Here is a 122,911-nt window from a genome sequence, read left to right as displayed (position 1 = left end):
TTTCATAACAAAGTAGCGACTTTTTATAGTTCTATGTATTTCGCTTAAGTTGCAGAATTCACAATTTATAAGATAAGTCTATTTTTGTATTTCGACAACCGCCATATCATTTGCAATTTTACAATGAATTCGGTTTTTTAAAATTTCGACGAAAACTAATAAGCAAGGTTACTGTAAAAATCAAGATGACTCAAAAGAACTGATAAAAATGAGCCGAATACTTAATGTATAATAATATTAATCAGTTCAAACGATGCAAGACCCAGTATTTTATTTAATGGTAGTTTTTATTTTGAACATCATAACTATAAAACTCCAGTTTACAATAAACCTTGCTTGTATGTGTTTGGAAGAAGCGAAGCGAAAGGGGCATGGAAAGGGAGCTGGATGACCTCAGGTCAATTTTGAACCTTAAAAAAACCCTTAAGCTTTCAATTCCAAAAAGCTGAACCTCTTACGAAGTTTCTATGTTATTCCTTTTCACATAATGTGGCCCTGGAAAAAATAATAAATAAATAATATGTTGAAGCTTTATCTAAGAAGTTGATTGGCAAGTTGTTTTAGTCATGGTCACAAAATTTTGCATATGTGGTCACAAGTTGTCACAGTCACAAGTAGTAGCAGTCACTCATGAAAGTATTCACAGTCGCAGTCACAAGTATACGCTGTCTCTATATTCAGTTCAACATCCCACCAATATTCCCTGATTGTTTTAACAATTTTAGACCTATTTTTTTTACACAGCCAAGATAGAACATTCACCCCCTTTCCAGTGAAAAATCCTGTTTGTAAGCAATGGGTCGCAAATTGTATAATTTACAACCCTTGCTACGAAGGTTATGGGGCCCAAAAGGCTAATATATAGTGAAGGCTGTTGTGCACAAGGTGAAGGCTGAAGGCTGTTATATTCACAGTCGCAGTCACAAGTCTTCAAACCGTCTTCAGAATTTGCGGTGGTAAGTAGACACAGACTCAAGTAGATTAAGTCGCAAATAGTCGCTGTCAAAGTCACTGGTAGTTGCAAAAAGTTAAAGTTGTAAGAAGTCACAGTGGCCCTAAAAGTTTCAAATTAAAATTGCTACCCGTTAGTAACATGTTGTACATACACCTTTATGACAACCTGTTTGTAGATAATGTCTTTATATTCAGTTCAACATCCCACCAAGATTCCCTGATAGTTTTAACAATTTTAGACCTTATTTTTTTTTACACAGCCAAGATAGAACATGCACCCCCTTCCCAGTGATATATCCCGTATGCAAGCAATGGGTGGCAAATTTGCAACCATTGTCACGAAGGCTATGGGGCCCAAAAGGTTAATATATGGTGAAGGCTGTTGTGCACAAGACAAAATTAACTTTTTTAGCTATTAAACTGGAGAGCCCATGCGTTGATCTACGTTAACAGTCTTGCTAGGTCTTTTTGCACGCTAGAAGTCTTTTACCCGGTCTCATTAATGTCAAATACTTAGAATCGTCAGTATGTAAGTTAAGTAGATTTTCCAACTTAGTTGTGCAATCACACATATGTATACATAGGATTGATACGTTGAAAAAAATGGTTTGGGAATAGTTCTCTTTAAGAAGTTACCGATCATTGTAACTTCACGAAGAACAAGTTGACTGTCAATAACTAATTTGATTGTCTCTAAGGTAAAAGAGTGTCATGATAGTGTTTCTTAGGATTTTACTGTTTACTGAGGTAAAGCTAATTAGTTTATATTTTTTCAAGCAATTCTTGTTTCCTTTATTGACGATTGGTATGCTATATGTTTATTTCGGTCTCGGGATAGCAATTTCCTTACACATAATATGCAAAAGGTAAATTTAACTATATTAGAACTATACTGAGAAGCATCTCTCAAGGGCTTTAGACGAAAGTCATTCGGGTCGTTTTTTTTTTATTTGTATTAAGCTTTTTAACCTCTTGCAAAAATCATGAGGGGCTGTTTTCTACTGATAAATTAAATTATTTACACAAGATTGAAAATTATCAGTGGAACATGAAATTTACAAAACCAGTCTATGAAACTTTATTGTCTCATTTCAAATCGTGGAACGGCAAAACTCAAAAACCCAACCCATAACAAGGAAAAATCTATAATCCCAATCAACAACTCTTTTTTCAAGTTTAGTTGTCGAATTCAAATCCAGATCACGATTTTACGATCCATTATTTTTTTTAGCAGAATGGCCCTCAAAGCCAAAGAAACAGGTTGCATCTAGAATGTCATGCCAAAAGTGGAACATTTTGGGCGGGGGGAAAGTGTGAAGTGTGTCTGTGTGCATGATAGTGAGGTTTATAAAGAAAGTATCATTCAAAAAATCTGAGATCCTATTTGCATCAACAATAATCCTACCATCATCTTTCTCATCTTGAGTATAAGTGGATAGGAGGGTCTGCCTTAAAAACATGCCACTAGCACTTCATAGGGTTAGCTTTAGAGTCAGGGCCTATAGACTCCTTACGATCATAAATAACCTTTCGGGTTAAGTTGCCCAATTTGTTTTGGAACTTGCCAATTTTATTATTGTAAGCATCAAACTCTCGTCATATATTTAATCTTAGCACAAGTTTTCCTCTTCTTTGCCCTCTTCATACTGTCAGGTGTGTAAAAGATGTTTTTTTCTCTTTCTGAACAACAGATCATTATATATGTTGCTCCCAGAGTAAGCAGTGTCAACTTGAATAGGCTCAAATGATTTTTAATGTCCCTGTCCTCAATGGCGAGCTTTACCCAATGGGCTGATGATTTCACTCGAGATTTAAACACGAATATTTGCATAAACGGCTGAAAGATATTAAGATAAATTGATATCATCGGAAGGGAAACTAGTAATGGTGTTTGCGACTCTCTAAATTTAGTGAGTTTGTCAATAACTTGGGTCAGAAGTTATGCAGAAATGTTTTGAGCTGGTAACAGGAATAGCTAGCAGCGGGATATGCAATAACGTCTGGCTACTCTTTTCAAGCTTCTTGAGATATTCGTAGATCAACGAAGGCAAATTCATCCTACTCAGCTTAAATATGAAATCTGACACTCTTGATTGAGAGTTAGATTGATTAAGGGTGGAAAGGGCTCCTGTAGAGCAAGTTAATATTCAAATATTCTGAACCAATATAAAGCCTGACAGCTGTATCTTTAATCCGGCTATACTTGAGATGAAAAATGATAAGGCTTTAGGGCTGCGCCTTCAATCATTTTTACTCCACATCGCAAGTTGTCACGTCGTTTGATTGTGTAATTTAGGAAAAAGAGAGTATATATTGAAGAACGAGATGAATAGTCTTCAGTAGTTTTTTACCCTTTGTAGTTCTATAAATGAAGCTTTGTCCTACGAGACAGGATATATATTAAATTGCGGTTCTTTTATTATTCAGTTGTAATTAAAATGGTTTAGTGAAGTATGCCGTTTGAAACAAGTTAAATTAGAGAATGGAAAGCATTGGGGACTATGAGTACAATCCAAAAGATCTTATTGGTCATGGAGCTTTTGCTGTGGTATTCAAAGGAAGGCATAGGCAGGTATGAATTATTTCATCAGGTAGTCAGTCTCTTATTACACGCATAACATATAACACACATGATAGTATTATATGCTTGGTATATCTTGGGAAGTAGGTCTAGCCTACTTGAGTTTGGTATAGGATAATGAAACTTTCAAAGTGAATTCTGAATACTGAGTCTATATTAATTCTTGTGAAAGTTTTGTTTAAGCTTATATTGCTACCTCTTCAGTGACTCTAAGGCTTTGAAAATTGCATGCAGGTCAGGGGTAGGCTAAGCTAGCCTATGCTTATTTTTACTCTGAAAAAAATATATGTGTCTCTATAATTATGGTTTGATTTCGCTTTTTTTATTGTAGGTTTTGCTTTTGAGTTGGTTTTCTTTGACTCTAGGCTCTTAAAACACAATTTTAATGGCTTGAGTAACCTAGAATTTAAGTCATTAGCAAATTTATAAAGCTCACAACACTTTCTTTGGGCCTTGATTATACTTTAGATCTGTTTATGTACAGGTCTACAAGTTCATCAAAGGCCAGTGTCCCTTTATAGAGATTATCTTTTATTGTTTTGAAGTTTTGAATAGCCTACTGCTGAAAATGATCATCATCATACTTTTCAAGGTTAAAAAATCCATATCAGTGTCATTTATGAAAAATAATTCTGTTTTGTTCTCTTAAAAGAAAAATAGAATGTCATGGTCCATTGTGGACCATTTTTTGTCTTAAATGAGACTTCCTTGATCCTGAAATACACTTTTGTTCAAAAATTTATTGTTCTTGTTAAACTCCCCTTGGTACAGTTCATTTATCCAAAGGGTCTCACACAGATTAGAGAAAAAGAATGTTTGGCCTGTTTTACTGTTTCATGAATCAATTTTACTATTTCAATTTGGCCCAGTGTATATTCCCAGTAGTTGCTAGCTGATCAGAGAAAACAAAATCTGGGCCTATTTAGGGCCCAGATTCAATACAAGACTTTCTCTTATAACCTTTGTCTTCATTGAGATCCCCATGTCCATTTCTACATGCCCTATAAATCTAAGCAAATATAAGAAAACATAAATTGTTTGTGATACAAATTCAAATTATGAAAAGCTTGACAAATTCAATTAAACAGAGAATATCAAGTTATGATACAAATTCTAAAGCAAGTTTTTTCCCTAATTGTATCAATATGGCTTCACTTCAAACTTATCTAAAAACTAATCATGAAATGTCCTATTCAGAACCAAAACAAAAAACAAAAAAATTGAAGCCACAGTGACATAATACTTTATTTCTATACTATACAAGTGTACTTAATCAGTTTTCTTTTACTCTACCAAAATTTCTATATTGTGTTGTGTTCTCATTAAAGCGCTGGTTTTCTATAACCCTACAAGCATAGGAACATATAATTAGTTGGTTTATTTGAGCTAGTTTTATTTATATATGCTAGACAGACTGTGAAGCAATAATTTTTGTTCATTTTAAGTTTCAACTTTGCTCTTGACTTCCCTCAGAAAAACTTTGCTTTTCAAAATTAGTCTTTGCCTGTTTTCTAATTTAAATTGAATGTAGGAGCAACACTCTAATGATCTTTTTTATTTTTCTGGGGGGGGGGCAGTCCCCCAATATATGGAATAGTTTCTGCTTGTTTTAAGTTTTAATGTTGCTCCTTACTTTCAGTTGAGAAACTCATTTTTTTAAAAATTAAATTTCTGATTGTTTTTCAAATGATGCTGAGAAATCCATGCTACATAAAATGTTGTGCACAATTTTTGAAGGTGGTACACCTTGACAGTTAGGAAAGAGTAACTGTTTTTCTAAAGAACATTTTTATGATTTTTAAAACCCAAGCAAAATGTTTGTAGGTCTAACTTATTTCACTAAACATCTCCCCCCCCCATCATAAACACCAACAAACTTTAGATGCACTGGTTTGGAATAGAAATAAACAAGACAAAGTTGGAAAGTAACCTGACAAATAGAAAAATATCACAGAAAAAAAGATGCAAATAGATTCTTACTGCTATGATTTCTTTATACACATTGCAAATAGTTTTATCCTGTCTATGAAACAGCAAAATTAAGTAAATAATATGCATAAGTTAATATAGTAATCCTTCTTTGAATATAAAACTTAGAGTGGTTCCAGAACCATATGCCTACACTTCTCCAACCCCCTAAGTTGCAAGGGGTTGGGGTATGGACTTTGTGATCTACTAGGAATGTAGTTGTAACCATGAAACTAGATGACCTCCATCCTGTTTTGAATGAAAATGCTTGACAAATTTAAAGACTAAGTGCATCACATCTACAAAAATAGTGAACTATCAGAAAAATAATCCTAAAAAATTAGGCACAAAACAATGATTGAACAAAAAATGCCCTATTAAAAACTGAACCCTTTAAATTCTGATTCATAGTTTAACGTTCTAGTATCTAAACTATGACGGCTGATCATTGAATTTAATCTATTAGTTTTTTTCAAACCATAATGGCATAACTTACAGCCCTTTCCTCATGGACTATGGATGGTCATATCATCACCAAAAACGTATTTAATGGACCTTATTCAGCAAATACATTTGTAATTTGCTATTATAAAACATTGAACTAATTAAAGTTTCTATTGTAAAGAGGGAGTGTTAAACTATATTTGGTTAAGCTGAACTTCTGTGAACAGGAGGAGGGGAGGGAGTGAATACGTCAAGGAATAGTAATTTGGAATCTCAACCAATTATTCATTTTCCATGATTTTTTTCCTCTTAAGAGCATTCAATATCTTAAGAATTATTTTAAGAGCCTCAATGTCAGCTGACGGTGTAAAAAATAAAGAGTTCATAGCGAATTCTCCCAACACATTAATGAAATTTACCAATGGGGTTGGGAGGGGGAATATACGGGACGGGTTCTTAGAAACTGCTAGTTCATGGATTTGGACCATAATTGTTGCAGTGGTACCGTTTTATACTTTGAAGCTTTTCCAATTAAGAAGTGGCACCAAAAGTGTCGTTTTTAGTGCTATATATTTTTTATGGATAGTAAAATTGATAAAAGAAAAAAACCAGATAGATATGAGCAATAGCTTTCAAATGAGCCATTTAACATCTCTCTAAGAAGTTCTCATAGCCCATTAGCCCCAGCTCTTCCACCTGGAACATGGCCCCAAAAGTGCCGTTTTTAGTGTCATTTGGGACTTGGAGATGGTGGATTTATAGGGAGAACGTAGATATGAGCAATGGCTTTTAAATTAGCTATTGAACATCTGTCTACTAGACTATTGATCATCAATGTTCTGGTAATCCGCTATGCCCACCCCTTGAGAAATGGCACAAAAGTGCCTTTTTTAGTGACATATGACACTTGCAGATGGTGAAACCTGTTGAAAGCATGTTGATATGAGAAATAGTTTTTAAATAAGCCATTAAACATTTCTCTATGATGTTCCAGTAACCCACCAGCCCTTAAATAGAAAAAAGAAAAAAAGGAGACACCAGTGCTACTGATGCAAAAAAGTGATTATCCTTGCTGTTCAAGGTGGGGGTTTATTATTCCCCAATCCAAGGTTTTCAACCATGCTTGCTCCATTGGTGCCTTTTTCATTTTGATTTGACGCCATTTTTTTTAGGGGTTTCAGGCTTTTTTTCGAAATTACCACAATCTTCTTTTTGCAATAAGCTTTTGCTTTTAAGAGGAACCAAAATAATAGCTACTATTCCTGGGTCAGTGTCAGTTGATAATTTTTCTCTTGAGACAGTTTTGTTCAAAACGCACTCTTTAACTTTTTGTTACTATTGGCTGTGGTTTGCTTTTTACTAGGTTGCAGCTGCTGCTGCAATCATGGGACATACTATTTGAAGGGTTGTCCAGCCCTCTCCAAACAATCCTTGAAAGTTGTTACTTGTTCCTACCAGTTGTTGGCAAAATATTGAGAATATGCTATTTTGATAGCAGGGTGAATACATTGTCTGGTCTACGCCACTACTTTATGGAAGTGCATTTCTTTCAGCCCCACATCTCCTTTCCCTAACTAAAAATATGGAGTCCTTTTGCCCATCCCCCTAACAGCACTCCGAAAGTTTCAGCTCACTGTTTTCGATTTACCTCTGCTTCTTCACCCCAAGTCGGGATTCAAGATCTGCCCCCCTCCTCCAACATTCATTGAACATCTCACTTTGATCCCCAAAGCTGTTCCCAGTATGCTACAGGAATATTCTGTTTTAATCACATTGTAACACATAGTGTCTTTTGATTTATCTTGCCACTTAACTTTGATTATGTCAGTTGTTCCATAGGTGCTTATAGTTTCAAAGCTTTTGGTAAATCTGAGGTAAAAATTGTTTCATTTAATCTCCCTCCCTCATCATGAAATTTGATGTCCATTCACCCCACCCCTCACCTTGCTTTCCCCAAAAATACCTGCAAGTTTTGAGCCAATTGCACACAGAGCACCAAAAAAGCCGTCTTCGTCATTATATAATATATGTGTACGATCTTTGCCCATAGGGGCTGTGGGGGTCAAGTCATTTACAAAAACATATTTTTCAGAACTTTCAACTACTTTGAACAAAACGGCTATCTTAAAATTTTGGTGGGATGTGTTTAGGGTTGTGGGGCTGGTTAGCCAGAATAAAGTTTTATAAAAGGAATTGAGAATGACTTGCTCAGTGATTGCACTGTTAAAGGTGAAAAATGATCCATATATCCCTCAGTGATGACATAGTTGTCACCTCCAGCACTTCTAACAAATCATGTCTTTGTTTAATTGAACAATGCTCCAAAAGTAATTTAGATTTAGAATGAATTATGAAGAACGAAAATTGATTACAGGATTTACCAATGGTGAATCACCTAGTTTTGAAGATTCAATGTGTGCTTGGATCGCACTCTGAACGCCAATGCCCAATAAGTAGTATAATAATGGAGAAAAATCTGTATAATTTACAATTGGGAAAAGCAGACTATAGGTAACGAATAATTTCAAGAGTTGCCAAGAATTAAATAGTGTTTTTGTATATATGCAAAAAAAAAAAAAATAAAAAAGACTTGTTGAACAATTTTCATTGCCTTTGAATAACTAAGAAATACTTGAATATACCAGTTACACATCTGTAAGATATTTCCTTCTTGGATATGTTTAGCTTTCAATTATCTCAAAAGTAGCTTTCACTAGAGACAAAAAAGTCAACTGACTTGTAATCTACATATTTTGCCTGAAGATATATAAGCTATAAAGCTGGTGACCCATCTTTTTTACTTATTTGGTAATTTCCTATTCAACAAAAATTTTATTTCTAATTACGTTTTAAGGTCAATATTTTTAGACTATTTTCTATTTCCTGTTCCTAGTGGCTATGTTTGTTATTTATTTCAGAATGCTAACCTGATTGTGGCTATAAAGTCAATTACAAAGAAGAACATACCAAAAGCGCAAAATCTTTTGGGGAAAGAAGTGAAAATACTGAAGGAGTTAACTGAAGTTCATCATGAAAATATCGTAGCCCTACTAGATTGCAAGGTTTGTATCCAGGGTTGTCATTTTATCATTTTTGTATTTTCTTTATAATAGGTCATACATAATAGGTTTCAAAACGGGATTTAAAACTCTCATTTTAAATCCCGACGAGATCCGGTGACGTTGGGGGGGAATTGGAGGGGGAAACCGGAATTCTCGGAAAACGTGAAAATCGGGGTATCTTACGAATGTGTGATCGGATATTAATGAAACTTGATATATAGAAGAACCTTATGTCTCAGATGCTCCATTTTTAATTCAAATCGGATCTGGGGACATAGAGGGTTGGAGGGGGGAAACAGAAATCTTGGAAAACGGAAATCTTGGAAAACGCTTATAGTGGAGAGATTGGGATGAAACTTGATGGGAAGAATATTAACAAGTTGTTGATACGTTATTGACAGAATTGGAACGATGGGGGAAGCGGGGGGTTGTTAATTTGGAAAAATTAAAAAATTGAGGTATTTTTAACTGAAGAACAGGTGACCAGATCTTAATGAAATTTGATATTTAGAAGGAACTCATATCTCAGAGCTCTTATTTCAAATCCCGACCAGGCCTGTTGACATTGGAGTTAGTTGGGGGGGGGGAATCTTGGAAAACAATTATAAATATCGTAGATACGTGATTGACGTAACCGAAGTGCATCCGCTCTCTTTGGGGGAGTTAGGGGGTGGGGTTTAGTGCTTTGGCGAGTTTGGTGCTTCTGGACGTGCTAGGATGATGAAAATTGGCAGGTGTGTCAGGGAGCTGCACAAATTGACTTGATAAGGTCGTTTTTATCGATTTGATCATCTGGGGGGCTGAAGGGAGAGGAAAAATTAGAAAAATTGAGGTATTTTTAACTTACAAATGGGTGGTCGGATCTTAATGAATTTTGATATTTAGAAGGACCTCGTGACTCGGAGCTCTTATTTTAAATCCCAACAGGCATTAAGGCTCTGATTTTCTTTTTAAAGCAATCTATTGATTCTTAAGATTTTGCTAGAGCTCATAACATATGAGCTCTTGGCTCTTCCGACCTCGTCACAAGTGCCATATGAGCTCTTAGCTCTTGTTCTTAATTTTTTCACCTCCTCCCATTTAACCTGGTGAAATCGTTAGATCTTCATCCATTTTTTCTGTTGATTTGACGATAGGTTCGACATCTTTTGCTGAGAAGATTACTGACAGTGACTCATCAATAAACCAATCTGCAACTTTGAAGTCTGTGGTCAGTAAAAGGTCCATTATAAACACATTTGCATTCCTGCTACACCTTTCAATCCACTTAATTGATATATTTAAATCTAAATACAAGAGAATTGTAATAGTTTTCCCCAAAGGTAGGAATAGAGAGGGGGGGGGGGGTTATAATTGTCACAAGCTAGTGCAAATTGTACTGGAAGACAAGTCTGTTGTAAAGTAAGATCACAGCAAAGAAGATGAACTTTTAAATCATTTTAATCACCGAAAAAAGGGACATCAGGTAACATTGCCTATTAAAACCTAGTTTTAATTGCACCACTAGTTATCGTATTTAGGGCAATATTTCGGATGTCAAGGCAAGTTAGTGAGTTGCAAGGCTCACAGATAGAAATACACCGATAACCATTTCTAACTAGTCTATGGGTCAGAATGGATGTTCGATTATTGTAGTATGCTCTTATGTAATCACTCCTCCCCGATATTTTAGTCAAATATGATTAGATACACCTATTTGTAAACAGGTAGGGCCTTGAGAGAGGAAGGGGGGTAGAAACATGGAAAAAGTAGATTTTATCCAAAACAATTTTCTGTGGAGAAATGACTCCTTTAGAAGAATATTAAGGAGAGTCTCTCCCTATCTTCTCCTAGATCCAGGTGCTGCTATGTACTTGTGCTATTTTATCCTTAAAAATCCTTTCTCTTATTAGCACTAACTTATATTCATTCGTGTTATGGTTGTTTTATGGTTACAGTTGTTCTAGTAGCCCTTCTCTTTTACACATCAATTAGAGTTTCACCAAGAAGCTGATAGAAAGAAAGAGTACATTGGTTTAGGGAAGAATGTATAAGTATTGGTATAGTTAGGAGCTATAATCAAGTTGTTCATCTGTTGTACAACAAATTAGAATAGAATAGCTAAGTAGAAGAGTGCAATTGCTGATAAAAATATTGTAATACTAAGAACAAAAGCATTGATTAATCATTAGCCTTGTTTAGATAGCTTGATGGAGTGTAAACTAAGTGTTTTATTACTAATTTACGGACTGTTTCAAGCTATCCACTATAATTTCCAAAAGAAATGAGCCTATCCCTTCTTTTTAGGAATCTACCAATCATGTGTTCCTGGTGATGGAATATTGTAATGGAGGAGATCTAGCTGATTATCTTCAAGGTACAGTTTTTTTTTTATTAACACATGATGTTAAATTCTTATTTGGGAACACATTACTCTTTTTCGATTTATTGATATAAAATACAGTATTTAAAGGGAAGAGGGAAGAATAATTTAAAATTTTATTTGTCACAAAATAAAAACTAGTTTGTGTTTATTAGCACCTTCTGTGTTTGTCAGTGCCTCCTTAGAAGCCGTAAATCTCACTGTTTTAAATAGCTTGGTAAATATAGCACTGGTTAAGCTAGTTTTTATTATAGTTTCTTTTTTTAGTCGGTCTGAGTATTTGTAATAAATTCGGAACTCAAGTTAGAAAATGTGTACCTCCTTCATTGTTCACACTGATTATCTATTTTCAAGAATTGAGTTTTTTTGACTGAATGAAAATGACTATCGACTGAAGATAATGAGAAATGAACCTTATTTTAAACATTTGAAAAATGCTGACATGAAAATTTTTATCTAATACTAGCTGTTGGGGTGGCGCTTCGCGCCACCCCAACATCTAGTTGGTGGGGGCGCTTCGCGCCCCCTAAGCCCCCCCCCGCGTGTAAGTCGTTACGCGCCATTGTAGTTGTGTCCCTGTGTCCCACCGGTGAATATAGATATATATATATATATATATATATATATATATATATATATATATATATATATATATATATATATATATATATATGTTTTTAACTACGTAAAACTTGCGAATGTACAACATTCTTCGCTGTCCCATTGTCTGTGCATATAAATAGATTGTCAGGTTTACCGACTCTTGAACATGCAACATGTAATTGTCCATGGGAAAAACAATCCGTATTCACCTCTATACCTCATGATTTTTAATGATTGCCCTTTAGCTTTGTTGATGGTGATTGCTAATCGAACATTCCCTGTGTCCCCGTCGTCATTTGTATAATGACGACGAATTTTTACCAATATACCAATTTTTGAATTGGTATATGATGAAATAATTCAGACGTTATGTGGACAAACACGACGTCACTCGACAGACAGACAGACAACTTATTTTTATATATATTCCCTGTGTCCCGGTGTCCCGGTCGTCATTTGTGTCCCGGTGTCCGGGTCTGTATATACATTCGTTTTTGAATTGGTATATGATGAAATAAATTTTTAGTTTTTTTCCTTTTTTTCTTTTTAGTTTTTTTTTTGGTTTTTACCTTTTTTTTAGCTTTTTTAGTTTTTTTTCTTTTTTCTTTTTAGTTTTTTTTTGTAGTTTTTACCTTTTTTTAGTTTTTTTTTTAAATTTTTATTTAAATTTTTTTAGTTTTCTTTTTCTCCTTTATTTTTCAGTTTTTTCCTTTTTTTAGTTTTTTTTCTTTTTAGTTTTTAGTTTTTTTTTTTAGTTTTTTACCTTTTTTTATTTATTTTTTAGTTCTTTAGTTTTTTTAGTTTTTTATTAGTTTTAGTTTTTTTTGTAGTTTTTACCTTTTTTTAAGCCAAGGTTCGAGCCTGGAACCTCTTGAACCAAGAACCTGGAACATAACGCCTTACCAACTCAGCTACATCGGCTTGAATACATTCGTTTTTGAATTGGTATATGATGAAATAATTCAGACGTCATATGCGGACAAACACGACGTCACTCGACAGACAGACAGACAACTTATTTATATATATATAGATATAGATTTTTGTCTGTCACATCTTTGCTGTCACATTGTCTGTCCATATAAATAGACTGTCAGGTTTTCATTTATATTCCCTCTGTCCCGGTCGTCATTTGTGTCCCGGTCTGTATTTCTCTTTGAGTGTTTTTTCTTTTCTTTTCTTTTTTTTACCTTTTTTCTTTTTTCAGTTTTCTTTTTCTTCTTTATTTTTCAGCGTCACTATGAAATACATATCGCCGAACCTTTGTTTTTTTTAAACTAAAATCTGGTAGGCATTGATGACCTTATCCAAGTCAAAATCCCAAACCCAATCATCTTCGCTATCATTTTCAGTTTCGATATGTTTTGACTCTCGCTGTCCAGGTGGATTTTCATCTAACTGCGCGGTTTTGCGTTCTTTAGCCGCAAGCCTGTTTTCTTGCTGTTCTTGTGATTCCTCGGCACGCTTTCTTTTCTTGCTTTCTCTATCAGCCGCAAGCCTGTTTTCTGGCTGTTCTTGTGATTCCTCGGCACACTTTCTTTTTTTACTTTCTCTCTCAGCCGCAAGTTTTTTGGCATAGACTCCAGCTTCCTCGGCTGTTGCCATTGTAGGTTCTTCAGTCATTTTACAATTAAACATTTTTCCGTCCACGATCTTCTTACAATTAAAAATTTGTCTTTGAACGATTTTCTTAAATACTTTTAATGACGACAACTAACTTCATGACGACATGATGACGTGCCGTCACTCGACAGAGAGACAGACAGACAGACAACTTATTTTTATATATATAGATTTTTATTCAAGTTATTGCGAATGTGATTTTGGTAAATCTACCTGTTTTTGTCTCACGGCTGGGGGGCCATTTTGTAGTCCTGGAGGAAGTTTTTTTGGTTGGGGGTTGGGCAAAGTGTATTCGATTTTTTCGAACCAAAAGTTAGATCTGGAAGGGTCAAAGGACCATGCACCGCCCGAGTGAAGCAATTGTTAACTGCGAGAGTTATATACGAGCGTCGTAAGACCAAGTCCTCAGAGGGGAGTGACGAAAAGCTGGAGAAGTTTTTTTTTTTGCTAGCCAAAATGCTTGCAAGTCAGGATTTATTGGCTATGGTGCTCTGGAATAAAAGTGGTATCTTTTATTTCACATAGAGTAATTCAATTGAGACTTCTAAAAGCCATATTAAATTTGTTTTTTTAATTTTTACTTTAAATAAATAAGATTCTTTTCCTGCTCACAAAATAGATGTTAAGTATAAATGCTTAATGTACGATTTGTTACAATTCTCTCCCTTATACAACAATTGCTTCTTGATACAAAAATCTAAATTGTCAACTTAAAGCCAATTAATCGTGCAGGAATATCACTTGATCATTTTCATTATTGTGTTGCGGGAGCAACACTTTGGTTTTGTCGTGTTTTTTTTTTTTTTTGTTCCTAGCACCCCGATTTCAGCTTATTCCTAGAAAGTGGTAAGGGTCTAACCTCTGCGGTTTTTACGGAAAGTGTGGACCTTAGGCCGGATTGATGAATATGACTTTACATTTTGGAAAGCTTCGTAGAACTCTTGCCTGGGGCCAAAAAGGATGATTTTTGCTTGTCCTTGAGCCAGAGCCTATAGTGTGTGAAGTGAAGAGGAGTTGTATAGCCTATGTCAGAGAGGACTATCTGAAGTTATGCAGCCAAGCTTTCGTTTCATCAAACCATGTTTCTGCTTTCGAGTGGAAAGCTCCGTTCTAGCAGGCAAGCAGGCAGGCACCAGTTTCAAATTGAAGATGGACTAAAATCTATAAGTGTTAAATATATGCGACAGTTACCCTGCCCCACAGCCAATATATCTTCTTTGAGTGATAAATAGAAAAATTTAGAGAAGACATGAATAAAAATTTTATTCATGTTTCTTAGTTTTACTGCTGATGATGAACACTGTATATGTGTTGGAAATATCCAGTTAAATAATTTTATACCTGTTCACTGTCAGTTAAAAGGTTTCATCCCTATTTTGAACTGTTTTACTTTCGTCATGGAAAGGCAGTGTGGTCTCGAAGTTATCTAAACAAACTACTTCCGATGTATCTGCAGAATTAGGTTAAATTTGATAACATAAATTCTTTAACAGTGAGAGGGGTGGACATGCTAGGAACTAGAGTTTTTCTTAAGTAAAAGAATCCTGTCGTATATCTGATAAACCCGAGCTTTGGAATAGATATTCCCCCTGGACATTAAGCTGCAAAGGCTTCAGCCATGATTTATTACATATTGGCAAGCTGTAATCTTTTTGTTTGTCTGTTTTTCTTGTAATTGAATCTTTGTTGATCTTAATGCATCTGTTTTGTCCACCTCCCAAGATCTTATTTCCCAAAATACTTTCTTTTCACCTTATCCTACCGTGATCCAAGGCTTTGTGCTTTTTCCTTTTCTTCTTGTAGGTTACTCAGGATAGTTTCTTCGTGCCATCTATCGAACTTAAATTGAATAGTATCTATTTTCTTTTAGCCAAAGGAACTTTAAGTGAAGATACAATCCGGATGTTTCTGCGACAATTGGGTAAGTGATCATTTTGTATATTGTTACTGCGTTACTTAATTAACGCTCACTTTATTAATACATTGTTAATTAATTAACATCCGTGAACAATTTATTACTGTATGTAAAGATTTATTTATTAGTACACGGCTTATTTTTGGATATAGAAGAGTGCATGTCTTCTTGCCTGCTTTTAACAACATTAAACTTCAAAAATATAATAAACATCAAAATTGAATATTTTAGAAAAAAATTGGAACTTCTGTGTCGAAAACATTATTTCTGATATTGTTTCCCAAAAATGTGAGAAATATGGAAATTTGTTTGTGTTGTCGAAGAAATAATATGAATTTTGATTGCTAAAAAGTTAACGTTCAAAGTTAGGGCAATTTTTTTGTACAAGATGTGGGAATTTTATTTATGGTGAACTAGTAAGTTCCAGTTTTTAGAAGATCACGATCGGTCCATCTGTGTTAATTTTTTTTTTTTTTTAATCTAGAAGAAAAGTTACACCTCTAGGATGTCAAAGAAACCGATGCGTGATGACAACTTCAGAAATTATTGCTTAGTGTAGGGTTGAAATTCGGATGTAGAACAGTGCTAGTCTCCTTGCTTACTTTTCAAGGCATTAAACGTCTAAAATATAATACACGTCAAGATAAGAAAAAAAAAATCTGAACTTATCTGTTGGGAAGTCAGGATTTATGTTATTATTTCCAAAATTTCTGGAGGAATGCAGAAATTTTGCTGGGGTTTCCCAAGAGATATCTAAGGAAAGATCTTCCCACATAGCCCCCTCCCCTCAACCCCACCCCAAACCAAAAAAATATCCCTGAAAACGTCTGTACACTTCCCAATAACCATAACTGTATGTAAACACTGGTCAAAGTTTGTAACTTGTAGCCCCTCCCCCAGGAACTGTGGGGGAGTAAGTCATCCCCAAAGACATAGTCATTATGGTTTTCGACTATGCGGAACAAAATTGCAATCTCAAAATTTTGATCCGTTGACTGGGAAAAAAATGAGCGTGGGAGGGGGCCTAGGTGCCCTCCAATTTTTGGTCACTTAAAAAGGGCAAAAGAACTTTCCATTTCCAATTAGAATTAGCCCTCTTGCAGCGTTCTAGGACCATTTGGTGGATACGATGATCCCTGGGGGAAAAAAAAACAACAAAAAACAAATAAACACGCGCCCGTGGTCTTTCTTCTGGCAAAAAATACGAAATTCCACATTTTTGTAGATAGGAGCTTGAAATTTTTGCTATAGGGTTCTCTGATACTCTGAATGCGATGGTGTGATTTTCCCTAAGATTCTATGACTTTTAGAGGGTGTTTCCCCCTATTTTCCAAAATAAGGCAAATTTTCTCAGGCTCGTAACTTTTGATGACAAAGACTAAATTTGATAAAACATATATATTTAAATCAGCATGAAAATCCGATTCTTTTTATTTATCTTTTAGCATTAAAATTCCGTTTTTTAGAGTTTCGTTTACTATTGAGCCGGGTCGCTCCTTACTACAGTTCGTCACCACGAACTGTTTGAAACATGAAAAAAAAAAAAAATGCTGAGAACACGGAATTTAATGTCATCATATTTTTGACAAACAGTCTAATTCCTCTTGTAATTCTTGATTATTCTTGAAGTTTTCTTTTTTTTGTTGTAAAAAAAAAAAAGCAGAATGTTTAAACGAAAACCCCACTGTTCAAAATACATATTTTCATAACTTTCAGTGAAGTTTAAATGACACATAAGCCCCTTGAATGATTTGAGGGAGGGGGCAGTTGTCCGACTCCTATTTGCGATAGACCTACCTCTTATTATCTATAAATTTTGATTTGCCTTGTAAGAATGTTTTGTTGTTGATGCTGTTATGACAAATAAAAAAGAAACACTGCTCAAAATATGAACCGTTTTCATCAAAGAGCGAATGATGTTCTTCTCTGTAGAAATTTTAGAGGGGGGGGGGTTGCTATTATTTGTGGTCTTTTCTGTTCGTTTTAGGTTCAACATGATTTTCATTGCAATTCTGTTTGGTTTTAGGATTTATCTATTTATCCAAAACAGTATGTTATCTTTTGTGTGACTATTCACTTTAATTTGTGTTCGTTGTAAGTATGGGTATCTCAAAATTAATTAAAACAAGACCTAAGAGCTCATATGGTACTTGTGACGAGGCGAGAAGAGCTAAGAGCCAAGAGATCATATGGTATGAGCTCTAACAAAATTCTATGAATCAATAGATTGATTTAAAAAGGAAAATAAGAGGCTTAATTCCGGTCAAGATTTAAAATAAGAGCTCTGAGTCACAAAGTCCTTCTAATTATCAAAATTCATTAAGATCCGATCACCCACTCGTAAGTTATAAATACCTAATTTTTTCTAATTTTTCCTCTCCCTTTTGCCCCCCCCCCCAGATGGTCGAATCTGGGAAAACGACTTTATCAAGTCAAATTGTGCAGCTCCCTGACACGCCTACCAATTTTCATCGCCCTAGCACGTCCAGAAGCACCGAACTCGCCAAATCACTGAACCTCTCCCCCCAACTCCCCCAACGAGAGCGAATCCAGTACGATTCTGTCAATCACGTATCAAGGACATTTGTTTATTCTATCCACCAAGCTTCATCCCGATTCCTCCACTCCAAGTGTTTTTCCAAGATTTCCCCCTCCAACTCCCCCCAATGTCAAAAGATCTGGTCGGGATTTGAAATAAGAGCTCAGAGACATGAATTCCTTCTAAAAATCAAATTTCATTACGATCCGATCATCTATTCGTAAGATAAAAATATCCCAATTTTCATGTTTTCCATGAATTCCGGTTTCCCCCTCCAACTCCCCCGAATGTCACAGGATCTGGTCGGAATTGAAATTAGAACTTTAAAGCACAGGATCCTTCTAAATATCAAATTTCATTAAGATCTGGTCACCCTTTCGTAAGTTACAAATACCTCAATTTTCAAAATTACCCCCCCCCCAATTCACCAAAGAGAGCAGATCCGGTCCAGTTATGTCGGTCACGTATCTTAGACAGGTTTCTATTCTTCTCATCCAGTTTCATCCTGATCTCACCGCTTTAAGTATTTTCTAAGATTTCCGGTCCCCCCAACTGCCCCCCCCCCCAATTACGCTTGATCCGGTTGAGATTTAAAATAAGATATCCGAGTTACGAGGTCCTTCTAAATATGAAGTTTCATGAAGATCCGATCACTCCTTCGTAAGTTAAAAATACGTCATTTTTTCTTATTTTTCAGAATTACCCCCCCCCCCCCCAATTGAGCGGATCCGTTCCAATTATGTAAATCACGTATGCAAGACTTCTGCTTATTTTTCCAACCAAGTTTCATCCCAACCCCTCCAATCTAAGCGTTTTCCATCATTTCAGGTTTCCCCACCCCAAACTTCCCCCATTGTCACCAGATCCGGTCAGGATTTAAAATAAGAGCTTTGAGACACGATATCCTTCTAAATATCAAATTTCATGGAGATCCAATCACCCGTTCGTAAGTTAAAAATACCTCATTTTTTCTAATTTTTCAGAATTAACCCCCCCCCCCCAAGCGGATCCGTTCTGGTTATGTCAATCATGTATCTAGGACTCGTGTTTTTTTTCCCACCAAGTTTCATCCCGATCCCTCCACTCTAAGTGTTTTCCAAGTTTTAGGTTTCCCCCTACCAACTCTTCCCCCCCCCCAATGTCACCAGATCCGGTCGGGTTTAAAATAAGAGCTCTGAGCCACGATATCCTTCTAAATATCAAATTTCATTGAGATCCGATCACCCGTTCGTAAGTTAAAAATACCTCATTTTTTTTAATTTTTCAGAAATACCACCACCCCCTCCCCCACCCCAACTACCCCAACGAGAGTGGATTCGTTCCGTTTATGTCAATCATCTATCTAGGACTTGTGTTTATTTTCCCCACCATGTTTCATCCCGATCCCTCCACTCTGTTTTCCAAGTTTTAGGTTTCCTCCTCCCAAATCCCCGCCCCCGTCACCAGATCCGGTCGGGATTTAAAATAAGAGGTCTAAGACACGATATCCTTCTAAACATCAAATTTCATTGAGATCCGATCACCCGTTCGTAAGATGAAAATACCTCATTTTTTCTAATGTTTAAGAATTACCCCCCCCCCCCCCAACCACCCCAAAGAGAGCGAATCAGTTCCGATTATGTCAATCATGTATCTGGGACTTGCGCTTATTTTTCCCATCAAGTTTCATCCTGATCCCTCCACTCTAAGTGTTTTCCAAGATTTTAGGTTTCCTCCCCTCCAACTCCCCCAATGTCATCAGATCCGGTCGGGATTTAAAATAAGAGCTCTGAGACACAATATCATTCCAAACATCAAATTTCATTAAGATCCAATCACCCGCTCATAAGTTAAAAATACTTCATTTTTTCTATTTTTTGCGAATTAACCGGCCCCCCCACTCCCTCCAGATGGTCAAATCGGGAAAACGACTATTTCTAATTTAATCTGGTCCGGTCCCTGATACGCTTGCCAAATTTCATCGTCCTAGCTTACCTGGAAGTGCCTAAAGTAGCAAAACCGGGACCGACAGACAGACAAACCGACAGAATTGGCGATTGCTATATGTCACTTGGTTAATACCAAGTGCCATAAAAAGGGTACTTTTATGAAAGTACATAATCCGTTGCAACATACTTAATCAGTAAATAACCCGTATCGGTCCTTTGTTTGTCTGTAGGCTACATAAGGATTTCGAGTTTACGGTTCATTTGTTATCTAAATGTATAAAGCTTAAGTTCCTGTTTGGGTGTTGGTTGAATAAGTTGCTACATTGTTCTGGCTAGAAACTTGAAATTTAATACAGTCCTAAAACCGCAAGTAATTTTATAGACTATGAAACTCACAAAATGCTCCCAAACCATTTTCTTTGATTCAGGTTGATATGCAGGGGAGCGGGTATGCTTTGGCCCTCAACCTTGACCCATTCCCTTCAGATCTCATGATTTTCTAAAAGTTTCATATAGTTTGCTTTTCTGTTGTTTTGACGAATTTGGCCCTCCTTAAATGTTGCAATGCCCTAAAATTAATCCCTGCATATGAAGTAGCTTTCGCTAGTGCCTTATGATTCAAATTGTGCTGGTTTTAGTTTCTTTCTGAAAAAATGTCTCCAGGAAGCTTGTTAGTTTTAAATTTCTCTTTTTCAGCTGATGCTATGAAGGCACTCAATGGTAAGGGGATTGTGCATCGAGACCTGAAGCCTCAGAATATTCTACTGAGTCATTCTACGCAGTCACGAACTTTACCTCAACCTCTTGAAATCAAGTTGAAAATTGGTAAGATGGCCTATTGTTTTTTTTTTTTTTATTATTCAGTTAAGTGTATAATCACAAATTTAAGTACCTTTGTGGTCTACTAACATTTTCTTCTGTCATCCATCTTCAATTCCGCTCTACTTCCAATCTTCCAACTCTATGTAATCATGATGTCAAATTATTCTTGATGAATTATAATTGATTTTTTGCGCTCTTGTTATTCTCTTTTTTAATAGTTTTTGTGTAATTGTTATTTATGTTCCTCTACGTTCTAGACTATTGTGGCTTTTGGCAGAAGGGGGGAGTAAATATTCGTGTCTTTTAAATAAAGAATCGTGTATTTTGAAAATGAAAACATCCTGTGAGTAGAAGAACTGAACGTTCTATTCAAACTTGGAACTTTTTGCTATGCCAAATTTGTTTAACATAAGAGATGTTTTGCCATACGGTGTTCCATAGCTTCAAGAAAATTCTAACTGAAAGTGTTTATTTTATGCGAGGCTGGCTAGTGGGAAGACAATCCCAAAACTGACTTACGAGTTACCCAGCTGTCCCACGATTGTGTATGGGAAGGGGCATGTTTTTTTTTATACTCCTGGCCCTTAGAGGGTCATGCGCAATGGCATGATACTATTTCTCCGTTGGCTTATTGTAGGCCTACGTGTAGCTTTCCCATTATCAATCAAAAGTTCGTAATAAGAAATCTGTTTTATGTAGGGGGAATAGGGTTAAGTAATTTGAGAAATCATATTAAGTAAACAAACATATGAAAGACAAGACAAATTCATGATTTTCGTAAAATATTTGACATTACGGAGTGTGTCCTTCTCTTTTTATGCGTGGCTGACCAGTAACACAATCAAAAGCTAGAAAAACAGGTTTTTAGTCAAACGTATCAAGCTTTCTTACGGTGCTCAGCTTTTTGGTTAAGGTGTCCCCATGACATTTTTAGTGGCAGCTGTGAGGAAAATGCTCTTCTACCAAAATACGCTTTTAACGGCAATTTTCCTAATTTTCATGAACCGTATTTATTATGTTTTGTACCAACATTTCTCGAGGGGCTGGGATTCCCCTGTGATTTTTAATCAAAATTTGCCCCTCTTTCTTCTTTTTTAGGTATGGAACAAAAAATTCATTATATGTTCTTTCAACAGATATAATTCATGTATTTGCTAAAACTCGAGAATAGGCTACCTCTAAGTAAGTTCTCATGTACTGGTTGAATCACAATAGAATAAGAAAACACAGAGCTGGTACATTGGGTAGACCGGCAAAGAGAAGTATCTAGCAATTAGAAGTGTGAAAAGGAAGAGAAGGCCCCTACCCACTTTTGCGGATTTTGTAATTTGTCATTTTCAAAATTGGCGGCTATCGTGTAGGGGAGAGTCGGGTAAGACGGACCGGGGGGCAAGACAGACCTTTTGTCATTGCTCGACTTGAGCGTCACCTTTTTATCACTTGTAGAGCTAGAAACAACGGCCATCTAGTGGCAAGTTTCGGAGCGAAGTCTGAGAGTTGAAGCCAATCTTGTCTTCGAGAAAAATATTTTTATTTGTTTTCACATTCTCGAAACCGGCTTTTGAGGTAAATATTTTTCTTTTCTGGTGTTTCTAATGTTCTGTTTTATACTGTGGTAATTTTTCTTACAAATATGGAGGTCTAGGAGAGTGTGTGAGACATTAATTTTTTTCATTGCAGTGCCATCTTATGTTATAATTTTTAACTATTCCGAAAAAGCAGGTTTAGGGTAAGATGGACCACAGAGACAGCGGGTAAGACGGACCGGTCCGTCTTGCCCCCTATCATCTGGGATCTTTTTCGAAGTTATTATTTTTTACGTATTTTGTGAATATTGTGTTGCATTTATTGTTCCCGCATGTCAATTAGAAATATATTAAGCTGTCTCTCTTTTGCAGAATGGGAAAGTATACTAGGAAAACCACCCGCGGTCTCCACGACCAGGACTTACTGAGAGCAGCTGCTATGCGAGTTAAATCTGGTTTGCCGCTTCGCAAAGTTTCGAAAGAGGTTGGTTTGCCACGAAGCACAGTGCGAAGAGCAGTTGCAAAACTCGACGCAGCAGAAGATCCCCAATCAGTGGAGTTGGCAACTACCTTCAACTTTAAAAGTGTGTTCTCAGCAAACGAAGAGATACTTCTGAAGGACTATATGATCACGGCACAGCACATGCATCATGGACTTACGAAAAAGGAAGCAGGTCAGCTTGCATATGAATATGCCCAGGCCAAAGGGAAGAATATGCCGAAGAACTGGACTGAAAATAAGTGTGCAGGAAAAGACTGGATGAATAGCTTTATGAGTCGTGTTGGGCTTTCCCTAAGGTCCTCCGAAACGACAAGCCTTGCCAGAGCCACCACCTTCAACAGGACGAATGTCAGCGAATTCTTCAATAATTTAGAAGAGCTGCTTATAAAGCACAAGTATCCGCCGAGTAGAATATATAATCTTGACGAGACTGGAGTAACCACCGTTCAGAAGACACCAAAGGTGGCTGCAGAAAAGGGATCAAAGCAAGTTGGACGCATTACTTCGGCTGAGCGAGGGACGCTGGTAACAGTCGTAGGGTGTATCAACGCAGCTGGCCAGTCGATAGCCCCTTTCTTTGTCTTTCCACGAGTCAACTGGCTTAAAAGTTTTCTCAATGGCACGCCCCCTAGAAGCACAGGAAAATGCCAGCCGTCTGGATGAATGACAGCCGAAATCTTCCCGGATATGATACGCCATCTGATCTCCCAAACCAGTTGCTCGCCCACAAATCGACTTCTGCTGATTATGGATAACCATGATTCGCACGTCTCATTGAGCGTGGTTATTCTTTGCAGAGAAAACGGCATTGACGTCTTAACGCTTCCGCCACACTGCAGTCACAAGCTGCAGCCTCTTGATGTTGCTGTTTATGGGCCATTCAAGCGATACTACAATGAAGCAGCTAACTCGTGGATGATTTCGAACCCAAACAGGAGGATTACCATTTATGAAATCGGAATCTTCGTTGGAATCGCTTTTCCAAGAGCTTTCGTCATGGAAAACGTACTAAGCGGGTTCCAAAAAACAGGAATATACCCTTTCAATAGGAACGTTTTCCAAGATCACGACTTTCTCAGCGCCTTTGTGACAGACCGACCAGCACCAGAGACGTCTTCCATGACAGGCCAGTCTGCAGTTCCATCAACCAGCCCTGGCGACGAGAGCTTGAATAATGACGTGCTGCCAACTACCAGTAGCTCAGTGATTTCTGCGACTATGCCAGTGACTCCAGAGTCGGTTCGTCCTCACCCTAAGGCGAGTTTCTATGCAAGAGACAGAAAAACGTCTAGGAAAAGAACAAAGTCCAAAATCTGACGAACACACCTGAAAGAAACAGACTGGAAGAAGAATTTGAGTGTAAAAGAAAAAAATCAGAAAAGAAAGCTCAAAGAAAACGGCCTGAAAAGAGAAACCTCTCCAAACAGCCTGGGAACGGGGAAGACAGCTTCGATGAACATATCGCGCTGGATGATGAAAGTGATGACAGCTTGCATTTGGATGGGTCAGAGGAGGAGGAGTTTCTTGATGGAACCGAACCAAAAAGCGGGGATTTCTTGGTTGTGAAAGTGCCGACCAAGAAGAGCTTCAGGAATTATGTTGGAGTTGTGTGTGATTGTGAATCTGATGGTTTCCAAGTTCAGTTTTGGAAGCGATTAGCTCCATCGAGCAAATTCACGGCAATTGAAGAGATGAGCTTCGTGCGAAAAGAAGAGGTCATCATGAAGCTGAAGCTGCCAAAACCGACCCCTTCGGGCGGAACGACGAGACAGTCGGCTCAGTTCGTTTTTCATGTAGATTTGGCCTCGTACAGTGTTTAAATATAGTTATTTGCTAACTTTTTACTTTTTTACTTACTACTAGTATTTTAAGTATTCGAAATAAAATTGTTTAGAGACAATCAATCTTTTTGAGCAATTGGGTCCGTCTTGCCCAAAGGGCTGGTCCGTCTTATCCTATGGGGTGGGCAAGATGGACCTTTTGACCAACTTCAGTTTTTTTTATCTGGGGCCGGAAATACGGCTGATTTATGTGTCAAGAAGGTTTCTTTACGTAACTCAATGTTTTGGGGACAAGTTAGACACCTTTCGTCAGTCGTTGCTTGTTTCCAACCTCTTCCGCAGACGAAAAACCAAAATGGGGTCCGTCTTACCCGACTCTCCCCTATTGATATTTTTGGAAATTATTGTTGGATCAGGTACACAATCCCTAGGCTAGGAAAGTTTCTTTGGTAAGAAGAGTTTCACCCAATAAATACTGAACCGTCGCACAAAAATAGCGTACAGGTTATGAAATTTTGGTTCCAAACAAATCGTCCGCTGCCGACTTTTTAGCAGACACATAGGCACGTGGAACCTTCTTTGAACTGGAATCATCTAAATATTTTAATCTTCATAGTTAGAGGCAAAAACTGGGCCTGTGGCCCAAACAATATCATCATTATTACCACGTTTTCATTAGAAAGACAGGAAGGTTATTTCTAACATATACTTGAAAATTGCAGCGCAATTATCTTAAGCCAATTGAACACGAAAATGATGACTTAAAGAGGTCCCTTTCCCGTCGTTATCGGGAAATTGCTTGAATCTACTTTAAACTTATGGGACAAAGCATTGCGGCAATTGAACTTAAAGGGCAGATTTTAATAGTTGTAATGTAATTTCAAGCCCCCTGTGCCTTCTGTGTGAAAGTACCCAGATCTGCTTGAAATTTGCCGAGCAGCAGCAATCAAGACTTGATCACTAATTTTTAATTTACGCATGTTTTAGGTATCTTCTATTCATGTATGGTATTTTCTTTTCATATTAAGTTTGACTTATTACAAGACTGTTTCTGTTTCTTAACTAGCATTTCTTGAATTTCTTGAATAGCATTGTCTTAACGAATTTCTTGGCTTTGAAGAAGCTTCTGTTGAAAAGTGTAATAGAAGTGAGAGCCAGATTCATATTCAGAAAAGAATCACTCTTTACTCTCCACAACTAACCACTCTGGATGTAACAAACCTCTTGAACAAAGCCTCTTTAACAGCCTAGCCCCCTCATGGGGGAATTTTGTTCTGGTGACTATGCCTTTTCAAAGCTGCTCGTCAATGTTTGCATATATTGTATCGTAGGTGTATTTAGCCAATTTTGAGGGGGCAGTGTAATGTCTGCTTTCTTCTGAGAGGTTTTTGTAGGCTAAAAGTTTCAAATTGTCTCCTACAGTATGGAGGTAATTTTCCAAATCATGCCATTATATATATCCATTATAAACCCACAGTTAAAAGCAAGCTTTGACAATTATAGCTTACTTCCATGCATTTTTTTTAGAGAGTGGGGGGAATTGGAGGGGGGTACCCGATCGTTTTTTAATTTATGTCTTCTAACCTATCTTTACTCTTCCAGCTGATTTCGGATTTGCGAGGTTTCTTAGTGACGGGGTGATGGCTGCTACCCTCTGTGGATCTCCTATGTATATGGTACATCTGTTTCTTATTTAATTGTGCTAGTATATGGAAGTTGAACCTATTTTTTAAATACTTGAATCATGTTTAGGTGAATATTTATGTTACTAGCTTATTTGGCTATTGGCTTTTTTTCTTGTTCTCTTTGCCTATTTATTTCTTTCTCTTTTTCTCTTGCGTCTCTTCCTTCCCCCGTCTTTCTTTCCCTCCCTTCCTCTTTTCTCTCTTTCAATTACGTCTTATGCAAAGCATTATTTTTGCTTTATGCTACAATTATGAGTGATATCGTTGGTCTGTTTATTCGCGCTATCTTTATAAATACACCTATGTTGATTCAGATTCAGCCTTCAGATGATCTCCTATTTTGAATAGGCTAAGAAGCGGTAGTTTTTCTTCGTTTTAACGTTTAAATTTATTATTGACTTGTTATTCTCTTTTCTCTCTTTCACATACATCTTATGCAAAGTACTATTTTTGCTTTATGCTACAAATATGAGTATTATCGTTGGTCAGTTTATTCCCGCTAGCTTTATAGATACACCTATGTTGATTCAGATTCAGCCTACAGGTGGAATTCTCCTATTTTGAATAGGCTGAGAAGCGGTAGTTTTTCTTCGTTTTAAAGTTTAGCTTTATTATTGACTTGTTTTTCTCTTTTCTCTCTTTCACATACGTCTTATGCAAAGTACTATTTTTGCTTTATGCTACAAATATGAGTATTATCGTTGGTCAGTTTATTCCCGCTAGCTTTATAGATACACCTATGTTGATTCAGATTCAGCCTACAGATTAAGCCTACAGGTGGACTTCTCCTATTTTGAATAGGCTGAGAAGCGGTAGTTTTTCGTCGTTTTAAAGTTTAACTTTGTTACTGAATTAACCAGGGAAAATGGTTCTTCTTGTTAATGGTCTTTTCTGGCTTTTTCTTGAAAATACTCGATAAAACCTGGCTTCTTTTTCTAACTTACAGAAATGGGCAACGTGAGTTCTTGCTAAAATTCACCATTGAACATTTCACCTCGTTCAAACTTTTCTGCAAATATATGTTGGTTGGCGTTTATTTTTAAGAAATAAGTAGGATCTATACACAACTATTCAAGGAATTATGCTATAACTTTCTTCTTGGGAAGGTGTAAAGAGGGGGGCTTTGAATAGATTGGGATGAAGGAGGAACATTCGTAGATGTGTTGGCCTCAGGCGGCTTGATGTTGCAGTGAATAATAGAAGAATTAGCTTCTTGATCACATGGATGTGTCACGGATTTTTTTTTTCTCAGTGTATATCCATTGGAGTAATGGATTAGCTATTAGTTACAAATCTATTTTCCTTACATAAAATCATTCTAAGCAACTGTATGTACGCTACAGTTTATGATTAAAGTTAAACAGTCATGAATTATCTATGGAATTTTCTTCACCCAGGAACAAATGTATACCTCAGTCTGACTAATTGAAATAATATTTTGTTTGTTGTCAATTAGTAAATGTCTACATTCAGTTCTTTGATTCTACATTTTTTGCATTACAAATGAAAGAAAAATGGCGTCGGGGAGTTTTCATCTCGTATCAGGCACATACTAAGTTACCTCTCTACCATCTGGGCTTCGGTACTACGTGTCAGAATTTTAAGATAAGGCCAATACGGTATCTATGTTCTATACTACACTGCTTCAAGATGTGATTCCTTATCTTTCAAGTTTGGGGACTGTAAACCTTGTTTTATGGGTTGTAACTATGGCAATTTCAACTTTGTACTTCGTCCCTCTGAGATTTTAAGAATATATCAAATATTAGTTGGTAGATGACATTTTAGCCTCAGAGAGTGTCATCCTTTCTGCCTCATGTACCCAATTGAGTTTGTATTCCTTAATAGTACTGTTTTAAGAGGTACATAGTAGTTTTCTAATCCACTCCATTCTGGAAATAGCAGCCAAATTGACACTTAGAGCGATCAGTGCCGACTTACGAAATCTATATCACAATTAACATTAGCTTTCTCGTGAGCTATTAGTCGCCTGTCTGCGATCATGATGACCCAGTGATAAAAAAAAAAGGAGACACTTACGGCGTTGCCAGCGCTTTGGTTAGAATATACCAGTTTTCCGACTAAGATTGTAGCTGCTGCTGCAAGTATGATACAACAAAATGTATCTGTGTCAAAGGGTTCCTACAGGATTGGGGTCAGTTTTGGTTGAACCCCATAGAAAACCAAAAATTATGCAGATATTTAATCCTTATTATTGAAAATTGACCCCACTTTTCTTAATAATTAAATATGTATTATACTAAACTATGATTGATCGAAAATTGACTAAATATTCAAATTTTAATTCTTAAACTGGAAGTCGGATCTTACTTTATTTATATTCCTTGAATTTTTTGATTATTCCTACAATTGACGTATAATAAAACCATGTCAATTAAAAAACAAACAGTGATTAACTAAAAAAACCTAATAAAAGTTTTTTAACGAACGCTTAAAGGGTGATATTGAAACCTAAAACGAGCATAGATAATATTACATAGCAATTCAAAACTAAAACGAAAAGGAATTTCTATAAATTAAAAAATGGGATTAACAAAAATTAAAATAGTTGATTAAACCAAACGTAAAATGACAGATAATGCTTGGAATGTATAAATAGGAATAGTGATGCCTCAATTGGACAGTACCCCTTTCGAATCCTGGTACCGCCAACTTTTTTAAAGAAATTTCTTCAAGACGAGGTGTTATTAATTTTCTTCGAGATGCAGGTACATGTTACGTAATAGGTTTTGTTTACTTAAGCAAATGGATGCAGGTGCATGTTATGTAAGAGGGTTTGTTTACTTATGCCAACGGATGCGAGTGATTGTTACGTAATAGGAATGCTTTTAAAGGCAGCCATAGGAAGGTTTTAAAGGCAGCCATAGGAAGGTTTTAAAGGCAGCCATAGAAAGGTCTTCAAAAACACAAATATGAAGGTTTTTAAACCAGCCCATGGGAAGTTTTTAGAGGCAACCGTAGGAATGCTTTTAATTGGAAGTTTTTAAAGACATCCATAGGACGGCTTTTAAAGACCCACATAGGAAGTTTTAAGAGGCAGCCATAGAAAGGCTTTTAAAGATACACATACTAAAGTTTTTAAAGGCAGCTTAGGAAGGTTTTTAAAGACACACATAGGAACTTCAGAATGTTTCAAGACGTTTTTAAGACATTTTTCTTCAAGATGTTTTTTTCTTTAAGATTTCTTTGCTTGTTGCGTAATAGGGGATTTTTTACCTATGTTAAGAATGAAGCATTCTCATATGACTTGTTAGAGGTCTTGGTCCGGCTGTCAAGTGGGGAATCCCCGGTTGTAACTGACCGTAGCGCGCACGTGAGTGTTACGTACGTACCCTTTTATATTACATAATAGGAGATTGTTTACCATTGTTAAGAATGACGCTTTCTCACATGACTTGTTAGAGGAAGGGTCAACCGGGCAAGTAGCAACACCTATATATTATGTTATAGGAGATTGTTTATCTATTGCCGTAATAAACCACATACAGGGGAAAAATCAATTACTGGAAAATTGGTTACATTTGACGCACACTTGCTTCTTACAATGCTATTAATTTCCTAACATAATCTATACAGGTTAAGTTACATAGCAGACGTTACATAGCATTGCCGTTAGCTATTTCACTATGCAAATGATTACATATTGAAGATTCACCCTGGAACCAGAAATCCAAAAGATACAAACTTTTATCGACCATAAGTGTTTACAGACGCTCAGTCACAGAGACATGGTGGGATGATAAAAAAAAATCACACATAAAACACAAAGTCGGACACATAGACATGCAAACAGATGCTCATTCACACAGACATGGTGAGAAAGAGACAAAAACGCATACAAAAGCACAAAGTCAGACAAGCAAGCATAGTCAGACACACGACAACGCAAGGACAGACTCAGAAACACGCAAAAAGACGCTCAGTCACACAGAAACGTTGGAAGAGAGAAAAACACACAAAAATACAAAGACAGACACAGAGACATGCAAACAGGCGTTCAGTCCCACAGGTACGGTGGAAGAAAATGAAAAACACACAATAGTACGAATTCAGACACACAAAGACAGGCACAGAGACATGCAAACATGCGCTCAGTCACACAGGCTCGGGAAGAGAGACAAAAATACACACAAAAACACGAAGTCAGACACACAAACACACAGAGTCAGACACACAGAGACATGAAAACTGACGTTCAGTCACATAGACACGGCAAGAGAGAGACAAAAACACAGACAAAAACTCAATATCAGACACACAAACACTCTGAGTCAGAGACACAAACACAGACACAGAGACTTTCAAACAGACACACCCAGTCACACAAGCATGGTGACAGAGGCAAAAAAACATACACGCAAAAACACTGTCAGACACAAACACACAGAGTCAGACATACCGAAGTACAAAGACAAACACAGAGACATGCAAACAGACGTTTAGTCGCACAAGCACGGGGGGGGGGAGAGAGACAAAAACACACATACAGAACCGAAGTCGAACACATAAACACACTGAGTCAGCTCACAAAAACACAAAGACAGACACAGAGAAATACAAAAAGACGCTCAGTCACACAGGCATTCTGGGAGAGAGACGAAAAAGCACACAAAAACCACAAAGTATGACACACAAACACACAGAGTTAGACACACAAAAACACAAAGACAGAGACATGCATACATACGCTCAGTCACACAGGCACGGTAAGAGAGAGAGACAAAAAACACACAAAAACAAAGTCAGATACACAAACACACAAAGACAGACACAGACGGTCAGTTACACAGGCACGGTTTTAACTGTTTTTTTATACTTTTTTTTAGACATGTAAAGAGACGCCCAGTCACACAGGAACGGTGGGAGAAAGATAAAACCCACAAGAAACTAAAACGTCAGACACACAAACACACGTAGTCAGACACACAAAACACAAAGACTGACACAGAGACATGCAAACATATGCTCATTCACACAGGCACGGTGAGAGAGACGAAAAACACATAAAAACACAGTCAGTTATAAAAACACAAAATCAGACACACACAAACACAAAGAAAGACACAGAAACACGCAAACAGACACTCAGTCACACAGGTACGTTGATAGAGAGATAAAAAAACACAAAAGAACACAGTCAGGCACAAAAAACACCAAGACAGACACAGATACATGCAAACAGACGTTCAGTCACACAGATACGGTGGGAGAGAGACAAAAACACAAAAAACTCAAAGTCAGATACACAAAAACATACGCAGAGACATGCAAACAGACGCTCAGTCACACAGGCATGGTGGGAGAGAGACAAAGAATACCCACAAAACACACAGTCAGATACACAAACATACAAACTTAGACACACAAAAACACTAAGACAGACACAGAGACATGCAAACAGACGCCCAGTCACAAAAGCATGGTAAGGGAGAGACAAAAAGACAAAGTGAGACACACAAACACACGAATCCAGACACGCAAAATAACACAAAGACTACGCATAAACATGAAAGCAGATACTCTGTCACACAAACACAAAGATAGAAACAGAGACGTGCAAACAGACTTTTAGTCACACAAGCACGGTGGGAGACAGACAAAACACACACAAAAACACAAAGTCAGACACAAACACTCAGAGTCAGACACACAAAAACACAAAGACAGATACGAAGACATGCAAACAGATAGTGAGTCACATAGGCACGGTGAGAGAGAGAGAGAGAGAGAGAGAGAGAGAGAGAGAGAGAGAGAGGAGAGAGAGAGAGAGAGAGAGAGAGAGAGAGAGAGAGAGAGAGAGAGACAAAAACACCAAAAACAAAATCCGAACATCAAACATACAAACCCAAAGAATCAGACACAAAAAAACGACACAGAAACATGCAAACAGATATTCAGTCACACAGGCACGTTGGGAGAGACACAAAAACACCAACAAAAACACACAGAGTCAGGCACACAGAAACACAAAGACAGACACAAAGACATGCAAACAGACCCTCAGTCACACAGACACGGTGAGAGAGAGGGAGAGAAAAAACACACACAAAACCACAAAGTCAGGCACACAAATATGCAGAGTCAGACAAACAAAAAGACAAAGACAGGTTTCATTCTTAACATAAGTAAACAATCTTCTATTACGTAACAATCAAAGAATTTTTGAAGAAAAATGTCTTAAAAACGTCTTGGAACTTTTTAAAGAAAAATGTCTTAAAAAACTCTTGAAATGTCATGAAATGTCTTGAAGAAAAACGTCTGAAAAAATGTCTTGAGATGTCATGAAACATCTTGAAAAACGTCGTAAAAAATGTCTTGAGATGTCTTGAAACATCTTGAAAATCGTCTTGACGGAAAATATCTTAAAATCGTCTTGAAATGTCTTTAAATGTCTTGAAGAAAGCACTCCCTGTGATGTAACGCTTTTCTTTTGCATCTTGACTAACCCCCTCTGAACTCTAACAAGTCCTGTTACGTAACACACTGTCTTTAAAAGTGTGACTTAAGTGTGTCAATATGTGTCCTTAAAAACCTGCCTATGTGTGTCTTTAAAAACCTTTCTATGGCTGCCTTTAAGAACTTCCTATGGGTCGGTTTAAAAGAATTCCTATGGTTGCCTTTAAAAACTTCCTATGAACCGGTTTAAAAAACTTCTTATGTATGTCTTTAAAAAACTTTCTATGGCTGCCTTTAAAATCATTCCTAGTACGTAACAATCACTCGCATCCATTTCCATAAGTAAACAAACCCCATTACGTAACATGCACCTGCATTCGTTTGCATAAAAAAACAAAACCTACTATGGAACAAGTACCTGCATTTCTTAGTAAACATCCCCTATTATGTAACATGCACCTGCATCACGAAAAAAATTAATAATTCCTGCGTCTTGAAGAAGTTTCTTAACAAAGTGGCGGAACCGAGATTCGAGGGGGATACTGTCGGTTAAAACCAATTAAGGCATCAGTACTAATAGGACCTAAAACGAACAGAAAGTCTAGTCATACGAAAAGAAATTATCACAAGTAACAATGGAGACACTTCCCCTAAAAATCTAAAGACTAGAATGTCATTTGTGCGTATCCATGTAAGCGCAGTTAAATAAAATATTAAATAGAAATAAATTTGTCCGTCAAAAAAGTAAACTAGTATCATTTGTTGACAGAAACATATGCAAGGTGGAGGGGATCTTCCCTTATGAATATTCCTATCTCTATCCTATATTTTTTGTTAGGTTGCATATTTTTACCTCATTGACACTGAAATTTAGTGGATTTTTTTTTTCTAGTTTGAGCTGTGTCTTGATGTCATTTCAGGCCTAAACTGATGAGGGCTGTCAAGAAGGGTGTATCCAAGATTTCTTTTGGAGGGAAACGGGCTAAAAGACTTAAGAAACGCGTTCAAAATTTGTTTATTTGCATTTTTGTCATGTTTTTTCTGAGTGGGGCAAATATTTTTAAGGAGAGTTGTCAAACCTCGTAACCTCCCCTGGATACGGCCTCGGCTGTCAATATTTCTCATACTGTACCTAAACCTGTTTGTTTTTTAGTACTTCACCCAACCCAAATTCTTCTAGCTCTATAGATCTGAAAACTATCTTATTTAAAGGTTAGTAACCATTTCGTCAGCCTCTTTGTTTTGTTCTCTTTTTAATTGTTTTTATACCTGATTTAATTGCTAGCTTTGGCAATGCATCAGAGTTATTTCGTCATCCTTAGGCACGCTTTTAAATCCTTTTACTTGATTTGTTCAGTTCAGGTTCAAGAGGCAAAGAACGAAGATTGTTGTCTTTGAATTTCACGTCATGGTAACATCAACTAAACTTTATTTTGCATAATTGTAACGGTAGACGGTCGCAATTATTATCCATAGGCTGGATACAAGCTACAACCTTACAAAAGAATAGGTGTTCCTGTATCCTTGGGGGCTCTTTCCGACAGGTTTTCTTGATAGTAACTAAATATGGTACACATATAAAGCAGAAATTACAGAAAGTAGCATATGCTCTTTTGTGAAGACTGGGGAAAAATGTTTTGCCCCCTTCTCCCAAATCCAATTTTGAAATTCCTTAACCCCTTCCCCCATAAAAAAAACAAAAACAAACAGCCTATCCTGAATTTTGAGCTCGATTCCTTAGCCTTGAGACAAAACAGGGTAGGTTTATCAAAATCAGGTATTGAATATTTCACCATTTTAATGACACCTACTGACTTTGTAATGAAAAATACTCGCATTGCTTAGCCTACTCGTTGTATAACAACCTATGATTGTTTTCAGAGCTGGAGATTACTCGTAGACTGGGATTTACCGACATAGGCAATTTTATAGGTGGATTCGGAATTTTCAGTTATTCTCTTTACATTTTATAAGTCTTAGAACTTCTTCTTTTCATCGACTAGACCCTGGTAAAAGTCCCGAAAGTAAAATCCTGAATTTTGAGCTCGATTCCTTAGCCTTGAGACAAAACAGGGTAGGTTTATCAAAATCAGGTATTGAATATTTCACCATTTTAATGACACCTACTGACTTTGTAATGAAAAATACTCGCATTGCTTAGCCTACTCGTTGTATAACAACCTATGATTGTTTTCAGAGCTGGAGATTACTCGTAGACTGGGATTTACCGACATAGGCAATTTTATAGGTGGATTCGGAATTTTCAGTTATTCTCTTTACATTTTATAAGTCTTAGAACTTCTTCTTTTCATCGACTAGACCCTGGTAAAAGTCCCGAAAGTAAAATCCTGAATTTTGAGCTCGATTCCTTAGCCTTGAGACAAAACAGGGTAGGTTTATCAAAATCAGGTATTGAATATTTCACCATTTTAATGACACCTACTGACTTTGTAATGAAAAATACTCGCATTGCTTAGCCTACTCGTTGTATAACAACCTATGATTGTTTTCAGAGCTGGAGATTACTCGTAGACTGGGATTTACCGACATAGGTAATTTTATAGGTGGATTCGGAATTTTCAGTTATTCTCTTTACATTTTATAAGTCTTAGAACTTCTTCTTTTCATCGACTAGACCCTGGTAAAAGTCCCGAAAGTAAAATCCTGAATTTTGAGCTCGATTCCTTAGCCTTGAGACAAAACAGGGTAGGTTTATCAAAATCAGGTATTGAATATTTCACCATTTTAATGACACCTACTCACTTTGTAATGAAAAATACTCGCATTGCTTAGCCTACTCGTTGTATAACAACCTATGATTGTTTTCAGAGCTGGAGATTACTCGTAGACTGGGATTTACCGACATAGGCAATTTTATAGGTGGATTCGGAATTTTCAGTTATTCTCTTTACATTTTATAAGTCTTAGAACTTCTTCTTTTCATCGACTAGACCCTGGTAAAAGTCCCGAAAGTAAAATCCTGAATTTTGAGCTCGATTCCTTAGCCTTGAGACAAAACAGGGTAGGTTTATCAAAATCAGGTATTGAATATTTCACCATTTTAATGACACCTACTGACTTTGTAATGAAAAATACTCGCATTGCTTAGCCTACTCGTTGTATAACAACCTATGATTGTTTTCAGAGCTGGAGATTACTCGTAGACTGGGATTTACCGACATAGGCAATTTTATAGGTGGATTCGGAATTTTCAGTTATTCTCTTTACATTTTATAAGTCTTAGAACTTCTTCTTTTCATCGACTAGACCCTGGTAAAAGTCCCGAAAGTAAAATCCTGAATTTTGAGCTCGATTCCTTAGCCTTGAGACAAAACAGGGTAGGTTTATCAAAATCAGGTATTGAATATTTCACCATTTTAATGACACCTACTGACTTTGTAATGAAAAATACTCGCATTGCTTAGCCTACTCGTTGTATAACATGGAGATTACTCGTAGACTGGGATTTACCGACATAGGCAATTTTATAGGTGGATTCGGAATTTTCAGTTATTCTCTTTACATTTTATAAGTCTTAGAACTTCTTCTTTTCATCGACTAGACTCTGGTAAAAGTCCCGAAAGTAAAAAATGCCGAACATTCGCCTAATTAGTGCTATAACCGTTACTGATTTTGAATTGTCCATGGAACAAACAACAGAGCCAGTTAAAAAAGAAGACGTATTGCTGTCCATGTCCTTTGCTGGAAATAATTGAACGTAACCTTTTCTTTAATATGCTGGAGTATGAAGATGCTTCAACCAACCGTATCACAGTCATGTGTTGTCTTTACCGAGTAGTTGGTAAGCCGAACTTACAATCCTAGCCTGTGTCGTAGTGGGCTGGGGCTCGAGTCCTGGTGTCACCAATCATTTGATTAGGGACAGGGGTCAGTGGCTTGAGTCTGTAGGCTCAGCCAGATTCAACCCTACTCTAAATAGGTATGCGGTAAAATCTAAGGAAATTAAATTGGAAACATATTCGAAAGCACAGGATGACTGGCTCCGAGCCCCCCATTGCCCTTACTGGCACAAGGGCCATGACATGTAGAGTAGCTCCGCCGGTTCAAAATAGTATGTCTAGTACCGTTTTTTTTTTACCTTTCTTAATTTGAAGATAGTCTTTAAAATATAGTAATTTGGACGTAACTGATTTTGGTTCCTAAAAAAAATTTCTTCGCTTTTGTTTTGTATTACTCCTTATTTTTTTCAGTCATGTTCTTAGGAACATACAAATTGAGAGTCGATTGAGTGCTTATGGCTAATAACTCGGAATTGCAAGCCATATACTTAATTCTATTTGAAATCCTAATGGCTCGTATACTCATCATAATCAAAGGCTTTAATCGTAACTGTTAAAGTTTTTCTAGGGGGTTTTCATATTGTTTTTTGACATTACACCTTCCCCCATGTTTTCACCTATGTCTGATGAACAAACCAACCAATTTTAATTAGACCAAAATATAATATTAATTTACTTAATTTATATATTAAATATAATATAATATTATTAAATATTATATTAATTTACAGCACCGTAGGAAAACTTTAGTTTTCAAATAAAACTTGAGACTAACGTTAAAATTTAATGCAGACAGATATTACTCTCTGCTGGAAAGGGCTGCTGTCCTCTAGGGTTCAAAATGTTACTTGGGCTTTAATGAAAATTAAATAATAAAAAAAATTAACTGCAAGTAAGGAGCGACATTAAAACGTAAAACGAACAGAAATTATTCCGTGTATGAAAAAGGTTGCCCCCTCCTCAACGACTCGCTCTTTACGCTAAAGTTTGTCTCTTTTTCATAACTCTACTTTAAAAAAAACATAACATTTTTTCGTTACTATTGAGTCGGGTCGCTCCTTACTACAGTTCATTACCACGAACTGTAGTAATTTACTTCAATACAGAAAACAATAAATTGGTACTTAAAAGTGTTTTATAAATTATAAAATATATTTGGCAGGTGTATCAGGGACCAGATCAGATTAAATTAAAAATATTCGTTTTCCCAATTCGACCATCTGGAGATGAGTGGAGGGACGGTTAATTCGGAAAAATTAGAAAAAAGAGGTATTTTTAACTTACGAACGGGTGATCGGATCTTAATGAAATTTATATTTAGAAGGATGTCGTATCTCAGAGCTCTTATTTTAAATCCCGACCAGATCCGGTGATATTGGGGGGAGTTGAAGGGGGAAACCTGAAATCTTGAAAAACGCTTAGTGGAGCCTTATATGCCCTCAGAACATAAATTACAACCCTTGCTCTGAGGGATGTGGGTGGGGGTTGTCATCCTGAAAAATAATTTCAGGACTTTTCAACTATTTCAAACAAAATGGCTCTCATTTTTTTTTGGGGTGTGTTTGGGGAAATATTGGGCTTGTTAGGGGGTTAGTTACCCTCCAATCCCTTTCGACTATTAAAAAGGGCACTAGCCCTTTCAATTTCGAATCGAATGAGTCCTTTTCGAAGTTTCTGCGACTACTCCTTCGGTACGAAATGCCCTGGTCTAAAACAAACAAATAAACCAAAAAAAAAAAAAAAATCATCCCCACATCGCTCTTTACTTAGGCAGCACTATTGCGCTGCCCATGATTACAGCAAATACTAAAAAACAAGGTCTTAAATTATCATGAAGCATTATAAAAGATTATTTAATAACGATCTCAAAATTTCTACGACAAAATGAATCCCTATAATTTTTGCGACATTGTTTTGACGGACATCTTATGAAATGTAAATTCTTACGGAAACCATACAAGGATTTAAGCTGATATTGGAAAGCAGTTCAGTTGAGTATAACACTTTTTGTCCGGTTTATTTGGTATCAATGTTTGGCTGAAGTTACGTCTTCATTTGACTTTTTTTGTCATAAACGTCAAACTGACTTTTCAGCTTTCCGAAGTGTTTACGATCAGGGATGTATCCCGGATATTTGGTCGGGGGGGGGGGGGGGGGGGCTACAAAAAAATCATACCGTATTCATGTATTACATTAATTTTGTTACTTTTTAGAGTGCGACAAAAATTTCAGGGGAGAGGGAGTTTAAACCTGGATACAGCCATTTTTACAGTATAAAGCTCGTATTTTTCTTCCCAAACTTCGGGCATAAAAAGGACTAGAACTTTTTCGAAAAAGAATAAGCTAGGCATTGATCAATAGTTTTGTACGAAGATCACTAGTAACATTACTACGGATAATTTTTTTTTATGCTACATGTGGCAAATTTGGCTCAAATAAAGCTTAAACGAAAATGAGACCATGCTTAAAGCCCTGCTTTTATCAATTTTAATTGGAATAAGTAATTAACAGTTTCTAATAGTCGTCTATATCTTGACAAACTCAATTTGATTTTGAAAGCTAAACAAAAAGGGATAATTTTCCCTCATATTGGAACAAGTCAATCAAGTAAGAAAAGCAGAACAATGAAAATGCTAGTAAAGTTTGAACTTCATTAGTTTATATTTTTTTGTTTGAACCTAAAATTTGAACCACAAAGCCTGATAATCGGTGGATGCAATTCGAAGCCCTTATGGGAATTAGGAGACTTTTACAGGAGTCTGAAGCATAAAAAAGACTTTTTTCACAGCTAAAGCATCCATTTCATGAATTTTAATTACCACATATGGTCCTTGAGGGGCTTGGTCTTACAGGGGCAATTCTTTCTCTCCATGGCGCATTTAACACATCTCTTATTAAAATTCGTCCAAGAGTTTCCAATTTTTGGCTTGTTATTCAGTGCTACCTTACGGCTTATTTAATTAACATTATAATAGTTTTATAAGAGAAGTATTTATTGACAAAACACATAATAACCAAAGAATTATGGTTACATCTCCTAAAAGGAAAGCTTCTCCGTGGGGGAGGCAGAGAAAACAATATGCTTTAAATAAAAAGAACACCGATACCACTAATACTAAACACCGATACCACTAATACTATGACACTAAACAATAAATAAAAAAAATCTTTACGTTTCCTCCGAGAATATCATATCAACATAACCCCCACAATAAACGATTAAGTCAATCAAAACCCATAATTCTACGAAAAGTAGTTTATTAATGGTTTTTCTAAATAAATGGGGCTCTCCAGTAATCAATATCCCTAGCTAAACTATTCCATTCCCGTGTACCTCTATAAAAAGAAAAGAAAAACATGAACGGGGATAAGCGCCTCTAGGTACATAGAAGTCAACACTACCCCTTTTATCGTGAGAATGAACGGTAGACCTAATGCACAATAAATCACTGAAACATCGAGGCTGAATATCCTGCTGCAATCCAAAAATAAGCCATAATACGCAGAATTCACGAAGGCCTGCAGCCAGCAAAACTTTTAAAGTTGGATATATTTACCGAACAGACTGACGTGGAGAAATACCTGCTAAAATCCCTACTTCATGATTTTGTAGAATTCTTATTGGTTTTAGGATAAATAGAAAAGTTGAGTCAATGAATGAGCCAAAAGTAGAGAGGATTTACAATGTCATCTTGTAAGGTTATTTTCTTTTTAATGTCTTATTATGATGCACATTAACCTAAATGTTTTTCTCAACTTCTAGGCACCTGAAGTGATAATGTCTTTGCATTATGATGCCAAGGCAGATTTATGGAGCCTCGGAACGATAGTTTTTCAATGTTTAACTGGCAAAGCCCCATTTCAAGCGAATACACCGCAACAACTCAAGCAGTTCTATGAAAGGAACGCAAATTTAGCACCAAAGTAAGTAACCATAATAGTGGCGTTTCCAGTAGGGGCATAAAATGGTATATCATATAATCATATGATTATAGGCATATAGGCATATAATCATAATAAAGGCATAATATCAGGCGTTCAAGAAAAATGACGTTTTTTTTTTACAAATTTAACTTGATGCGCAGGTACACGTCAGTCAAGTAACTACGAAATGAATTAATTGCTTTAATGATTTTGACTCTTACTGACAAGTCTCTTAATGACAAAGCTCTAAATTGTAAAATTGGTGCCAAGATCTACCGCGTTGTATTGCCTATATTTGATTAACTATTCAACTTTCATGATTATGAATACCTGCACGCAGAGGTAAGGAGTAGGGTTGGGGTGGGAGTCTCGCTGAAAAATATTAGCCTAACATTTTTCCCTAACCGATGTACACTATGTTAATTTTCTACAACGGTTACATAAGGTGTGCTTACGTAGGTCAGTTGGTTTTGTTTTTGTAGCTACCAGCGCTCAATGAGGTTAACTTCCAAGTGGGCTAAAGTCACTTAAGAGGGATCCAACAATAGAAAAGGTATTTTATATCCATTATTTCATCAAGCTAAATATGTTTTAAGGAACAGCCCCAGCCCCCTCAGAATAAGCAACTAATTCAAGCCCCAAATTGTCTTCTTCTCATTATTAGACAAGCAGCTCATAACTTTTTCTCTTTTTTTAGTGGTATGAACGTTATCTATTGGGATGAATCTGTGTTAAATAATCATAACATTGATTTATTTTTACCCTCTTTCACTACATGACAATAATGCGTTAAAGAGGAGATAAAGGAAATACATAACTAAATGAAAATGGATAAAGATAAATTGTCGACTGGATGATAGAATGGCATTCATAATATACAAACAAAAATATAGAATCCAAAGCATGATCTATCACAAAGGTCTATCTGTCTAATCTACTGTGAATTGTTGAGGGTTAAGTGAAAATTTTCTCACTCAATCTTGAACTCAAGCCGATAGTTCTTCCATCCTCTCAGAAATGTCAAAAACACGTAATTTTAAAGAAAAAACTAGTATATAAATTCCAGTACCACAGAGGGATACCAATGAAGAATTTTGCATACCGGTAAAATTGAGTCCTAATCTGTTTCTGTTCTATTTTAGAGAAGTCTTTCCATAGGAGACTGGGAGATTTACAATTCTACGTGTGCACCGCACACGTAGAATTGTAAATCTCCCAGTGTTTACTTGTCGAATTGCCCTGTAACTTTCGCTAGAACACCACTTGTTTTGCGAAGTTATTTTTATTAGATTTTTTCATGCAATAATAGTGCAGTTTTAGTCCTTACCGATCGCTCTTATCGCTCTTACCGATGTACCAAAAGGAGCAGAAAAGTATTTCAGTGAATCAGATCTAGGAAACAGCAACCACATCTACCTTCAGGGAATCTTAGTGCGAATTTTCTGTTTGGTTTGCTATCATAAACTCAGTCTTCTGCGGTTCAACTACGAGGCCAATATCAGATAAGCTAGCCTTAAAGCCCCGACAGAATTTTTGGTTGATAACCGATCTTCAGTGTGGAGAAATATGTCGCCTACGTACAACTGGTGACTAATGTCAATAGGGTTATCAATAATATAAGGTGGGATATTGCACTTCGCCAGTCTAAGTGCATTGCTGAATATTGAAGGGCTTAACATAGACCCCTGCTATACTCTATTTTTCACAGGGGTGGGGCTTATAAAACCAAGAGAATGGATTTGGATTATTGAATTCTGATACCATTTCCAAAGGCACGCAAAAATAAAATCACTAATTTTGCTATTTGGCAGTTACGAGGATTTATGAATGTAAAATGGAGTCGAAAGCTTTCGAAAAATCGACTTGGCAAACGAACAGGCTCTTCTTCGTCATCTTACAACGTTCTGTTATTGATAAAACCACAGAACTTGTGTTTTGAACATCTAATCACTTTCAAAAACCAAACTGGTGATCTACAACGTCACACTTTTCCCGCAGGAATGGATAATTTACTTTTTCAGGTAACTTGCTAACCACCGAGCATATTATTATTGGTGCCTGTGGTTTGCATAGTGCTGGATCCCTATTCTTTTAGGCACAGATGCAACTAGCCCTTCATGCAGCAGCTACTGTTGGGACATAATTATCTGGAATAACAGCTTAATAATCGACTAGCATGTGTAATTAGACAAATATTACCTTTCCTGTGAGAGTTCGATATCTGCCAGGTTTTTGATATGGAAAACTGCTCGTGACGGGAAAAAACCATTTCACAGAATCACAAAGTTATCACAAATGATATTTTTTATACTGGACTTAGAATCAGCTATAAATTAATTAATTTTCCTTCTTTTTCAAGGATTCCGTCGGGGACCTCTCAAGAACTTTCAAATTTGCTTAATGGTCTCCTAAGGAGAAATGCAAAGGATAGGATTGAATTTGATGAGTTTTTCAACCATCATTTTGTTCGGAAAACGAAATTAGCTGCCCCGAACTCCGTTGCTTCTCTTCCTAAACCACTTCCAGTTAAACTGGATCCTTCATCAATACAAGCAACGCCATCAGTACCTACTGCTCTTCCAGGTCATCCTCCTCCTAGTCCTAAAGGTAAGTTACTGGGAAATGCGTACCACATCTAAAGCTTCTCTGATTTTTTTTTTTTTCGTAGTCTTAATTTAGAAGAATAATTGCTTCTAGTAAACAGAGCATTTATGCTGCTTCCTTGTCAGTTTGATTATCATAAACGATGCAGCAGAGAAAAGTGAAAACCTACTATGGAATGTGTCATGGATCATTTTTTGCTCTCTTATTCAGGATAGAGAATACGATAATAAAACAAAAACTTCAATCGCCAAATTGTCATCATTTTGACGATAAAAACTTAAATACGAAGAATTGAACTGGAGCTATTCTTTATTGCTTGCCTATTCTATCCTGTGAACAGCTCATTTATTCGTCCAAAAAAAAAGAGAAAAAAAAAGTATTGAGTAAACATTGTTTTAAAAGTGCTTCAGCAGTTATTTGTATTTTTCCATTGGCTAGAAAAAAAAAAATATTTAACGATTTTTGTTTCAGTTGTATTTTAGATTGTCCCCTGATGCCTCTACCCTTTGACTGCAGTCACGTTTTAGATTCAACCCAATAGTGTTGACTTAGTGAAGTGATGTGTATTACATATATTTTCCCTGATGGACGCAGAAACTTAGGAGGCAATCATTTCATCTGAAATTGAAAGATGTTCTTTTAAAGGTTGAAAGCCTTCGGAGCCCCCCCCCCCGTCTTCTGCCCTTTTTGATCTTCTGATGATCCTATAGTGCCTTTTTTGTTAGGCATCCTCATACCTTCCTCATGCTTGTGAGAGAAAAAGCTATTGTCTCGGATCGTTTTGACCAGTTTTATTCTTAAACCTTTTTGTCAGTTTAGGAAAGTGGAAAGCATGACATGGGAAATATTCTTACTCTGGATAATCTGGAGTCCCAGTTCAGAAAGTGCACCAAAGACAAATCGTTCAAAATTACGAAAGCCTTAAAATAGGGTTCGGCTTGGATCAATGAAATGAACCTGAGCCTTCTGCCTTTAATGCTGTAATGATGCCTATTTTTTATCATATGTACTTCACGTCATCAATTTGTTACTGGAGAGAGTGTTCTTTCCACAAGATTTAGTGCAAATAAAAGCTATCTACTATAGAAAGAGGATGTCTGGTAAGGTATGCAAAACTAGAGACAAAGCTTGATATTGATATCATTTTCAAAACATTGGAAAAAGTTACTCATCAACGTTCACATGACCATCTCACGTGAACTGCATCTGAGTTTCATCTTTGGGATTTCTTTTCAACTAGTTAAAATGGCGTTTATCTTGTCGTTTTTGTAAATATTTGTTTTGAGAAAGATCAGATTCCCCTTACATTTTTATTTATTTAAGGCAATATTTTGTTACAGTAGATTTTAGAACAACATTCTGAATATTAGGAGGAGTGTTTGTTTAAAGCAGTTTGCAAGTTATTTTTCTGGAAATTTATTAAAGCATTGACTGAAGATCAGTTTTTTTTTGTCGTATCGGATTTCATGTGGGGTACCAAAGAGGCCGGTCCATTGTCCAATTATCTACTTGATTTATATTTACTTGGGCTATCCACTTATTTAGACAGTATAAGGTTTTATCTTCTGGATTGTAACCTAACGTCATTTGAACCTGTTGTACAAAAGTTTGATTGTGAGAATTTTAGGGAGACTGAATGCCTGGGGATGTCTAAACTGCAATTGAGGAGATTTTTAGATTTCTCAACCCCCCCCCCTTATAGGTGCGGATATCTTCGTTTGGAAACCCCTGATTTAGATAGTCTCGAATAACCTTAGTCTATGTAGTGTGTTTAAAAGTGGAGCTTTATCGTTTATTATTATTTACTTCTGTATATTATTCAAAGGTCCTGCTGTGGTGGAAAAATTGACTGAAAATTTAGCAAAAGAAATGGAAAGTATTATCCTTTCCCCTGAAAAGCTTACCACCCCTCCTCCGAAGGAAACACAGCCATTATCTCCAGATGAAATTGATGATTTTGTTTTAGTCCCCTCGGCTTCTGCAACTCCGCCAACACCTGAACGGTCACCTGTTAGACCACGCGCTTATACGTAAGTAATTTAAAGATTTATGGTAAAATCGTATCCGTAACTCCATTCCCCATTCGAGGCTGTCCTCGAATGTGCTGGAAAAGGGTCATAAGAAAAGAATTGAAGGTGCTTAGAATTTCTTAGGAAGAAGTGAAAAGTGAAGTTCTGTTTCGAACAGGGTGGAAAAGGAGCTTAAACAGTTTTGTTGGTATGAGGGTGGGATTTCACCTCAAGTTCTAAGTGTATTTGGGTCTTACCTGAATTTTTCTGAACGCTGGTAACCTATCATTTTGAATAAATTGTTCTGATTAGACTTGAGTTTCCTTTTACCAGTTTTTCATACTATTTGGTTCTGTTGTAGATCGAGCTCTTAATGTCCTAGCGTACACTAAATAGCAATTTTCTTTTATATTAGTTCGATGCAGGTGTGTTTCTTTTTTCAAAGCAAGTATCAGCAATCTGTAAAGTGTTACTTCTATCTGCTGTATACGGAATCTTAGTAAAAGCAAAGCTCCTTGTGAAACCTGCAAAGCTCCTCAATAAAAAATAAGTCATTTTGATAATGGTTGTGTGCTCAACTGAAAGCAACGTTGTGCAGCCAATTGAAGGGTTGCGTAGCCAACTTTCGGGGTGAAGGTAGGTTATGCTAAAAAAAATAAAAAATCAGTCATTTTGATACTGGTTGTTTGCTTTACTGAAAGCAACGTTGTGTAGCCAATTCTACGGTTTTCAAAAAAATCAAGACTTGTACGGTCAGGTATACGCGTAGAGGAGGGGTAGAGGTATGATTAAGTGACATGTCGGCCATGTATGATTTGTTTTTTCGGAAAAACGAAGTTCTAATGCCCTATTCAAAGGTAGAAAGTAATCAAAGGGTAAGAGATTCCTCTCTCGCTCTGGGTATTAAAGAAAGAGAAACTATTTTCTTTTTGCTCCCTTTGGGAATCTTAGTAAAAGCAAAGCTCCTTGTGACACCTGCCCCCCTCCCACCAAGGAAATTCACTGGTGGCACTTTCGGGATGAAGGGTAGGGTATGCTAAAAAAAAATCAGCCATTTGATAGTGGTTGTGTGCTCTACTGAAAGCAACTTTGCGTAGCCAATTCTATGGTTTTACAAAAAAAAAATCAGGACTTGTACGGTCAGGTATACACGTACAGGAGGGGTAGGGGTATGATTAGGTGGCATGTCGGCCATGTATGATTTGTTTTTCCTGGCCAAATTTTTGTGTATGGATGGTTTTATGAACTTTGGAGAGGGGTGACTCGAACAGAAATTCTAAGTTCTAATCCTGTATTTAAATTTAGAAAGCTATCAAAGGGCAGAAGACTCCTCTCTCCCTCTATGTGTTTAATAAAAAAAAAAGTTGTTTCATCTGAAAGTAATGAGTGGTGTAAAAATGTTATATGAACGGAATGAATGGATAGTTGGATAGCCTGATTTGCGACATCCGTCTGAGCCGGAATGGCTGGGGTAAATTGTTTGTTTCTTAAAAGTTCTCGCCATCGGTTCATGGCCTTAAGCCCAGCTTGTAATATAAGAGAAATCATCGAATAGTAGAATCTGATAGTTCGACAAAGGAATTTTATAGAATAGAATATTCTATTCTTTTTATTATAATTTTGAGGTAGGACGAGTTTAAAAGCTGTTTGGCTCTTCTCTGGTAATTATTCTTCGTCATAGTTGTTGGGTTTCTCGATATGTAGCCAGTCACTGTCAAAGGGATTAAATAATTTCAATAGTTTGTCTGACTGGATGTGCATGCAATTTGGCCCGTAAAAAAAAGAAACTGAATGTAGTGCTGAAAATACGAGCAAGAAAAGCAAGACTTATAAAAGAAGAAGTGAATGAAGCACTAATAAAAGCTGTTGAGACAAAATAAGAGAAGAAATACGAATGAGCACAAATGCGATTCAGGCTCCTGCGGCTTTATGTTGGTGGAACGGGGACATAAATTTGAAAATTACAAAAAACGAAAAATCGTTTAAATTCCGCAAAGAAGACAAAGCGAAAAAAAAAGAATAGAAAATCGACTAAAGATATTGGGATTTTGACGAGTTCTAAGCCCCGCCCCCTTTCCCTGCATAACTGTCCTAGAAATGCTATCAGGTGATATTTCTCATGAAAATTTTTGTTTTGCAAAGAAGTAGGTCACATACTGTCTGGCTTAAAATTCAACGAACGAGTCTACAACAACTTATTCGTTATGATTTCCGTCAAAAGAATGAAAAAAATATGTACTATTCCTGGTGAACCATTATTTTGGACAGTTCTTGGCCCTGTTGTCTGAAAACCTCTTCTTCTGGGTTTTCAATACGGTGAATTGGGAATGTTTACGTTTTTTTTTAAAGAAAATAAAACACTGGAAATTCAGATAGCCAAACATTTTTTCACCTTATTTTGTTCGTTTTGCTAACTTTCCATAGTATGTCTTGAGTTTTGTCTCGAAAATGCGGAGTTTTTAGTACTTTAGTGCGGAGTCTTCTGTCTGCCTATTTAGAGCTTGTATTAGGGACTGTATGTTTGGTCTCATCTTGCATGCACCTATAAATTAAATACTACTATAACAAAAAGTGGTAAGCTTGTGGCTTGCGGAAAAAAACAGTGGCTGGGTTGAAAGGCCTGATTAAATATTCCGTTAAATGGTAAAATTATTGCTCAAATAAGATACCAATACGGGCCTATTAGCACTTGTTTCATGTATAAAAGATGATTGTACCTAATAATTTTGTTGTCTGCTAGGACTGGGTCACCAAGGAGGACATCTCCATTAGCACAAGAGTTGCTCCGACGACAGAGCACAAGTGGTACGTCCAATACACTCAGCAGCCCCACACGAGCTTTGAATTTTGACTCCCGTGAGCCTATTAGAGAATCAAAAGAGCTGCCAGAACCTTTGCCAGTGCCATCTCAGCGTAGCGCTTTCTTAAAGGTATCCTTCTGTTGATTTTGTTGTCATTTTTATTCTTCTGAATATAAATCAAACAGCCAAGGCTGTTCTTAGGGGAGTTGAGATTGAATACTGTCTCAGTTTCAATCATTTGGCCCGACAAACATTTCTACCCGAAATGTTTCTCTGTTTGTGAAGTGTTCGTAAGCTATTTTTCGTAATTTTTTTTTTTTCGTATTTATCGTAAGCTATTTTTAGACAACTAAGAAGTGGGAAGTATCTGAAATGTAAAACCCGTCAGATCTGGATGAAGCTTGAGAAGAAAATATTGAGCCTAATCTAGCTTATAATTAGTTTCTTGTTGAATTTGGGGATGTATCCTGACCTGCTATTATGGAAACTAGCCAAAGAACCTGTTGTATGACGATCATAAAAAGGGGGGGGGATGTAGTGTTTACTCTCTTGTAAGGACCAGATAAAACTTATTTTACTCCCTTTTCCTTAGCACAAAATTATTACCCCCCCCCTCCCTAAAAAAACGAAACAACTTCATCCCCCAGCCATGAGACCAAACTGACCATACCCTCTCTTGATGATTGGAAATCAACTAGTGTCTTATTGTATGAGTACTCTGGAGGAATATTGTCCCAAGCTACCCAAGTGCACAATCACCAGCCACGCGAGGCTGCCATTGTGCAGCCTCACGTGGCTGGTAAAACAAGATTAGTATTTCTCTTTTGGTAGTTCGTTGGTAGATAATAAGACAGGCAATCACTAGTTATTTTAGCTTATAAGGCGTAAATCAGATAGAAAAAAAAAGAAATATTGGGTTTACCTTTCAGTGTTCTTTCCTAATGTAACATTCACTGTCATTGTAATAATACCCCTCCTCCTCCCCTTAATTGGGTCTTTTATCACCCTGGGCTATATATAAAACTTAGCGAAAAAGTTAGCGAAGTTTGTGGGTTTTCCATTATCTTTTTTTGTGCTTATTTCACATTATCAATTGAATTCTTATGCCAAGTAATGCTAATTTAGAAAATAAATTTTCCTTAAAAATTTTACAGAAAAATGTTACAGAAAACTAGTATACATAGAAGAACTGTGACTTAACTTTGAAAGCCAAGTGGATTGAGAGTAAGGGCACTCATATGGGAGAGTAATGGGATTTCAGCCCCGCAACCCCATAGGATAGCTAAATGGACACAAAGCAATATTTTAAACCTTAAATAAATATGTTATTTTCTGGGTAATTTTTTTTTTTTTCGCGCGTGACTTCCCCAGAATAAAGTATATATTTGATTTTCCTAATCATATTTGATTTTCCTAATCAAACAGTTCGTGGTAACGAACTGTAGTAAGGAGCGACCCGGCTCAATAGTAACCAAAACTCTAAAAAATGGAATTTTTATGCCAATAGTTACATCAAAAGAATCGCATTTTAATGTTGATTTTAAATATACAAGTTTCATCAAGATTAGTCTTACCCGTCAAACGTTACGAGCCTGAGAAGATTTGCCTCATTTTAGACAATAGGGGGAAATACCCCCTAAAAGTCATACGATCTTAACGAAAATCACACCATCAAATTCAGCGTATCAGAGAACCTTACTGTAGAAGTTTCTACAAAAATCTACACCCATCTACAAAAATGTGGAATTCAGCATTTTTTGCCAGAAGACAAATCACGGATGCGTGTTTATTTGTTTTTTTGTTGTTGTTTTTCAGGGGTGATCGTATCGACTCAGTGGTCCTAGAATGTCGCAAAGTGCTCATTCTAACGGAAAATAGAAGTTCTAGTGCCCTTTTTGAGTGACCAAAAAAATTGGAGGGCACCTAGGCCCCCTCCCACGCTCATTTTTCCCCAAAGTCACCGGATCAAAATTCTGAGATAGCCATTTTATTCACCATAGTCGAATAACCTAATAACTATGTCTTTGGGGACGACTTACTCCCCCGCAGTCGCCGTGGGAGGGGTTGCAAGTTACAAACTTTGACCTGTGTTTACATATAGTAATGGTTACTGGGAAGTGTACAGACGTTTTCAGGGGGATTTTTTTGGTTTGGGGAGAGAGTTGAAGGGGGGTTACGTGGGAGGATCTTTCAATGGAGGAACGTTTTATTGGGGAAGAGACTTTCAATGGAGGGGGTGCAGGATTTTCTAGCATTATTTAAAAAAAACAATGAAAAAATAAATATGAAAAGTTTTTTCTACTGAAAGTGAGGAGCAGCATTAAAACTTAAAACGAACAGAAATTATTACGCATATGAGGGGTTTACCTCCTCGTAATACCTCGCTCTTTACGCTAAAGTATTTTTAGCAATTTCAACTATTTATTCTACGGCCTTTGTGATTCAGGGGTCATTCTTAAGGAATTGGGACAAAATTTAAGCTTTAGTGTATGGAGCGAGGTATCGACGAGGGGTGAGCCGCCTCATATACGCAATAAAAACATACGAATATAGAAGTTCGCTACGTAAGTTAATTCGTAAGTTAAGTATATTTTTTACTTATGAAAACGTTCGTAAAAATTAAAAGTTATAGTTTCCTTTTTAAGTAATCAAAAAATTGGAGGGCAACTAGGCCTCCTCTCTCGTTCTTTTTTTTCAAAATCTTCCGATCAAAATTATGAAAAAGCTATTTAGCCCAAAAAAAAAATTAATATGCAAATTTCGTTTTAATTATTTATGCGTGGAGAGCCAAGATAAAAAAAAATGCATTAATTAAAAAACGTCCAGAAATTAAAAAAAAAACAAGTTTTTTTAAATGAAAGTAAGGAGCGACATTAAAACTTAAAACGAACAAAAATTACTCCGTATATGAAAGGGGCTTTTCCTCCTCAACGCCCCGCTCTTTACGCTAAAGTTTTTTACTGTTTTAAAATGTAGAGTTAAGAGAGAGTCAAACTTTAGCGTAAAGAGTGGGGCGTTGAGGAGGAAAAGCCTTAATTTTTTCCAAATAATTTTTTCCTATAAGTTTTCCAAAGTTGGCAACCTGCAAACTAAAACGAAGCAAGGAAGATGTTAGAACAACACCGATGAAAACTAATATTGTGAATAAGTAGCATGTGTTTTGCCACAAAATTCACTACCTGTACACTGGATTTTCTGTGTTGTTATTCCAAGAGAAACAATAGCAATAAGTATCTGTAATTTCCATGTAAATAAATAATATTTATTTTTGCTAGTCAAAGTATAAAAGAACAGGAATTTCTCAAAAGAGGTATATATTTGCGTGGATCATCGTTTTTATATTGCCTCCGTAAGTTTCAAGCTTATTGGAGAAAAAACTGCTGAAAAGTTTTTGGTGATATGCGGTTAGATATGTTTGATATACAAACTCTGTGCTTCTAGTCACTTAGATTGAAAATTGTTGTTGGATTTTGGTTCACACAAGGTGCAGCAGGCGCACCCTTCTAAAATGTAGTGAGGTGAGGACCTCATGAACCGGAAGGGCCGCTGACCCTCCTGTACTCGACACTTAGATATCCTTGCATCAGTCCGATTTTTAGAAAAGTGTCATTTTGCTTATCCACCAGCGAAATGATGACAGGGGAAGCTTGAGTGGTTAGAGTATAATTTTAATCCACTACTTTATACCGAATAGAAATCCTTGCTGGATTCCGATTCAAACAAGAAAGTCTGTATCTTTCAGTTAAAAAGTCCGCTGTGGGGTTGGTGGCTAGTTGATGTTGTAAGAGTCACTGGCGCATATCGATCCTATAATCACAGAGATTTAAAATCCTTATTACTCAAATTTAAAGAGGATACAATATAACCACCTTTCTGATGTCCATCAAGCCCTTCCACAGCTCTGAATTCCTCTGAGTTAAGACTTAGATAGTTTTTACACAGTCAGGACAGTTTTTGTACCGAAATCAAAACGTAGCTAGTTTCTGCAGCGAATCATGACAGCTCAGTTTGGGTTCGGCTGAGGACTTTTTACGTCGAGTTGGAACAGCTCATTTTAGTAGCAGATCATGCCAACTCTTTTTTTTTTCTTTTTTTTTCTACTGAGATTGAAAATCCATGCTTGATTCTGCTTTAAACTAGGTGCATCATGACTACCTTTCTGCTAAAAAAAAAACTTTGCTGGAACTAAGGGATCATAAGCACAATTTTTCATCCAATCCTTGACTCCTGTACTAACAGGTATATGTGTTCACTTTTACTCCAAAAACTTTCTTATGAATAATACACAGAATGGATGATATGGAGTCCTTTTTCTTGATGCTGTGTTGGCTATGTCCCTCTCGAATACATATTGTTGGGACCATTTGCAGTGGCGTAATTTCGTCAAAATCCTAAAAGGGGCAAAGTTGGAGCCAATTTTTCCAAATCAAGTGAAGATAACAGTAAAAACTAAAAAATAAGCCATTTGGTACCATAAAGGTTCTATTTGGTACTGTAAAGGTACCATAAAGGTACCATAAAGGTACTATTTAGTACTATAAAAGTACTATAAAGGTAAATATGTTCTGAAAAACTGATTGTTTCTATTGATGCTTGAATTATGCAAGTTTATCTCAGTTTGGAAAAAAATTTGGAAGAAACTAAATTTCACCTGGGTAGGGGGGGACAAACCAAGGTCTGGGAGGGGCAGTTGCCCCCCTGTCCCATAGGAAATTAAGTCACTGTCTTTTGACAGTTTTAACTGAAGTGTTCACAAAAATTCTTTACCCAGTGCCACGGAGAATCGTGGCAGTGCGCTGGAGGTAAAAAGGCATTGTGTATGTGTGGAGGGAGGGCTGGCTTTCATCCTATCTTTTTTGGCTCTAAAAAAGGCCACTAGAACTTTCAGTTTCTGATCGAACGAGCCCCCGCCTTTTATTTTACGATAATCCCTCCTGTACAAAGTAATCGAAAAAAGATATATGGGATATTTTATGATGCTACTACGGAACAAAAAAAGTAACTGCGTTAACTTCGATATCGGTTGCACGACAATACTCGTGTAAACACAGTAATATAATAGCAGAATATGAGTCGATTTTCAAACTTAATAGAAAAAATATGTTGATCTCTAACTAAATTATGAGAAAACTAATATGTGTGAATTTATGTTTTACGGTTTCGAACATCTTAAAAAGGTAACTTCATACCACAGAAAATTAAGCCGCGTTTGTATTGGCATCTCTGTTGACACGATAAGAAATTTTGCCATTTTGTTGAATTCTCTGTTGGCTTGGTGGTTTTCGATTTCTAAAATGTTGAAATTATTTCGGCTTTTTTGTCGTCTCTTGACGACAGAAGAAAAGGTCCTCTGTTCTCCTTTTTTTTACATGCAAATTATAAATTCAATTGACAAATAAAAATGGAAGGTGAATTAATTACATTTATTAAGAAAAATAATGATGATTCGTTTGTGTTCAGTAATTGTAAGGAGCATTAGGATTAAATAACAAAAAAAAAATAAATCCGATAGTTGGATTCTTCAGTACAAACAATATCGAAGTGTTATATTTGAAACTAACATCAAAAAAGGGTTCAATAACCTATTTCTAGTCGATATGAAAGGGCACTAATCAAACGCTTAAGGGTAAAATGTCGACACGATTTCGACTTTCTAATGCTAGCTCAGACGCAGCTTTTTTGCAGTAAAAATAAAAAGAAAAGCCTGATATACGCGATTCTTGTTTACAAGCTATTTCAATTTGCCATCTTAATTACCAGCCTGTATTGTATATACGGCATATATTGCGTATAATCTACTCAGATGCAGCTTTTTGCCGTAAAAATAAAAAGAAAAGCCTGATATACGCGATTCTTGTTTACAAGCTATTTCAATTTGCCATCTTAATTACCAGCCTGTATTGTATATACGGCATATATTGCGTATAATATCCAATATTTACTCCTTTGTTTCTATACAAGATGTCGCCAGGTATAGTCAAAATCCTGACGTCACCCTTAGACTTAACGTAGTCACGTGGAAGAAGTTTATAGACAATTTTAACCAATAGCAACTAACATGAGGCCCTTGGGACCCCGAGTATTTTTCAGGCTTGCTCTCTGGCATTTCCTTTTTTTATTTCAAACTAGCTGTTGGGGTGGCGCTTCGCGCCACCCCAACACCTAGTTGGTGGGGTGCTTCGCGCCCCCCCAAGCCCCCCGCGCGCGTAAGTCGTTACGCGCCATATTAGTTACGCGCCATTGTAGCTGTGTCCCTGTGTCCCACCTGTGAATAGAGATAGATATAAATATACATTTTTAACTACGTAAAACATGCGAATATACAACATTCTTCGCTGTCCCATTGTCTGTGCATATAAATAGCATTTATATTTATATGTCTGTGCATATACAAAGCCTTATGTACTAATAATGACGTCATATACAAACGCTCTTTTTACAAACAAACAAACATGCATACACACAACTCGCTTCGCGCCACCCCAACACATAGTTGGCGGGGCGCTTCGCGCCCCCCAAGCCCCCCCCCCCCACGCGCGTAAGTCGTTACGCGCCATATTAGTTACGCGCCATTGTAGCTGTGTCCCTGTGTCCCACCTGTGAATAGAGATGGATATAAATATATATTTTTAACTACGTAAAACATGCGAATATACAACATTCTTCGCTGTCCCATTGTCTGTGCATATAAATAGCATTTATATTCCCTGTGTCCCGGTCGTCATTTGTGTCCTGGTGTCCCAGTTTGTATTTTCTCTTTGAGTGTCCCGGTCGTCATTTATATTCCCTGTGTCCCAGTGTCCCGGTCGTCATTTGTGTCCCGGTGTCCCGGTCTGTAATTTCTATTCAAACAATCCCTGTGTCTCAGTCGTCAATTATATATCCCGCCTGTGCCCCCGGCGTCCCCGTTGTAGTTGTGTCCCTGCGTCCCGGTCGTCATTTATATTCCCGGTCGTGATTTGTGTCCGGGTGTCCCAGTCTGTAATTTTTCTTTGAGGTTCCTGGTCGTCATTTATGTTCCCTCTGTGTCGGTCGTCATTTGTGTCCCGGTCTGTAATTTATCTTTGAGTGTTTTTTCTTTTTAGTTTTTTTTTAGTTTTTTACATTTTTTCAGTTTTTTTTTTCTTCTTTATTTTTCAGCGTCACTATGAAGTACATATCGCCGAACCTTTGTTTTTTAACTTAAATCTGGTAGGCATTGATGACCTTATCCAAGTCAAAATCCCAAACCCAATCATCATCGCTATCATTTTCAGTTTTGATATGTTTTGACTCTCGCTTTCCAGGTGGATTTTCATCTAACTGCGCGGTTTTGCGTTCTTTAGCCGCAAGCCTGTTTTCTTGCTGTTCTTGTGATTCCTCGGCACGCTTTCTTTTCTTACTTTCTCTATCAGCTGCAAGCCTGTTTTCTTGCTGTTCTTGTGATTCCTCGGCACGCTTTCTTTTCTTACTTTCTCTATCAGCAGCAAGTTTTTTGGCATAGACTCTTTGAGCAGCTTCCTCGGCTGTTGCCATTGTAGGTTCTTCAGTCATTTTACAATTAAACATTTTTCCGTGAACGCATGTCTTAAATATCTTGAATGACGTCACCGTCATATCAAAAATGACGACAACTAACTTCATGACGTCAGTCAACAGAGAAATATGACGTCACCTGATCCACAGACAGACACACAGACAGACAACTTATTTTTATATATATAGATTAAAGAACGTAATAATAAAGATGAAAAGATTGAGGTAAAGATAAATAAATGAAAAAAAGTCGATTCAGCTTATTTTATTTACAAAATTTTGAAAAGAAAACAAAAAATACCGCTTTTCTCCCATGGTGAACACAATTATGGAATTACCTCCCTTATAGAATCAAGCTCCCAGCCCCTCCCCTAATCAATAGAGCAGACTTTTCATGTTACGGACCGTGATTCTAAATTCAATTTATATTTATTTGCTGCCTAATTGTGAAACCGGGTAAATTGTTATATATGGCCTATTCTATTTAAAAAGAGCGAAATTAGGACACTTACTGCTCCTTCATATATTTTTTGGCGTGACAGTTGTATAAACGTAGCGTGATCAAGGTGTGATAAAAGCATGTCATATCTACATGGTGAGAGAGTGCACGTTTAAACACAATAAAAAAGGTTAAAGGTTGAAGTCTGTTGAGCCGCTAATGAACAAAATTGACTTACTCTTAATTTTTGAATTGTGTGCAATAGTGTCAAACTTTCTTGACTGAATCTCTGATTTGTCTGAATGACGGACTCTAATTTCTGGCTAGGTACTTGTGTAAATGGGCCTTAAGGCTAATCTGAAAAAAATAAGCACTGAAAAAAATAACATATAATAGACATTCTTCCTAGTGAAGTTTGTTTGCAGGACTGTCTCTTCTTCCTTTTTTAGTACCAGTCCTTCGTCTTGCTAAGTGTTTTCCGTCCCCTTTCTTTCGTGTAATCCCAAAGGTGGGCTTCTCTCACTTAGTTGGAAGTATTTCCAATATAATATAGCACATGGCTTTATTGCTACAATTTGGCTACTGAGATCCAAAGATGTCTGGGGTCTTGGTTTCCAGTATCACGTTTAAATCTTGTTGTTTTTTTTTGTTTTTGTTTTTTTTTTGTCTTATGGAATCAGCTAACAATTTTCTGTTTTATTTGCGCTGAACACGGATTGGGGTACTTGGTGGAATACCTGCAAGTTTTTATTTTTATTTATGGACATTTTTATGGCACTTGCCCGTGCCATATAGCGATCGCAATTTCTGTTCGTCCGTCGGTCTGTCGGACCCGGTTTCGCAAGTTCGAGCACTTCAAGATAAGCTAGGACGATGAAAATTGGCAGGTGTATCAGGTTCCGGGCCAGATTAAAATTAGAAATAATAGAATCCCCGATTCAACCATCTGGGGGGGGGGGGGAGTGGACGGACGGTTAATTCGGAAAAATAGAAAAAAATAAGGTATTTTTAATTTACGAACGGATGATCAGATCTTAATGAAATTTGATATTTAGAAGGATCTTGTGTTTCAGAGCTCTTATTTTAATTCTCGACTGGATGACATTGGGGGGAGTTGGGGGGAAATTGGAAATCTTGAAAAACGCTTAGAGTGGGGAGATTGTGATGAAACTTGGTGAGAATAATAAGCACAAGTCGTAGATACATGATTGACATACCCAGAACGGATCCGCTCTCGTTGGGGGAGCTGGGGGGGATATCCAGTGCTTTGGCGATTCTGGTGCTTTTGGACGTACTAGGACGATGAAAATTGATAGGCGTGTCAGGAAACTGCACAGATTGACTTTATAACACTCTTAATGAAACTTGACATATAGAAAGATCTTGTGTTTTGTATGTCCCCTTTTTAATTCGGATCGGACGACTATCACATTTGCTGTTCAAAAAATTCTCGTCACCAGTGCCATATGAGCTCTTGGCTCTTGTTTGTCTTATTTTCTCTGTACTGAGTCAATCTTACATGTGGAGATATTAAGGGGAAACTGTCCAGGGATATATTTACCGTGTTGGAATTGTCTAGAGTATCTCTCCGTAGGTGCGGAGATTTTTTATGGGAGGAATTCTCCATGGGGGAGTTTTCCACATGATAAATTCTCGAGAAGAAATTTTCTGCGGGAGCATTTTTCTAATAGGGAGCAAGGGGTAGTTTATGCGGGAAGAACTTGACATTGAGGGATTTTCCGCGAGGGGAAGGAATCTTCCATGGAGGAGTTAGCCGGATATCCCAGCATCATTTAAAAACGATTAGAAATAAATTTTAAAAAACTAGTTTTTTCAACTGAAAGTAAAAGTAACATTAAAACTTAAAATGAACAGAAATTATCTCGTATATGACGGGGTTGCTTCTCTTCAACACCCCATTTTTACGCTAAAGTTTTTAATTACTTTAAGAAAAAGGTTCTTATTTTTCTAATTAAACGAACCCTTTGTTTCAGGAGTCGTTCTTAAAGAATTGGGATAAAATTCAAACTTCAGCGTAATGAACAAGGTGGTGAGGAGGAGGAACCTCCCTCATATATGTAGTATTTCTGTTAGTTTGAAGTTCTAATGTTGCTCCTTACTTTCAGTTGAAAAAACTTATTTTTTATTTAATAATACTAAAGATTGAAGGCATAGCTAATGGTTTCAGCGCCCGGGGAAATCCTCGGTTTTCGCCCACCATCATCACCTCAACGTAAATAAAAAAAAACTCAACTTAGCACCCCCCCCCCCAAAGGCTATGCCCGGGTTTGTTCATCCCTCCCCTACCCCTGTTATGGTACGGAATGAAACTGATAGAAATCCAAATGAGCCATCTTGGCTGTCTCAGCCGAAGTTAAGGAATGAAATATTAAGGAAGGATTGTCTTTTAACGTGTGTTGACGTAACAGGAGCTTTGGGTACACATTAATTTTGTTTTTAGGATTTATTTATGCTGAGATGGCCTCCCGTACCCCACAGTCAATCTATTTATCTCCCATTAACCAGATTTTGTTCTCGTTATTATTACGTTGTCACCAGCAAACTGGTTTTGCAATATTATCACGGAAAGTTTGGAAGCCTACTTTTTCCCAAATACACATATTGTAAGAATAAAATATATTGGGGTAAAGGCATCAGAAACACAAGATATAAAGTTTACATGGGAGAGAAAATATTGAAAAATTTCTTTTTTTTAATGGAAATAATGATAGGTTATCTAAAATAAAGTCTACTTTTACTACCGTAAGTTAGAGATAGGAAACCTTTTTGCAAGTTCTCTCTGAGCGAGAAAGAACACTATGCTTTCTTTGCGCGGGGATGGGGAGAGGTTAATATTAAAGCTACAAGTTAGTCGAAAAATAAAACAGACGAGCTACTTAAAAACAATATATGCGAAAGAAAATAGAGAAATCGTCAGCTAATAAAACAAGAGTCAAGAGCTCATATTGCACTTGTGACGAGAATTTTTAAACACCTAATATGATAGTCGTCCGATCCGAATTGAAAATGGAGCATCGAAGACACGAGATTGTTCTCTATATCTAGTTTCATTAAGATCCGATCACCCATTTGTAAGATAAATATACCTCAATTTTCACGATTTGCTCTCCCTCCAGCCCTCCAGATGGTTGAATCGGGCAAATGACTGTTCCCAAGTCAATTTGTGCAGGTCCCTGACACATCTGCTAATTTTCGTCGTCCTAGCACGTCAAGAAGCACCGAACTCACCAAAGCACTAGAAATCCCTCCAACTCCCCCAAAGAGATCGGATCTGGTCTGGTTATGTCAATCACGTGTCTAGAACTTGTGCTTATTCTCGAACTCGCCAAAACACTAGAAATCCCCCCAACTCCCCCGAGAAATCGGGTCCGGTCCGGTTATGTCAATCACGTATTCTAGAACTTGTGCTTATGCTTTCCATCAAGTTTTATCCCGATCTCTCAACTCTAAGCGTTTTCTACGATTTTCTGGCTTCCAAGGTTTCCATTTTCCCCCTCCACCCCGCTCATGTCCCCGGACCCGATCAGAATTGAAAATGGAGCATCTGAGACATGAGATCTTTCTATATATCAAGTTTCATTAAGATCTGATCACCTATTCGTAAGATAAACATACCTCAATTTTATACGACTTTCCCTCCCCCCAGATGGTTGAATTTGGGAAACGACTTTTATCAAGTCAATTTGTGCAGGTCCCTGACACGCCTAGCAGTTATCATCGTCCTAGCACGTCCAGAAGCACCGAACTCGCCAAAGCACTGGAAATCCTTCCCTAGCTCCCCAAAGAGAGCGGATCCGGTCCGGTTATGTCAAGCACGTATCCTAGATCTTGTGCTTATGCTTTCCATCAAGTTTCATCGCGATCTCTCCACTCCAAGCGTTTTCCAAGATTTTCGTTTCCCCCCTCCACCCCCCCCCCCCTCAATGCCCCTGGATCCAATCCGAATCGAAAATGGAGCATCTGAGACATGAGATCTTTCTATATATCAAGTTTCATTAAAATCTGATCACCTATTCGTAAGATAAACATACCTCAATTTTCACGATTTTACCTTCCTCCAACACCCCCCCCCCCAGATGGTCGAATGGGAGAAACGACTATTTTGAATTTAATCTGGTCTGGTACGTCTGCCAACTCTTATCGTCCTAGCTTATCTGGAGGTGCCCGAACTAGCAAAACCGGGACCGATAGACCGACGGACGGACAGAAATTGCGACCGCTATATGGCACTTGGCCGACGGGCAAGTTCCATAATAAAAAGAATTTTGTATGGGAATCTTGAGAAATTCCCCCTGTGTAAAGATTTTCCTTGGAATGTTCACCACCCAGTAACTTCCCTCCCCAGCAGAAAATTCTCCCTCTCCTTGAAAAATGTCTGTATTATTCCCAATGAGAAATACTATACGTAAAAAATGGGCAAATTTCCTGACTTATAAATCTTTTCTCAGTGGCTATGGGGGGTTGCGGTATCCTCAAAGACATAAGTTACTGACCTTTTCAACTACGTTGAACAAGATGGCTATCTCATAATTTTGATTGGATGAATCTTCGGGAAAAAGGTGGGTGGGAGGGGGCCCAGTTTCCCTCCAATCTTTTTGGTTACTTAAAAGGGGAACTAGAACTTTCAGTTTTTAATTCAAATGAATATCATTTGGAATTTAATTTCCTTTCTCGACATTCTTAGACTATTGGTTCGATACGATCAACCCAAGGGAAAACAAATGAACAATTAAACACGTATCCGTGATCTTTATTCTGGCAAAAAATATAAAATTCCGCATTTTTGCAGATGGGAGCTTGAAACTTATACAATAGAGTTCTCGGATACGATGAATCTGGTGATGTGATTTTCATTAAGATTCCTTGAATTTTACGGGGTATTTCCCCCTTCTCAAAAATCAGGCTAATTTTTTTCAGCCTTGGAGCTTTTGATGCGTAACACTAAACTAAATGAATATTATATATCTGGAATCAACATTATAAGCCGATTTTTTATATACCGTTGTTACAGTTTTGGTTACTATTTTGCTGCATCGCCCCTTATTTACAGCTCATTACCACGAACTTGTAGCGCCTATGAGAAGAAGTCCGACAGTTGGCAAGATATATGGTAAGGGTGTGGAGGCCGAACCCATCATTGGTTCCCCTAACCATAAATGGAGCATAGTTTTTTGGGCATAGAAGCAATGGGCTTTGAAGGCCTGAACATAGACGCACTGATAGTGAATCCACACTCCCCCCCCCCAATGATAATTGTACTGATCTTGGCTCAAAGTTTCCTTTACAGAATCTAATGTATATATGTCTGTGTGTCCTGTATGCATTACTACACTGTTCATCTGCCTGCCAAGAAACTTGAAGAAGTGATTGATTAGGCCCTTGTGACAGTTATAGGTATAATTCCCCCCCCCCTAAGGCCCTTCATAACGCATTTCGGTCTTAGTGAAATTACATAAAAAAAACGAGTTTTTCTAACTGAAAGTAAGGAGCGACATTAAAACTTAAAACGAACAGAAATTACTCCGTATATGAAATGGGTTGTCCCCTCCGGAATCCTTCGCTCTTTATGCTAAAGCTTTTAATTGTTTTAAAAAGCAGAATTGTGGTAAAGAGTCAAACTTTAGCGTAAAGAGCGAAGGATTGCGGAGGGGACAACCCATTTCATATACAGAGTAATTTCTGTTCGTTTTAAGTTTTAATGTCGCTCCTTACTTTCAGTTAGAAGAACTAGTTTTTTTATGTAATTTCTGAACGTTTTTGAATTAATGCATGTTTGATTTTGGCTCTCCACACATAAATTATTAAAATGAAATTTACATTTTAATTCCTTTTTTGGCTAAATGGCTTTCTCTTAGTTCTGATCAGACGATTTTGAGAAATATGGGATGGGGAAGGAGGCCTAGTTGCCATGCAATTTTTCGGTTACACAAAAAGGCAACTATAAATTTTAATTTTTAACGATTTTTTTTATTAGTAAAAAATATACGTAACTTAAGAATTAACTTACGTAACAAACTTTTCTATTCTAAAATTTTTAATATGTATATGAGGGGGTTTTTACCCTCGTTAATACCTCGCTCTTTACACTAAATCGTAAGTTTTGTGCCGATTCTTTAAGAATGACCCCTGAATCAGAAAGGCCGTAGAATAAATAGTTGAAATTACTAAAAATACTATAGCATAAAGAGCGAGGTATTTATCTCCTCCTAAATACCTCGCTCTTTATGCTAAAGTATTTTTAGAACCCCTCATATGCGTAATAATCTCTGTTCGATTTAAGTTTCAATGGTACTCCTTACTTTAAATTGAAAGAACTTTTCCATGTTTATTTTTTCATTGTTTTTTTATAGTAATTTTAGAAAATCCTGCGCCCTTTTCATTGAATTTCTGTTCCCCCATGACATATCTCTCCATGAAAAGATCCTCCCACATAGCCCCCTCCCCTCAACCCCACCCCCAAAACCAAAAAAAAAAAACTTGAAAACGACTGTACACTTCCCAATAACCATTATTATATGTAAACACTGGTCGAAGTTTGTAATTTGCAGCCCCTCCCCCAGGGACTGTGGGGGAGTAAGCCATTCCCAAAGACATAGTTTTTATGGTTTTTGACTATGCGGAACAAAATGGCTATCTCAAAATTTTTTTCTGTTGACTTTGGAGAAAAAATGAGCGTGGGAGGGGGCCTAGGTGCCCTCCAATTTTTTTGGTCACTTAAAAAGGGCACTAGAACTTTTCATTTCCGTTAGAATGAGCCCTCTTGCAACATTCTAGGACCACTTGGTCGATACGATGACCCCTGGAAAAAAAAACAAAAAAAAACAAACAAATAAACACGCACCCGTGATTTGTCTTCTGGCAAAAAATACGTGGTAAAAATTTTCGTTAAGGTTCTATGACTTCTAGGGGGTGTTTCCCCCTATTTTCTAAAATAAGACAAATTTTCTCAGGCTCGTAACTTTTGATGATAAAGACCAAATTTGATGAAACTTAAATATTTAAAATCAGCATGAAAATCCGATTCTTTTGATATATATTTTAGCATTAAAATTCCGTTATTTAGAGTTTCGTTTACTATTGAGCCGGGTCGTTCGTTACCACGAACTGTTTGACTAGAGACTCCTCAACACAAATAATTAACAGTTCCTTCCTCCAAAATTTTCCACATATCTGGATATTCCATTATAGTATTGAACGGTTAGTTAATTATGAATTCTATCATCTAACTCACTTCTGGAATTATACATTTTTATTTCAAGAAGTTCTCTGAATTTGGAATTCAACAGCTTTGCTAGTTTGGTATTCAATCGAATTTTTCGAATACTTTCCAAATTTGAAAATGCCATCGTTATTTTACGTTTGGGACAAATTTTTGGTAGAGGAATTTTCCGCAGGGAATTCTATGGGGGGGGGGGGATTTTCTATATTAAAATGAACTTGATTTGCATACAACTCCTTGCACATATAATCAAAATAAAAACTCTACCTTTGAAAGCATGACGTTGAAAAGAAATCGATGTTCGTGTTTATCGATTCAGTGAATTATCGTGTTTTTTGGATTATGGACTCGATTCCCTAATGAAAGGGAATTGTCGAGAAAGGACGGGGGTTCACTGAGTTTTCTGGAGGCGTATCTTTATTCATCAAAATCAAGCGAGGAAAAGAATAATTTGGACATGCAGTGAAAAGGTGATAGTCATTTTCAACACCACCACACGAGCAGAATGATTTGTTGCCTATAGTTGCGTAAAAGGTAATAGGAATGAACATAAACCAAGCCAAGATAATCCATTTCACAGTTTCTCTGAAAAGAAACAATTTATTCATAGCACTATGGCGAAGACATGGATCAGAGAGAGGCCTTCGACTCCCTGCCAACCCTCCCCCACCCTAATCTTATTTTTACGATTTCTCCCTATAAGCTATGATTTAATTTAATTCCCCTATTTCTTTTGTATTTGCCCCCCCCCCTCCTTCCCCCCATCTGCAAATTCATTAAATTACATTTGCATGCTATACAAGCTATGGTAATGCATTAAGTGATGCATACAGTAGTTCATTCCGCTGACCATTGTCCGCCTGTGGCGCTGTGATATGTCTCATTCCTGAAACAAACGCACATGACTGTATATATGCCTCGATTGTGGAAAGACAAACATACCTGCCCCGCCTGGAAATACTATCGATTCCGCCCGCTCCCATTCCTCTTTTTTGCTATTTGCACGATGAAAAATTCCTCAGGCCTTTCATTCAACTCAAATTAAAATGTTCTATCATCCTGGTGTTAATGTTCTTTGGGTTTCTTGGTAACTTCTGCTTGAACAACCAATTATACTGGGAAACTACTTATTTCAATTTGGATTGTATGATGTTCAGTTTTATTTTTAGGATTGTTGAGATGCGTAGTATACACTTGTAACGCAGTTAATATATACATTTACTATGACATTACGCAGTAAATGTCATCGAACGAAAATATTTTCTAATATTACGCATCAGTAGTTGTTATCTAATATTTGAAATTTCTTTATGGTTTTACTGAAAAAAGTGTAAGTGCCATTCTTTGAGTATTCCAGCGACGGAGCAATGAATAAGCAGGTTGAAGCATAGGGACATGGATGTACGTAGGGGGAAGCAACTAGGCCTTCCCGAAATTCTGAATTTCTGGGTTGTTGTTTTTTGGCGCTCCTTATTCAAATCATAGACAGTCTATTTTTTATCCCCCCCCCCGTGAAAAGTGCTGCTTATGTACATGGTCAAGAATGCTATAGATTCAGGGCAATAAATAGGGAATAGACTGCAAGAAAGGTGCTCTCAACCTTTCTCCCACAGCTTATCTAGGAAGAATGAATAAGAACAGAAAATAGACTAGTCCAAACCTTTTAGGCTATTCTCAACCAACGGCCAGCAATTTCCGATCTATTCAGCACAGATTATTTTGGAAAAAGTCCAATATACTTATATGTTGATCATAGAAGCTCAATAATATCACTTCTGACCGAATTGAATCAAAACACACTTAGTATATATTTTATATATGGTATTATATTTCTACCAAAGTAGGTCTTTTATTGTTATTAAATTAAAAAATAAGTTTGTTTTAAGTGCAGCTAAGGAGCGACATTAAAACTGAAAACGAACTGAAATTATTCCGTATATGAAAGGGGTTGTCCCCTCCTCGACGCCCGCTCTTGGCGCTAAAGTTTTTTATTGTTTTAAAAAGTTGAGTTGTGAGTAAGAGTCAAGCGGTGCGTTGATGAGGGACAAGCCCCTTTTATATACAGAATAATTTCTGTTCGTTTTTAGGTTTAATGTCGCTCTTTACTTGCAGTTAAAAAAAACTTATTTTTTATTTTTTTTATTTCTAAACGTTTTTGAATTAATACAGATTTCAATTTTTGCTCACCATGCATGAAGAATTAAAACGGAATTTGCAATTTTTTTTTTTTGTAAATAATAATAACCTTATAATAACCTAAGCTTGGTTTTGTTCCAGGTATTTAAGAGTGACTCAGGAATCACAAAGGCTTTTTAATTCGAGTTCTGTGTGTGAAAGGGACTCTCCCCTCCTAAGTGCCTTGCTCTTTACGTTAAAGCTTTTTTATTGTTTTAAATAGTATAGTTATTTCGTATATGAAAGGGGTTGTCCCCTCCTCAATGCCCCGCTCTTTGTGCTAATTTCTGTTTGTTTTAAGTTTTAATGTCACTCCTTACTTGCAGTTGAAAAAAACTTTTTTTTTTATTTGATTTCTGAACGTTTTTGAATTAATGCAGGTTTCAATTTTTGCTCACTAGGCCTATACATGAAGAACTAAAACGGAATTTCCATATTAATTTTACTTTTTGTTAACTAATAATAACCATATAATAACCTAAGTTTGATTTTTATTTCAGTTATTTAAGAATGACTCAGGAATCATAAAGGCTTTTTAATTCGAATCCCGTATGTGAAGGGACTCTCCCCTCCTCAATGTCTCACTCTTTACGCTAAAGCTTTTGTATTGTTTTAAAAAGTAGAGTTATGAGAAAGAGCCAAATTTTAGTGTAAAGAGTGGTGCGTTGAGGAGGGAACAACCCCTATCATATACGGAATAATTTCAGTTTGTTTTAAGTTTTAATGTTGCTCCTTACTTTCAGTTGAAAAAACTTGTTTTTTTCATTTGTTTTCTGAGCGTTTTTGAATTAATGCATGTTTTGATTTTGGTTCACCACACATAAATGATTAAAACAAAATTTGCATATTAATTTTTTTGTCTAAATGGCTTTCTCATAATTTTATTGGACGATTTTGATAAAAAAAAAGGAGTGAAGGAGGAGGCCTAGTTGCCCTCCAATTTTTGGTTACTTAAAGAGCCAACTTGAAATTTTTTAAAACAATATATGTAACCTACGACTGAACTTACGTAACGAACTTCTACATTTCTATATTTTTATCACGTATATGATGGGATTCTCCCCCTCATCAATACCTGGCTCTTTACAATAAAGCTTGAATTTTGTCCCAATTCTTCAAGAATGACCCCTGAATCGTACAGACCGTGGAATAAATAGTTGAAATTACTAAAAATACTTCAGCGTAAAGAGCGAGGTATCGAGGAGGAGATGAACCATATTATATACGTAATAATTTCTGTTCGTTTTAAGTTTTAACGCTGCTCCTACTTCCAGTTGAAAAAACTCTTTGTATTTATTTTCTCATTGTTGTTTTTTTAAATAATGCTAGAAAATCCACGTAACCCCCTCCATGGGATTAGCCGTTTTTATAAGTAATTTTCGTTAGAATAAATTCTAACGGTTAGATGGCGTACTGTCTAATATACCATGACCTATCATGTGTAGGTTAGATTTAACCTAACCTAGTAGGTTGTAAGAAGAAGACTGAATCCACTGGATCTGTTTGTTTGTGTGTTTTTTTTTTCTCTCTCTCACCGTGACTGTGTGTCTTTTTTGTGTTTGTGTGTCTGACTCTGTGTGTTTGTATGTGGGTGTTTTTGTCTCTTTTTCACTTTAATTGTTTGTCTGTCTGTGTGTTTGTCTTTCTCTTTATCTGTCTTTGTATGTCTGAGTCTGTATGTTGGTGTGTGTTTTTGTCGCTCTCTCTCACCATGCCTATGTGTCTGAGTGTGTCTTTGCTTGTCTCTGTGAGTGTCTTTGTGTGTTTGTGGAGGAAATTTGAAAAAGCAACAGGATAGACCTAGGTTGCATAGACCAGCATAAGCCACTGCTGAAATTCGGAGAAATCTAAAATTTGAAAAACTTAGCTGAAATTTAAAAAATCTGATATTTGAAAAAGCAACAAGATAAATCTAGGTTGAACAGACCAGTATTAACCACTGTTGAAATTTGAAAAAAATCTGACATTTTAAAAAAGCAATAAGATAAACTTAGTTTTCATGTACCAGCGTTAACCAGTGCTGAAATTTTAAAAAGCTACAAGATTAACCTAGGTTGTATAGACCAGCATTAATCACTGCTGAAATTTGAAAAAATCTGAAATTTGAAAAAGCAACAAGATAAACTTAGGTCGCATAGACCAATAGTAACCACAGCCGAAATTTGAAATAAAGAAATAATCCTGTTGCTTCTGAAAAGCAACAGGATGAATCTAGGCTGCATAGACCAGCATTGACCTGTGCAGAAGTTTGAAAAAAATCTAGAGTTTGAAAAGGCAAGAAGTTAAACCTAGGTTGCATAGACCAGCATTAATCACTGCTCAAATTTAGAAAAAAAAATCTGAAAAAGCAACAAGAGAAAACCTAGGTTGCACGGATCAGCAATAACCACAGCTGAAATATTACCAGCATTAACCATTGCTTCAATTTGAAAACAGCAAGAAGATAAACCTAGGCTGCATAGACCACCATTAATCACTGCTAAAATTTAAAAAGTCTGACAATATGAAAAATCAACAAGGTAAAACCTAGGTTGCACTAACCGCAGCTGAAATATGATAAACACCCGAAATTTATCAAAGCAAAAGGATAAACCTAGGTTTGATAGACCAGCATTAACCACTGCTGAAATTTGAAAAAAAAAATCTTGAATTTTCAAAAGCAACAAGATAAACCTGGTTTTTATTGGCCAGTATTAACCACTGCTGTAATTTAAAAAAGTAATAAGATAAACTAAGGTTACATAGACCAGCATTAACCACTGTTGAAATTTGAAAATATCTGTTTTGAAAAACCAACAAGATAAACCTAGGTTGCATAGAGCAGCATCAACCGCAGCTAAAACTTGAAAAGATCTGAAATTAATAAAAAACCAACAAGATGAAACTATTTTTCATAGGCGACCATTGACCCCTGCTGTACTTTGAAAGCGCAATAAGATAAACCAAGGTTGCTTAGACCAGCATTAACCACTGCTGAAGTTTGAAACAGTCTTAAATTTGAAAAACCAACAAGATAAACCTAGGTTGCATAGACCAGCATTAACCAGTGCTTAAATTTGAAAAAGTAACAAGATAAACCTAGGTTGCATAGACCAGTATTAACAACTCCTTAAATTTGAAAAAGCAACAAGATAGACCTTGGTTTCATAGGCCAGCACTAACCACTAATGAAATTTGAAAAAAGCCACAAGATAAACCTAGTTTCCATAGACTAGCATTAGCCCACTGCTGAAATTTAAGAACAGCAACAAGAAGTCCTAGGTCGCATAGACCAGCATTAACCATTGCCGAAGTTTGAAAAGCAACAAGATAAACCTAGGTTTCTTAGACCAGCACTAACCACAGCTGAAACTTGAAAAAAGCATATTTAGAAAAGCATCATCATGGTTGCATAGACGATTATTAATCACGGCTGAAATTTGAAGAAATCTGAAATTTTTGAAAAGCAACAAGATAAACCTAGGTTGCACAAAGCAGCACTAACCACAGCTAAATAATGATAAAATCTGAAATTTTGAAAAGCAATAAAATAAACATAGGTTTCATAGACCGGCATTAACCACTAATGAAATTTGAAAAACATCTTCAAAACGTCTTGAGGAAAAAATTTTGCAATTGGTGTATTTTAAGGAAATGTTTGAACTTCCAAGCTAGAAACAATCGTCATGGGAAAAAACCAATCCACAATACTATCGGATAATAGCATCAAAACTATTTCTTAACAGATTGGTATGCGTCAAATGTAACCAGTTTCCAGTAATAGATTTTCTCCCTGAACTTGAATTACCCCAGCGATAGGAAATATGCAATCCATAGCTTTACCGAATCATTTCCACTAAAAGTATTTCCCGAATCATAATATTAGGAAGGCTTTCGTGGTCCAGATGTCTAAGGCAGCATTCCATTGGGGGAAATGTCTGGTCATACATTCGATTCCTAAAGTGGACAAAAACTCTGCATTGTACATGTTCCCTGAGGAAAAAATCTTGAACGAAAAATATCAATGAAAAGACAATCGTGAAGAAAAAAGACCTCGAAGAAAGTAGCTTGAGGAAAAAAAATTCCTTGAAGAAAGAAAAATTTCATGAAAGAAAATCAAATCTTGAAGAGAAAAATATCTCTTAAAGTATTACGGAGCATCCCTACGTAACCCCTAGGCTTGCATCTTGATTGGCTGACCCTGAAGGTTTTCCTCCTACATCCTTAGATTTCTTAAACAGTCAATGAAAAAAGACTCTCTATTATGTAAAAACACATGCATCTAGAAGAAAACGCTCTCTATTACGTAACAAATACTGCGTCTTGAAGAATATTAATAACACCTGTTTCTTGAGGGAATCGCCGTGAAACTTCCTTGTGATCTTAAGCCATTAAGGAAGAAAAGAGTAGCGGCTATGGGTCCCTATAAAACTATTTAGGGGGTGTTAATACTTTTACCTTTTGGGGTATATGGGGGCTGGGTGGCCCTACCCAGTTTTTTTTATAATTGTTTTTCTAATGCCTTGCTTTCATTTAGTGTATAGCGCACAGAAAAATGGCAAGTGGAATTTGCGCGAATGATGATGCATTCCTCTCCCCTTGTGCACACTAGTCTTCGAGTACAGTTTTTCTATAACTTGAACAATATAGCCAGTCGTTAGAAAGATGGGCATTTTCAGAATTTTTTTTCAAGTTTTGCTATTATAAACAACATATCTATTAACTGAATAGATAAAACTACAAGAAAATCGTTGCAATACGCAAGTGGACTAGCAGCCATTTTTGGCTGGTATAAATGGTGGGTTTTTCTAGGGAAATTAAAATAAAAAGTTTTGACAGGAAACCTTAGGGGAGCTTATTTGGTGGCAAGGGAGAAAACGCAATTGGAATTTGGGAATACTCATGATGTCCTTTCTCAATTATGCACATTAATGGATCTATGGTTAAAATCAAGCTCCTTGTATCATCGATTCCAAATGTAAAGAGCAAAAAATCTAGTTATTCCGAAGATGATTCATTTACCACACTATGACTAATCCACGGCGGGCAGCTGGACGTTCCGTTATATATATATATATATATATATATATATATATATATATATATATATATATATATATATATATATATATATATATATATATATATATATATATATATATGTATATATATATATATATATATATATATATATAATTAATTTATTTTATTTTTCACCCACACGATACATAAAGTAAATATGGTGCAGTAAGAATAAATATAAAAAAAACACAAAGAGAAAAACAAATACACACATATAGTCAACGAAAAAAAACGGATAAGACGGTGGTGAGGGGATAGGTGCGCATAAGCTGTACTAGAAAGTTTTCTGTGAAGAATCTCCAACTTTAAAGTTATATCAGGAACTGAAAATTCTCTAACAAGAGTCTGGTTTTTTGTCCAAGGTGGAAGATACAGAAGAAATTTGCAAAATTTGAAATAATTTATCCGAATTCTTTTTAAATTACCATTATTAAGAAGTGGGAAAAGACCTGAAGCATAAAGGACAGAATGATCACATAAAGTAGAATAAAGTTTGGCCAGCGCACGTCTGCTATACTTCCCTCTGTTTGCAACAATTTTTGCATAACCAATCTGAATCTTTTTGCTTATATCACAAACAGTACGCTGACGTAAGCTCGAAAGATTGTTAGTAATAGAGATACCAAGCCAACGAATACAATCAACAAGAGGGATAGTGAAGTTATTACAGTGAAGGGGAGTTGCAGTAGTACAGTTGTAGGGAAGAAACTCACATCTATCTATATTAAGTGAAAGGCCAATATCAGAGAAAGCATCAGAAACTATAGAGACCATTTGGTAAAGATCCTTTTTGGAACGGCTAATCAGAAGCAAGTCGTCAGCATACGCCATATAAGAAACCTCCGCAAGACCAGATAGGTATGTACCTGAAATCTTAGCCAGCACACAAGAAATACAAATCTTAAAAAGCGTAGGGGACAGAACACTACCCTGCCTAACTCCTCTTCGTATTCTTATAATAGTGTCTGGTGCAGATCTTAATTGAAGAAAAGAATTTGAATACCAAAACCTAAGAAGCATTATAACAGAGAGATTGACCCCAGAATTATACAAGGAAAAAAGGAGATGACTATGGACCACACTATCAAACGCTTTTGAAATAATAATAATATATATATATATATATATATATATATATATATATATATATATATATATATATATATATATATATATATATATATATATATATATATATATATATATATATATATATATATATCAAAATCTATGGGGGCTGTTTGTTTTTTTTTTTACAATCAGAATACCACAAAACGTATTCTTCGAAATATTGGCCCTAGTTGTAACCACTAGTCTCTGCATTACATATGTTGCCTTCGACTTAGTGCATAAAGTTACGTCAGTAACTTTGTAAGGATTAGAAATTGCTTGTTAGGATTATATATGCCAATTTATCTATGTGGAAAATTGATTATTCAAATAATATACAGTTCTAACCTTGATCTTTGGAGTTTGATGATTCCAATTACGTTGTTACAAATTATTTTGGCACAGTTGCTTTTATTGAATCTAAAGAGATCGTGATGTTTTGTTTTGTGTTATGTTTTTGAAAAGGTTAAATAGTTGCTGATGACGATTCTTCTTTCAGTACAAAAACATAAACAAAGAACGTGCGTGCACATTACCAGATTTTTCTGTTCCGACGGAATCAAGTACTGCTGTAGTTCCAAGATCTCAACCAATTTCAATGGTGCGCAATGTGACACCCCGAGAGTTGCGGAGAATCTCCACGGATATTAGTCAACTCTCCCCGCCCTCGGTGAGTCATTTTCTTAAATATTGTTTTAATTGTTTTAAGAAGTAACATGTTACCGTGCCAAAATCGGAATCTTGTTTAAAAAATAATAATCTTCAATTCTAATAAACTTGAGCTAAAACCGTAAGGAATTCTATTAGGAGGTACAAGCTGTATTTTAAATTTAAATCAAGTTTCCTTGTGACAGCAGAAATGAAGCAGCTGTCGCTTCAAACCTGAATTGTTTCGTCTACATGCTTAAGTTTATATTGCATAAAAAAAAATATCACTTTTAGTGTTGTCGTGTGTTGAAGTTTCATAATGTTTGGATGATGAGTGCGTCCATATAAGTGTATTCCATTTAAGTGTATTTAAATTAAATTTTCCGGGGTGCAGCTAAGAGGGAGAGGCGTGTTTTAAGATGGGGAGCGGTTCCAAGGTGTCGCCACCACTTGTCAATGCCTTGGAAAATTTACCCATTTCCCTTGAAAATTCAGCTTGTGAGTCCGCATTTGTCGGTACACTGGACAATTTTGTTGACATATTCTATAAATCCTTCATTCAAACTGAAAACTCAAGCTGCACCCCTGTGTAGCCAGTGTGCCTAGTATGACTTCGCCAGTAAGAGACCATATCATATGAATGTAAAGTTTTCACATTAATAAGTGAAAGATTAAAATTCAAAGTCCCGCTATTGAAATGTGGATTTTGAATAGTCAATTTCAATAAATATATTACACTTCTTTCAATCAGATTTTCACGTATTTGTTTTAATGTAACTAAGCTGACATCTTTGATTAAATTTTGTTCTTATTTGTCACTTCCGTAAATATCCGCCAGTTCTTTTGTGTGCTCAGAAGCTACTGATCAGAAAAGTTAACGAAAATCAAACAATTCTTTTAAATGGTCTAATTTTTGGAATACACAATGAATTATTTAAGGCTGATCTTTGATGTGTAATAGACCAGGGAGAAACATGTGAGTAAGAATGGGGGATTTAAATTTTCGGTAAGGTATTTCCAGGAGGGAATTTATGGGCAGATTATATCAGTATTGTATCGGTACGCTACCGATACATCGGTAACGGTATCGGACCCTAAATATCAATATCAGTCGGGCACTAATTATGTGGTTGATTTTTTGTTTGTTGTGCTTTAATTTTGGACTTCTATATTGGCATATTAGTCTCATACTTCCAATTAACAGCTTTAGCCGGTCTTAGAATGCTCTAGTAAAAGTCAAGCACTATGGACAATATATGTCTACTGTGGTTAGACTTTACACTAAGTTTTTAGCCCCATAAAATTCTTTCGAAGTGAGCCATTAAACAGCTCTCTACGATGTTTTAGATTTTAGACGGTTCGTCATCAAAGTTCATCTTGATTTACTGAAAAGTATTGTTATATAAAAAAAAAGATGATTGAATTAATTAATTTTTATTGCCAATTTATACGTTTTATTGTTTTAGGTGCAATTCTGTATGGGCACGCCGTCTCTTGGAATAGGCCGACAGCGTTCGCCATCGGGTAGTAGTTGTGGCACGCCACCACCGACTCATCAACGGATGTCACCAGGCTGCTACACACGAACCATGTCTTCACCTTTAAGACGATCAGGGAGTTTACCCACGCAGATACCTGGAGCAATGCACTCTCCGATTCTACCTAATAGTCGTTTTTCAACACTAATCGAGGTTGACAATGGCAATTCATCGTGTGGAAGCTCCCCACCATTGTCTCGCCAAGGAACATTTCAGAGGACACGATCAGACATGAATTATCTATCCTCATCCCCCTCAGGGCATCGATTTGGATCTCAAAGGGCGCTTACATATCTAGGTAGAATTTATGTATCCTATATGTTAAAATTGGAGTACCGTATTCAAAAATCTAAATGATCTCTTCACATGAAAAAAAAATGTTTTTGAGCTGGGACTAGAATTAAAGTGCAATATTTGCCCAATGTTTGAAGAGTTCTTACTACTTCCTTACCACTTTGTTCAATGTGCTTTTGAAATACTAGAGTGTTTGCTGAAAATACAGGGCTTTCGGAGCATTAGCAATATTTCTTACCAGTTTAATATTCAAATTTATAGTTTTTCATCAGCCACACGCATGATATAATGAAATATTGGCAATTAGAAAGGGGCCGAGGGCAACGGTGATCATCTTTAAGTTGAATTACTGAAGATTGTTTAAAATCAAGTTTTGTGTTTTTTTTTTGTTTTTTTTGTGCAATTCTGGTTAGTTTTTGAACCTTACATGCCGCGTTCAAGTTCAAGTTCATTTATTTATTAATCACACATACATGTATATATATGACATAGGCTCATGGGGAGACAAGCTCGAAAAACTAGGCCTAGACAAAGATGCAATAACAACATACACTACAATTAAATAATGTACAATTAAGTAATGTACAGTTAAAATGTACCTCTATGTCTCGTGGCATATGTCTTGTTACTGGTGTTGGGTTTGTAGGACTTCCAAGTTTTGTATCGTTTATCAAACATTTATGATTAGATAAAATAGTAATTTTTGAAATTTTATTAAACAATGTATAGGCCGCAATTAATAAATTAAAATACTGGATAAATTATTAATTAATCAATAAAATAAAAATAACTTAGAAATAGTCAAATAGTTAAAATAACTGTTGTGGTACTGAGTCCCTTTTTACAGTCATAGTTGCATTTTAGAGCCCTAAAAAACTTAGATTCCGTATCTTGCTTCTCCATCTTTTCAAAACTGATAGAAAAAGAACAGGGAGCTCGTTGATGGGCCTCACTGCATTTTTGGTTTCATTGGTGTCAGTGAGACTTGACCGTGTAGTGAATTAAACAGGGAACTCGTGCATTAAATTTGATGAGAAGAACAATTGTATTATTGAAGATTGTTCTGTGGTTACTGCTTCTTAATAGTAGGAGAAGCTTTAATTAAATCGTTTTCCAGTTCCAAATGTTAAACTTACCACTTTCAAGTTATACTTAGGACCTAGCATCACTTGATTTGGTTACTCACTGATATCACATAACACCAAACTCCATTATAAATTAAATGAAAAAAAGTTTTTAGCTGAAAGTAAGAAACAAAATTAGAACCTAAGACGAACAGGAAGTATTCTGAAAGTGAGGAGGTCTACCCCTTCGTCAATCCTCGCTCTTTACGCTCAAGTCTTAATGTTCTTGAAAATATATCTCAGAATTGTGACAAAAAAGCGAGAGTTGAGGAAGGGGTAAGCCCTTTCACATATGGAATAATTTATGTTCGTTTTAAATTTTAAGTTTGCTCCTTAATTTCGGTTAAAAAGCTTGTGTTTTAAAATTTATTTTCTAACAGTTTTTAAATCACGTCAAAAATGCCACTCCCTGGAACTTTCCTTCCCACGAAAAATTATCCCCGTGTAAACACCCCCTCCTAAAAAAAAATTTGTTTCTTTCTCAATAACTAATACTGTGTGTGAACAAATAGCAGATTGTGTTACTCACACCCCATTCCCATGGACTAAGGGGGGTCATATTAACCCAAATCACAGTTATCGGACCTTTCATCTATGTTGAATCAAATAACTATCTCAAAATTTTGATCCGATGACTTAGAAGGGAAAAGGACCGTGGGCGGGGTTCTATCTGCCCTTCGATTGTTTTGGTCCCTTAGAAGGGGCACTAGATTCGAATTATACTGCCCTTTTTAAACAACGAAAGGGGTCACATAATGAGCCCTCTCTCAATTTTTTAGGGTCACTGGTTCGATACAATCATCCTTGGCGAAAAAAGGAACAAAAAAGGCAAAAAAACGCATCCGTGATTTATCTTCTAGCTAAGAAATACAAAATCTCTTGGAGCTTGAAATCTCTACAGTAGGGTTCTCTGAAAAAATTTCTCGGAAATCAGGATTTTTTTAAACATGTGCATTAAAAGTTAGCCCCGAAATTAATCCGAATTAAGTTTTTTTTTTCATTTCAATTATAATTCAGTTTGTATCTTTATTTTCTTTCCTTTATAATATGTAGGAGAATAACATCGCTCTGGTAATATTATTATTAAAGACGGTAGGTGCAGTGAAAATGTTAAAAGTAGAATAGCCAAGGCCCAGGGAGTTTTTACACGGTTGAAAAAAGTTTGGAAGAATAGGAAGATAAGTCTGCGAACCAAGCTTAGAGTATTGGCAGCTATAGTATGGCTCTGATTCTAAAGCATGGGCGCTTCGAAAACGGAAGAGCAGTTGCTAGATATTTTCTAGAAATATTGCCTACAGATTGTCTTGGTTATCTAACTGAATGATCGTATTTCAAATAGTAAGCTCTTTGAAAAATATCTTTCAATCCGACTTTCTAGGCTATAATGAGAGAAAGGTTGAGATGGCTCAGACATGTTCTGCGGATGAAGGATGACAGATTGCCAAAGATTACCCTTGTCAGCCAAACGAAAAGTGAGTCGTATCGAATGGGGTTGGAGGATGTCATAAGGAAAGATTAAAGGAGAATAGTAACTTCCTGGAGGGTCTAAAGAGGGAGGAATTGAGTAGATTGTATGGAGGAGGATCGTATGTGGCTCTGTTGGCCTCAGGTGGCTTGGTGCTTCAGTGAGTTGTTAGTAGTATTGGCGGTAGTAGTAAAAGTAATTTATAATATGCTTAAAGTGTTTTAATGTTAGATTTTTAAAGAATATCGCTAGTGTTTTCAACCGGTATGATTGGGGGTTACAGCAAACGGTCAGATTCCTCAAAATCCCCTCCCACTTTATAGCACAAAGGTGCAAATACGACTAAAGTATCAAGGTCCCATCTATTAAAATACGATTTTTGTGGTTTTTCTTGAGAAGAACGATTGAGGATACGTGTTTAACTATTCAATTCTTCAGGGTGGTCGTATTGAACTAGTGATCATTGGATGTCAATAGGAATGTTTATCGATCGAGAATTAGATATTTAAACAACGAAAGGGATCACATAATGAACCCTCTCTTAATCTTCCCGGATCACTGGTTCGATCCGATCATCTCTGTTGAAAAACGCAAAAAACGCATCGGTGATCTTTCTTCTGGCAAAAAATACGAAATTCCTCGGAGCTTGAAACCTATATAGTAGGGTCCTCTAATATACTGGACCTGACATAGTGATTTGTATTAAGATTCTTGACGTTTTGGGGGTGTTTTCCCTCTTTCAAAAATTTAGCAAATTTTCTTAGGTTGTACCTTTTTATGGATAGCATTAAACCTAATGAACTTTAGACGTTTTGAAGAAAAAAATGAAGGAAAAATGAAACGTGTCATAAGAGGAAAAAATCCTCTTGTGACAGGAAAAAAGAATATTTCACCAGTTTGTTGCATGACCGTCCGAAACTCAAATGTATTATATAGATTTTTGATGGTTTTGACCATTTAGTGGATAAAAAACAGCAGAAATATATCCTACTATTGTAAAAGCTTCAATGTCATCTATTTAATACCTTGGATGGAAAAATGCACTTGTTTAGTACCCAGAAGAGGGATGTGGGTACCAAGCTAACTATTACTAATATGCTTCGAATTAAAGCATATCAAATAAGTATGATGTGTCATGTTATGTCACCTGGGCTCAGAGCCGTGTTTTGCTATGAGACATGGAGGCAACTGCCCTCCCAGATCTCGGTTGGCTTCCAAGACTCGAGTTTGCCCCTCCACCAACTGAAATTTGGTCTCTTCCAAAATCTTGTCAAAACTGAGATAAACCTGCATAATTCAAGCATCAACAGAAACAGATCAGTTTTTAGTACATATTTACCTTTGTTGTACTATAAGTTACCTTTGTATAGCACTATGAAGTACCTTTATAGTACTTTTAAAGTACTAAATTGTACCTTTATTGTACCAAACGGCAATTTTTTTTAGTTTTTATTGTCACTTTCACTTGATTGGGGAAAATTGGTTCCGACTTTGCCCCCCCCCCTCCCCTAGCGTTTAGTGAAATTATGCCCCTGATATGGGCTGTGTAGAAACTGGATCGGTCAAGTTGACTTTTCAAATTTTCCCGAGATTTTAGAATCAATTCACTTGTTTTACTCTGAACTTTTCTTTGTTCATAAAAAAAATTCTCCACAAATAAGGTTTAAATATCAAATATGACACGCACACAAACAAGTTTTGTTTATAAGAATACGGCAGTTGTAGACCCGGAGTCGCGTGACGTTAAGCCTTTGGACTTGGGAACAGAATTATACATACGGATTAGTTGGATTCGAAGAGAATCAATAAACAGTGACTCAAGTTACGTTTTTTTTTCTTCATAGTATATCTGATCCATCTGGCTTGCCACGTTGGACATTTTTCCTATCAAGATGATCTGATCCACGCTTAATAGCTAATAAAGCGCCAATTTAGGCAAATATTAAAAGTAACTTGAAAAGGAAGAATCCACAGAATCAGTCTTAAATACTAAAATACTAGGGTCGGGATTGGAATTTATAATTCATCAACTCCACAGCCTTGGACTCTATGCTCCAACAAAGAATTAACCACTAATAAATCCTAAATACGAATTAATGAACGAATGTATATTATAAATCCACAATAATTCAGCAAAAGAGGGATAAAACAAAAGTATCGATAAATGAGAAATAAGAAGGATAACAAATATGTCAAGAACCAGACACAACCCATCTATTGTGGCTCTCCATGAAGTGTTAATGGCCTCGTCTCTTTTGTGGTACTGTTTCTCTTCTATGGCCGAAACCGGATCAGGTACTAAATACCTCCTTATTAGATATGAATTACTCGATCCTAATGGCACATCAAGTATGAACTTGAGAGGCCTGGAGAGTATTTGCTTTAAATATTCTACTCTATCTTGCTTACTGAGTAGGATCCAAAACGGCGAAACGGAAAGAATATTTGGCAGCACTACAGCAACAAAGATTAGCAAGGGATGAACAACCTAAGTTCTGTTTTGAAGAAACTGAAGCTCCGTAGTCAGGCCTTTCTTCATATTTATAAATATAAAATCCAGCTCTGTCTCTTCTTGTTGAATTATTCATGTTTTCTTTGATGGTTTTCATCGATATGGACTCTGAACAGGATAGGAATGGGCATTCAACTTTGACAAAATTCTCTAAGTGTTCGTGCGTGATATTGTTATGGATCATTGGAAGCTACAGTGATGACAGTGGTCAAATATGGCTCTGAATCATGGGCGCTCCGAAAAGCAGATGAAAATTTACTAGATGTATTCCAGAGAAATTGCCTACGGATTGTTCTGGGTACCCGGCTGACAGACCGTATTTCAAACAGTAGGTTGTACGAGAAATGTGATTCAATCCCGCTTTCTGGGGCTATAATGAAAGAAAGGTTGAGATGGCTAGGCCACGTTCTGCGGATGAGGATGACAGATTGCCAAAGATTGTTCTTTGTAACCAACCGTCTGGGGCTACACGGAAAGCAGGTCGTCCTTGTCTGGGTTGGAAAGATGTCATAAATAGAGATTTAAAGGAAATGGGAACTTCCTGGGAGGGTGTAAAGAGGGAGGCCTTGAATAGATTAGGTTGAAGGAGGAGCGTGCGTAGTTGTGTTGGCCTCAGGCGGCTTGGTGCTGCAGTGAGGTATTAGTAGTAGTAGTAGTAGAGTTGATATGGACCATAAATTCATTTTATTGAAGCCCTACTGAAGTTTTTTTTTTTTTTTTTTTTTTTTTTTTTTTGTTCATAGCCTCAAGACCCCAAAGTCAGGAGATACCAAATGATTTCACGCTTGGATCATCACCCAGTAATGATATGAGTGGACCGATTGTGTTTGTTGCTCCTGAGTTACAAGAAGAAACCTTGTTAGAGGCCGAACATAATGAAACTCTTGCAAAATTGCAGTTTGTTTTGGCCCTGGTGGAATGTATCATTGATCTGGCAAAAACTTTGAGTTCGCCCCTGGCCGTCGCTGTAGAACACGGAATTGCAAGGTGGGTGCCTTTTCTTTTTTATTTCTTCCTTTCTCAATCTTGATGATTTCTTGCACATTTTGACTATTTCTGTTGAACTTACTGGGTTTTTTTTTATACCAAAATAAGTGTATTTTACGAAAATGGTCAATGTGTATAGGTCAGTGACCTGTACAAATTGCTTTTTCGCTTAATTTACGCCACTACAATTGATGTACAGACCCCATAAAGGATTTTCTTTTTTAGGGGGAGGAGCACGGAGTGGATCTTTAAAACTGCATTTTCAAGACCAGTTAACTAGTCGGAAAATTTTTTATTATTATTATTATTTTTTTTGTATTATTTGCTTAATTTATACGCTATTCGGCTTGTTTGAATACAGTTTTTACGGATATCTTCAAGTCCAAACTCTTGAACAATAATTTCCAAAATGCGAAAAATTGACAAGCCTTCTCCTGTCCTTTAAAATTATGAAAAAATGCCTTTTGTTGCAGTAGGATACTCAGTATTCAGGCAACAATTCTTGTTTTACTCGAGATAAAGCGAAGTTTTAATTTTCGAGAAATAAATTCTGAAAATCAGGATTTCTTTAGACATGCGCTTTAAAAGTTAATCTTGAGCTTAATCGTTTTGTTTTTCATTTCAATTGTAATTCAATTTGTATCTTTATTGTTTCCTTTATAGTATGTATGAGAATAACATCGCTCTGGTAGTATTATTATTATAGACGTAGGTGCAGTGAAGATATTAAAAGTAGAATAGCCAAGGCCCAGGGAGTTTTTAGACGGTTGAAAAAAATTTGGAAGAATAGGAAGATAAGTCTGCGAACCAAGCTTAGAGTATTGTAAGCTATAATATGGTTCTGACTCTAAAGCATGGATACTTTGAAAAACCGAAGAGGAGTTGCTAGATATTTTCCAGAACTATTGCCTGCAGATTGTTTTGGGTACCTAGCTGAATGATCGTAATTCAAATAGTAAGCTGTACGAAAAATACGCTTCAATCCGGCTTTCTAGGCTATAATGAGAGAAAGGTTGAGATGGGTCAGACATGTTCTGCGGATGAAAGATGACAGATTGCCAAAGATTGTCCTTTTCGGCCAAACGAAAGCGAGTCGTCTTGAATGGGGCTGGGGGATGTCGTAAGGAAATATTTAAGGGGAATGGTAACTTCCTGGAGGGTCTAAGGAGGGAGGCTTCGAGTATATTGTATGGAGGAGGAGTGCATGTGGCTGTGTTGGCCTCAGGTGGCTTGATGCAGCAGTCAGTTGTTAGTAGTAGTAGTAAAAGTAATTTATAATTTGCTTAAAATATTTTAATGCGAGGTTTTTAAACAATATCGCTAGAGTTTTCAACCGGTATGATTGGGGGTTACAGGAAACGGTCTGATCCCTCAAATATCCTCTTCCACTTTGTAGCACAAATGTGCATATACGACTAAAGTATTGAGGTCCCATCTTCTTAAATACGATTTGTGTTTTGTCCTGAGAATTACGCTTGAGGATATGTTTTTATCTATTTAATTCTTCAGGGTGGTTGCATTGAACTAGTGGTCGTTGGATGTCAATAGGAGGGTTTGTCGAACTGGAATTAGAAATTTACTGCCCTTTTTAAACAACGGAAGGGATCACATTATGAAGAATTGGAATCTTCTAAAAAAAAAGATTTCCCTACAGAACTCCTTGAAAATGGTGAAATAATAATCCTGACATTTTTTTTTTATTATTATTTTATAACCTCCCCATTCAAGGAATATTTTAAGGATGATTATCTTTTTTCTGGATGATTATCAGTCTCGAAACTTCAAAATATAAAAATTCACTTGAAACTTAGATAATAGGGTTTAAGGGGGGATGGCAGCCTCTTTCTCACTCGAAAGGGCCTTGGTTCAATCAGGTCGTGGTAACGAACTTTAAGTAAATAGTGACTCTCGGGACTACAAACAGAAACTCCAAAAATTAAATATATATATATATATATATATATATGTATATATATATATATATATATATATATATATATATATATATATATATATATATATATATATATATATATATATATGATGTTATTAGCATTTAGTTTTTATGCGGATTCTTGATATGCAGAATAAAGTAATTAGAATTTTATATAAAAAGTCTTAAGCATGAGAAGATTTCCATAGTTTTAGAAAAAACGGGTTGAAACGTGCAGAATGGCATGTCATCTCACTGAAAATTATTCAGTAAAATTTTATTTGTCTGAGGACCCTAAAGCTACCTCGTAAAATGATGCTAAACTTCGAATTTTCCCCGAGAAGGATTGTCATGGAACTGTGCTAGTTCTTTGTTCGTTTTTCTAGAAGAAACCTAAGAAAAGCAATGGTGTAGGCTATTAAAGACAACTTAGTCATATAGAAATTCAAAATTCTGCTTTACCACAGTAAAGTGGCATTTTCTATTATGTTGTTATTCAAAGCTAAGATTTACGCCTGAACAGGGCCAGAATCCTGAGATAGCCAATCGGCTTGGAACCATCGAAGGGATGTTTATAAAAAATGGGATGTGTTGACATATTTGCTTTTAAATACATAGATGATGTCTGCTAAATGCACCGTTGTTGTAGCCAATTTATATAATATTATATTATAAACTATTTATCCAATGTTAGATATTATAGATACTTGCATTATTTCTAAGGATGGAAGTCAGTACATTCCAAGTGTGATGGAGTATAATAAAAGCCTCAAGAAAGCATTTTCAGGCTCAAATTTTAAAACTATCTAACATAGGTGGTTCAGGTGGAAATGGATGAGTCTAAGCCACTAACTTCCCTTTCATTTGGAGGTATATATTTATACTATGTTTGCAATACGGATGATGAGGGGGTATAAGGCGGGTTCGTCCTAATTCTTTAATAATATTTATTAAAGAGAAATTTCAAACCTCTACCGCTCATTTTAATGATAGTTTTTGTTCGTTTTTTTTTTCGGATTTTATCAAATATTAGGTTCGGTAAATGTATTTATTGTTAAAAATTTGTATCAGTGTAGACGTACAAACTACAAATAAATACCATCATTGATTATAAAGGTGTTTTTTTTTCAAAAGGTTTGAAGGGGGTGGGTTCAAAACAACACACAACTGGCATACATTGTGAACGTTGTTGGCAATAATGATGAGTCCTAAAAGCCGTGGAATTTCAGTGGTGAATAGCACTCAAGTTAGTGCTTACGAAATAAGTTATTTTTTAGCTTGACAAAAGGATTAATTTCGGGCAAAGCTTAAGTTTGAAATGCTGACACACGTGAAATATTTCTAAAATCCCTTGTGGTGTATCGTAACATTTAAAACCGTGTGCATCCTTTAGTCGATTTATCTTTTGTTAAAAGGATCTTGTTGTTGTGAGTAACAGTTGTTCTTCAGTCCCTTACAATCCTTACCCTTAACCCTTACAATCTTCGTCGTTGTACTATGTTGTACTATTATGCCTGAATCGGTGAATTCTTTCTTTTTTTTTTTTGATAAGTAATCTATGTTTAGCGAAGATTTCCGATCCAGCCGCTGTAGTTGTTGGCAGAATCAAACACCAACTTCATAAAAATAATATAATGTCCCTAATCTTGTTTTGTCTTAATGTCTTTGCCTTGAACTATTTTGTATCTTTTAGAAGTCCTAAAGATTCCAACGCAAATTCAAATACGCATGCAGAGCAATTGATTTTGTACGTTCGATGTCTCCAATATTTAAGCTCTGCCTTAAGTTTGGCGAAAGAAGAACTAGAATCCAAACGACTTCAACCATCGTCTACTGTAAAGTCAGGTAAGACAGCTTAATATCATGTTTCAATCAGTGACATCTTCCCTGTACATTAATTGTAATTAGTCCCTCTTTCATCATCATCATCACTAGTTTGGTATGTTAATTAACTTAACAATAAAAAAAATTTGCGTGTAAAGGGTCAAAGATTTGCTGTCTTCAATGAAAAATTAATTTATTATCTTTATTTGCCTTGAAGTGTAAATTTTTTTCCTGAGATTTTGCAGTAGGAAATCACAGTGAGGAAATAGTGAACATCGAAACTTCTCACCAATTGGTATAGAAGGGGTCGTCGTAGAAACTTGAAGAAGGTTCATTAGATTGGAAGTTAAAGATTATGCTGCCCTTTTTACGGGAAAAAAGTCATTGTAATTAACTTTGCTTACCCTCTCCACTATATCATCTCCTTTTTGTGGGAATTTCTTTTTATTTGTATACGTTCTCTTTCCTCTTTTAGTTTTTCCTTTATATGTTCTTACATATAAATATAATTAATATGAAACACATTAAATGATTTAAAACTTATTAAATACGTACACGTTTGATTTGTTTGATATAAGTTGATATATATATATATATATATATATATATATATATATATATATATATATATATATATATATATATATATATATATATAAAATAAAAATAAAAGGATGGGGTATACCTCTCTTCACTTACGGGGTCAAGAGTCTGAAACTCCTTAAAACTGGATTATCCAGCTCTGTTCAATTTTGAAAGAATTATATATTGCCACATACGAAAACCAGTCTTCCTTTTCTCCATCTGTCTTTTTTTTTTTTTTTTTTTTTTTTTTTTTTTTTTTTTTTTTTTTTTTTTTTTTTTTTTTTTTTTTTAATGTGTTTGTGCTGTTGCATTGGTGATTTCTCTTTTCGTTATATATATATATATATATATATATATATATATATATATATATATACTAGCTGTTGGGGCGGCGCTTCGTGCCACCCCAACACCTAGTTGGTGGGGGCGCTTCGCGCCCCCCCAAGCCCCCCCGCGCGCGTAAGTCGTTACGCGCCATTGTAGTTGTGTCCCTGTGTACCACCTATGAATATAGATAGATTTATATATGTGTTTTGAACTACGTAAAACTTGCGAATATACAACATTCTTGGCTCTCCCATTGTCTGTGCATATACAAAGCCTTATGTACTAATAATGACGTCATATGCAAACGCTCTTTTTACAAACAAACAAACATGCATACACACAACTCGTTTTTATATAGATAGATAGATAGATAGATACAATACAAATTAACTGCGTAAAACTTGCGAATATACAACATTCTTCGCTGTCCAATTGTCGCTGCATATAAATAGATTGTCAGGTTTACCGACCCTCGAACATGCAACGTACAATTGTCCGTGGGAAAAACAATCAGTATTAAGATCTATACCACATTTTTCTAATGATTGACCTTGAGCTTTGTTAATGGTGATTGCAAATGCTAATCGAATTGGGAATTGCAATCTTTTAAATTGAAAAGGCAGATCCGTTGGAATCATGGGAATGCGAGGAATAAGAACAGCCTCACCCTCATAAGGCCCTGTCAAGATTGTGGCCTCTATTACGTTTTCCATTGTTTTTTTTTTACGGCAAGTCGCGTGCCATTGCAAAGCTTTGGTGGGTTGATATTTCTTAACAGTATTATTGGTACGCCTATTTTTAGTTGTAGCACGTGTGGTGGAAACCCTGAAAGATCCACGGAATTTAAAAATTCAGATGGATAATTAACCGCTTCATTTGGTTCCAAAACTGTGTCGACTGACTTGTAAAGGACTGCCTGGTCTCGAATCTTGGTCAAAACAATATTGTTGATTTCGTGGATGTCTATATTTTTGGGTGCAAGAATCGCTCTTTCACTTAGCCATTTGTTATTTTTATAATTGTTTAGAATATTCGGAAATACTTTTTCAATCAATTCATTTTTGGACGTCACTAAATTACAGAATTCAGCAGGTAGTTGTATACGTCCTGAAATTGAGTCTACTGGGAGCTTTCCGTTTCCAATTGCCAGCAATTGATCTGAAAATGTTTGACCAGAGTCGTCGTTTTGCAATCGGACACGCATATTTGTAGTTAATTTTAATGTTTTTACGTGTGCCCATAAATTAGAATTTTTCAGGCAAGCATTCATTTCGTCTGCAGGGGTTGATCTAGGTATTATAGGTAATGTTTGCCTGAAATCTCCTGCAAGCAATATTAATGTGCTGCCAAAGGGTTTCGAATTCCCTCGCAAATCTTTCAAACATTGATCCAGAGCCTCGAGCGATTTTTTGTGTGCCATTGTGCACTCGTCCCAAATAATAAGTTTGCATTGCTGCAATACTTTACCCATCCCAGATGATTTGGAAATATTGCACGTGGGAGTTTCTGTAGAATGCAAATTCAGAGGCAATTTCAAAGCGGAATGAGCAGTTCTTCCACCAGGCAGCAACGTTGCGGCTATTCCGGACGACGCAATTGCCAACGCTATATCATTTTTGATCGAATTGATGCCAGAATCAGTTTTATCACAAACGTTTTACCAGTACCTCCTGGCGCATCCAAAAAGAAAATTTCTCCAACGTTGTTATCGACACAATGCATTATCGTATCATAAATGTCTTTTTGTTCCGACGTTAACTTGGAAATGTTATTTTGTACATACGACAATAGATCACTCGTACTGTAACTTTGTTCACGATCCAATTCTGCACATGTTGAAACAGCAGCGATACGATTAGGTGAAGGCATTCCCAAATCCTGAAGAGGTTTGTTTGCCATACATACGCACAAATCTTCTATAATAACTAAAGTGTAGTTATAAATTTCTGATGTAAAATCAAAAGTCATATCTGACGTCTCTAACCGTTTTCGATGGAGTATATCTTCGGACATTTTTGGTTTATATTTTTCCCATAACTCTGTAGGAGCTGATGGAGAGCAAGTTGTTAAAATGATGCCAAACAATGCACGAATTTGACTTGGAGTTGACGTTTCGCACGCGTCATTGATGCAGTTATCCCAGTGTTGGTCATTCTCCAATAAATTCAGAGCTTGGCATGCACTACGGTAAGTGTCATGTATAGTACTGTTTACAGTTCTCAAATACTCAAAGGATGTCGGACCGGGTACATTCACCAAAAGCAGGCGTAGAAAGAAGCATTCATGTTGATTAGGGTGAACGGTGTAGAGTCTTCCTATCGTGGTATCTTTGAAGATGGTAGTTTGGCCGTCGACTGACTTACCCTGTTTTCGACGTTCAAATACTTTATTTTTAGTATTCCACGTGTAATACGAAGGCACTTCAGTATACAGCAGTTTTTTTGCAAAAGAATCATTTTTGCAAAGCGAAAAGAAAGCAGTTAACTTTGTATCCGGTGGATTCAGGGCTCTTTGTTGCACGTTGGTTTCCGAGAAATAAACACGTTGACCATTCTGTAAATGTACCGCTAAGTGAACAACAGCTGGACTACGTTCATGTATCGGAAATGAAAGAATTGACTAAACAGCTTCATTACTGCTTATGTATCTTCCAGCCTGATATTGTACGATTTCGTCGATATCTTTGATTTCGGACTGCAAGCCAAAAACTGCCATGTCACTGTCTTTGTTGACGTATTTACATATGTATTTATTGCCTTTACGGAGTTACAGTATTCAACGTTTATGTGTGCATTAAATGTTTTTGATAATAATGGGGAATATGGAACAACCCACTGGTTATCTACTTCGATGGTGGTACCGTTACGCTTCTTTATTATTGCTGTTTTACCGCCATCTTCAGTAGATCTTCTTCTATATTGTAGGTAACCATCATTGCCAGTAATTGTATTGGATACTAAAAGTCGAGGATATTGCTTTGTGCACCTTCTTTTGGCCATGCATGGTGAATTTTCGTTCAGTGCACCGCAAGGTCCATGTATCATATTTTTAATAACAATATCATATAACCCCTTGTCGACATTTTCATCAGGTATTTCAGCGGAAGTCACATCATCAATTTCGTTCGAAGTAATTTTATTATGTAGCCAGATTAGTATATGTGCGTGTGGCAAACCTCGTTTTTGCCATTCCACTGAGCACATCCAGCATCGCACTGACCCAAACACTTCAAGTTTTACTATGTAGTTTATCAGTGATTTCAACTTTTGCCGGAAGACACGGGTCGTAATGTCATGTCTATGAACCGCCGATTGTCCTTGAAGTAAAAGCTGCTGTATCTCGTCCCAAGATTGATTACATGTAAATGTAATAAATAAATCTGGACGACCATAGAGACGAACATACGCAATAGCATCTTGAGCATATTCATGCATATGACGGGGACTGCCAGCATATGACGAAGGTAAAATCGTTAATCTTCCAACGTTTGTGGTATTACCGTCATTTACAACTGCATCTCGCAAATGAATGTATTGTTCAGAGCGGAGCTTGGTCTGATTCAGGCGGATATATAGCAAACGTTCTGATTCAATTTTAGCATACATATCAACGACATATTGGTGAAACAATTGACGGCATTTTAAAATATAATTGACTTCATCCTGCCGAATCATTAGTCTATAGGAATAATAATGCATTGCACTGCATTTCTTATTCATTTCTTTGTTAGTGGCTGGATTCATCAATTTAATATTAAAGTGATAGCCGTCGGCTCCATCCCAAAAAATGATAGGATATTGTAGGGCATCGTAGCATCGATGAGTTTCAGCAATTCTTAACAACTGAGCGTTTCGCTTATGAAGAATAATATCTCGAGGTAAAAACTGATCACCGACCATAACGATTGCCACTTCGTCGATAGTTGGAGCATTGTATCTACGCACATATTGGCCAGGAGGCGTTTTGTCAGCGGAAATAACAATTTTATGCGTATCAGTAGGCATCAAATCGATGGCTGTTTTGAACAGACGCGCTAAATTATTATTTTCGTGGAAAAGATGTTGCAATTGGGAAATGATTGTCCTTTCAACGTTGGGAGAAATTTCGCAACGTGCATTCAATTCAGAATTTCTATCACTGATGAAGTACAATTGTAAAAATTTATGATTCTCGCCTGAGAATGGTAGAAGGGACCCTGCTTTATGATAAATTTGCCCTTTTACTTTGAAAGTAGACATAAATTGATCTGGATTTTCGATTTGGGCTCCAAACGACGTCATTTGGAAACATGAGTTATATTTTCTGATCTGTGATAAAAAAAAACGCTTAGATTCTGACGTAGTTCCAGTAAGCAAAGTCTTCAATGGCTCTGGTGGTGCAGCCAATAGAGGAAGTTTAACTTTTCCTGAGGCGCAACACATTCCCATTGTTTCACCATTGAATTTCAAGGCCTTGCAATAGGGACAAATTTTAGACATAGTCCCGATTTGAACACATCTACTCAAGCTATAATCATCGACTGGGCTGTACCTGAATGCCAGGCGATAACTTTCAGGTTGCTCTGATTCCTCGGCAGGCTTTCTTTTCTTACTTTCTCTATCAGCAGCAAGCCTGATTTCTTGCTGTTCTTGTGATTCCTCGGCACGCCTTCTTTTTTCACTTTCTCTTTTAGCAGCAAGTCTGGTTTCATGTTGCTCTGGTAGTTCCTCGGCACGCCTTCTTTTTTCACTTTCGCTTTTAGCAGCAAGTCTGGTTTCATGTTGCTCTGGTAGTTCCTCGGCACGCCTTCTTTTTTCACTTTCTCTTTTAGCAGCAAGTCTGGTTTCGCGTTGCTCTGGTAGTTCCTCGGCATGCCTTCTTTTTTCACTTTCTCTTTTAGCAGCAAGTCTGGTTTCGCGTTGCTCTGGTAGTTCCTCTTCCTCGGCACGCTTTCTTTTCTTACTTTCTCTATCAGCAGCAAGTTTTTTGGCATAGACTCTTTGAGCATCTTCCTCGGCTGTTGCCATTGTAAGTTCATCAGTCATTTGACAGTTAAACATTAATAGATTTCTCCGTGAACGAATGTCTTAAATACCTTTAATGACGTCACCGTCATAACAAACATGACGACAACTGACTACCTTTAATGACGTCATCGTCATAACAAACATGACGACAACTAACTTCATGACGTCAGTCGACACACAAACATGACGTCACTCGACACACACACACAGACAACTTATTTTTATATATATAGAAGATATATATATATATATATATATATATATATATATATATATATATATATATATATATATATATATATATATATATATATATATATATATACATATATATATATATATGTATATATATATATATATATTCACTATAATAGCTAAAAACAAAACAACAAAGCTAAACAAGTAGTAAGGAAAAAACAGCAGCATGAAAAATTTAAAGCAGCAAGTGCTGCTTCAAGGTCAAGATATTAAAATAAGTCATTCGTAGAATTTACATATGCTAAGAGTCAGGTCACACGGTTCACGATTATAATAGTAACCGTATAGTAAACAGAATACTTGATAAAAGGTACGTCATACACACAGTAAAGTGAATAATGCCTACATGAAAATAAGTTCTTCATAAGTTAAAAATAAGGCAAATCCCTGAAATAAATTACAGTAAACATTAACAATTACTTCTTAAGACGATATTATTAAAATGACTAGTAAAATAAGGGAAAACTGATTTACTATATCTCTCGGTACTAGAGGCTGGGTAAGTCATTAATTGTGGACAGTTCTTTTTTAGTTTTTGAGTCAAGTGCCTGATCTTTTAGTGGGGGGGGGGGGCTCTCAAGGGTGGATAATAAACCATGATGAGTTGGAAATTTCAAACACTTTAGTCGAATTCGATATGTCAACTAATGTCTACGACTATCAAGTAACTTCAAGTTGAGTTGTTTCAGTGGATCATCACGTGCTCAGTCGTTGTGTCCAAGAATAATTTTTACAGTTCTTTTTTGTACTATCTCATGTCTATCTGATTAATCTTTTGTCAGACGCGGATGTCAAGCATGACAAAATCTCTTCAGGCTGGAAAAAGAATGTTAAACAGAGGCAGCTTGTTTTAGTCTGATAGGCGACGTGTGAGTTCGATCTTAAATCTTCCTCCAAAAGTATTCAAAGTATTTTAACTTTTTTTTTTTCGATGGTAGGGAATTATGGGAAGTGTGGCAGTCAATTTTTAGAAAAAAAAAACAGTCATAGAAGAGCTCTTAGTCTCACTAACCGTCAGTTTTACCTGTCCGAATTCAGTTTTACGTCATTAAAAATTCTCCTAAGTCAGGCTGCTCAGTAGTCGCTGCACCATTCCGCTAACTGATTAACTAGGCTAGGACTATTGACTTTTAGAATATCATATAAATAGGCTATGTAGGGCTATCGCAGAAAGTACAGCCAGTGTACAGTTTTCACTCGTACTCAGTTTTCCTAGAAGATCAAAATTTTGCCATTTTCTTTGGATTAAAATTACAAAATATTTTTTAAGCAGACACTATATTTTCATTTATAATCAAAATGTAATAACGAGTGAAATTTTAATTAAGATGTTGATAATCAGAACTTCAACTTATAAAGACCTATTTATATGATTAAAAAGTCTGAATAATTTGGCTTCACAGCTGGAAACCTTTATTAACCGAAGAAAACGAGGAAAGTAAAAAAAAAAACTAAATAGCTAGTGAAAAAAAAAATTGAAAGCAACCTAAAAAGATGAAGAAAACAAGCAAAAATATAGACGAAGAAGAAAACAAGTGTTGTCTAGATTGAAGAAAAATTAAAGATGCTAACACCTAATGGCTGTTTTTAGATTCGTTGTAAATTAATTCGTTGTGTTATGTGCTTTTAGTTTGAAGGCGAAACAAACCCAGACAAAACTGATGTATCTTCTTATGTATGTCCGTAAGTTATCTTGCTAATAGCAGATTCAGAAAATGCCTTTCCTGACTCTATGAACATCCGGATTGAATTCTAAAACTGTGCATTTGATCTCTTTTTCGATTCGAAGAATTACCGTAACACAACGCCAAGTCCAAGGCCAAGGATTGTGATACCAAACTATATTCGGGTGGGAGTCGTCCCTTCTTGAATCAGGAATTCTTTGAATAGATTTTTTCCGTTATCGTAGATTTGTCTTGGGTTCAGGATCCACGAATTTTTTGGAATTATTTCAAACCGGTGCTTGGGAATCTGGCTGATTCTACAAAGCAGAAAGAGTCCTGTACCGATGCTAAACTCTAAAGAACGGAGTGATTTGTTTTAGGTCGAATATTTTCCTGTATGCTATAAAATAAAATCATGTATCTGCGAAAATATTGAAAGAATAGAGAACAAAGCAAACTAGAAAAACTCAAAAATTTGGATTGGCTTCTGAAGGAAAGCTTAAAATCTAGCTGGTTCATTTTGATTACACTTTCTTTGCTTGCGTTAGTTGCTCAGTATTCACTTATCACGCTAAAAGCGGCTTTATAGATTAGATTTGGTTTAGAAGATTAAGAGATTCCAAAATGACTTCTACTTGATAAGTCTATTTGAAAAACTAAGAAATGTCTGAAGTTGTGCCACTGTTAATGAATGCAATGACTGGATTTTTTTTTTAGAGTATTGGCCTTTTAGAAGTTTTTTTTTAAAGAATCGACAGTCTCCGAAAGACTCTTTTTAATATGTTTCTTTGGATTTTTCTTCTTTCCTCAAATATATACTTGTTCATTAATTCAAGAATTAAAAACAAGGTATTTTCATCAGAAGCTCTCCTCAGCGGGAGTTGAAGTTAATGCCCGATCTAAGCTATTTTCATATTCGTAATCCAATCTCGCGCTTTGTAAGTAAACAATAAAATTAAGTCCCAAAAGATAGAGTAAGTCAAACTCTATCGGCTATTGTTCTTAATCCTCTTTTGCTGTTGATGTACTTTTGGTTCTGCTAATAAATGTTTTACCTGCTTTTTGGCTGGTCAAGTCGGCTTTGGAATTATTGATGAGGAAAACATTCAGTCGTGAATTTTTCTAGGTACAGAAGACTTAAAATACCTTTAAAATTCTATCGAGTGCCGTAATTGTGATGTTGCGAAGCTTCTAACGAAAATTCAGTATCCTTTACAAGCCGTTTAAGCAAAAGGGAATCATTTTCTTCCCATAAGTAAAAGTGCTTATCGAATACTATTAACGTAAATCTTACCCAAAACTTTTTTTTAGTTGTGGCAAAACTAAATCACCGATATCACGACTGTCTCAAGGCCTCTAAGTCTCTCAATACACCTGGAAATCTTCAGAACATTGGTCTGAGCTCTCCAGCCAGTAATGTTACTGCAGACAAGTTAATCTACAACCATGCTCTCTATATGTGTCAGTCTGCAGCTTTAGATGAGCTTTTTGGAAGTCCAGGTGATTGTTTTCGACGATATCAGACAGCGCAGATCCTATTACATAGTTTGCAGCAGCAAGTAATTGACCCAGCAGACCGAGAGGTTCTTGGTCGGTACCGGGAAGCGGTGGAACGTCGTCTGTTTTGTTTGCAAGAGCAAGGATATATTCTTGCTTATGACTCGTCATGACTATTAATTTATTCAGTATTCTGTTTGGATTTACTTGAATTGTGAGTGAATGTTACCCTGTGTTTTAAAATGAGAAGGGGCAGGAATAATTATATTTACTTGTTATGGCTGTGGTTAGAAGCATTAATATAACTAATTTCTCATTAGTATCTCAACTAAACAGACCTTATAGAGGGCACCATACAGGCTTACTTTAGTTATTTAAAAAAAAAGCCGAAAACAAAAACGCACAGGTTAATACATTTGGCTAGTAATCAGGAGAGTGAGATTTGAATCGGAAAGATGGCAGATTTCGATATTAGTTTCCATTATTTATATTAAGCTTTAACCAATAGCATTGGTCAGACATTAGAAGTAGCAAAGAAAAAGTTCTTCCAATCCTGAGAAGTTTGCATAGGCACAATTTTTAAGAAGTTATTTGCAAAGTTTCTTTTTTTCAAGACATTCTGTTTTGAAAAAAAAAAACAGTATTTTGTATATCCAAATTCTTGGTACTGCAAAAGTGGGATGTTCATTCCTTAAAGTCGTGGTTTCCTGCGATTTGATTTTGGTTGTTATACAACTATTAATTGTAACAAATAAGTTTTTCAGAGGGAAGTGAATAGCGAAGCTGAGACTTATAATGAACAGAGCATTATTGCTTCACAGCCTATCTAATATACATCGACTAAACTAGTGTAAATAAAATAGCTAATGGTATTTTCCTATTATATTTATTTATTTTATTCAAAACAGGAGAAAGCCATAGTCTTGTCGCTATGTTGGATTTACTTGGTTCTTACTGCAAAAAGATTCGATTATATCTTAGTACAGATCAGAAATATACGCAAAAATGTATCTGTAGACGGAGCAAAACGAAGGAAGCAGGATTCCAAATCTGAAAAATCAACAAAGGTAAAAATCAACAGAATAAATTTGAGGTAGATGATACGAAAATGTAGGAATTTAATTGGGGATTTTACCTCCATTGAATTTTAATATGTGTGTGTTAAAACGGTCTGATATCTAAGGAACATTTTGCTATAAGGTAATGTTTCATAAGAATAATAAACTGTGTTTGTCCCTATATAATATTGTGTATTTGTTTTACGTATATCTTTGTTGTAGAATATGTATACCTTTTTTCTGGATTGAATTTTATAATTGTTCATTTAAAAGAGGGTTTACTAGGTTTAATACGGAAGAAAAAAAAAATTCGAACTAGTACTTAATTCAACATCAGAATAGTCCTTCTCAAGCAGTAATAAAGTTCGTAGTAAAAAAAATCAATTGAAATATATGCTGCTGAAAAATCTTATTAAATGTTAATGTTTTACTTTTTTCTTTCTAATTAGATCAACTGCTTATTAAAAAGACACATTAATATAATCTTGCTATATTATTATTTAACTAATGCGCTTGTATCGGTAGTTGCTATGGTGCTCATAATTTATAATACTGGAGGATTAATAATACTGGAGGATTTTTATATATTTTTTTTAGGTTGCTATGGGCTAAAGCTCGTTCTTTACTAGGCTGGATCTGACACTGGAACCATGATATTCGTCCAAAAAGGACAAATATATTTAAGCTGTTATTTTTCTTGTAATTTTACAACTTAAGTTTAGTCTAATGTATTTTATTTATATTGGTATTGACTTTTTTTTAGAGTTTATTGTACAATTGTGTAAATGTCACTATCAATGTAAACCTTTTCAATATGTCACTGTTTGTATAGTTTATTCGATTATGCGTATCTTACAAAATCGGCAAATTTGTTTTTTACGATTTTACGCAAAATTATGGTATTTTAGTTGATATTGTGGTTTGTTCTCTTCTTGGTGGGGATTATTGGCACAAATAAACAGGCTTTTGAACGGTGGTCTGTTTTGAGGGGACTATCTGAAGGAATTGCGCAAAAAGCTGAAATTATATGGGGAATTTTGCAAAATCTTGAAATTTAACGTGAACTATGTTCTTCGGCACCCTCGCCCACCTTATTACGGTTTAATATCCATGTTTGTTTGCATCGGTTTAATATATAGATGGCACGATCCTAGGTTGACACAGGTCTGGCCCTTAGGAAATGGGGGTTCACATGGCTATTTCTAGGGTAAGAGAGTCACAATGTTAAGGAAGCGCGTTTCCAGGATGCAACCTTTTCTTTTTACCAATCTTACCCCCCCCCCCCCTTTGTTTACAGGAACAGGTACCATCAATCTTAATGTAACCTAGCAGGTAGGAACTGCAGTTGTAACTCGTTCTTTTATTTAAATTGTTCTACTCTTGGTTGACAGGCGTCAAAAGAAGTGAAGAGTATGGGTTTTAGAAATGGCTTAAACTGTTTCTATTGATTTTTCTTTTCTTTTTTTTTTAATTCGTTGTTCTATGAGCTTAAGTGAAGATTTCTTGCTTGTTTTTTTATATTGAAAAATTGTGGTATTCTAAGTCCTTACTGCCACAAGAGCACTTTTTGGGGAATTTATTGTGAAGAGGGGGAGGCATTTGACCGCTTTCGAAAGCAGTCAAATGTCAGAAAATAGATAAAAACGCCCCCTTGCGTGTGTTCCCCTTTTTACCTTTAGCTCATTGAAATAGGTTTCTCATTCTATAAATATATGCGTAAAATGATTTTAACATTTCAAATTTTCAAACAGGTGACAAACGTCGTCACTAAACCAACAATGCACCATGCGGCAGGCTCCAGACATTTTGTCGTTCTTTTGTTTTAACACGATTTATTGAAACTAGCCATTTTATAAATATATATATATATATATATATATATATATATATATATATATATATATATATATATATATATATATATATATATATATATATGTATATATTATATATATATATATATATATATATATATATATATATATATATATATATATATATATATATATATATATATATATATATATATATATATATATAAATAAGTTGTTTGTCTGTCTGTCGACTGACGTCATGTTTGTGTGTCGACTGACGTCATTATGAGGATTGAGCATTATTCCGTCATGAAGTTGTTTGTCGACTGACGAAATTACAGATCGGGACAACGGGACACATATGAAGACCGGGAAAAATGGGACAGCGTAGAATGTTGTATATTCGCAAGATATTCACAGGTGGGACACAGGGACACAATTACAATGGCGCGTATATATATATATATATATATATATATATATATATATATATATATATATATATATATATATATATATATATATATATATATATATATATATATATATATATATATATATATTCTTCCGTAGAATTAATACATAGAATTTCTTCCACTTGCATAAGAGTTCGAAAAAATCGGTTTTAACTAAGAAATTAATCAACAAGACTAAAGCAGAACCTAGTTTAAGAACAAGTCACGAACATTTCGGCTTTCCATCCGTACATAGATTAACCGCAATATGTATTTCTAACAAACATTTTTTGGTAGGGCTACTTCTTAGTTTCCACTCATGGTATTCTGAAGCTGTTATGAACGCCTTTTGAGGGGTTGCTTTAGGAAGTGAGAGAGACATTGCTAGACACATCATATGCCTTGGTTTTTCTATTTACCTCTACTGGAAGATTTTTTAGAAACGACTGCCTTATTTTAATTCAGATCTATTCCTTCCTATGTCTTGAAGCTAAATTTTTTTTTTTTTGATTTTCTATCTTTGTTTTTAGTTTAACATTGTTAGATTAATGTTACGAGATCCAGTATTTCTTTGCTTAATATACTTGAGAGGTTTCCAGTTTAAATAGAGTAAGTTCTATTCTACACTAAGCGTAGTGGATTAGGTGTTATAGTAGTGTGATAGTCGCTGTTACTAAGCCGTCATTTTCTTTTTTTTATTGTTTTTTTTAAGGAAGCTTAAACGTTACTAATAATGCCAATAGAAATAGACTGTTTAAGATGTTTTTACTGTTGCTGTAGTATTTTTTGGTGTTATCTATACTTTGTGTCTGTTACTTTTATGTGATTTAAATCAGTCATTTGAGTCACAACCTAATACTATCGTATTTTGTGCTTTATAGTTGAAATAAAACCGTTTTGTTCTATGTTTCTATTATACTTTCTTGTTTATGGGGATTTATATGAGCTGAGGAAAAAAGAACACGAAGTGTAGTACTCTTCATTTTAGGTTTTATTTCTTAAAAAAAAAAAAAAAATCTGGAGTCGTTTTTTGGAGTTCGTTGGAAACCTAAGAGTAACATTATGCCGATTCAAACCTATTTAATCAGATATTAGCTGACACAGAAGAACTTCGAATGTGGAAGGGGGTTACACATGTTACCGCAAAGTGTCTTGAACTCACATCCTTCAAATTTGAAAGAGAGCATCAAAGCCACTGTGCTGTAGTAACTGTATGGAAGGGGGTTCATAGCCACTAAGACAATTTTGAATCTCTCGAATAAAATAATTACTGAAATAAAAATGGTGCAACCTTAATGCATAAGTGGTACAATATAATACTGGGGGGGGGGGAGGGCAAAGAGTTGATATGTCTACCGAGTTTTATTGATAATACAAATAGTGAATTTCGTACTTTTGTCACTTAACTGTAAGCTTTAGTTCATGTCTAATAATGATGTAGAAAGATATCTTGAAGCGAAATAACATTTATTTATCTACTTTTTCAATACTATCCAAAAGGAGTGGTTTTATTTGTTTACTAATCTCACTTTACTGCTTAATTTGTTTACTACTGAACAGGGTGTTTAATATAATCAATTGTATTATATCTACATTTGAAGGTGAATGGGTCTGAAGTGGTGTGATAATTCCTGTCTAGTAAAAAAAGATGCTCAATTGTACTTGGCAGCAGGACTAGACGTTTTTACACCTCGCCTGGCATCGGAAATTCAGATATTTCCTGGGGAATTTATTTAACCGTAAGTTTCCAGACGTACTGTGTAATATAAATACTGCTGTCTGATAGAAGTGAACTTGAAATTCTTACTTAATTTAATCACCATTTACTTTTATTACTAAAATTTGGATTTTTATTTAATGTATGTTAGTTTTTTCAGATTTCTACATCAGGAAATTAGCACTTAAAAAGTATTAAAGTTCCTCTTTATTGAAATTAACTTTAAAAAGGAAGTTTTCAAAGAAATGTAGATCCAGATTGAACTCCCATACAAAAGTATATAACTAAAATAAACAATCACCTCAACTTACATTCTTTACTAACTTGAACCTAAGCTAATTTACGTTAGCTCGAAAAGCTAGTATCTCATCTCTGGTAATTCTTAAATGACGACATGGACAACTCTTGTAGTTTTATGAATCCCAGTATTAATTAGTAGCCTCTGCTCACCAACCAAAGATAACTAGACCTACGTTGCCCGGGCAGCATGAAGTGTTGCGGCAACCTTTGTCCGGCTTCGCCGACTAAAGTGTTACGAGAGCAACACTTTGGTTTTGTTTCTTCGCTATCGATCAATAGTCACATGATCAAAGGCTATTCCTCAGCGTTGAAAAAACAACAACAAAATAGTATCGAAAGAAGGGACTTAATTGACTTTGCAGCCAGTTGACTTTATACCTTTTCAATCGTTGACATCGTGACGGATGAAAACTCGGAACACTATCTTATATAATCTAGTTAGTATTATAAAGCTATCCCTAACTTTTCAGGATTAAAATACCATAGATGACATTCTATTAATTATTACCAAACTATCTCATTGTTTTACATTCTCGTTTGTGCTTGTTTCTTCACTATCGGGTAAATGATGAAGTTGTCAGCCTATCGAAGTTTTTAAAACGGTATGTTCAAACAAGAACGCAATCAGTTATCACACGACCAAAGGCTATTCCTCAGCGTTGGAAAAACAACAACTACAAAATAATATCGAAAGAAGGGACTAAATCGACTTTACAGCCAGTTAAACTTTATCGTTTTCAATCGTAGACATCGTGACGGATGAAAACTTGGAACAATATCTTATACAATCTAGTTGGTATTATAAAGCTATCCATACCTTTTTAGGATTAAAATACCATAGGTGACACTAATTATTACGAAACTACCTCATTGTTTTACGTTATCGTTTGTACCCATTGCTTAAACACTTAATTCTGTCAGATTTAAAGAGATCGAATACAACCTGCACCAATTTGCACAAATTTCTAGCCCAAAGTGAACAGATTCTTACTTACAAGTCCCTCTCCCGTGATAGACATCAAGTTCATCGGAAACAAATAAATCGGTACACCAACTAGAAAAAGTTGCAAACCCCTCATCGCTGAAGATGATTGTAGCCCAACAGCTGATTATCACTTACAAGTCCCCTATATGTCTTACCACTGGAACCAAATTGGTTTAACCATCAAATACACAAGAAACAAATAATAGGTACACCAACTAGTAAAAGTGGCAAACCCCTCATTGCCAAAGATGATTATGAGCTAACAGCAGTTTCTCGCCCAAAGTGAGCCAATTCTTACTTATAAGTCCCTCTCCCGTGATAGGCATCAAGTTCACCGGAAACAAATAAATGGGTACACCAACTAGCATAGTTGTAAACCCCTCATCGCTGAAGTTGACTGTAGCCTAACGGCAGATTATTACTTACAATTCCCCTATATGTCTTACCACTGGAACCAAATTGGTTTTACCATCAAATAAACTGGAAACAAATAATAGATACACCAACTATCAAAAGTTGCTAACCCCTCATGGCCGAAGGTGGTTATTACCTAACAGCTGACTGTTGCTTACAAGTCCTCTATATGTATCACAATTTGAATCGACCTAGATTTCGTTTCAGTGTATACCTTACTACTGAAATTGTCAACCCCTTGAAACTTTCAAACTAGTATTCCTCATGAAGGAATTTTTGTACCAAAAAATAGATGCCATATACTTTGATCAGCTCATCAAGAGCTATCGATTGCCGTCGAAAAAAAATGCTATCTGTCTAAGTTCAAAAGTTGATTTTTTTTTTTTTTTTGCCGTAGGTCAACTTTCTAACGTCAACACTTAGAAAGGATAAGCTCCAATTTCTTTAGCAATGAGAGAACTTTTAAAGTTGATTAGGCACATCTGATACCCCTTCTCTACCGCAATTCCTAGTCCGAAAAACCGAATGATAAACTCAGCTGAAATCACGAACAGAATTGGGTAGAAACCGCACAGGTTAGACCCTTACCAGTTTCCAGGAATAAGCTGGGATCGGCGGCATAGAAAACAAAAACAAAAAAAAACGGGACAAAACCAAAGTGTTGCTCTCGCAGCACAATGAATTCTTCTTATCAATAAATCAGGACTGATTTATTAGATGAAAACCATCGATAACACTATTTTTACTTACCTTGAGATTCTTATGTAGGTCAGTAGGTGACTCACCATTTCATCAAGGAGGCACACTCGTGCCTCTATAAAGAGGCGACACACGACAATGTTAAGCAATCTTCGGTTCCAGTGGTCGCAGAGGGATGGGGAGGGATGCATTTCGTAGCCTGAGCTCCAACTAAGAAACCTGCAAAATTTCATCCCCCTCCAACTTTTCCTTCATGGGGAAAATCTGGCCGAAAGTTTCGACCCGTCAACCCCAGCCCCCCTTTAACGTTGTCTGATCGGGCTGAAATTCACAAGTTAAAGTCCCCTAGGGCCCAGGAGCTTATCCGCGAAATTTCAGCCCGATCCGATAACTCCTTCCCTGTTTTCCAGAAACCACGCATAGCCACTTAAAATTCATTTTCTTTTTTTTCCTAGACGCCTACAGGTCACATCCGACATCGGATCTGGGTGTACGAAGACTCATTCGATGTGGAATTCTCCGAGTAATTTTCCTGGAAAGTTTCGTAGGAAAATCTTAACCCCCCGAAAGTTTCGACCCTCCAACCCCCCCCCCTTTTAACGTTGTCCGATCGGGCTGAAATTCACAAGTTAAGGTCCCCTACGGCCCAGGAGCTTATCCGCGAAATTTCAGCTCGATCCGATAACTCCTTCCCTGTTTTTCAGAAACCACGCATTAGCTACTTAATTAACGCATTTCTCTCCATAAGAGCCCATGTTAATTTGAAATTTTTAAAAGTTATTGAGAAGTTATATTTACACACATGCAAGTGATTAGCTCAGTCGGTAGAGCGTGGGATTTTTAATCCTCGGGTCAAGGGTTCAAGTCCCTTACGGGCGGTTTATTTTCACAACATCAAAAAAATTTTGATAACACCTGGACAGCTTATCAATTGAGAGATAACAGAATATTAGCTTCTTATGAGCAAAAGAAACATTTCGGTCATTCTACCTATTTTTTTTTCTATTTTATACAATGATTTAAAAGCGGGGGGGGGGCGGCAGCCACCCAAGTTCCTCTCCTAATTCCTGTACGAGGAGTACAGGAATTATTAAATTACATCCACCATGGATTGTAGAAAAACGTACAGAAATAATATGAAAAAAACTTCGTTTTCTTAAAGAGTTAAAGAGGCTGCGTCCCAAAGTCGAACCTTAAAACGTACAGGAATTAGAAGAGGCAGTTGGGGGGCTGCCGCCCCCCAAACCCCCAGCTTTTCAAGACTCTTTTGTACAGGTTTTTTTTGTGGGGGGACTTCATTGTTACTAATTACTAGTTTCGGCGCAATGGTTCTCCTGTCCTCTTGTGTTTAACATTTTTCGAAGTTATTCCATTATTCATTCATTTCAATTTTTTGTTAATTAAAAGAGGGCCTTTCCGAAGCCAAGAGCGGGGGGTTAGCAAAAAAACAAAAAACCTGTACAAAAGAGTCTTTAAAAGCTGGGGGTTTGGGGGGCAGCAGCCCCCCAACTGCCTCTTCTAATTCCTGTACGTTTTAAGGTTCGACTTTGGGACGCAGCCTCTTTAACTCTTTAAGAAAAAGAAGTTTTTTTTTCATATTATTATCATAAAGGCTGTACATCTCCAAATCGTATCCCATTAATATTTTTTTATAACACCCACGAAATTCATTAATATTACAATATTAAAAATAATGAACTAAACATACAATTCGAGGTAATTTTTCATTCAATTCCTGGGTAATTATAACAATCAGAAAGTATATTATATTATATATAATATAACAATAAGTTCAATACCGTTATGCAAAACCAAAATTCAACAGTGTAGGGACATATTCATCATTTATCTGTAAAACCATAATGTTTGTACATTATGCTCGAGCAGTTTACATAATGAATTATTGACATATTGTAAAAACAAACGTAATAAATCCAAATAATATCCCCAACAAAAACAGGAAAAATTGTTCTTCTCAAGCGGCTGAAGAAAATAGCTATCATTTTGAGCATAGCAATCTTCATGTTTAGTTGAGGTCAATGATGTAGGGATGTAATACTTTTGGAGACCAAAACTCTTACAAATTGTCATGAGTACTGAGCCACTCCTTATTTATCTGTAAAACCAGGCTCATCGTGGATTTAGATGGCTGCAGCTTGTGTATGACTTGCATTAGTGTATTCCTATCAACTTGTGAACAATCAAGCCACGCAGACTTAAGGGTAGAACCGTTTTGAAGCTAAACTACCAAAAGACCTGAACTGGGGCTGCATATATTTGTCCATTGAATTGTATATACCGTGGAGGATTTTTATACTTATTCGGTACATGCCATCCTATCATATTTCAACGATTAGTTATCTATAAATCAAAATTTTTACAGGACAATTTTCTTACCAAAGGCTAAATCTGGACTGAATTTCAAATTTTTATTTTTGTGCTCCACATTCAAATCAAGATTTAAACATTTGAATTGAATATCTGAAAATTTCTAGATTTAAAAAAAAATGTAATTAAAAATCTGCCACGGGTCGGAACCCTGATATATATCTATCACAACAATATATATCTCAATCACAATATATCACAACAATATGTATCTCAAATACAAAAATAAACACATAATTATTTTTTTAAGGAGTATTTTGAATCCTATGCTTAGTTTGAAGCGCATACCAACATACATCTTTACTAGAGTTCATATATTTTTTTGACGATTTTGGTTTTTATTTGAATACTTTAGGATTAATGGAAGAGGAAATACTAATGAAGAGCTCTAAAATGCGTTGGACTACAATATCACCGCTATTTACTAACCAAATACCATAAAAATAACTATTGACATTTTTGTACCTCTAAGATATTGTATATTCTATTACATGTATATTATAGAATATTTATTACAGAATATCTATTGTATATATATTAAAATAATATCAAAATGTCGAAGCACCTAATTAACTCATTTCCGAATCACCAAATATATGGCTATGGATTGACCCCCTCTCTCTATTCTCAGTGCATTTCACGTACTGAAATTATGTGACTTCTCCTTCTGAGAGTTCTAGTACATGGATAGTAACTAAAGCATTTTTTTCTTTTCCATTTATGCTCAAGACTGTAAGGCGTTTAGGGTCTTTTGACCAATCTCAGGTGCCAATTGAACTTACCTTTGTATCTGAAGTGACATCGATCGATATCCTGCTTAATCGAAAAAAAAACTCAAAGGTTCGCTTATTTTTGTCAACGAGGCCTTCACCAAGAAAGGCAGGAAGTTTTCAAACTAGCGCGTAACAAATTCGGCAAGAAGAACGTGTGGACCATGAGAGGAGTTATTTATGTGAAAAGTGGCTCGCAAAATATTCCGTGTAAATCGATTAGTGATGTAGTTGAAATCCATGATTTCACTAACAAGCCGTCTATATCATAAATAAATGGTTGTTTCTTGTCTTCCTTGTGACTGTGAAGTACAGACTGCTTCCAGGTTTTCTTGGATTCCTGTTAAAAATTAGACGCCATTTTGAATACGTCTATTGGTGGTGATAAAGATGCGCCTTATGCTAAAAATTTACCCGACTGTGATTTTTTTTCAGAAGCCACTTTAGAGTGTGAGCCCGACAGATGTAAATTCCCGGTCACAGTGCTTCATGTTGATGCTCAAGGTTTACAGAGTACGTATAATGAACTCGAGGTTTTGCTATCATCTAGTCCTAAGGATTTTTTGGCCATATGTGAAACGTTTTTGTCTAGTTCTTCACCTATGTCTATGTTCGAGGTTCCTATGATGAAAAGTGTGTCTCGCAGTAGGAAATTGAATGCACGAGGTGCATAGGTGATCTGTATTCGCCAGGATTGGTCTTTTAGTGTAAAAGAGGATATAGCAATTTGGGAAGAGGGTTTATGTGAAACACTATTTGTGGAAATTAGCCCTACGAGTGGTGATTCTTTTATATTTGGTTCAGTATAGATAGATAGATAGATAAATAGATTTATTCACACGAAAGCCCAATTGGCCCATGGTGACATACACAAAACAAGTGTAAAAAAATACAGCAACAACCATAGACTGAAAATACATTAAACTAATTATTTAAGAAAACATCACGATAACTCATACCTACCCGGACGAACTTTCAAATATTATTTATAGTTAAGTAACACCTACTTCTCAAAATTTCCGAAATCCAATCTCTCCCCCCAACCTCCTTACCAAATATTTCCAAGCGTAAATCCCTCAACTCCCTACAATCCCCTAAAAATGCTGCAAAGACTCATCCATCTCTCCACACATAGGGCAACTGTAAGGACAATCCCTCAATCTATTTCTCCCTAAATAATTCCTAAGTTCTCCAAGAGGTATAAAATTTCCCCTTACATACATTACCCATTTCAAATCATCCGGAGCCAATCCCATTTTTAGATAAATTTCTTTGCCCCAGTTCTCCTTGACCTCCGCATATATCCCAAGGGACGGTGAGGTAGCCTTCTCACCTTGCCAAACCTGAACTTCCTGAGATTCTAGCCTACTAGCAACTAACCTAGATACAGTCCCTACCATCTCTCCTATCCCCTTTCCCTCATTCCAGCAATTACCTAGCCCTACACGGTCTAATATATTCTTCACCTGATTTGGCCACGAATCCTTCCTCCTATCTTGAAGCATCATTAAAAATGCTTATTTAACTAGCCTATTATCTTCTATCGATGATACCCTTTCCCAATATTTAACCATACTAATTAACCTACTCTGTCTCATACACTTTATTCCTATATTCTTTCTTAGTGCTAACCCATTAAACTTATTATCAAGGCCTAACATACGCTTAAAAAGACTCAACTGCATTCTCTCTAAATTCAACCCCTTATAAAACCCCCAAAGCTCCGCCCCGTAATGCAAAGCCGATCTAACCCTAGCATTAAAAACATATTTTAGCATTCCTACATTCCTAATTTCTTTGATACTACTTTTACTTAACAATCCTAATAGTCTATTTCCCTTACTTTCTACTATCTTGAGATGTTTCTTCCATTTTCCATTTGACGAAAGCCTACAACCTAAGTACTGAAAGTCATCTACGTAGTCTAGAGAGAGAGAGAGGGAGAGATCGGTATATTTAAAAACTATCGTAGCATAGCTAAATTCAGTTTTTTCACAAAAATCATACATTTAAACAAAAATCACACACTACGACTCAACATTAAAAATTGATGTGAAGAAAGGCACAAATGAGTTTGCGTAACGATTAGTTCGTACTTTAGGGGGTACAAGTTTATTTTGTAACCGAGTTCGGCTATTGGGAGGGGCTGGTTCGGGTAGTATTGATCAGTGGCTCTTATTGGCTAGGATGGATTTCCCAATTTGCTGAATAAGGTGTTCAAGCCGGACTTTAAGTGGAGATATATTTAATTTAGTGAGGGCTAGATCATAGGGTATGTCACGGTTTCGGAGTAAAATCCTTGTTATAAAATTTTATTTTGGTCTATCCAATTATCTATCCTACAACATAATATCTCAGCAAAAACCTTACTAAGCACATTACTTAGGCTTATACCTCTATAATTCCCATGGTCTAATCTATCCCCCTTTTTAAATAACGGCACTAGAACAGACGTAGCCCAAGACAAGGGCCATTCTGCACTGTTCAATATACCGGAAAACATCCCTGCTATAACAGGCAGCAGCCACACCCGTCCCCACTTCCGTGTGGTTGGTATTCCATCTATACCTGGAGCACACCCGCCTTTCATTCCTTGCATTGTCTCCCAAACATCACTTACTTGGATGGGAGCAACTAAGTCATAATCACATTCTTGCATTGGCCTATCAACTACATCTCGTAATGCAGATACCAGATCTACAATTAAACTAGTTCCTCCTTGGTCCCTAATCACTTCGTTTTCTCTCTCCTCTAAATATGTAGGCCAAGAATCTACTGCTGGAATACCATCACAAACCTCTGTTCTCCTATAAAATTTTTATCTATACGCCATAAGGTCCTAATATCTCCTTCTCTATAATCTTTTTTCAGTTGCTCTCCTGTTCTAATTTCATGCTCTTTTTTCTTAATCTTCAACATTTTCTTATACTTATTCCGAATCAACTTATAATCCATATAAAATCTAGTATTTTCCCTACTACCTATGCTATCCCTCGCTTTCCACAGTGCCTCTAAAACTTCCTGGCGTTTTCTTTCACAATCGTCATCAAAAAATCCATTCTTAATATCATTCTTAACTCAGCAATTTAACTTTGAACCTACCTTATATACAACATCATTTACTAATGCTAACGGCTCCTCTATTTTTCCATCACCAAGTAAAACCAAACATTTCTCTAATTCTTGCTGAACTTATTCACTCGTCATCATACTCTGAAAATTTTTCTCATTCTCTCCTGTTACTTCCAGTGCCTTTCTAATCCCTAAATCCTCAGTTTCTCTGCGTTTTTTCTTCCTATCACTATTAGTCGCTAGTTTCTTAGAACTAACCAACTCAAAAGTAGCCCTAACAGGCAAGTGATCTGAACCTACCACTGCCATCACCTCGAAATCCGCACATAGATGCCAAAGAGGAATATCCACCAAAATATATTCAATTACACTTGGAGAAATCCCAGAAGAACAAGTGAAAATTTCCCACGCCTCCATCCTTTCCAACTTTTCCATTCAAAATAACAAAATTTTCCTTACCATAAAAATCCAAAATTTTACGGCCCCAACTATTCTTTCGTCTGCTATGGTTCTTACTTACCCTTGGACGGAGATGGATTACTAAATCATACCAAACCTCCCAAGCAGCTTCATCCGTACAGGCATGAGGTAACATCAACACTTCTGGAGTAACCCCAACATAACCATTAAAGTTCCCCATAAGACAAAACAAGTCAGAAGGAAACTTAATAAAAAATTTACGTTTTTCATCCTCTAATATACACCACGTATCCTCCTCGTTGTACGAGCTCGACTCTAAATTGCACAAAAAATAATAAACCTTCCATCGGCTTTGACTCTTAACCATATTAAATTACAAGAAACACTCTTCAGCCGTTGGACTTTATGCTGAGACAAAAAATTTTCAGATACAAAAATTGCGACTCCACCATAAGTTCGTCCATTCTTAGATTTTTTACGATGGACACCGAAATACCGAAACCTTTCAAACTGAATTTCTTTTTCCAACCAAGTTTCAGATAATGCTACAATATCAAACATACACTGCGATACCAATAGACTATTAATTTTCATTTCACTCCATCCTTGAATGTTCCAATGCACTATATTTATTCTTTCCTATACAACACCATAGCCCCGGTCTCCCTATTCTTTCGGTCGATTTCTTTGATCTTGGAAAGATAGCTTACGAGGTGCGTTCTACATTTCATTTATTGTGGCCCTACCTCTAAGAAAGGGTGGCTGTGTTGTAATTCGTGCACTATCATTAGGGCTAATAATTTCAGAATTTCCTCTCTTTGGAGCGCTCCTTTCAACTTGCGGTGCAGCAACAGACAAGGGTGTTTTATACACTTCGATTTCATTCTGCGATTTTACAGGATCACTAAATGCGCTACCGAATGATTGCATAGATGTGACACTTGAATTTAATAACTGCGAATCCGCTCTCGGTCTTCTGCCATCTTTCAACGTTATGCTTGAACCTCCAACAGCCGATACCTGGTACGCACTAGCAACTCCCCTTCTATATTCACCACCAGGTACTGTACGCTCCTCTATCGCATCAGTTTCGAAATTGTATATATAACCCTTGTTCACTACAAACAATTTCATACCACGCAACTTCGCCCCTTTTCCCGCTGATTTCACTGCCTCAAGGGTAAATTTAATTTTCTTTCTTGCAAGTAATTCTCGTGTTGTGTAGTCAGGCGTAATCCAAATTTGTGCGTGTCTAAAATGTTGACCTGATTTCAGAACAAGACTGCGGCAAAAAGCGCTCGTAAATTTAACCAAAACGGGGCGGGGTTTTGATTACACTTAATACGGAAAACGTCTTTTATGTCGCTAAGATGTATCGAGGCATTCAGTATAAACTGGTTAAAAGTGGCAACTACATCTTCAAATAATGTCTGTGCTCGTCTTGACGGATCAAACTTATATAAAATTACATTTATTCGTTTTGAATCAGCCTCCATATTACTCATTTTAAGTCGCATCTTCTCCAGTTCCGTTTTCAGAGAATCCACTTCTCGCTGCGTATTTATGTTTTCTGCCTCCAACTTAATTGATAACTGGGCCAGCCCCCCCCCCATTTATTCCCACTATTTCTGATGAAATTGGGTCTATTTTTGCTAACTGACTATTCATTAGGGTGAGCATTGCCATTATTCGAGATTCTGCATCATTAGAGATATGACTATCCCCTGAATTCTGGCCTTGTGTAAACATTTCATGGAATGAAATGAACAAATTCAAAGCTCTATTTTTCACAGGTCTTGCCAATACGGATACAACTTTGTGCCACTATAATCCTTATTATTGCCAAACTGGCATACCGCTCTTTGATTTTATATGAAACTGTCTTATTTTAATAATGCCAAAAGTTCAATTTATGCAGCGGACAAAAACTTCAGTCAATTCAAGTTATTCAGTAACGTCAGATATTCCACTTGGTTGCAGATACTGGATGGATATTTTTAATCTATCTTATACTAGCTGTTGGGGAGGCGCTTCGCGCCCCCCCCCCCCCAAGCCCCCCCGCGCGCGTAAGTCGTTACGCGCCATATTAGTTACGCGCCATTGTAGTTGTGTCCATGTGTCCCACCTGTGAATATAGATAGATTTATATATGTGTTTCAAACTACGTAAAAATTGCGAATATACAACATTTTTGGCTTTCCCACTACTGGGAGCTTTCCGTTTCCAATTGCCAGCAATTAATCTGAAAATGTTTGACCAGAGTCATCGTTTTGCAATCGGACACGCATATTTGTAGTTAATTTTAATATTTTTACGTGTGCCCATAAATTAGAATTTTTCAGGCAAGCATTCATTTCGTCTGCAGGAGTTAAACTACGTAAAAATTGCGAATATACAACATTCTTGGCTTTCCCATTGTCTGTGCATATACAAAGCCGTATGTACTAATAATGACGTCATATGCAAACGCTCTTTTTACAAACAAACAAACATGCATACACACAACTCGTTTTTATATAGATAGATAGATAGATAGATACAATACAAATTAACTGCGTAAAACTTGCGAATATACAACATTCTTCGCTGTCCAATTGTCGCTGCATATAAATAGATTGTCAGGTTTACCGACCCTCGAACATGCAACGTACAATTGTCCATGGGAAAAACAATCAGTATTAAGATCTATACCACATTTTTCTAATGATTGACCTTGAGCTTTGTTAATGGTGATTGCAAATGCTAATCGAATTGGGAATTGCAATCTTTTAAATTGAAAAGGCAGATCCGTTGGAATCATGGGAATGCGAGGAATAAGAACAGCCTCACCCTCAAAAGGCCCTGTTAAGATTGTGGCCTCTATTAGGTTTTCCATTGTTTTTTTTACAGCAAGTCGTGTGCCATTGCAAAGCTTTGGTGGGTTGATATTTCTTAAAAGTGTTATTGGTGCGCCTATTTTTAGTTGTAGCACGTGTGGTGGAAACCCTGAAGGATCTATGGAATTTAAAAATTCAGATGGATAATTAACCGCTTCATTTGGTTCCAAAACTGTGTCGACTGACTTGTAAAGGACTGCCTGGTCTCGAATCTTGGTCAAAACAATATTGTTGATTTCGTGGACGTCTATATTTTTGGGTGCGAGAATCGCTCTTTCACTTAGCCATTTATTATTTTTATAATTTTTTAGAATATTCGGAAATACTTTTTCAATCAATTCATTTTTGGACGTCACTAAATTACAGAAATCAGCAGGTAGTTGTATACGTCCTGAAATTGAGTCTACTGGGAGGTTTCCGTTTCCAATTGCCAGCAATTGATCTGAAAATGTTTGACCAGTCATCGTTTTGCAATCGGACACGCATATTTGTAGTTAATTTTAATATTTTTACGTGTGCCCATAAATTAGAATTTTTCAGGCAAGCATTCATTTCATCTGCAGGAGTTAGTTGTCGTCATTTTTGCTATGACGGTGACGTCATTAAAGATATTTAAGACATATATGTTCACGTAGAAATCTATTAATGTTTAAGTTTAAAATGACTGATGAACTTACAATGGCAACAGGGGGGATATATAAATGACGACCAGCACACAGGGACTGTTCGATTAGCAATTCACCATCAACAAAGTTCAAGGGCAATCATTATAATAATTCATAGATCTGAATACGGATTGTTTTTCCCATGGACAATTATATGTTGCATATTCAAGAGTCGGTAAGCCTGACAATCTATTTATCCGCACAGACAATGGGACAGCGAAGAATGTTGTATATTCGCAAGTTTTACGTAGTTAAAAACATATATATATATATATCAATCTATTATCACAGGTGGGACACAGGGACACAACTACAATGGTGCGTAACTAACATGGCGCGAAAAAAGTTAAAAAAAGAAAAAACCTAAAAAGAAAAAAACTTAAAAAAAGGAAAAAAATAAAAAGGTAAAAAACTAAAAAGAAAAAAACACCGAGACACAAATGACGACCGGGACACAGGGAATATAAATGATGACCGGGACACCGGAGACACCCGGGGGCACAGTGGGATATATAAATGACGACGGGGACACAGGGAATGTTCGATTAGCAATCATCATCAGCAAAGCTCAAGGGCAATCATTAGAATAATGAGGTATAGATCTGAATACGGATTGTTTTTCCCATGGACAATTATATGTTGCATGTTCAAGAGTCGGTAAACCTGACAATCTATTTATATGCACAGATAATGGGACAGCGAAGAATGTTGTATATTCGCAAGTTAAAAACATATATATATATATCTATATTCACAGGTGGGACACAACTACAATGGCGCGCAACTAATATGACGCGTAACGACTTACGCACGCAGGGGGGCTTGGGGGGGGGGGGCACGAAGCACCCACACCAACTAGGTGTTGGGGTGGCGCGAAGTGCCACCCCAACAGCTAGTATTATATAAGACGTAAAAATGTTCTCACTATTTCGTAACTGCTGAAACAATTCAGTGTCACTGAATATAGATATATATATAGATAAGATATATATATAGTGAATATAGATAGATATATATATGTTTTTAACTTGCGAATATACAACATTCTTCGCTGTCCCATTATCTGTGCATATAAATAGATTGTCAGGTTTACCGACTCTTGAACATGCAACATATAATTGTCCATGGGAAAAACAATCCGTATTCAGATCTATACCTCATTATTCTAATGATTGCCCTTGAGCTTTGCTGATGATGATTGCTAATCGAACATTCCCTGTGTCCCCGTCGTCATTTATATATCCCACTGTGCCCCCGGGTGTCTCCGGTGTCCCGGTCATCATTTATATTCCCTGTGTCCCGGTCGTCATTTGTGTCTCGGTGTTTTTTTCTTTTTAGTTTTTTACCTTTTTATTTTTTTCCTTTTTTTAAGTTTTTTTCTTTTTAGGTTTTTTCTTTTTTTAACTTTTTTCGCGCCATGTTAGTTACGCACCATTGTAGTTGTGTCCCTGTGTCCCACCTGTGATAATAGATTGATATAAATATATATATGTTTTTAACTACGTAAAACTTGCGAATATACAACATTCTTCGCTGTCCCATTGTCTGTGCGGATAAATAGATTGTCAGGCTTACCGACTCTTGAATATGCAACATATAATTGTCCATGGGAAAAACAATCCGTATTCAGATCTATGAATTATTATAATGATTGCCCTTGAGCTTTGTTGATGGTGAATTACAAAAAGGAAAATCAAATGGCTTGAAAAACTACAAAAGTAGCCGCAGCCACGATGTTTTGCATCGACAGCTTTGTTATTTTTCTTTCCGTTTTTTTCCCTCTGCAGCTAGTGGGGTATTGGAACATAATTACAGTTAGGATTTAACTCTAGTCTATAGTAACTGAAGCAACAGAGAAAAGAAAGAGTACATTTTGGGTTTACATGACGTCACATGACAGCTAATGCAACAAGAGCTAAGAGCTCATATGGCACTTGTGACGAGACAAGAAGAGCTAAGAGCCAAGAGCTCATATAGTATGAGCTCTAACAAAATTCTAAGAATCAATAGATTGATTTAAAAGGAAAATCAGAGGCTTAATGCCGGTCAGGATTTAAAATAAGAGCTCTGAGTCACGATGTCCTTCTAAATATCAAAATTCATTAAGATCCGATCACCCACTCGTAAGTTACTTCCTCTCTCTTTAGCCTCCCAGATGGTCGAATCTGGGAAAACAACTTTATCAAGTCAATTTGTGCAGCTCCCTGACACGCCTACCAATTTTCATCGTCCTAGCACGTCCAAAAGCACCAAACTCGCCAAATCACTGAACCCCTCCCCCCAACTCCCCCAAAGAGAGCGAATCCAGTACGGTTACGTCAATCCCGTATCAAGGACATTTGCTTATTCTATCCACCAAGCTTCATCCCGATTCCTCCACTCCAAGTGTTTTCCAAGATTTCCCCCTCCAATGTCAAAAGATCTGGTCGGGATTTGAAATAAGAGCTCTGAGACATGAATTCCTTCTAAATATTAAATTTCATTAAGATCCGATCACCTATTCGTAAGATAAAAATACCCCAATTTTCATGTTTTCCAAGAATTCCGGTTTCCCCCTCCAACTCACCCAAATGTCACAGGATCTGGTTGAAATTTAAAATTAGAGCTTTAAAGCACAAGATCCTTCTAAATATCAAATTTCATTAAGATCTGGTCACCCTTTCGTAAGTTACAAATACCTCAATTTTCAAAATTACCCCCCCTCCCCAACTCCACCAAAGAGAGCAGATCCGGTCCGGTTATGTCAGTCACATATCTTAGACAGGTTTTTATTCTTCCCATCCAGTTTCATCCTGATCTCTCGTCCTGAGTTTCATCCCAAGTATTTTCTAAGATTTCCGGTCCCCCCAACTGCCCCCCTCCCAATGACGCTGGATCCGGTTGAGATTTAAAATAAGTGATATGAGTTACGAGGTCCTTCTAAATATGAAGTTTCATTAAGATCCGATCACTCCTTCGTAAGTTAAAAATACGTCATTTTTTCTAATTTTTCAGAATTAACCCCCCCCCCCCCCCCAATAGAGCGGATCCGTTCCAATTATGTAAAACACGTATCTAAGACTTCTGCTTATTTTTCCCATCAAGTTTCATCCCGATCCCTCCAATCTAAGCGTTTTCCATGATTTTAGGTTCCCCCACCCCAATGTCACCAGATCCGGTCGGGATTTAAAATAAGAGCTTTGAGACACGATATCCTTCTAAATATCAAATTTCATTGAGATCTGATCACCCGTTCGTAAGTTAAAAATACCTCATTTTTTCTAATTTTTCAGAATTAACCCCCCCCCCCCTCAACAAAGAGAGCGGATCCGTTCCGGTTATATCAATCATGTATCTAGGACTTGTGCTTATTTTTCCCAGCAAGTTTTGTCCCAATCCCTCCAATATAAGTGTTTTCCAAGATTTTAGGTTCCCCCCCCCCCCCAATGTCACCAGATCCGGTCGGGATTTAAAATAACAGCTTTGAGACACGATATCCTTCCAAACATCAAATTTCATTAAGATCTGATCAACCGTTCGTAAGTTAAAAATACTTCAATTTTTCTATTTTTTCCGAATTAACAGGCCCCCACTCCCCCCCCCCCAGATGGTCAAATCGGGAAAAAGACTATTTCTAATTTAATCTGGTCTGGTCCCTGATGCGCCTGCCAAATTTCATCGTCCTAGCTTACCTGGAAGTGCCTATAGTAGCAAAACCGAGACCGACAGAATTTGCGATTGCTATATGTCACTTGGTTAATACCAAGTGCCATAAAAAGCATGGAAAAACATCTTAGGCACTGACATATTTTGAGTAAAAATGACGCGACGAGATTTGAGGCTAGAAGACATGCAACAACAAGCATCATCACGACTCCAAAATGTAAACAATTGACAAATAATTAGGCTATTATTAGATATTGTGGTTGCAGCAGTAGCTACAACCTAGTAAAAGGCGAACTGTAGCCCATAGCTACCAAAATTTAAAAAAAAAATATATTTTTTTAAATAAATGCCTAATGAGAACACAGTGCCATCTGACAGTGATTCAGGAATGTTTCATGTGAATGATCCGTGTAGTTTGTTATGAATGGTGATTGTCTAAATTACATTGTTTTCATGGTTGTAAAGATAGCTGAAACCTAGAGATGCATAGACCAACATTAACCACTGCAGAAATTTTAAAAAGCAACAAGATAAACCTAGGTTGCATAGACCAGCATGAAGAAATCTGAAATTTTAAAATGCAACAAAGCAACCAAAAACTGTTAGTGGTAATCGAAATTAACTAATATCTATTTTTATTTAATATAAAATAGCAAATAAAGTAAAAAAGCAGACACTATATAGTTTTCAATTTACTTTCTACTCTTCTTTTTGGGTGACTTGCGACTCTCGCTATCTTCTCGTTTTCTTTTTGAAGATGAGCTGGAACTCCTAAAAGAAATATACAATCAATTAGACTGTGTATTCGTGTACTGCTAGGGAGATATAGGGCACTGATTCCTCTATAAAAATAAAAAATATACATTAAATCTACATTTTTCGTTTACCTAAAAGAAAAAGGGATACCGGTTGATTTTTTTTAGGAATTCTCAAAACTTGAAAAATTAATAACAATACGCGACATAAAAAAAAAGCAGAGAAGGAGAGAGAGAGGGGAAGGGGCAGTGAGGGAAAATACTACTCACTTGTGGTGACGGTCATGGTCTCTGCTCGAGCTTTTATGTTTATCTTTCTTCGGAGAAGAATGTTTTGACCTTTTACTATCGTATTTATCATGAGATGATCCTTTTTTCTTTTTTGATGATCTGTCCTCCTCTACGTAGTCCCCAGTTAAACGCTTACGATCCTCTTCAGCCGCCTCTCTTTCCAGATCAGACCAGTCTTTACCCGATTCCTCAGCTGCTTCTTCATCTTCTACAAAAAAGGGAAAAAAATTAAAATAAATTATATTTCAGAATAATTTTCTTACTGCACATTTTTTCTGAATAAAAAAAATGGATTACTGTAATGGATTGTATAATTCGTAGAAGAATTTTATTATTTACTTCGTGCTTATTTTGTTTGAATGGGAGAAGCACAAGCTTAATTTTTTGCAAAGAATGTTATAGATCACCTTATGAAACAGCCTTTTTAGCTCATCTTTTAACAGCCTTTTTTGAGCCACTGTTATGAAACGTTAATTGTCTTAACGTTTTTATTTGGGAGAGCTAGTCTTAAGACTAGTCTTAAGACTAGTTCTTCATCTTCTACAAAAAAGGGAAAAAAATTAAAATAAATTATATTTCAGAATAATTTTCTTACAGCACATTTTTTCTGAATAAAAAAAATGGATCAATGTGATATTACATGTACATACGTGTACACAGGGATTGAGTAAAGGAAACGACCAACATCAATCTAATGGAGCTAAAATTCTAAAAAAAATTGTAAGGCCATTTTACCTTCCCCCTCCCCTCCCTCTCAGCAAATGATTCTGGCTATACCCTGTTGGTAGAATTTATATTATCACAGTAGAAATTCATTGGGCCTTTAGATTGCTAATTCTAAAATAAGATTGCAACTTAATCCTAATGAAATATACCTAAATATGATAAAAATCTAATACTGTAGTAACAAAATGGTGGAAACTACAAGAAGAATTAGAATTAGCCATCTATAGGCCTACTTTACCTCTTACCTCAGATATTACCCTCCCCTCCCCATTTTTGGAAACATGTTAAAAATGTTTAGCTTAAAAGACAAAAAATGTCAAAAGTTCAATTAGCCCTAAATCATACATTTTTTTTTTTCAGTAGAGAAAGCAGTGGATCATGAAATGGTTGTAAAATAAAAATATATGAAAGATATGAAAAGGTTGTAAAAACTCTGTTATCTTGTAAGATGAATGACGTCAGTCTCTCGGCTACCGAATTAAAAAAAAAAAGGTCCCAGTTTAGTATCTGATGGATTTACTGAATATATGTTTAAGTATGCCCGGTAGTTTTAATGCCATATAGCAAATTTCCCAACATGAGAATCAGTTGCACAATAACCCCGTCCATCTGCCCGTATGCCATCTGCAGTATGCCCGGCCATCTCAATAACCCACTTCCATTATCGTGAAATAAATATCGATCTTTTACGCTTTTTTTTTGTCAGAGGTACGATAAGAAAATGTGAAATAGAGAAAAGCTTATTCAGCAGTACTAAAAAAAGCACTGTCAATTTAAATATATAAAATTTTCTGCTCCATCTAGTTGCATTGCACTACAATTCATTTTTCTAGATAATAAACAAGTCAATCACCATTTATGTTTAGAAAAAAAAAAGAAGAAAAAGCGCCATATTACAAAAAAGCTACGAAATTCTTAGCTTCGAATCGAAAAGCAGTGTCATAACCATCTATATAACAAAAATCATGATAAACCAGTTTCTTAAACCTCAAAATACTAAGCTCTTGTTCATATTATCTTTTTTTTTATACAGAGGCTTAAATTTTCATGCCAAAAGTCGCCAAAAAAAAGGGGAAAGAAGAGCTTTAACATTGCTAGTCAACCAACTACAAAAGAAAAGATATCCAGGTCAGGTTTCTGCACAAGAATAAGTGGAATTTGATAAAAATGTTGATTGACATTGTCAGACTTCTTGCTTCTCATGCCAGAGGAGAAACAAATTAAATAACAAAATACTAAGCGACCATATTCAATTACAGAAATAGCTGGAAAGAGGAAGCTCTAACTCCTCTAACATATTTCCAATCTTCAAAGAAAAAAAAAATTGTTGTATGAATTTTTTTTTAGAAAAAGAAACCTTTTGTAATACCGTACATTTAAATTGAAATCATTCATGCCTTACTGGTACAGTTAAAGAGCCTCCCAATACCATACAAAATTTAAATTGAAATCGTTCACACCTCATTGACCAAACTGATCTTATTGACAAGACCATATAAACATTTAAATTGAAATCATTCATGTCTTACTGGTACAGTTGAAGAGCCTCCTAAGACCGTGCAAAAATTTAAACTGAAATCGTTCACACCTTACTGGTAAAGTTTAAGTTCCTCCCAAAAGCTTTTTATTATGTAAAACCTATTTCTTTTTCAAGCTAGATTTGAAACGTGTAACGAAGTAGAGAACGATAAGTAATACTAGGGCAGCTTTTGTAAATAAATGTTGAATGAATATTCTCCTAATCTAAACAACGTTTAAATTATATATATCTTTCTTCCACCATTTCTAAAAGACATTAATTCTTTGATCAGCTGAAAACCTTCATGCTGAATTTCGATATTTCACAAGTGGAGTGGTTATGAAATGCATACTCCTCTATAAGCTGCGCTAGTTCTACTATTTCTTCTTCTTCTCATTTATAAACTCAGTCAAATTGTTCGCTATTTTAGAAAAAATTAGCATTATTACATTTTAGCCACACTTGTCCGGACGACACGCACCAGAGGGAAAACAAACCTAACCTATATTCTTTTGTGAGGATTGGAGAAACAATAACGTGCCCGCATCCCCCACCCAAAAAAAATTGTTCATGAAAGTTCCAATTAGGTCCCCAACTGGTGAAGCAAAGCGAGACATATTTAGGAAACTACGCATAAAATTAGTTCTGCATTCTTTGAAATTTATTTTAGGACAATTCTTTTAAAACGTTCTTTTAAAATAAAAGTACATTAAAATTTAAATTTGATGAATTTAAATTTAATTAAACTATTAAGATTAAGTCTGTTTAAATTGTTTAAAAAATACTTTCCTATGTAAAACCTTAATAAACCTACTGATTGCATGCAGTGTGTGTAACAAGATATAGTCGTTTGCCTTTAGACAAAAGGAAAAACTGAATGCATCCAACGATCAACTGAACGATCTAATCTCCACTTTCTGGGGAAACTGTTATATGCTCTATGCATCTATAAGCATTGCCACGGTTTTCAGTTTAATTATTGACCAAGTGAAATTTAGCATTCCGACACTATCAATTTTGTAAATAAATGTTGAATGAATATTCTCCTAATCTGAACAACGTTTAAATTACATATATCTCTTCCACCATTTCTAAAAGACATCAATTCTTTGATCAGCTGAAAACCTTCATGCTGAATTTCGATATAAAGTGGAATATAAAATATAATAAGCGTTCCCATACCACTACCGCTATAATCACTCGAAACGTCGGAATCCGCTTCAGAATATTCACTTTCTTCTGACTCATCTTCACCAGTTTCTGAACCAGATGGCTGAAAAAAAAAATTTATCAAATATTCAACTTGGTTTTGAATACACAACTTATTTTTTTCCTTTTTTGCCAGCGCATATTATACGCAATTTGTACAAAGCGATGAAAAAGGATTCGATTGATAAATCTTAAAGTAATTAGACTATTCTGGGACAAAAAAGCATAAATTTTGATTCTTACAATATAAAAAAAAAGAAAAAAAAAGCGAAAACAAAAGAATAGTTCCTCAAAAGAATTTAAATTTATTTTCCTTTTTATTACTGCAGTAAAACGTTACTTTAAACTAAAATAAAAAGAATAAACAAAAGACAATTGAAGAACAATTAAAATTTCACAACACTAAAACAATCACTTGCATTTAATCCATGCTTAAATCAAGGGAAAAGTCATGAATTCAAGCTCTGAATGGCGTATTAATCTTGATTGGAGAATATAAAATAGTTGTCACAAAGGTTATTTTTCCAAAAGACAATATCACAAACAAACTTAATTCTTCTTCAACCAATTCCCAGAATTTAGGCTAGTATGCGATTAAGCAGAGCATGTCTTATCTCAACAACAAAAAAATCAAAAAAAAATCTTATCTTTATCTAAAAAAAAAAACATATATATATATATATATATATATATATATATATATATATATATATATATATATATATATTTCCTATGATTTCTTAAAACAGACATCTTTGGGACTTGGGAGGCCAATTTATACGTCCTGGGAGCTGCCCCTAAAATTCCCCGTAAGGAAGGTTCCAGAGATTCAAATGCTTTTCACAATTGCATGTAAAATAAGCAAGTTTTATACGAAAATTGAAGCAAACATAAAAAAAAAACTCTTCGGTGGTTGGAGTTTAACTTGCTCCCTTAACTTGCCCCTGCGAAACATGCTCCCTTTTTCACCAAGAAAGTTAAATTCAAAACACAAGAACCAGTCAGATTATATTACGGACAATATGGCTGAAATCATAATATTCTAGAGAAGAGGCATAGATGTCTAACCTCCCCTACTCCTAAATACGAGTCTGCTTACAAGGATATGGGGTCGAAACGGAATATTTTAACAGAAATTAATAGAACGTGTCTTGTTTTCAGAAGAGATAAGGATAAGAAGAGACAAATAGAGAGAAATAGAAAAAGAGAGACGAAAAGGAGGAAGAATGTACAGAGATATACTGAACACGTTAAAAAGGAGAAAGTAAGAGATACAGGCGAGGTAAATGAAAAATACTTTACCTGATAAGCTTCATCCTCCTCACTTTCCTCCTCTTCAACTTGTTCTTCATCGCCAGAATCTGGATCTAAGAAACTCCAGCCTCCTGTTTCAAAGAAGCCCTCGGGATCCTCAGTGATCGTTTTCATGATCTTTGTCCAGTTAAGAGATTGTGTTCCCTCAGTGTAACGAATGTCACATGAACTGAAAAAAGAAGCTCATTAGAAAATGAATCATTGGCGTTTTGAATTTGTTGGACAGTAGAGATAAAAAAAAAAACAAATCCAGGTCTGGCAATCATGGGTGGGGGGTTAAACCGTCAGAAAAAAATTATAACAGCTTCTATTGGACGGTTTTCGTCTTTTGTGCCAACCCCCCAAAATAGGGGGGGGGGTAGTTTTAACTACCACCTAAGACAAGAAGTTACCCCATAAATATACGGATGAAGTTGTTAGGGAGAAGAGGCACCATTTTCAAAAGAAATCTGCCAAAAATATGCAAATAGTAAAGAATGTCGATATATAAAAATAATAAAAATAGTTATTTGGCGAACGTTTTGCCAACAAAAAGGCCCACTTTGCGTATTTTTGTCATTTTTGACGCTCCCTGTTTTATGTGCTACAGTCAACAACTCGGGCATTTGGCTCTTGTATCGCTCGGGGCTCAGGCTTTCGACCTTTACTCTACTGCGCCTTAGGGATTCAGACATAACTTAGATGAGTTGGCACTTGGACCTCGGGCCGTTCATTGATGGATCCTCGTAGAATTCGTGTCACCTTCCTCCCATTGATTCTTTTGATACGGTTGACAGCTCCGACCTTTTCCTGGCAGATTTGAAATTATTATTTCAAAAATTTCCAAATCTTGAACTCATGCACTTTAAAATTGTAACCATGCGTGTGATTATCCTTGTTGGTCAAGATGGGGGACTGTAATTCGCCTATATGAAGTTTTCGGCTATGGACAATCCATTAGTGCAGTTTTCATTTCAACCCGAAGCGATTTTCGAGGGGTTTCGGGCTATTTTTCAAAGTTCAATTACATTTGTTCTCGCAACAAACTTTTATCATTAAGGTTCATCAACCTTAACGATTCTTTCTCACTTAACTTTATAAATTTTGGTTACTAGGGGCTATATTTTTTCCTTACTAGCTTGTGGTCACTTAGTCTAGGCTGCCTTGCGCTTTGTCCTGGTAGCGACGGCAAACCATTATTTATTTTGTATACTGTGTTTCTGTAACGAGTGGTTCTAGTTGCATTTATTTCGCTATCTCGACACCGTGCAGGCATTGCTAATTATATTCGCTTAGAGTTTCTGCTTCGCCCGATTCCATTCGGAAATCCCTTGCTCCCCCAAACATCAAGTCTTCGAATACTCCCAAGGCTTCTGATATCCCCTATCTGAGTGGAAAACACATTTTTCGAATGAATTCACCCCACCAGATCCAACTTAAAGAGTCTAAATATTAATCCAAACTTGACGAATTTCTATATGTTTACTTGGAGTCTCACTATGTTGTTACAATGAAAGCTATAATAACGGCAGTCTCCAAAACTGTAACGGAAAGCTTGGTTTGGTGTATATAATATTAGTGTACTACATGTTATCCATGGAACCCCTTTGCTAATGTCACACCTAAGATTGCTCTTGCAGATGATTCTTGATACTTTTACATTACCGTCGTCCAAATTTTAGGTCACATTACAGTCGAGTGTTCGACTTTTAGACCTATAACAATCTCAACTACATTCTGTAGACTGTTTGAGTTGTTTTTCTGTTGATGAGTTAAAGAAGAAATGTAGCGTTCCACCCTACCAATGTGGTTTTCAGAATACAATAGAGTGCCCTTAGTGTTGTAGCTAGTGTCCTAATGGAGGCTGAACTGGCCCAAGAAAGTCTCGTTGAAGCAGCACACGGATACTAGGCGTGCATTTGAATCATTGGTACACGGAACCATGCTCTTTCGTACAGCAAAAAGAGGCGTTCACCCCTGTGTTAGTCACACATTGAGAAACTTTTGCATACCCTCATGCATTGAGGTAGCAACAAACCTGACATTTGCCTATTATGCGGATGATGTTCATAGTCTTAGCAGCTCGGTACAGCGTATCCAAGAAAGCTTCAGCACATTCGAGAGAGAATATTCTAAACTGGGTTAAAGAATTTAATTCTGAAAAATCTGAAGCTCTTCTATTCAATTGAGGTGATTCGGGCTCCATCCCGTCAGTCCAGCTAGAACGTTCTTTAGGAAAGCCAGTTGAGAAACTTGTTTGTATTGGTCTACTAATTCGGCCATCCCTAAATCAAACCCATTTGCTGCTGATTTCCCACCTTGAACAAATGTGGTGGGTCTTATGCTTCAGTTGTCCGAACTAAAAAAAAAACGTTTCAACAGAATAATCCTTACTAAACTGTATAATTAAGCTCCACTACCGCAATTTCTATACACAGCACCATTTTATTGGATTTTCTCTCAAACAGATAAACGTAAATCCCGTTCAGTATATTTAGATTTGCAAAATATTTACTTAATTTACCCTTGTGGACCCGAAATCCAGTATTAATCTGCAAGCATAAACAGCCAACCCATCAATAGCTCTATCAAAACGTACTTTGAAACATGACCGCAAAATGAGTTTTCATCCATTGTATCCCCTTCTTATACAGTGATGATAAAAGTTGCATGTATGTAACTGATTTTCAGTGTTTTATAGATCATCCTTTTAATTGTTCTGATAAACATTGTGGTGCCTTCTTTTTTTCTTCTTCCCTTTTTTTGTACTCCGTCTTTGTGTACTTCT

The 122,911-nt window shown here is 36.2% G+C and overlaps 2 protein-coding genes and 1 long non-coding RNA gene across 5 annotated transcripts in view; 1 reads left to right on the top strand and 2 right to left on the bottom strand.

Moving 5' to 3' along the window:
- Positions 1 to 3,239: 3,239 nt before the first annotated feature.
- Positions 3,240 to 95,978, top strand: LOC136028148 (serine/threonine-protein kinase ULK2-like). Of its 3 annotated transcripts, XM_065705812.1 has the most exons (16): positions 3,271 to 3,526; positions 8,866 to 9,009; positions 11,296 to 11,365; positions 15,468 to 15,518; positions 20,676 to 20,804; positions 26,213 to 26,286; positions 40,276 to 40,436; positions 42,796 to 43,043; positions 44,866 to 45,070; positions 47,790 to 47,979; positions 71,890 to 72,060; positions 73,505 to 73,874; positions 79,715 to 79,958; positions 83,585 to 83,736; positions 92,867 to 93,266; positions 94,708 to 95,978. In XM_065705812.1, exons 1-15 carry the CDS (start codon positions 3,437 to 3,439, stop codon positions 93,223 to 93,225), a joined length of 2,658 nt encoding a protein of 885 aa, XP_065561884.1. In that variant the 5' UTR covers positions 3,271 to 3,436; the 3' UTR covers positions 93,226 to 93,266; positions 94,708 to 95,978. The 3 variants fall into 3 exon arrangements, with proteins under 3 accessions (XP_065561883.1, XP_065561884.1, XP_065561885.1); XM_065705811.1 differs by lacking the exon at positions 94,708 to 95,978 and having other exon boundaries at positions 3,240 to 3,526; positions 92,867 to 93,472; XM_065705813.1 differs by lacking the exons at positions 3,271 to 3,526; positions 94,708 to 95,978 and adding an exon at positions 3,564 to 3,618 and having other exon boundaries at positions 92,867 to 93,472.
- On the bottom strand, positions 45,065 to 64,146 carry LOC136028149 (uncharacterized). The gene is made up of 3 exons (XR_010617752.1): positions 63,987 to 64,146; positions 56,043 to 56,161; positions 45,065 to 45,695 (listed from the first exon to the last, which is right to left on the bottom strand). It is a non-coding gene; the product is annotated as an uncharacterized LOC136028149 (long non-coding RNA).
- An 18,964-nt stretch (positions 95,979 to 114,942) lies between the features above and the next one.
- LOC136028147 (FACT complex subunit spt16-like) overlaps positions 114,943 to 122,911 on the bottom strand; it is a gene marked incomplete in the record, with an annotated part of 35,909 nt that continues 27,940 nt past the window's right edge. Inside the window, 4 exon segments of the mRNA XM_065705810.1 lie at positions 114,943 to 115,101; positions 115,356 to 115,584; positions 118,804 to 118,894; positions 120,133 to 120,313. Of these exon segments, the coding sequence (XP_065561882.1) occupies positions 115,023 to 115,101; positions 115,356 to 115,584; positions 118,804 to 118,894; positions 120,133 to 120,313 (580 nt within the window).

This window comes from Artemia franciscana, chromosome 6, assembly GCF_032884065.1.
Source record: "Artemia franciscana chromosome 6, ASM3288406v1, whole genome shotgun sequence".
NCBI classification, from domain to species: Eukaryota; Metazoa; Arthropoda; class Branchiopoda; order Anostraca; family Artemiidae; genus Artemia; species Artemia franciscana.
The sequence above is the reverse complement of the archived record's forward strand: the minus strand, read 5'-3'. Positions and strand labels throughout refer to the sequence as shown.

Bases quoted from the DNA above. Each gene is read 5' to 3' on its own strand.
- LOC136028148 (XM_065705812.1), top strand. From the start codon at position 3,437: ATGGAAAGCATTGGGGACTATGAGTACAATCCAAAAGATCTTATTGGT. The intron at 9,010-11,295 runs GTTTGTATCCAG...CCTTCTTTTTAG, and splicing joins TAGCCCTACTAGATTGCAAG to GAATCTACCAATCATGTGTT. The intron at 79,959-83,584 runs GTGGGTGCCTTT...TGTATCTTTTAG, and splicing joins GTAGAACACGGAATTGCAAG to AAGTCCTAAAGATTCCAACG.